We start from the raw sequence: 118,428 nt of genomic DNA on the forward strand, positions 1-118,428 counted from the left end.
AGATTCTCAGTTGAAAACTTACCCTTTACTGACTTGTACCTTGAAGCTCAAACATGTAAAATATGTAATGTTGTGCCTTTATAAGCTTGAATTTCATGTGTTCTGCAGCTGAGGAACATTTTGCACAAAGACAGGCAGTGACTAAACCCCACCAAGACAAGAAATGCAAGTCAATAAAAAATTACCAAACTCCCCACAAGTTACAGGGAAAAAAATTACAAAGAAGAGAATATAAGAAGCTGAAGACATTTCTTTATGTCATCTCAATTATGAATCTTTACTGTGTCTTTAATCATCAGCTTACCTCATTACCACACACAGAATTGGGCACAAACTGAATGGCAAAGAACAACCTTCTTAATTCTTTTATTTTCAGCCAAAAAAACTCCCAAGCAACCAAAGAAAATCAAAAATTCAGTAGTTCTTCCTTTATTGCACTCTATAAAACTTCTTGTGAGAATCAAGAAGCCAATATACAGTAATATCTTGATATTCCTTTGAAATTTATAGTTTGACTCTTAAAATAAAATTTGTATAGAAAAGATATCATTTACAACCCATTCAGTAGTAACCAATCATTATGTACTCACAAACAATATTAAATAACTTGTATGCAGCAGTTTCTTTAGAGGGCAGAGGGGAATATTTTCTCCTTAGCAAATATTCCACTGTGAAAGAGCCATTCAAGTCAACTTTGGAGCAAAGTGTGATAAAGACAAATTTCATTGGAGAAGCTCAAGATTCATGTAGTGTCACAGGAATATTTACAACTGTGTCCAGTGCATAGTGTAACAGCAGCATGTGAGGAGTCTACTATCCTAAATTGGCACACCAAAATAATCCACCCAGGAAATGCAGTATTCAGAGGACACCAGTGAGGCACAGGAAAACAACAAGGTGGAGAGTGACCAGGTAAGCGAGGAATAAATAGCGGGATTTTGCTCGGGAAGTCAGCAGCTTGGAACAGTAAAGGCTTCGCCCTCGGAGCCACCTCCGGAGGGAAAGGGCTCCTCCTTTCATCTGGGTAGGAAACAAAAAATTCCATATCAATAATCATGAATATGAATAAGAAGCTCCACTGCAGCTTGGATTTCTGAGGCACCGTAAACCTCTGACATAGCAATTGATGCCACACCACAGGCTATAAAAACATAAATCATTTAAAGTTCAAAAAACCAGCATTATTAAAAGGGGAGAGGAATGAATATCAGGTATTTGTGTATTATGCAGTTACACAGACACACTAGAGATGCATATTGCATTTTGCGTATGCACATAATTAAATGCAATGCACATTTTATTTAATGGATGTGTGTAGTACAAATATGATTGCTACCATTTTAATTTTGACACAGGTAATATGTCTTATGATGCAGTTTACACAGCTGCTTGTATTTGGCTCACAGCCCAAGAGAAAGAAATTAAAGATGTTTTTTCAGTGAAATGGAGTTTCAGAAGTAGTTTGCTGCTTTGAATGATGGTCTGCCCATTCTCTTGATACCAAACACACAGAGTACTTCCGTCAGCTTTTCAGAGCCAAGGCACATCAGACAAGTGGCTGCCTTGTGCCACTGCTTACACATAAAGAGGACAACCAAAAATCAGTGATTTCCAGTCACTCAGGTGGGAAATCTGCACTCCAAGAATGAATGACAGTTGAAAATAAGGTATAGAAATTTGGCAAGACAGAAAAAAGAAAGCAGTAGCATGAAGGGGACCATGAGCTGTGCCGTTTCAATCCAGTATGCAACCAGTAGGATACAACATGCATACCCTTTTTAAGTAGCTGGTAATTCAGGGCTTTTGAAAGCTTTCATCTCCTTACCTTTCTCACAACAACATGTTCACTGGGATTGATGATTAAGGCTTCCCTCTCCTCCTCAGTTTCCATCTGGACAGTGTATTCAGTGGGTACAGATCTGTAACTGCTCACTTCAAACCTAGAGAAAAATTACAGGGAGACATGGAGTACTGAATTATCTTCTCTTAAGTACTGAATTCGCACAAAAACATTATTTTGCATTCTTACATTACTAAGGGAAGGTCTCCACACAGAGCAGTCAGACTCACTTTATATTGCCAGGTCTTTTTTAGTTTTTATTTACAATCTACGCTTAAGATGTTTCATTTATTCAGAATAAACACCAAAATTACTACCTGACTGAATAGTGATTTTCAGATGATGGTTGTGAGGGATACTTTATGTAGGCAGATGGATAATGATATTTTAAATCTAACCAGTGGCTCTGCTAAAGCTGTATATGTGATTTTTTTTTCTAACTTGGAAAAAAAGAAATACCACTGAGCCCAACAGATGAAATTAAATAAAGAAAAAAAATCCAAAGCTTGTAACACTTTCTTCATCCAGAGTTAAACTTAGCTTTTTTTACACAGTTATACATAGATTTCCATTGCTTCAGGCATTGTGGACTCAAAAGCAGGTTCTATTATCTGTTTGTTCTATTATTTGCTCACAAATCTAACACCCACAGGAAAACCTATCACTAACCTCTCACTAAAAATAAAAGGCAAACAAATAATCTGACACGGTATTTTACCTGTTACTTGTCTCTTCAGAGAGCCCAAGAGCCTCTTCTGCAGCTTCTCTCCTGCTCTTCTCCTCTGCCAGTGTTTCTGTCAGCTGGGAGAGAGCCTGCTGCACGGACTCATACTGTTGCTCAGTCTCTGCAAGCCTAGGACAAAATGTAACCTGAAATCAGTATTTTATGTACTTAAAGAATTACTTTTTTGCTGGTTTTTTTATTAAGAAATCTTCCTTTATCTGACAGACTTAATTATAATAAGATGTTTTAGCTTTAAATTGAAATGAAGTAAGGTACAAAAGAAACCACAGATGGTAACAATTCAAGGATATGACTTATGCTTTATTTAATCCACTGTAAATCCACTTCTTTCCCTTCTCCACACAAATGCCTTAGAGGGATACAAAAGCATTACTTTCACACTCACAACACAGCTGTCAGGAAAACAATATTGCTAATACATGCTCTGAGTCCTGACCTTTTCCTGAGCTCATTTAGCTCCATATTGTCTATCTCAACAATAATCCCAGATCTTTCCCGTGGTGCTCCAGGGGGAACTTCTGCTCTAGTTTCGTCCTAGGAAATATTAAGAGAGGGGAAAAAAAAAGCCAGTCACCATTTTTCTACTTGCTAAAAGTCTTTATTTCAATTAAAGAAGCCATAAGCAGCACAAAACAGTGGAACAAATAATTCTTTGTACCATTTAATTTTTTGATTTCCAGAGCTGAAATTTTCCAGGCCTGTTTTCTAACAGAAGGTTGAGGAATGCTGTGGGACCTGAAGGATACAGGTACACCTGTTACCGCAGCAATCTCTGAATAATTCTGAGGGGAAAGAAATGCATCTATATCCACATAATAATGCAGCACTGAGTACAGTTTCAAAATATTGCAGCTATTCATTTATTTTTAATTTATAGTTCTCCTTGTTTGGGTTTATTCCCATTTATGGAAGAGTGAGGGTTGTTTACTATAATTATCCATATATGTTATTTTAGGGTATTATATTAACTGATTGTTAATGAATAGCCAAGGCAGTACAGGAAAGCTTTTTAAAAATTAAAATCTCACAAAGGAATAATGATAGAATCATAAAGCATGGGCTTGGAGGGGACCTTAAATCATCTAGTTCCAGCCCTCAAATAATAACCTTATGTTATATTGTTATTATTAACCTATGTGTATGAGGGGTTGGGAAACAGTACCAAAATGCTGAAGTGGTGATATAAATCTCACTTCTGAAAATATTACTCAAACACCTTGCAAAACTATTCATGAATGATGTGAAATTACCACTAAATTTCCTGATCCATTGATAATTGATCATTCAATTACCTCTGCCAGTTGTGGATCAACTGAAAAAATGCTCCAAAACAAAAGAAAAATCATGTATAAACAGCTTCTTTAAATGAAAAGTCAAATTACACCAGCTTTACAACAATAAAGACAGCTATGTTCAGCACACACAAAGGGCTAGCAAAAGGACTGAATCAGTACAACAAAAAGTGAATTTTTGGCATGAAATATGTAAGCACAGAAGAAAAAACCCTAAAAGTATTGTTTACCTGAACAGAGCCTTGGAAAGGTGCCACTTGCATTGACTGATATTCCCTCTCCAGTCTTAAATACCGATTTTGCAGGTCAGTGTAATGAAGCTGGTTATCCCTCAGAGTCTGAGACAGAGTCTTCAGCTGGGCAGACAAGACAGCATTCTCCTCTGCTGACTGCACAACCTGCAAGGAATTCACATTTAAAGAACTAAAAATTAGGAATTAGCTCCTCCAGGAAATTCCTACAGATTTGAGACCCGCTGTTTCAAAATTCCACAAACTTTTTGGCAAGGTCACAGTTTCGCTGAGGTTTAAACTAGTTGTTTTATGAGAGCAAATAAAGAAACGTGAGCATTGATTTCCCCTGTCATCAAAATACCCAAACCAGAAGGTAAAATCTTGTTCCAGCCTGTTTCTGTCTATAATGAAAAATATTTTGAGTAGAAGTTTAACAGTGCCCCATCAACAGCTTTAGAATGCAGAGTCAAATAAACCTCTCAGTCAAATAAGTCAGAAGAGCCTGACAGAAGACAATACTGACATTTAATCTGCAATTTCTAGTCTGAGCCAACTGGGTTGTTTTCAAGAATCTGAGTTTTAAAGGAAAATTAACTGTCAGTCATGCAAGACACCACCAATTTATCAATATTTCTGTGTGATCCCAGCCCAGACTGGCATGAGCTATTGAGGATCAGAGCTGTTGTTCTAAATTACCTTGGAATTAATCTGTTGGAAATGCAGGTCCTTCTGGTGGATCTCCTGGAGGCAGCGCTGCAGCTCATTCTGCAGCTGATTCTTCTCAGCCAAGACACGTTTGATTTCCTCTGGTGCATCTCCACTTCCAGCAAGGGAGGCAGTTTCTAAAGCCTTAAAAAGTATTAGGATATTCAGGGTAAACAGTACAAGAGTTCTCTAAATAATACACAACTCCAACACTAAATATGCAGGATTTCCTTTGCACAATATAATACCCTTCTCACAATGTAATACCACATTTGCAAGACACTTTAAGTAGAAGACAAGGTCTTTTTAATATATAGTGTTTTCAACCTAAATATTTGCATTAAGAAAAAATAGAAAACTACCATGAAAAAGCAACCCAACTTAATTTTTAATTTGCAAATAGTGCGAGGCACAAAGAAAGGTGGTAAAATAGAAACATATTAATATAAAACACCTTTCAAAAATTATTATTATTCGAAAATTATTTTCAAGCTAAGAATGTCTTGTATTCATGACCTGCAGAACAGCTATTTGGAAATATGGATTTTAAGCTGAAAGAGTCCATTTTGAAAAGAAAAACACACCTGATCTTATCATCAGTTTACAGCTCTTGCCTTCTTTAACTCTAATGCTTTATGGAATCTTTTTACCCACATAATCCTGAAATAAAGATTTTTATCACATACTCCATAACCCACAGATATTACTGTTCAATAGCTCTTATTTGTGATTTTAATCACAGAAAATGAACAGCATATGAAACTCAAACCTGACCAACTAAAATGTTGGTTTTAATGAAATTAAAAATTCCTTCCTTTGGCACACAAAAGGGAAATAAGAATAGTACTCAAAAAAACACTTTCCTTGAAGCTTTAATGACAGTTTACAAAAGCAGACAGCAATTGCCAGACTGGGTGTCAGCTGCTGCCTTTCTAAATCCAGGATTTTGTTCCTGGCAGAAGCCAATTCCAGCTGCTTCAGGGGAAAGGCAAGAGCACTTCCATTAGGACATCTCCCCTTTCCCCCCCAGTTACATCCTGCTCTAATCTGCAGGAATTAGACACTGATTTAGGCTCTGAAGAATGAATTTTATTAGATCTTTAAAATTTATTTGCACCAACTACACAAATTGTGAAATTTGTTGTCAGCGTGAACTACCAACCTCTTGATCCTCTTAAAAAGCATGTCCCTAAACACAGGTTGCAGCCATAATAAATCTGAAAAAAAATCCATTTAATTTTTTTTTAACTTCTTCCTGTTATATTCTGGATTTAACTAACCTAAGATAACACTTGCCAGATTGCTATCACGTGCTGCATAGTTCTCTTCTAAGGTTGCAAATTCAACACAATAAACTGCTAAATTCCATTCTACATTCCTGCTGCATTCCATTTCTTTACCTTGACTGGATAATTGCTGCCAGCAGGGACTGATTTCATAACAATCATGTCTTGTTGCAGCTTCTGTAGCTCTGCAATCTGTCGGTCTTTCTCAGCAATTGTGATCTGACATTGATTTCTCAGTGCCTGGGACTCAGAGAGGAGGAGGTTTTTTTCCATTCTGAACATAAAATATTGTATGTTAAAGAATTATACACTACATACAAATCAATGAAAAGGATAAAGCTGTACTTACTGTTATTTCTGTAACAAATAATGGTAATTTTGGAAGAGTAATATGCATATATATATATTTATGCTGTTCACTGGTTAAGTCTACAAGTTAAAATGAGGTTTGAGTATTTCATAATTTGCTCACGTTTACAGAGAAATGTGGGGCTGGCCTTTTGATCTACATCCTCTCCCCAAAAAACTTGTAGTGTAAGATAAATAATACCCTACAAAGACTTTATAATTAGAGATCTAGAAATTGCACTATGGACCATAAAATGCAGTGAGGTACCAGGATACTGCCTATGGCCTCAAATTCAAACAGAATTATTGTTATTCCACACCAAGCATACTCTTTTACTGTAGTTCCAAATACCCAAGTCACCAACAGAACAGAAATCATTCAAGTAAGACTTTGAAACTTCACATAAACCAAGAGACATAAAAACACAAGGAAAACTGTGCACAAAGACAACCCTGTGGAAGTTGATGTCACACATTACAAACATTCTTATCCTGCCTCCTGCTAGTTCTGGGTGTCAGTTTTATGTTGGGTTGTGAAGTCGGTAATGAATTCTAAACAAGAACCACATGCACTATTTAAATTTAAAATTCATACCTTAATCCAGCCAGCTCATTCTGGTATGATGTGATCTCTCTCTCAGTTTCTGCCTGGAAGGCTTTTGTCTGATGCAGTGCCTTCTCCAAATCATCAACCTTGGTCTTTAGTTTTGATATTTCCACAGCTGCAAGGCTGGCTCCTTCCTTAGCCTACGTTTAATAAACATCAGTAGTGAACTGCAGTGAAAACTCTATGGTTGAAGTTTGATTACAGAATATTGGTTTTCCCCATTTGCTCCATTTAACAGGATAACTAACCCCCAAAATTGTAAACACACCTTCTTTAGTCACGCAGTGCTATCATAGCACTTACACAACCTACAAAGTTAAACTTCAGAATCCACAATGTCTCAAAGCATTCCCTGCACAAAGAATAAAACTACAAAGTGATGTGGCTATTTAAAACTTACCAAAGCGTTACCCTATTGCTCTGAGGCACATCCAAATTACTTTCACAGTAATTTCTCTCATTGATGCTGTTGCAATCAATGGGATATCGGGTTTCAGAAGTTACCTTCTGATTGCTGAGCTCCTGCAGCAATTTGTCTCGGTCATTCTGGAGACTGGCCATAGCCTTGGAAAATGCTTCAATCTGCTGGACATAATTCCCACATTCAGATGAGAGCCTGCTCACTTCCATGTCCCGACTGACTAAAGTCCTACAGAGACTTCCAACTTCATCAGCAATCTGAGCAAGTGTAACTTTATCTGCAGCATCAAAGACACCCCGATGCAGAAGAGGATTTTCTTTGAGGATACTGATGAGATGTAATTTAAACCCCTCCAACTCAGCTTCAAGTTCATCTCCTCTCCTTTTTTCAGTCTTGAGCTCAGCTGTGTATTTGCTCTGAAGTGCCTTCAAGTCCTCTAGGACTCGATCTCTGTCATTCTGCAGAGCAGTCATTGCCTTCCCAAAGGCCTCATTATGGGACCTCAGCTCATTGTTTTGAGACTGAACTTCCAGCAGCACCTTCTCTGCAAAAGCACCAGGTTTATCTCCATACTGAGGTGTCAAAAGACTCCTGCTGGATTCCTCACCTACATTTCTGCCTCTGCATTTCTGGAGTTCTTGAACCTTTTTCTGAATGTTTTCTCCATGCTGTCCACTTGACTCTTTTTTCTGAACACTATCACTACTTAGCAGTTTCTCTCCAGATTCAGAAACAAGTTTCTCTTTGTTTAAGGAGGCAACTAGAGATTCTAAATCACTTACTTTAGATGCCAACTTTTTATTTTCCTGTTCCAAAGACACAGCAGTCCCCTTCTGCAGCTCACTGGAAAGCTGCATTTCTTTTATTTGCTTTTGAAGATCGTATTTTTCACGCTCAAGGCTTTTGATACAATCCAATTTCTGCTTCAGTAAGTCTTTCAGCTGATGGTCTTTCAGAGACAAAACCTGGTTAAGATCTTCCCTGTACTTGATGAGCTGTGCACTCAGCATTGCATTTTCAGAATGCAGATCATCTATTCGATTGAGGAGTATCCTTAATTCCTGCTTCAGAGCATTATTCTCACTTGCATTGCCAACTATAAGCCTGTCCCTCTGATTTAAGACATCCTGGTGAAGATGCTCCAGCTCTCTGTATTTGGTAGAAAGCTCATCCCGATCATTCTGAAGAGATGACACTGATTTTTTAAAGGCATCTATTTCACTGGCAATGGCAGCCTTCTCCTGCTCTGCTTTTTCTGCTTTCACCTGGAGATTTCTCAGCTCATTTTCCATCCTCTGACAGGATTCCTCAGCTTGTTGTCTGTCCATCTGCAAAGACCTTAACTGAAGTTCATATTCTTTGATTTGATTTCTGTGTTGAGTCTGTACCTGAACCAGATAGTCTGAAATCTCATCACCTTTTGAGGAAATAAGTATGGAAATTTCTTTGTCTTTATTATTTAGCATGACCTTCATTTGCTCAGAAATGGTAATCTGCTTTTGCAACTCAGCATTCACCTTTTCCTTCTCTGCTAGAAGCTCTTGCAATTCCTGCTCCTGTCTAGTAAAATTACTTTCCAGAGCTTTTATTTCTCTTCCTGTACTTTTACTATTCTCTATGAGATGATTAAGAGAATTATTTTCTTTAAGGAGTGCTTGCAAAGCTTCTTCTTTGGACTGAAGAACACTCTCCAACTCTTGCTGTCTGTTAAAAAAAAAGGTGTTTTCTTCCTTTATCCTGCAGAGCTCTTCATAGCGCTGCATATCAACAGATTTCTGCCTCAAGTACAGTTCATCCTTTGTTTCCTCTACTACAGAATATTTGATATTCAGTTCTTGAATTTGAGTCATTTTATCTTTCAATTCATCCTGTAAGGCCACTATTCTTTTATTACTGTCTTCTATCTGTCTCTCCTTATTCTGGATGGCCTCTTTGAACTGCAGTTCCCAGGTTTTCATCTCAGTGATGACCCTGTCCCTGTCATCCTGAAGAGAGGACATACACTTTGTAAAAGCAGCTAATCGTGCCAAGGCTGCGTTCAAATCCACCTGGAGTTGCTTGTTTTGAGAGTCCTTAGTGCTGATTTCCTCTTGCAAACCCTGGATCTCACTAACTGCCCGATCCTTTTCTCTCTCGAGGGCTCTGTGCCGTTCCTCTAGGTTTGAAAACTCCCTTTTGTGAAGCAATTTTAGTTGCTGGAGATGAAATTCCAATTCTCTCTCATATTCTCTCTTTTGGAGTTGCAGTTCTTCTTCCTTCTTCTTAAGTTCTTTTCTCCAGTTTAGATTCTCATCTTTAAGCCTGTCCACCTCATTCTTTGACTGATTAAACAAGTCCATCTGTGCTGAAAGCTTCCCCTTGAGATGATGGATTTCTTCATATGATTTCACCAGCTTTTCTGATGCATTATTTAAGTCCTTTTCCAATGTTTCACTTTTCGACTGTGACACTTTCACAGATCTTTCCAAGTCCAGGATCAGCTCCTGGAACTTTATGGAATCCTTTTGCAAATGGTTGATCTCCTGTTGTTTCTCTTTTAAGAGTTCTTGCAATTCTTTTGTTTTGCTTTTAGTTCCACTGTTATCCCTCTGAGCACTTTTCACCTTTTCCTCAAACATCTTTACAAGATGGAGCTGCTGTTCTTCCTTTTCTTTAACCACATGACATTTTTCTGCCTTTAATTCTTCCAGCTGCTGTAACAGCAAGTTATTCTGCACCTGTGCCGATTTCATTCTATCAGTAAGATGGTCAACTTTTTTAACATGATTAAGCAACTCTGTCTCGAGAAATTCTCTCTCATTCTTTACTTTGTAAGAACTTTCCTGTACATTTTCTAATTCTTCCTGTAACAGACATTTATCATCCTCTAAAATCTTGACTTTTTCATTTAGACTAACAATTTCTTGTGTAAGGCTTTTACACTCCATATCCAGCTTTGTTAGACAATGATTTTTATGGGCCAAAGATTTTTCAGTTTCTTGTGCTTTTTCTGAAATTAATTTTCTTTCCTGTTCTAGGACAAGCACATCTTGCTCTTTTTCAGAGAGTTTATCCTTTAACACATTAATGTCCTTTAACAGTGATTCATTCTCACACAATGCATCACTGATTTTAGATTGTGTATCATTTTGGTACACTTCCATTTGAACCTGGAGCTCTCCCAGGGCTGCTTTAGTTACAGTGATGTTATTATGAAGGACATCATTTTCATTCTGGATTTTCTCTAAGGCCTGCTTTAAGTTTTCAGAAGTTTGTTTCAGCTGCTCATTCTCCTCCATCAGCTGATGGTTCTGCTCAGTGAGCTCATGAAGGCGATCCTGGTGTTCTTGCATCCTTGCCTCCTGCTCACGGATCTGCCTTTCTGCTTTGCTTTGCAATTCATCGACTTCCATTTTCTTGGATTCACTGAGTTGTTTCAGTTGACTCTTAATAACCTCATTTTCATCCATGAGATTTTGTAAATGCTTCTCCAGAGCCTCCTTCTCAGATTCTCCTTCCCTGAGTCTTTGAACAGCCTCCTGCTTCTCTTTCCTACTGAGATCAATAACTTGCCTCATCTCTGCCACTTTACTACTGATATTCTCATAGGCCTGAAGAAGTGATTCATACTCCTGCTTTAATTCGCTATGTTTAGCCTTCCAGCCTGTCAATTCAACTGTCTGAGAATCTTTTAAGGTATTTAGCTGGAAAGAAAAGGCCTCTTTTTCCTGAACTATAGACTCCATGGTGGATTTCAGACTTTCACATGCTGCGCTGAGGTTCTCGTTTTCCGTCAGCAGCCTCGCATTTTCAGAGACAAGGCTCTCCTCTCCAGCCAAGGGAGCAACAGCACTTGAACTTTGCTTGTCTCTGCCAAGCTCTAACAAGTGCTCCAGCATCCCTGCCTTGTTCATCAGCTCTTCTTTTTCCAACATCAGCTGATCAAGCCGTTCTTTTAGACATTTATTTTCTCTCAGGGCTTCTTTCCGCGATATTAAAGCTGCCTGTAGTTTCCTCTGAAGGCGCTCTTTGGATTTATCTTCTGTTACAGTTCTTTGCTCCTGGGGTTTAGAATCACTTATATTTGCAGGTTTTCCCAGTGGCTCTTCCATCATTTGCATTTGTTTATGCATTTCACATTCCGTTGCTTCTCTCAGTTTAGTTTTCCCAGAGTAATCAGCCTCTGATAGTTGAAAAACTGTGTCTTTACCTTCTAACTTTCCTTCAAGGAAATTCCTTTCTGAACCAACCTCTCCCAGCTCCTTTTCAGTATAATTTTCTTCCTTAAGCTCTTTGCCAGACACCACAGGTCTACTCATCTCAGCCTTCTCACGCAGCAGACACAGCTCTTGCACGAGACTTTTGTTTTCTTCACTGAAACGTCCTACCTCCTTTTTCATATTCATTAGTTCTGAACTGGACTTTTCTAAGCAGCTGAGAAGTTCCTCTTTCTCACTCTTCATTTCTTCCAGTGCTGTTTTGTAACTGTGGGCTTCATCTTGGCCCTCCTTAACAGCTTTGCTTAATAACTCCTTTTCCAAATCAAGTTTACCTTTGAAATCCGCAAGTGAACACCTCAATGCTTCTATTTCCTCATTCTTTTCTGCAACCTCCTTCTCAGCTTCAATTCTTGACCTCTGCAGTTCCTCCTGGCTCAGCTTGTAGTCCTCACCTTTTTTAATAAGTGTTTCCTTCTCATTATTCACATGTTCAAGCACTGTCTTAAGAGCTACAATTTCAGCCTCATACACTTTCAGCTTTCTCTGTAGCTGCTTTATGTCCTCCAACAAGCTGCCCTGACATTGCTCCTGCTGACTCAAAGACATTAAGTTGACTTTTTCTTCTCTTTCATCACCAAATTCCAGCAATATTTTTCTCAGTTCTTTCCTTAACATTGCTGTTTCCTCCTCAAGCTTTGCATAATCACTTCTTAGCTCTTTTATCTCAGTGTCTTCACTTGCCACTGAATGTTCTTGTTTGAGCTGCTCAAGGTGGGCTTTTTGTTCCTCAAAATCTCTTGCAAGTTTCCTGTGCTCTTCCCTTTCTTGCTGAAATTTTTTCATATCTTCTTTCATGACCAAAAGCTCCCTCTGTAAAGCTTCTTTTTCTTTTTTTAATTGACTCATGACATCAATGTCATTGTTGGGGTCCAGACACTCCTTCCTGTCCCCAGCACTTAAACCAGGTTCTTCTAAACTGGAACTCTTTGATGATTCTTCCTTCTTCTTCAGTTCAGACTTCACCTGTTCAAGAGCTAAGAGCAGCTGAGAACGTTCCTCTTCATATGCACTTGCTTTTTCATCAAGCATAGACTGCATGTGAGCAAGCCTGCAGTCCTTTTCCTCTAAAGATTTTAGGTTCTGCTCACAAACATTTTGTTTTTCAGCAATGATATCATTTAGCTCTGTGATATTATGCTGAAGTTCCTCTAAATAAGAAGCTTTTGAAGATAAACTTTCAGTTAAATCACTTATTTTGGCATCTTTTTCTAGAAGTTGTTGCTTCAAAGTGCCAAGATGAGACTTAAAATCATTATTTTGTCCTTCAATTAGTTTTAATTTGTCTGTTAACTCATTAACTTTCTTCGACAGCTCCTCTCCTTTTTTTTGCTCTTTTTCTAGTTCTTCCTGTCCACTCTTTTCTAGTTTTCCAACTTTTTGCATTAGATCTCTTCTTACTATCAACGCTGCTTGAAGTTTCTTTTTCAAGTTCTCTTTTTCCTTGCCCATTTTCTCGAGATTAAACTGCATCTCCTCTTTTTCACTCATTAAATCCTTAAACTCAGCTTCTCTACTGTTTAACAGAACCTGATTATGGTCCAGTTCTTTCTTGCAAACCTCAAGTTCCTGCAGCACTTGGTTTAGCTCTGCCACAGAACTCTTATGAACAGCTTCAAGGTCTTGCAGTTTGGCATTTAATGCATTTTTCTCCTCAGAGAAATTCAGCATTTCATTAGACAATGATTCCATGACCTGAGTAACAGAACTGTCTTTTTCCTTCAGTTGCTGGCTCAGACTAGAAATTAAATCCTTCTGCTGATTTACCTGGGAAGTTAAGTTTTTGATGAGTTGATCTTTTTCCCCCACTTCTTCAAGGAGACTTGCTACTTTTTTACCTTCAATCTGCAGCTTTTCTTGACTGGCTCTTATTATTTCTTCTGATTTATTTATCTTGTCTTGCAGAAATTCAACCTGCTTATTTATTTCTGCAAAGGACTCTTCCCTTTCTTGCAAGAGAGATTGTTGTTCATATAATGTTTCCTTGAGTGTGAGCATTTCTTTGGACAGACATTCCATCTCAGATGTGTATTCCCCCTTCGTCTTTTCCATGTCGTTCTGCAGCGCCTCCTTCTGCTTCCGAAGCGACTCCAAACTTTTTAATTCCTCTTTCATGGTGTCTATTTCTTTCTGTTTTTCTAAAAGCAGGAGTTGCAGTTGCTCTCCTTCTGTTTCTTTGCTCAGAATAGAATTTATCAGAGCAGAGAATTTTTCCAGCTGAGTTTTACTATCAGTTGGCTTCAGTTCAGAATCTGAACTCTGTGCCTTTTGTTCCGTACATAAAAGCCTACTACTAAGTAATGGAGACAAGCTTTGAGTTAATTTCTCTTTTATAAGATCCAGCTCTTGCTGCAAAGACTGGATTTTCCTATCCTTTGATTTCATTTCACTCTCTAAACTGCTCACTTGCTCAGTAAGATTATTATTCTGCAAATTTGCCCTATCAAGTTCTGTCACCCATTTGTTTTCTGACTCAAGCAGACTTTGTTCTAGAGTTTCACACATAAGTTCTAATTTAGAAAGTTCTTCACCCTTCACACTAACCTGCATCTGTAACTTCTCTTTTTCAGTCTTCATCTGCAGTTTGACAGCATCAATCTGCATTCTTGAGTAATTCTCACTGGTTTCTAGTTTTTCCTGGATTTCCCGGAGCTCTTCCAATTTCTTTTGCAGATCACTCTGAGATGCCCCAAGCTGCGTGTTTTCAGCCATCAGTTTACCAACATCTTCTTGTAACAGATTTTTTTCTTTCTCTAAAGACTCCACCTGGCACTGGAGACTGTTTATTAAAAGCACATTGTCATGGCACTCTTGAGATGATTTGGAATTCAGGTTGTCCAACTCTAACCTCAGACTTTCCAAGTTCTCTGCCTGCTCAGTGCACTTCACACGCAGAGACTCCACAGCCAATTCTTTCTGCTGCAGTTCTTGTTCCCGTGCGTTTACTCGGTCTAGTGCTTTTTGGTGCTCATTTTTGAGAAAGTCAAGTTCAACAGTCAATAAATCAATTTTTTTCTGATTAATATCAAGCTTCTCATTCTTTTCCTGAAATTCCTCAGTGAAGTTTTTCATGGCTGTTGCACTTTTCTCTAATTTTTCTCTGAGAACCTCAATCTCACTGGAAAGAGCATTAACGTTGCTCTCTGCCAACTGTACCCTGGCATCTTTCTCCTTTAAGGAATTAAGGAGTCCAGCAATAACTTCTTCTTTTTTCTCAAGAGCCACGTTCAACTCAGTTCTCAGTTCATTCTGTCCTTCAATGTTCTCCTGAAGAGATAAAACGGCATTTTCTTTCTCGTGGAGTAGTTCTTTAGATTTTTGTAGTTCCTGTGTTAGTTCATGTACCTGATTTTGGAGCTGAGAAATTAAATTTGTTTTCTCTTCATCTTTCTTTGCTTTTACCTCCAGAATTTTGAGGAGACTTTCATTTTCCATAAGAGAGGATTCCTTTTCTGATAAGGACTGGTCCATCTCAATTATTACATTCTTCTGCTGCTGTATTTCTTTTTGGAAATTCACTCTCACTTCCTCCAGCTCCACCACCTGTTTCTTTAAGACATCACATTCAGCCTCTTTCTCTTGAAGTTGCACCTTTAAATTCTCACTGAATATTGAAATATTGTTGATGGTTGATTCTTTTTCTGAAACAAGTACTTTTAACTGTTCTGTTTCAGAGGCTAAAAGCTGTAACTGTTTCTCCTGCAAAACAGAAGATTCCTGTACCTCAGAAAACTGTGTTTTTAAACTGATGTATTCATCTACTTTTTGCTTTAAAGATGCATCTTTCTGTACAATTGAATCATTCAACTGGGATGACTGTTCTGTCAAGTTTTTAAGTTGACTCTGAAGGTCAGAAATAACCTCCATATTCTCAGACAGTTGAATCCTAAGTACATCAGACTCTTCAGATTTATCTTTTAATAACTTTAATTCTTGGGCTTGCCTCTTAAATTCATTTTCCTTTTCCTGCACTGTGTTTCTGAGCTGGCTAGTTTCAAAACCCAGGGTTTGTATTTGGTTTTGCAGATCTGAAATGATTTGCATGTATTGCCCTTCTCCTGCCACTTTACTGTCTTTCATTTGCTTAATCAAAGCCTCCTTTTCAGAAAGGAGAGTTTCTTTTTCTTCAAAGGCCATTTTTAAGTTTTCTTTCTCAATCAACAGGCCATCAATTTGGTCCTTGAGAGCTAAGATATTATGACTCTGTTGGGATAAGTGTGAAGTTAAAGCAGCTACTTCCTCTGACTTTTTCATTGCTGTAACATTAACTGTTTCAATGTCTGCTTTCAATTTTTCATTTTCTAGAGCTGCTGTTTGTGCTTGGTGCTTTGCTGAAGTAATTTCAGACTGAAGGAATTCACATTCACGCGATTTCTCATTTAATATGATTGAAAAGTTCTCTTTTTCATGCCTAAGCACCTCCACTTCTTTGCTTAATAGCTGGAGCTGATTATTTAACACTCTATTTTCCTCCATTTTTTCAGAAACTTGCGTCTGAAATTTCTCAAGTTCAGAACCCTGATTTTTGACAGCCAGGTCTCTTTCCTCTACCAACTGAGACAGATTTGTCCTTTCATCTTTAAGATTTTTAATTTCACCCTGCAACTCTACAACACAAAGCTTAGTCTCTTCTATTTCCTTACACAACAAATCATTTTGAAGGTTTTTCTCTTCTAGAGACCTGTTTGCAGTTTCAAAATCCAAACTTATGCTTTGAATTTGTTCCTGCAGGAGTAAATTCTGCTCCTTACTTTGGCTGAGCTCTTGGATTAGGCCACTGCATTCAGATAATTTATTATTTAACATTTCTCCTTTCTTTATTTCTTCACCTCTAATATCCTGCAGCTGAATGAGCAGTGATTGCACTTGCTCACGCAACTGTTGGGTCTGGTCCTTGCTTTCAGACAAGTGCTCAGCCAGCACATCACATTCCTTTGTTTTCTCCCGCAGCTGTTCCACAACTGAACTTTCCTTTTGCTCAGCAGCTGCTGAAAATTGTTCAATCTCTTTTGCCAGAGTGTTTTTATCACAATTTAGTGCTGAGAGTGTTTTCTCGTACTCAGCAGTGCGAACAGACAACTTGTTCTCTATTTCTGCCACAGCCTGGGTTTTCTTTAATAATTCACACTCTTTTACATCCAGGAGTTTGGATAAATTCTCATTTTCTCTGATGAGCTGCTCCTTCTCTTTTTCCATGGTATTTATACTTTTTTTCAGGTGTTCATTTGCTTTCATTTGCTCTGCCAATTTTCCTTGTTTCCCTTCAAGATCTGCCTGTAATTGGTTATTAGCTGAAGTTTTCTCCTGTGTCTCTATTTCCAGTTTGTTAATTTGTTTATGTATTTCATTTAATTGATTATTAAGTTCTTTGCAACACATCTCTTTGGCTTTCAGATCTCCAGTTAATTTAAGTTTAGTCTCTTCATTTTGCTGCTCCAAAACCCCAAGTTTCTGCTCTAAGGAAATAACAAGCTCTTGTTTCTCTTGCAATTCTTTTTTTACTGTTTCCTGATGTTCAGTATGTTCTACAAGTTTCCTGGATAACTCAGACAACGCTTCATCTTTTTTAGCATTTTCCAAAACCAGTTTGTTGTATGAATCTTTAAGTGATTTTAACTCATTTTCAAGTGTCTCTGCTTTACTCTCTTTCTCTTTAAGCAAATTATTCCATTTTTCCTTCAGAGCATCATTTTCCTCAAGCTGAGATTTCAAATACTCAGTTTCTTTTCTTTGTTTATCCTCAGTTTCTTGTAGTTTTTCAGATGACTTACTAATCTGTTCTTTCAGCAAAGTAATTTGTGACTCACATTCTGCAAGTTTGTTATTGTAAGCAACACTGTTGGCCTTGATTTCCGCTCGGAGATCCTTAATTGTCATGCTGTTCTCAGTGCTTTGTCTTATTAATTCCTCATTCTCTTTGGTTTTAGCCTCATTCTCAGCTCTAACTCTCTCCAGCTCTTGTCTCATTGTGTTACTCTGCTCAGAAAGGACAGAGATCTTCACACTTGCATCTCTCACATCAGCTGTTTGTACTTCCTTCAGTAAATGAGTTTCCCTCTCAGCCTTTGACAAAGTCGCTTCCATCCCTCGCATTTCCTCCTCTTTGCATTGCACTTGGTGCTTCAGGATCATAACCTGCTCAGAATATTCTGCCATGTTCACAGACAGGACAGACATCTCCCTGTCCTTTTCTGCCAGTGCCTCTTTAAGATTATCAATTTCTCTTTCACGTTTCTGGAGATCCTGAATGAGCTGAGATCTTTCCTCTAAATGGCTTGAATTCAGTTTGTCAAGCTCTTCATTGGTCTGGTCCAGATCCAGCTGCATTGACTCCACCACACTGTCTTGCTTCAAGGTCTAAACATCAAGAAAATAATGTTACAAGAATATTTCAAACATGTTAGAGGGACAACAGAAGTTACATTCTGCGTGTAGATCAATACTTAAAGTAACAACCTGTACCAAACTGTAACATCACAAGGTAACCATGTTATTCTTTAGATTGTTTTTGCATACAGAAGGTTCAGTGTATAAAATTTTAAGCAGCTAATGCTGTTACTTTTGCTGACATTTAAGTAGGCCATGACAAAAGAATGTAACATTTCTTCTCTTACTTTATTTTTAGGAGTTACCTTTTCTTTCAGTGTAGCAACTTTTTCTGTGAGATCACTGATGACTGCTTTCTGCTCAGTGTTCTCCACTTCATACACACTGCATTTCTTTAAGGCTTCAGTCAGCTTAGCATCAAAAAGAAAAATTCATGCGATAGAAATAAACAGAATTTTATTAAAATTCTGATGCCACCAGTTATAATACTGAGTTTACACAACAGAGAAGTTTTTACTTTTAAGTTAATAAACCATGATAACTTATCACCCCAATAAAATGTAAATACTTTCATGCAAAGCTGTGCCTGGTCTAAGAAATCCTTACACCAAACTTTAAGCAAATATTTAAATGAACAGAACTGCAAAAACACAGCAGAACCTTCAGATTGGGAAAATAAAGTTATGGCTAAAGCTCATTAGTTCTAATAAATGAAATGCTAATAAATTTAACTTACTTTTTGCTCAGTATGTACAAACTTTTCACCAAGCTCTTTGTTGAGAAGATCCTTTTCTTGAAGCAGTTTCCTCAAAGCTTCAATTTGCTCCAGTTTTTCTGTTGTGCTCAACAGTTTTTGTTCTTTTTCTCCAAGTGAATTCTCAAGGAAACTATTTCTGTCACTTAATCTAAGAAGAAAATATTTAGGCATTTTGAAAACAAAGCTTAAGTTTTTTTAGACTTACCAGCCCCAAACTGTTTTTCTAAGAGAGTAATTATTTTTATACTTTCCATTTAAACTTTCAAGTACAAAAATATTAGGACTGAAACCAACTTGCAAGTACAAAAGTAACATCACTGCAAACAGAAACATGAATCAAGGAACTCTTTTTCAAGTGTTTTAAGAGATTATACTCCTCATTAGAAGTTTAAAAGCAAGCTAATCATACTTGGAGTTGTAAAGAACCTTCATTTTACCCTTTAAGCTGCTCATTCAAGCCAGAGATGAGAATTTGATGCTTCTCCACATCTCGCATTTGTTGGTTGCGTAATTGGGTGAGTTGAGTTTGCAAACGTTCATTTTCATTCTGCAACAAAACAATAACGAAGATTATTCATAATGAAGAGAAAATTAATATCCACACAGCTCTTCTGGCTTTTTAAACACAGTACAAATCTCCTACTCTAGTCAGATCCACTGCACCAATTCAAAGATAAAACCACAAAAAAAAAATAAATTAAAGGAATTGTTCAACAGCAACCAAAAAACCAAAAGCAAAACACATCCAGAACCAACAGCAAATAGGACAAACATGGCACACTTGTCACCAGTCATGAAAATAAGGCGGCATTTTGGAGGAGGCAGAACACACCTGTACAGCCCTCAATGGCTGCCCTTCTTCCTCTACACCAAACGTTACCTGTATTGAAAGGCTTGGTTACAAGATTCTCAAGTAATAATTAATATAAGCTTGTCTTTCACTTGAAAATTATATTTTTTTTATATATGTACTCATAAAGAACTATGAGTAATGCACCAAGTGGTTGAGCCAGAGATCAGATGTGTCATTTAGTGAAAAAAGTTCACAAATTATCATTGTAATTTGTCAGTCAGGCAATATTAAGTCTTACTTTGAAAAGAACTTTACTCTGTGGGGTCTTCACTGAATAATTTTATAATATAAATATATGTCTAATATTGGAAATTTAGATTTTATATATATATAAATATTCAATTATTATTTTTCTATACAGTTTCTTTTCTATAAATGTCCATATATATATAAATACGGCATACACATTCACAGAAAAGAAACTTGAGGGATGTAAAGAAGAGGGAGTAACAAAATCTAATTCTGGACCTTCTGACAAAGGCCTCCACAAAGAATAATGAAAATTATGTTGTCTTTTCCTATGTTTCTACAACAAATAAAAAAGCTTAATCCTAAATATGTTTCTCCATGAGCTGAACAGAAGCAACAGGCTTCAACTTCAGAGCATAATGTAGTAAGGGGACACTCTCTTCCAACGTAATTATAAGTATAAATTAGGCTTTAGCCATTTTTGTTAGCTGCAAATTGATGTTTGTTATACTGTAGGCTATGATTGTAAGAACATAAACTGAGAGTAAAATAATTCTCTTGAATCATCAGGTTTACACAACTCAAAAGCTCACCTGAAGAGCCTCCATTCTACCTTGAAGCTGAAATCTGTCTTCCAAATCCTGACAACGCTCTTCCAGAAAGAGAATTTGTTCCTGCAGTTGATTCCTTTCTAATTCCAACTCTTCCACCACACTCCGTAAACCTACTTAAGACAAAGGAGAAAAGTTATTTCAGGAGAAGTCAACTAAAATCCCTGAAGTCTAGAAATGGTTTCAGCTTTTTGTTCATGATTCTCACCAGTGCTGGGCACACTCAGACCTCACCCACTTCTCGTGGAAATGCCTGAGGCCCTGCGTTCCCAAAATTTAGATGGCAAAAGTACCCTCAACTGTTGAAAAACCAAAATAGAGTTGCAGAGCTCAAGAACTCAGAGAAGGAATATTCTTGTTATATTGAGACACAACTATTGTGGTTCAATCAATAGTGTGGCCCATGTTACTTAAACCACAAGTTGATCAGGTACTTGCAGGATCAGATCTTAAGTAATCATTAATAAACTGGTGTGTATCAAAATTTGTTAATGAACCTATTCCATCTTAACAACGAGATGTATTTGCAATCTTTACCACTGATATAAAAACATCAGCATTAAAAATCAAGAATTGTGGTTTTGGATGAAAAGCAAACAGCAATGGGATGCAATTCTAGTTTGCGACATTAACTGTGAAATAAACTGGGAACACATTCACAGGTACAAGACTCATAACTTAAAAAAACCCATGATCTTGCCACAGAGGATATTTGATGGGCACCAAGGCTCATCCAATCCCAGTGTCCAGCCAGATCCATACACTACTACTGAAGCAGAACTAGGCAGTTCATCCAGCACGCACATGCTTTGAAATGAAATGGGAGAAAACACAAGCCAAAAAAATTCAACAAAGATTAGAATACACCACAAATGGGCTGTTAGTTGAATTTGAAAACAAAAGTGGACACAAAATACAGATGCTGTGTGCATGCTTTAATAAACTGTCTAGTTGCTGTCACACCTGCATTAGGTGAAGGGTACTCTGGCCACCAACCTCCCATGTTCTCTCCTTCAGCCGAGTCAGTGCTGTCCAAGGTGACATTCAGCTCCTGAAAGCATTGTTTGCCATCGAAGTTGTATTCCTCCTACACATAAAACATGAGAATGAAGTTGAATTTAAAGGAGAAATGCAGCAAGGGTAAAACAGTTCTGTTACTAAAAGCATAGTTTCAATTAAAAGGCCTAAAACTCAGCAAGCAATTCAGGTGCCTAAATGCAAATATAGGGGATTACTGTGGACATTGGAGCTATTATTTCCAGAAAAGCCAAGTCTCCCACAGGTTTTTTAAGGTATCTGCCAGCTTTTAAAAATACCCTCAGGCATCTGAGAGAGCAATGGATAACTATGTTTGGATACCTTAATTGGTCCCCTGAGTTCTAAAGATATTATAGTTAACTAATCATAAAATTATTCTTCCAATATGTTGATGTGACAATGACATCCTAATTCTTACAAAAGTTATCATTTTTTGTGCAAGTTACCGCACCAACTGCCTAGAAATCCACCTAAATGGACAGGTACTAATCATTCAATCGAGCTCCACCAAGAGATTTGTATAGATTGTATCTAAACCAAAAAAGCCTTTGATGTTTTGAAGTCTAAAGCACCACATAAATAACATCACTCCCCATATTTTTATGAACGTACAAGTAAAAATAAACTTAATTCTTTTCACCCACCTGAAGCTTCCTGCTGGTCTGGTTGCCTTTCCTCCTGGGTTGCTGCAGCCTGCCCATTCCTTGAGCTGTGGCCAGTTCCTCCTCCAGCTCCTGCTGCCCTGAGACTATGGCTGGATTGGAGCAGCCAGGAAAGAACCAGTCATCCTCAATCAGTTTTGTGCCACAGGAAAGCATTTACATTTATATCAGACACTACTACATGAAGAGAGACCAGGGACAGGGTGAAGACCCTACAAATCACTGACAGGAACAAGATTAAAGATTAAAATCCACTGCATTCACCTCGTGATTTCCCTCCAACATTGCTGTATAGAACATAAAGTATCTCACTAAGGAGAAGTAAACTGAAGTCTAACTTCACTTCTTCACCAGCTCTAAATGAAGACTTTACACAGGAGAGTGGAGAGGGTGAGGTTATACCAATACACAAAAAAAAATTAAAATGCCAAATTCCACCTCAATTCAATTTACCAGGTTAAAATATATTTGTGTGATAAAAACCACAGTTTTTTCAGCTGGTGACTGCATAATCTGAACAATCACATTAATTTTTACAGAAATGACGTGTCCCTTCCAACTTTGATTTTAGTATGAGCTATAAAGCCAGATAATTTGAGGGAGTCACAAGCACGTGTTACACTGCGAACTGGTATCAAACCACCTAATCACAAATTAGTTACATCACTCTTTTTAAGACAAATACAGAATCACTAGTAAATAAACACACTGAATAAACTGAGAATATGAAAGCTTAGGTATGCATCCTGTTCATTGTTAGAAATGATTTGTCATTTAAAGGACATTCCCATCTGTTTTGTGACACAACAAAACATATTTGGGGGAATAGATTAGGAAATGGACATTTCATGCGAAGCAGACAAAACACAACAGCCAGGGAAAAGAAGGGAAAGTAAAGGTGGCTCCATACTTCAAGAAAAATTAATTAGATAATTACAAATTTGGCTTTGATTTTAAGCACATCAATCCACAGTTGTGCTCACAGCATGCAAAATTCATGGAACTTATGTGGATGCATCTGTGAAACTATTTGGAGATTCGTGCCTATCGGGAATACTCTTCTCTGAATTGAGTTGTCCAAGGATTACTTATCCCACGAATTTCATTACCACACAATTCTCTAACACCTGATAGATTTAAATTCTTCCTGTAATATTTCAAAACGACACACCTAATGTGTTGTCAGAAAAGATTAGTGGAAAAAAGTTAAAGAAAAAAATTAATGATTCTTTTAAAGTGGGGTTGATAAACTGGATTACACTTCTGATTTCAATTACACTTTGGCTTCTTGCACTGTCAATTTATCAGCATTTGTTTTACACACCTTTGTTTATTTTTCAGATTCTACACTTTTTTTTAATCATTATACATACTTTTTCAAAGCTGTAAAAAAAATGCCAAATGTTGATCACAGGTCTTAAACCTCTGCTTACAAGAGTTCTCAGTGAAAGGGTTCAAGGAATAAACATTATTCCAGATAAGAATTTAACCCCCTTCTTTGACACGGTCATTTAGGAATCCAAAATATTTAGGTTCCTAAGTATCTGATAATGAAAAAAACAAAATTACCATTGTTACATGAAAATGAAAGGCTAGAAATTGGAGCTTTAGAATGACTTAGAGCACTCAGACAACTGTTAAAAAATTTCCAGTTAAATTGAGCATTGCTTTAGCAACAATTAGTAATTAAATATATTTTCTAATGTTTTGCAGATGCTTAGGGGGGAGCTTTTCATTTGCAATTACATTAAAAAGACTGAAAAACTTCTAGAATAACTTTTTTCAGATACACAGTGCATTTAAACTAACTAATGATGTGTTTGTATTTCCTTGTGTCACTATTCATGTTAAGCAGCACCATCTTTGGTGATCTGCAGAGGAAACAAGCCCCAGATTTATAAATGTAACTAATATTGTCATCCTTTAAGCTTTTGCAGCTCCCCACATATTCAGTCCAAAAGAGATAACTGTCATATATGGCAAATTGTCACAGACCATGATGGCATGAGTAGTGGGGTTATATATTGCTTAAATTATTGGTAACTAATATTAATGCAGCCAAGTTCTGCTATTTATGGAAGGGAATATAATTGTGTGAGGGTTTTTTTAAAATATTACTGGATTTCAAGTACTACCAAAAATATTGAAGTGATTTTCATTCTTAGTCACCACCACTCGTGACCAAGAAATACAACATGGATAATATATAAATATGGAGTCAGCTGTTCCCACAAAGAAATATAGAGATGATTTGGTTAATGCAAAAGAAGAAACAGGTATTGCAAGGCAGGAGAAACTGAAGTGAAAACCCAGCACTTGTTACAACGTGTTGCTAAGAACCACATACCATCAATGGCAAATTTTATAAGGTACTGCTGGCGATTTTCTCCCAAAAAAAAAGCCAAAAAAGAAGAAATCAGCAGCAGAACATTACAATTGCCATTGCTGCAGGAACCTGCATGCACAAAACTGATGGGAAACTGTTGTCCCTGGCTGCCCAAATCACAGCAGAGGGAGGAGTGGAGGGGGAAGGGACGCTGAGGGCTCACCAGGAACGGCAGGAAAAAAAGAAACAGAAAGGTCATGCTCATCCCAAGGGGAAAAAAAAATGCAAAATTAAACCTGGACTGAGGCAGAGGAAATTTTACAACTGTTATTAATGTTGCATGTGGCTCTGTAGGCACCACAAGTAGATTTAATGGAGGGATATTACTCTCTTTCAATCCCAAAGCATCACATGACAAAATCCCTCAAAAGAAGAGTCATGATCCTGAAAACATTTCTGTGCTTACACACTGAACTTCAGTTATTTTCCATTTCCATGATCAATTTGCAATTAAAAAGAGAAGGTTCAAATTAACTAACTGCAGTAATTACGATGGTAGGCCCTGTGTATTAAAATTTGTCATTAATCCCCATACAAGTTAACTCAGAGGACAAAAATTACAATATAGTACCCAGCTGGCATGGAAAAAACAGTAAAAACTACCTGAAATTTAACCAGACTTTCATAAGTTTTAATAGAAACTGCTTCAGTTTCTCATCACCTGATTAATTCATAATTTAACAAACTATAAAACCTGACATTACTTGAAATGTTATTTTTGTAAGTAATTTAATATTTTTAACTAGCTCCAAGCCACAGTCAGTTAACATTATTCAGATGGTCTATACAAGTGACACTTATTAACAGATTACACAATATTCTAAATGTAATTAGTAAGGAATTTCTTAAAGAGAAACTCCATATCAAGCACATTTTGCTAAAGCAACACTTTCATTCATCAAATTCGAACCAACACTACAGTCCCCCACACCTTCATCAGCTGCTCTAGGCAGGCAGCTTTAATATTTCAATGGGGAACTCTTTATTAAAGTTTTTTTTACCACTATTATTATTTTTCATATGCTGACTGTAAGCTTTTGAGGTCAGTTCAAGGAGTCTTACAGAGCTCAGATGGCAAACAGAACAAGCACAATTACTCATAAAAATTATTCAAAAAAAGACGAATGTATGAAAAACAAACTCAAAGAAACAAGAAAAAGTAGAAATTGCGAATTTAAGCAATTTCATATACAAATTATATGACTACAGAAATGAGTCATGGTGGTGTGTTATCAATTCAGCCTGAAGCTCAGCAGACACACACATACATATAGATAAAAATATGATTATTGTACTGCAAATAAAGCAATTCACCTTCTCTCTCCTCCTCAATCTGAGCCATCCTCAAGGCCATGGCAGATTTCTCTTCTCTGACTTGATCCCGGGACTCCTCTGACTCTGGGACACTTTCCTGCCATTCCAAGAGCTGACTCTGCAATTCATCCACACTACCTGATTCACTGGCCTAACGAGAGAAATCGTGCATTAGAATATATTTACCAAACCCCACTGCAAATGTGAATAATACTTTAAGCTGATAAGCCATTATAATTCATCACTTTGCATAAAAGAAATCTATGAAAGTGATAATTGCTATCATTGATTATGTGAAAAACAAGCCCCACCACTTCATATAGTATCAAAAATATTTTGCCTACAAAAATAACAGCCACACTTTGATGACTCATGTTAAACATAACTAAATAAATAGCAAACTGCTTGGAAAAATGTAATTTAAGGTACATGGCAAAGGAGGTAGAAATTAATTTTTAAGTAATTCAAAAGCTGTCATCTTGTTATCCAACTGAAGTTACTGACACTGACAATTCCATCTATCATGAAATTAATTCTCAGCTCCAAAATCCAGCTGACACTTTTCAAAGTCCAATTAGCACCATTAATCAGTAACTCATACAAATCAATTTGCAAGTTAACCTGGGAAGCTGCTCTCTTTGTAACTTGATCGAGATCAGCCTGCAGCTTCCTTTGCTGCTCTTCATAGACCTCCAGCTTTTTCAGCAGTTCTTCTACAAAAACATAATAAATTTGGTTCATTAGGACACATAATTAAATGGAAGATGAATAAAAATTTAAAAGAAATATTCAAAATGAAAGTTCAGAGCAAATGCAATATTAATAACAGAGCTCTACTTTAAACTACCTGGGGTTTTAAGCAAAAATTCCCTCTCAAATCCTTACAAAAGGAAAGATAATTCTTAATTTACTTGCAACTCACTGCTCTCAAAAGTTTATTGTATACATGCTGATAAATATTCCAGGTATATTTGGTCTCATTTTTCCTCCTAAGATGCCTCTCCCTGAAAAGTTTACACCTATTCTACCTAAGCCTGAATGCAACAAGAATTATGCACAGGTAGATTTAGGGAAGGCAAAGCTGAGCTGAAACTCTGACTTAAAACACGGTCTGCTATTGTTAAAAACTGCATGAAGTTACTTCAGAATCTGTTTTTGAAAAAAAAATACACTTGGAAACTAAAAATTCATTTGTCTCTTTACTTTGAATCAACTGAAAAAAAGAACAAGAAGATTTTCTTTTACCATTGTGAGTTCTGATTTCATACAACGATTGCAGTTTTGACTGCAGTTCTTTATTTTCGACTTCTAATTCTGAGACACGATTGTTTAAGGCAGATACATCACTATTCTTTGAGGAAAACTAAAAGAAAAAATAGTCACAGGTTTTCAAATGCAGCAAAAGCACAGAGAAGTCAATGCAACCTTTTTTTTATTTTTTAGGAATATTTAAAGTGCAATAAAGTAGCTCATCTCTAACAAACTTACTCTTGAATGCTGGTAATATCAGTTTGTACTATTTTTGTTTAAACTTCATCTTGTATCGACATTTTTTGTAATTCCATTTTTATACATTTATTCATATATTCTTCAAGTAAATTATTTTAATATTCTATTTATCCCATATTTTACTTTTCTTCACTCAAATCTCTAAGCACAGTAGTTTAAGACAGACATGGAGTATTAAAGAAAGTTACACATACATTTTTTAGTTCATCCTCCAGCTGTTTGATTCTTGATTTAGACCAGGCCTTCATCTTCAGAAACTTTGCTTCAGATTTGCTGGCCTCTTCTGTTTTTAATTTCACTTGTACTAAAAAACAAGAAGTAAAAATTATTTAAAATTATTTAAAACTATTTAAAACAGCAGAAAGATTAACTATGTTAATTCCTTTAGCAATTGGAAGTTATACACTTAGAGAAGAAAAAGGCATTTACAGAAAAATATAACAATTAGAAACACAGTGAGAAATTTATAGCTCATGTGATTGTCTTGGTGATCCTCTAATCCTCATTATTACAGCACTTGATCATAGATACTTTAACTGGTGTGGCAATAATATTCCACTAAATTTAATGTAGTTCTGCTTGCAACAGGTACAAAATTGGCCTAAAATACACAATAGTCTGAGGCAAAGAAACCCTTTCCATTCGACAACTGTTTAAAAAGGATACCTTCCAAATCTTCCATCTTCTCTTTGGTTATAGATTCCAGATCTTTAGCTTCTTTGGAGTTACTCTGTCCACTCCCACTCAATTCTGCCACTTGTTTCTGAAGCTGAAACAGGGCCCGATCCTTCTCTTGCAGCTCAGTTTCATGTTTCTCTTGAATTTCATGCAGTTCAGCATTATATTTCTCCTTAACTTTTGTCATTTCAAGCTCATGTTTCTCCATCATGTCTTTTAATTGGGCTCTCATTACATGTTTCTCAGCATCCAGTTTAGACTGGAGGTTTTCTTTTTCAGACAGGAGACGTTTCAGGTTTTCATTAATCTCCTGTTAAAAAATAAACACAACACACAAAAACATTTATATTTAAATGCAAAGTATTTTTGCTACCACTGTCAAATATTATACTGGTATTCCTACATACATTACAATCAAAAACTAGGGCTACTGTTGGTAACTTGGCTCTACTACAAAAGCTTCTCAGCTCTAACTTTCAAAAAACTTCATCTAAATGGCATCACTATTTAAGTGCACCACATGCAACCTCTCCCATAGGTGAAAATGAAATAAAAAAGAATGTTTGGTTCTATGAAATACTGAAGAAAAAGGAAAAAGGCTGAAATGCTGGACCTGGCACTCCAGACAGGCCATAATGTGCCTGTTTTAGCTGAGAGACCACAACATCCTCTTTCTACACTGCTGAACTGAAGCAGCATCACTCAGAGGTTAACACGAGAGATCATGGCAGGTGCTTAAACACAAAGAACCTTGATTAGGTATTGCTTTTGCAACACAGCAAAAGGAAAGGCACAAAACTAGCAAAACACCCTCTTTGGCAGGAACAAAAAGCCTCAGTTTTGGGGCTCACTGCAGCCGCTAACTAGAGAAACTGAAAACTTTTGACAGCAAAGTCTTCCCTACGGCAGGTTCCCAAAATTATCAAGACAAAGTAAGAGTGAGAGCTGACAGTCTTATACTTTATGGACTTTAACTCTCCTTTAAGGTAATTTCCCAACTGGAATTAATATTTGTCTCAATAACTACAGTTGCATTACTAGCAAATAGTCAAAGCCTCCCAGAGAACTGCCTAAACTAATCTTCATGTAAAACCAGACAGCTTTTTGAGGTTGTAAATGACCTGATGAATTTAGTTGTGCATTTATGCCATTTCTTACTTTCAATTGCTGGTCTTTGTCATCCAGTTCCTTTTGCAAGACATCTATCACCTGTGTCCTTCCAAGCATGACCTCCTCCTTTTCATGGAGCTTCTGTTTCAAGGCCTTTAGGAGCTAGGAAAAAAAATTAAATTAAATAATCAAGTAATCTATAAAGCAGTTAAAACTTTCAGAAGAGAATGAATAAGACTGATTTTTATTTTCCCAGCCAGACATCTGAACTGTGTCACAGTTCAGTAATTCCATGATTCCAAATTCAAGCTACTGAGTTTCCAAAGCAACAAACCTGTTCTAGGTCAGCACTTGCATCAGATTTAGCAGCTAATCTAAAGAGCTCCTGCTCATGCTTTTCTCTTTGTGCTTCCAGCTCCTTTTGTTTCTCCTGGATGATTTTTTGAAGCACACGTACCTAAAACCACAAAGAAAGTAAATATGAAACCAGACCACAAAGGTGTAAGCAAACTTTTAAAAGTAAATGTTTATAAGTCCTTTTTGTAAGTAAAAGTACACTGCATTGTCTAACTGAAGGCACTGCAAGATAATGGATTCCATTTAAGCCTAAATATTACTTCCAGTTAACAGTAAATACGCTAAATAGTCAAATATCACCTTCATTTCTAGCAACTTCCTATCAGTTAAGCCCAAATGGCAACTTTGAAACTCAGCCGTGTGCTGCTCAAAAATCTGTTTTCTACTTCCAAGGTGTTTTTCAGTCCTCTTATCATTTTTATAAGAACTGGATCTAACTTTTGGCATCTTGCTAATGACATTTTGAATAAATTCACCCATGTCCTACCCAAATTTGTATCTGAGTGACATCTGCTCCCCAAAATGGCTTTTACAGCCTCAGCTGTCTGTCTTCTCCTCTCTCTCCTGGATCCAAACTAATTCCCTGCCTGCTGCTGAACAGGTGTGGTCTGCTCAGGATCAAAGGTAACATTTTTGTTACAGATAAAATAAACTCAGACATCCAGTAATGTGGGAAACTCTGAGATGAGTAATTTCATATGTGGTAGAACTCAAATGCTGAGAAAACACACACATCACATTAAAATCTGAGTTTTAACTTCCAAAGGAGGTAAAAGAGCCTGGTAACATCAAGGAGTGGGTAACATGCTCCCTAGCTCCACTTTTCTTTTTTTTTAATTTTAAGTATTATTTAACAATTTCATCTGAACACTATATAGATCATTAATCAAAAATTATCTAGAATGAAAAATATCATTTCCTAAACACTGCAGCCAAGACACAACTTCTCTCACAAAAAATGATCAATATTTTTACAATATGTTTACTTACATTTTTCATATGTGAGGCTTCTTTTCCTTGGAAAAACTCTCTCTCTGTGCTTTGAATATTTTTAAGGCTCTCAATCTGTTCCTGGAACAAGCTACATTTTTCTTCACTGTCTACAACCTTCTTGGTAAGGTTCTGAACTAGAATCTCCATGCTTTGCAGTGATGACTCTTTAGCTGCTAGCTGATTCTTTAAATTGCAAACCAGAAGACAATTAGCAGAATAGACACCAAAAAAAAAAAAAAAAAAAAGATACAGCACTCATGAAGCCCTTCTCTCAGTTAGAGCAACATTAAACTCAAAACTGAGGTTGGGTTTTAATTGGAATTAAATTTCTCAGCATATTCTGAAGTTGCTACTAATTGGTGTAGGCGGTAATGACAACAGAATAAAGATAAATGAAACTATAAGTAAATAGAAATGAAAATAATCAGTGAAGAATTTTTATTCTCACGAATTAATTGCAGAGGATTTGTGCTTCAGAGAGGCATCAGAATTCACTGATTCCTTGAAACCTCTACGGAGAGTTTATATCTGAGGTGCTGATATACCTTCAATTCTTCACTGGGCAGGGGTATTTCATTGGCAGCCCCACTGGAGCCACAGGCCATCTGTAAATCCATGATATAAGCATCCCTTTCAGCCAATCTCTTCTCCTTCTCTGCCAGCATGGAATCCATCTCAGCCCCACGGCAGCGCTGGGCCTCCAGCTCAACACTCTGCAAGTGAAAACAGCACTGCTTGAGATCTCTGCCTCCATCCACAGCACAGGTGATTGCTTTGCATTTATTTCCTTACTGCCTCTATTAGGGTACTCAAAAAATTACAGTCAGATGTATAACTGGTTCAATTTTAAGTATAATCTTTACTTACTGAACCTTTTTCTCTGTGACGCTCACATTCCTGCCACCTTCCCGAGAGAACAGTCATGTCCACAGAACACATGCAATCAGCCCTTGCCTACATTTCTTTCTGCTGTGACTCAAGAAAAACTGAAGCAAGCCAGCATTTTTGTTCAAAATACATGATTTAAATACCCACAAAGTTCATCTTTCTGTATCCTATTCCATTCATTCAGGATTCACTGCTCACTGAAGGCAAAATGACAGAATTCCACTGCATTTGTTCAGGGAAGTTGTAGCATATAAACTCCTCTACTCAACAGAAAACTCTAAGAATATGTGTTTAGCAGCATAGAATTAACTACATATTTAAATAAATATATTTAAACATAATCCTACACACAAATGTGGAAAGTCACACCCTTGGGATCATGCAAAATGCTACCTTTTTTTGTAACTCCTCATTTTTCTGGGTGATCTGGGATTCCAGTTCTTCAATTCTCCTTCTCAGCACTAATATTTTCCCACGATTTGCTGCAGCATTTTCCTGGTCACCATCTTTTGATGCCTGAAAAAAAACCAGGGAGGTTTGCATTCCATTAACAGGGAAAACATGGCTGCTTTCCATTAACAGGTAACACCTGGCTTCTTTACCTCTACCTACTCAAATCATATTAGTGAGAAAAAGTGGGCTTTACTCATGGTTTGTGTTTCAGTTCTCTTATATATTCCATATTCCATGTAGAAGCTGGACAAACCAGGCATAGAATTTGTATTAAGCTCATAAAAGTCTCTGTATTTAAATTATTAATGATAATTATTGATAAGTAATTTCCATAGGTGTAACTGCTGGGTTATAAACACTATTATTATGTTATCGAGAGCAATTGCTAAGCATGTTTTATTAGCAAAATAGATCAGAATCATAAATAATGGCACTGCACATTTCTGAGGACAATTAGGGACTGCTACAAGCTGTTGTTGTTCCCTTTCAGCACTGCTTTAAAAAACAAATGCCCTAAAAATACCAAAGCCTCACTAAAGTTATTTTAGAAGCTGTATGAAGTCCAAATATGCTATTTTGAAGAAGTAAAAGCCTACTTGCACAACTGTGTTACTACAAACAGATCTCTGTTAACAGTAAAACACCTGTCACTTAAATGAAACATTCCAACACTTAATTTAAATTTTGCTACCAAGGACAGTTTTCCATTTCCTAAGGAATAAGTTAGGTTTTCATTTCTTCTCAAAATGTTTCCTTCCTGATTCACATGTGTTAAAACTTTGAGCTGATAATAAGATGAAGATCAGTAAGAATTTTTTTTTTACTAAAACAATTTGAAAGGAATGTACCATTTTCTAAATGTCTGTAGAAAAATAAAACTATTAAATAGCAACATAGATGAATTGACAGCACCCTGATCCTAATGTGAACTTTGGCTCCACATGGAGTCCAGCATGGCAAACTGCCCACAGGAATTATACATGGTTTAAAATGTGAGGACACTCACCTTTTTTGGTTCTGCTTTTGCCTCTAAGCCTCCTGCTCCTGGTAACTGCTTCTTAAGCTCTTCCAACTGGGAGGTTAATGATGCAACCTTGGCTTTGTTCTGCAGCTTCAGCTTGGAAAGTTTGGCATCAGCAGATTCCTTCTCCTCCTACAAACATCAAAGTCATGAAGGACTAAATTAGCTCCATGGACAACTGCTTCCTTCAGTGCTTCCATTAAAAAAAAAAAAAAAAAAAGAGAGGGAGAAATCTGAAGCGATAAAGAAAAAAAAAATCTCTCCCCTGATGAGACATTGCAATGTCTCATTTTCATTATTTAAGTTTTCTTTCTATTATTTAAACTTTCAGCACATGGTTTATTATTAGTGTACAGAATCCAGAGCATTATGATACAAATTTTCATGTTTTTTTCATCGCTGTACAGGTTCTGGACTTGATTTTTTAAAAAGAAGAATTATTTTTTTATGCAAAAAGGAAGACAAAATACTATACTTTCTATAATAATATTGATTAATAATATTTTATAATACTATACAAGTTCATTTTGTTTTGTTTAAAGAGATTACTTAATTCACAGTGGAATTTTAAAAAATTCAATATTTTAACACTTGGCTGTTCACAACCACAGAAGGTATTTTATAAAAAGTGGAAAAATAAGTCTTGCAGGAACAGTCCAACCTTACGAGTGTTTAAAAAAACAGAGAAAAGAATAACAACCCCCCAAAAAATCTTTAGGATATTAGATATAAATTCTTCCTAGTTACACATGCTGGGAAAAAGCAGCAATGTCCAGAAACCATAACAGCTCCGTGTGACCATGTTCCTTGAGCTACTGTAACAGATTTGTATCTATAAAAACATTATAAACAGGACTGAAGGGGTCTTTTAAATATTCTTTTTGACAGAACACACACTCAGTACCTTTAACTGAAGGTCTTTATTCTGCAGCTCAGCATCCTTCTCCCTGACAAGCTCCTTTAGCTGTGCCACCAGCTGCTCAGTGCTTGTCAGCTGTTCAGTCAAATCCATCACAGACATGTTTCCTGCATCCTGGGAGCCTGCAGCCTGCAGGGATTAATTGTGCTTGGATCAAACAAAATTCTGCAGACAACCTCAAAAAGCCTGCAGCTGGTGTGTTGAGTTTTGGGGTTTTTTTAAATTCAGCAAATCTTATTAAATTAAATATTAAAACTTACATTTACTATACATCCCTACAACAGGCCATTTTTAGCAAGTTTGATCCTCACATAGAACTGTAAATCTTGAAAACTGCTTTAAGAATATTACTTTGAATTACAGCAAAACCATCAAAGCATTCCAGGTATCTAAAACTGAATTTCCTCATTCATTGTATTTGTGTTGTGACAACCAACAGTGTTGGGAGATAAAATAAATATCAATAAAATACTGATACTGAACATACTCTACACAGAAATACACTTGGGCTAAAGCTTATATAATTCCTACAGATGTTTCCTCAAGGCAAGATAAGCAGAGGGAAGAGGAATACAGCAGCTGGGTTATGCATGAGAGATTAAACACCAAGTAGATAAGAAACAAGAACACAACCTGACTTTTAGAGTCCTAGAACTGTCATGGCAAAGCTAGTCAAACAACTCTTTTATAACAGAGCAAATACATATGATTAGTATAAGAAAAGTTAAATTAAATTCTTAAGATATTAACAGTAATTCAGCACTTACTACTGTTTTGGATGGAGAATCATCTCCACTACCCCATTTCCACATAGCTCCACGATGGCTTTGAAAACAGAAATTAAATAAGAACACAGTAAGTAACAGAGACTCTCAGAGAGCTGTAATTAATTCAGACTTCTCCCTATGTACTTCATTGTGAAATGCTTGAAACTCATTGGTTCACTCTGACAGCACCTCTGATCTCCACCATATTACCAGTTGTTGAGAAATAATGACATCATGTATGAAATATGTGTAATATGCCTTTTCTAAAAACTGCTGGGCAGTAGAACGTCACTACTACCAAAAATAATCCATAAAAAGTCTTTATCATTCAGCACAGCTGCTTCTCCAACACATAAATAGAAGATACAAACCACATATAGTCTGTTAATATTTAACCTGACCTTAAACACTGCCTGTCACTGCAGGAAAACAGTGTGGATTTCTAACAAATCATACAGAAAGTTACAAACCACTAAAGAACCAACTGCTTTAATTGTTGTGACTGCTGCACATCTGAAAAACACAACTAGCACTGCACCTGCTCAGTAATTCTCCCTCTCACATAGTAACACCCAGAGGAAAATCATGTGTCCTTTGTAATCTGTACTGGAGACTTTTGAAATAGGCATTCCCAGGCCAACCCTGAATTTGGAAAGCAATTTATAATCAACATTAGCACATGTCTTATCTTTAAAAGAATGCAGACTGATAGCAGAGGCTGCTTTTAAAGCTGTTTAGCACTTCCAAGCTAAACTCAGGAATCACAGGTTGCAATCTATGGCCCACATCACCTCAAAGGCCAAACTGGATTCTCCAGGGATCTTTCCTAACATTAAAACCATGGGCTTGGGGATGGGAATTACAGAACCTGTAAGTAAAAAACTCCTCTCACAACTACTCCAGAGCTGTAACATCAAACCTGTTCTCAGTGAAAAGCTCATTTCCACACACATAAAAGGGTTACAAAGAGGACACAATGACTCACTAGATGTAACATGGTGGTGCATTTGTATTTCATTTATGAATTTTTTAGCTCATTTCCAGCCCTGACTGATGCAATCATTTTGTTTGCTTCACCTGCCAGCATTCCTACCCGAACACCTTAAAAACGCAGCAGAAAGGAGCAGTTATTTACACCAATGACACTGAATATTGACAAGTTTTCCAGATCATGCTGGGAAATAAAATCGACCAAGCTTTCCTTACCCAACAACAATGTATTTTTCCTATTTTTCTGGGGTACACACAAGAAGTTAAAGCTTCTGGACCACTCAACTTGATCCCTTCTCCTTGAAGGACATCTAAACTCAATTCAGGTAAATTTTTGATCCCCATTTCCCTTCCTCTGGTAGACTGGGCCTAGGACACTCTCAGGCACCAGGCATAAGAGAAACAGGGAGTCCAAATTTTCTGTGGCTCTCCTCTCTGAAGGTTTCAATGACAGATATTTGCTTTTCTTCAAGTTCAAGCTGCTCACTCTCACTGTCAAGGTTTCATATTACTGCCAGCCCTTCATCCTGCTCATCTTACATGCCCTGCTGCATTGAGAACCATTCCCTGCATCCACCACACACTCCAGGCCATTGATCTCCTCACTGAAGAACAGCAGGATAGTCTTATCTTCCACAAATTCCATGAGATACAACAGATGCCACTTAATTTTACGAAACAAGTTTCTCCTGATGCTGAAAGTACAAGTGAGTTTTCAGCTCTTATCACAACGGGGCGTTAGCAAAAAAGAAAAGTCCCAGTGGCAGCTTTGCCTTCATATTCATTCATTACCAGCTGCAGCCAAATCCGACTAAAGAAAACCTAACAAGGTATTATGCACCTGGGCACTTTCCAGCCACCTTCCTCCCCTCAGTCAGACACCACAGGGCCCAGTACAAGGGGCACATACAGATTTTGGCAGCAGCTCATTGTGCAGCACTCACACAAGTCCCACAGCTCAGGGTGACCAACTACATGGCAAAACACTGAACTATAATCTTACAAATCCCTCTCCAGGTGACTACCCGGGCAGAGGAACAGTCTTCTGACTCTCACAGAACTCCTGGTGTTTGTCTAGCTTTTCACACATCTATTCCAAAATCATATTGATAAAAAAATGCCTTCGAAGAGCACTTATTTGAGTTCTCACCATCAAGCTGTTAAGGAAGGACCTTTCCCCCTTCTCTTGCAGAAATAGACTGTGGAAGAAAATACTGAGGGAGAGCTCTGCCCCTCTCAGTACAAAGGAATATAAGGGCAGTTCCCTTCCTCCTTCTCTTCTACAAGCAGAAAAACAGAGAGTGTAAAATCCCAGCTAAGTCTTTTATTATTTTAAATCCATTTCCTGGAAAAACTCTCTGCTGTGAACACGCCCACTGAAAGCAAACCATTTTAATAGAATTATTTTCTCCTCATATCTGCACACTTTTGGTTTAACCCTTGTCTGGATGTTGGTTCTTCTGCTGAACAAGACAAATTTGTTTTCAAAAGATCTGTGTCATGTATGAACTAAGAGCTCCTGGCCAAAACCCGGGCAAAATCTTGAGCAAAATCTACATGAACATATGACATACAGGCAAGAAGTACAAACTGGAGCTGTGTTAACCAAAGCACACACACTCTGTAAAAATATACTAATATATTTATGTAGCTGTTACAAGCACTATATCCTGATCACACTGACCACATTTAAAGAATAATAGTATATAACAGTATAAATATATATATAAAATATATACTATTTAGCATATATAATATATACTATATAGTATATATAAAATATATACTATTTTATAATAGTATAAATTATTATTCATAATAATTTAATAATAATATGCATTAGTATTTATATTAATTCAATAATATATACATTTCTATTTATAGATTAAATATTTTATATAGATAAAATTAAATAAAAATAAATAATAAAACCGATAAATAAAAAAAACAATTTTAAGAGTAGTTTGGTGATACGTTTTATTTATATTAATTTCTATAATAAATACGTATTATTTCATATAGACATATAATAAAAGCAACATACAATCGAAGCACTATTTTCTAAGGGCAGACCACAGCAGCGCAGGTGCATGGGAGGCAGACAGAAACAGAACGAGCTATTTCCATCACTCCCATCATTCCCATCCCGGCTCCAGCAGCACATGGGATTGGGGGTCCATGACCCCCGAGCACTTCACCACCCCCCCCCCCCGCGCCTTTCTCCGAGGGATTCCACCCGCACCGGCCGAGGCTCAGCCGGGCAGGGGTTTATCCCACCCCCGGACTCACCTGCGGGGCGGCGGAGGGGCGGCCGAGCCCCCCGAGCGCCCCGAGCCCGCCCAGCCCCCGGTGCGGCCCCGCCGCCGCCTCTGCGGCCCCGCAGCCTCCGCCGCGCCCCGCCGGGAGCGGCACCGCCACCGCCCGCGCCGCCGCGCCCCCTGGCGGCCCGGAGGACTGCCCGCCTTCCACACGGCTTTGGGGGATTTTTACCCTATTTATGTCGCGTTAGTCCTAAACTTCCTTCTCGTGAAAAAAACAGGGACCCTCCGTACGAGTTACACACGTCTCCTACACCTTGCTGTGCATTAGATGTTGTGTCGCACCTCCACTCACCGGGCCTGTGCTGCCCTCAGGTGGTCACGCGTCGCTTCGTGAAAAACGCGATGAGATTTAACAGCTGTCACCGAACAAATTGTATCCCTTTAAAAAGGAGCCTGTGCAGCAGCAGGGGGATATTCTTGTTTTAATGCAAGATGACGAGATCTGGGGGGCGTCCGTGTGTTAGAAAAACAAATTTAAAGTTTAAGGCCTGATGTGCTTCATTTCTTTTAGACCTGGGAGAGGAATTTATTTATTTATTGTTGAGACCTGGACACCAAGAATGCAGTTACCACGAAGACACACGTTACGTGAACCAGAGATGCCCTATCCGGGAAAAAGATAATAAAAAGATAACAGGAAGACTTGTAATAAAAAGACTGAAAATGTGGACTAATTAGCATGAGAAGCGAGAAACCAATAACTGATAGAAGATAGAATACTAATTAACAAAGAGAACTATGTGACTTGTAAGCCATTGAACTAATTCCTGTGTTTGCTGAAATGTGTAAATAATTAAAAGGCTTGATAAGTGATGTACATGTTTTGTGGAGTGATCCCCGTGTACCTCAATGCTGAATAAAGTAATGTCAACTTTCTATATTCCATCTAAATGTGTCTTTTATACCAAGCAGTAAGTATTCCTTTGTGAAGTGAGCTAACACTACATGATTTGTAACAGAGAAGTTAATTGGAATCTGACTGTAATAAGGGTTAGGAACCTGAAACTTCCCCATTTTCTAAGTGCCTCTGTCTCAAGCAGGTTCAGCTGTAATTATTTTAGCAAGGTAGAGAAATCAGCTCCATCAGAAGCAAAACATTACAAGTTATGAAGAACAAAAATGTAACCCAAGGAAAAATAAAAAATGACCCTCCAAGACAATTAAAAAATGAGATCAAGGTAATTCAGGGCAACAACATTGATTAAGGGACTGAAGCATCTCTTATGAGGAAAGGCTGAGGGAGTTGGGGCTGTCCAGCTTCAAGAGATGACTGAGAGGGGACCTCATCAATGTGTATAAACATCATTAGGGAAAAGTGAATGACTCTGAAAAAATTCCTGAAGAGACACCCAGTTTCATTCAGTTGTGGTCTCAAAGTACCTCTTAGTAAAGGTATAGGTGCACAGCATCCCAAAAATTCACAACTGACCTGTGCTGAACAATGCCAAAGTCTCCAGTAAAATTCCACCACCTCATTACATTGCAGTGTATAATGTGAATTTTATATATATATACATATATATAAAAAAATAAAGTTAAAACACTTTCATACTAGAAAAACTGGTTGCTATATAGTTAGGAGAGCAATTTTCATAACAATAGTTTTATTGATCTAGCTTTCAGGGAGAGGAATGGATTGAAAATCCTTTTTCTAAGCAGAAAAAGAGAAAATCACCTCCATCTTTCTATGGTGTAGAACATACAAGTACAAAAGCTGTACATCATATCTGACAGCAGCAGCTTTTGTATTTTGTCTTCTGTAATCTTTTAGATAGTCATTTTAGCTGTGTGCAAACTGCAGCTTTCCAGCAGTATCTGGCACTGGATTATGGGCTACAGCCCTAGCATTTCCCAGACAAGCATCACTTCATCCTATAGACCACAGACAGAGAATAAACCTTAATTTACAGGAGCCTACAACATTAACATGACTGGGAGCAGGAAGGAAGAAACCCAACAGACTTGACAAGAAATTAGATTTCAAGATGTGTTTGTCATTTTAATAATTTTAATCTTTCCTAGTGCAACGCTGCAGACTCTTATCTTCATTTTTTTGGGATGCAACCTAAATGATTATACTGAGCTGTGCATGTTCTCACCAAGCCTGGACCACTTAGTGACATGTCAACTGATGATGGATGTGTGAAATTCTCTGGAAGACATTAGCATCTCTGGAAATAGGAGTCTGAGCATGGAATGAACTCCAGCACTGCAGGCTTGGACACAGAGCCCTTCTTGGAGAATCACCTGGAGAATAAGGATTGTGTGGGATATAAATGGGGGAATAAACACCTTGTTGCACTGCTGGGCTAGTGAGTGATTCAAAAATATTGTGCATTTTAATGAAACCCAGAGGAAACTTGGATCCTTAAAACAATGGAAAGTTTTAAGCCAATGTTCTCATTATTGCACTGTGCTCCTCACGCACCTAGCAGAGTGCAAGGCAGACAGTCATGTTTGCACTATTTCCTGCTCCAATTAATTTCATTCACAGTAGCCTCCCAGACAAATTCCAAAGTGAATCTGACCACAACATCCATCTATTCAACCTGTAACCTTTGTAATTTTATCCCCATCCTGCAGTACCTCCATAGCACCATCTTTTTCCAAAGTTGCCCCAAAGCAGCATCTCCGAATAGCTGAAACAGGAGAAAATGGGAGTGCACGTGCTTCACTCTCATCTTTAGCCATCAAAATGGTGTAAGTGGCTGGTTTCAATTGTATTAAGCATCAAGCCAACCCTGTGCAGTGAGGAATTAAATTGTTATTCCTGAACAACAGTAGTGTGCCATGAATAACTCAGACTCAGAACAGGGCTGGGATCTGGATTTGGGAGCATCTAAATCAATGCAAGACTCCTAAACACTTAAATAGAACCAACATTGCATAACATGCAGAAATTTTGTTAATCAGGAGGGAAACTTTGCTCCAAATACTTTTTTTTTTTTTATTCATTCCATTTACAAGAAAAAAACCAAAAGCATTTTTAAGGCAGGCCCTTTTCTGGGCTCCAGGACAGTTTTTCCTATGCAGTAAGTTGTCATACTGTAATGATCCACACAGAATATAAACCCATAAAGATAATATCATCTGCGGGTCTTGATTTTATCCCAGTATATAAATTATTCTTGGGAAGATGGGAGTAGAAATTACAAGGTCCTTCTTTCAGGGATCCCACAGACAAATGCAGAATGGTGTTAGCAGTGCCCTAATTAGTGCAGTATTAACATTGTGTCAAGTCAAAAAGTGCTTGTTTCTGCCTGAACAGAACATGGGGATCTTGCAGACAATGCTCTCTTGGATGTTTAGGCACAGCCAAAAACTCCCTTGCTCTACTGCCAACCCTGGAACTGACTGTATTTAGCAGAGAGATCCAAGCCCCTCAGAGACATGTTAAACTCTCTTCCAGCTGGAAGAACACCATTGTTATTAAATGCATTTAATATTTATATAACGGCAGTATCCAGATGCCTCAGTTAGTGCAACAGTGAGTTACTTAATGTGCAGTTCTCTACTGGAACTATTTTATTATCTTACCAGTTCCTTTCCCTTTTTACAAAATAAAGCTGCTCACTGGTCAGCCTCCTCTTTCCTCTTATTCCAAATAGCAGTGGGAGGAAATTGCCTGCTCTGCCTGTCTGCTCTCTCCCATGCATCTGCTCCTTTCCACAGTATCCTGCATCCTGAAATAACATGGAGACATCCCACCTCATATTTGATGAGGGCTGGTAAAACCAGAGTAGGCCTTCACACAGGATGAAGCCAAATTCCTATCAACCAAGTATATCAGCCCCACATTCCTACCAGTACCATGAAAATTCCAAGCTCTCCATGCCCAAGTCCAAGTCAAAGACAGCTGGTTACCACTATGCAGAAGGCAGAAAGCAGGATGAAGGCTTGAGAGAGGAATTAATGGTAAAGACAGGTCACAAGAGTGAATTTCTGCTGCTGCTACCCCTTCCATTTGTTACCTCCTTCTTCTTATTCCTGTGTAACCTGTGATCCAAAAAAAACAGGGACTACTGGTTATGACAGCAATGAATATTGAGAAGTAGATGCAGGGATCATCTAATCATCTTCTGATTATTAGATTTGATGATTAGAGGGCCATTAGTATATAAATGATGTGTATTGGCATAAAAAGCACACTCAGAGGTAAATGGCTAAGGCTGAGGTTTGAATTATGCCTCTAATTCAGAGCAGAGCAAACCATTTAGATAATTACAAAATGAAACCAAAACAACCCAGACAATAGTGGCAAGTTACCCAGCACTCACTGCAGAGGGCAAGAGACACCTTTGCACAGTGATACAGAAGGTCACCCTGAACTTCTCTTGCATTATCCTGTGTCTTAAATACCTGGCAGCTGCACTTCCCACTGAGGGTGGCCTAAAGTTAGGAGTCCCTGGGGTTCAAGTTCCATTTTGTGAGACCCACCCCAAAGACTGGGAATAACTCCAGGCACCAGCAGGTGCTGGGAGCTAACCAGTTGGCAGAAGAGGACTTGGGGGTCCTGCTGCTCTTCCACTAGACTGTCTTAGCATAACTAAATGGAATTTTAGATCAAATTCCAGTATTTCATCTAAGATTTTAATGGCTCTGGTCACCCGTCTTTGAGGATTGGCCATGAGATCTGGACGTGACACAGCAGCAGTGGCGGAAGAGCCAAAATTCAAGGAGCAGTCACTGTTCCACAGTCTGCAGGAGAGCTCATCAGGCAGCCCATTGCAAGCTCAGAAAATGCAAACCTAACAGGAATTAAACAATGTTGCTGTTCATCTTAACAAAAAAAGTGGCCTTCTACTGCTCAAAACTGCTTCTAGAAGAGGAAGGAAGGAGAAATATGATCAATTAGACACAAAAAGTGTTCAAGGCTATAAACAAAATATTAAAAATGATTGTTTGAACTCAGACAAAATACAGAGCTACTGTTTGCACTTATTAAAAAAGCAGAATATTTTATATATGCAGACCATACAGCAATAAAACAAGTTAAAAAGTGCCACCACCAAGAGGTGTTGACTATACAGCAGAGAAAAAATGCTGCAACCAAGATGATTTAAGCATAAGGAACTATCAGCTTGTCCAACAAAAGACACCAATCTGCTACAAACCTTCCCCCCTTTACACTGAGTCAGTGCTTTAATACTTTTTCACCTAAAACGAGCCTGAGTTTGGTCACTGTGCAGAAATTACTATCTTCTAGTGTCTGTTTTTGTTAATCATGTGGGAAATAAGAAGAAGGAAGGAGAGAAGTCTACCTGCAACTTGCTGAGAGTCTCTGGATGGGAAGTCTGGATGCACCTCTCGTGGAAATGACTGGAGTTGTATCTAACTGTAAATACCATGCTGATAAATCACCACACGCTCACTCCACATATTCTTTTCTGACATTTTTATTAATCAAAGACAGGATGACTTCCATATTTGGAGTGATAGGACAGATCCCAGGATACTCTCACAGCTATGATAAGCTTAACCAAAAGACACGTCGCAGAGCCCACTATGGATATGGAGCAACGCCCTCGTCCTGCCTGGGTGAACTGGCATCACTGGCACCCTGCAGAGGGTCCTCAAGAAGAGGATATTCCATTGGCAGTGGACCACAACTCTGGGAGGGACATATCAACAGCTCCAGAAGAGAAAAAGGAGAACTTGGCATCATACCTGACCAAGAGGGTCCCCAGGTACCAGAGATGTATCAAAGGCCACCATGGACTATTCCAGCTCCAGACCTCTTACACATCCAAACTGAGCAGCTTCTATTCATGCTATATAAACACACTTATACTGTGCATTGGCATTTATAGAGTTGCATAAAAGTCAAAAAAATAAAGTTCTGCAAGATTTTAATACTCTTAGGTGGAAGCTTGAAAGGTTAAGTTTACATGTCACTGTTTTCACCAAAACCCAACTAGGTGGGAAAGTAAACTAGATGTGCCATTTCAATTCTTTAGCATTTTATAATCAATTTTCAGTATACCAATAAATACTCAGTGCAAAGCACATGCTCAGTTAAAATCCTAGGCATGGATATCACATGAGGAAAATAAAAAAAGAAGCCAGCACATGTTGTCTACATGCTCACAGAAATATATATAAGAAAAAAAAAAGGGAAAAGTGTTCTTCACTTACAGCATTATTTTGGTTTTGGCTTAAGAAATGTAGATGCTTTCTCTCAAAATAACAGTACTTGACAAGGTTATATCATTGGCTTGTTTAAAAAAAAAAGTTACAGTGATGGAAACAAAGTGTCTACATTACTTTAAACTGAATATTTCCATCCTCAGAAGCCTGCAGCAAGGTCATACTTATGAGCCAACACTTCTTGTGGTGAGCGCAAATCCAAAGAAAACCAAACCAAACCCCACAGAAATGCCACCCAATAATTACAGTTTATGGGATAGTAAAAATATGATGGTTTCCAGCAGAAAAACTGTAGTGTTTCTTCTCTTTCACACCACCCACTGGAGTTTGCCCCAATTCTCCACATAACACTACTTCCTAATAAGTTCTCTTCCTTATGAATATGGGGATAGATCAAAACACCTCAGTAACTGGTAACAGCACACATCTCCTTCCCGTGAGTGGAGACAGTGATTTAACAGATAAAACCTCAGGAAACAGAATTTAGAATGGAAAGGTAATGTTTCTGCCCACAGATAGGAACTGAAAATGTGAGAAGTACAATATAGAAAAGAGTTTATGGTTTTGTGTAATTTCAGCTTGGAAGTACAGCATAGGAATCAGGATTATTACAGGAGCATCCATAACATAGCCATTACAGAGGCAACACTGAAGGCTGCTTTGTTAACCCCAGTAATGGCCCCCTCATTGCACAGGTCATGTTGGCAGCAGAAGAATTCAAAATTATCCAGCTGGAAGAATTCGGCAATTTCATTCATGTGGCACTGGGAAAACTTCCAGCAGGAGAAAGTTCTCAATTTACCTATGAAAAAAAATAAATTAAACAGATTAAGAGCATATTGACAGTAATATCATTGTTGGTACAAAGAGAAAAGCACTGCCTGGTGTTGGAAGCACAAAACACTGGAGAAAATGCAAAGCTCAATATGTGACATGGTGTAAACACAGCAACTGGATGGAGGTCTGGTGGTCTGTGTTGCCATGGCACTGGGGATGAATGTGGACTGAGGTGGAAGCTCTGCAGCCTCACTTACACCTGATACCCACAAATGTTTTGTTCACCTCCTACCAAGAAATAACTCTTACCACGTGCCCACAAAGGCAGGGAAGGTTTGACCACACTCCCACCCACAGCACTTTGCACAACAGTGGTTAATAAGGTGTAAAATGCACAGAAAATAACTGGGGGATGAGACATGAAATTGCAGGGACTGGTAGGTGGGTTTGTCCCCCTCACCCTCCACAGAAGGGACACCTTTTGCTAAGTCTTGCACCCTCAGCTATTCTGAGTGGTGATCTGGGATATTAAGCTTGTGATTGCAATGGTGTTGTTAGCGCTCCATGGAGCTATCCACAGTTCCTGTATTTATCATCAGTTCCTGCATTTATCACCAGCAATCCAAGAGAAATGCAGATGTTGGATTCAATAAATTGTGCTTTTAAATCCCCCCAGGGATGGTGACTCCACCACTGCCCTGGGTAGCCTGTGGCAGGGCTCGACAGCCCTTTCAGGGAAGAATATGCAGGAGATAGAGCTTGAAGAGCACATAAGGGTGGTGAAACATTGGCAGAGGTTGTCCAGAGGGGTGGTGGATGCTCCTTCCCTGGAAACATTGAAGGCCAGCTTGGACAGAGCTTTGAGCAACCTGCTCTAGTTGAGAATGTCCCTGCTCAGTGCAGGGGGGTGGGACTAGATGATCTTTAAATGTCCCTTCCAACCCAAACCATTCTGCGATTCTGTGAGGATTCCTTCACCCTCACGAAAAGTGAATTTATTTTAGTAGTGACAATTCATAAACAACAGAGTCTTCATCTCAGGTGTATTCTGTGGGCTGCACATTCTTTATCTGTTCTTAAAGCACAACAAATTCAGGGCAAAGAGTTTGTATTTTAAAGTCAGCGCCGTCTCCTATTTTTTTCCAGCTCCTTTGGATGGGTTTTTGTTTGTTTCTTTGTTTGTTTGTTTCTTAAATCCATATATACAGACATCTGTATATATGCTTGTACAACTATAAATCAACTGCCTAAACTGTCATTACATTATCAGTTGCTTGGATATAAGCATGACCTTCAAAAGGATTTGCAACCTTCTTTTGAGTGAGGCTTAGAAATGCATACTAAGGCCAGATTAGAGATGCACAGGTGATGAAAACTGATACAAGTTGTGTTTATTTTAGGTCTGTGGGACACCATACATACCAAATTTCATCTGCAAGCAACTATCTTCATTCGTTAAGCAAGTGCTGTTGGACCTGCACAAGGAAGGGCTGTTCTCGCAGTGGTAACATCTTAGGGTAGAACCTAAGAAAACAAGGGTTTATCTTTACTGAATAATCAAGCACTGAGACAGCAGCAGCATTAAAAATGAAAAAAAAAAATAATAATCACTGTCTGCATCTAACTGTCACAAAACAAATGCCTGGTTATTAAACTCAAGCCAAAATTATTAAACTCAAGACTTCAGCTAAAATCGAGCTTATGTCAGTTGTACAAATCAAAACTGGCAATTCTGAAAGGCAGATTTTGAAGCATGTACTCATGTCATTTTTAAAAGCACCATTATATGTCTGCAGAACAAGGTATTAAATTTTTGCTTCTTTTATCTGCTCTTAAAAGACTGCCTTTTCCAGGCAGGAAAGGACAGGCAATGACACTTTCAGCACAATTTTATTCTATCCCTATTTTATTTCATATATCTCTCTCATAAACAAACTGGTTTCCAAATCACCCAGTCTTCCAGCAGCAAGCCACCACAGTCTGTTGCTGCTTTAAGCAGCATCACATCCTGATTCTCTCTTCTGACCCAAGACAATCAGAAACTAAGAGAGAAACTAAGCCCTGCTTCAAAGGTCACTGTCATTCCCCAAAGTTGTATGAAATAATCCAGGCTATTTTTCCTTCTCTGGCATTTTTGCCATGACTTTCTCAGCCCCTGTCACAACATTACATAGGAAGGTCCCTCCCTTCTACTCACCAAAACTACAAAAAGCAACCAGAACAATGAAGGCGGTTAACAGGATGAAGTTCATCTTGGTCATGCTTCCTCCCTAGTTTGAAGGCATAAAGAGATGTTACATGTTAATTATATTTAAAAGCCACATGGAACTAGCAAAATCCCCAGTGAGGAATCCAGACTTCGAGACTTCAGTATGGAACTGGAAGCATTGGCCAGGAGAAACAGGAAGAGACAAGAGAGAAAAATAACTTCACTTTCCAAGAGAGGATTTTTATTCTGAGAATGGGATTTTTATTCTGAGAATTGATATTTGAGCCCTGACAGGCTCAGATGGGTCTCATTTCTCCTTTCTGATTACACCATTCAACAGGTCTCCCTATTCCTCACAACTACAAATGCACCTAACAACAACAAAAAAAAGGCCATTTATGTCTCAAATGCTTTTTCTTTCACAGCAATTCCCCAATAACCCTGGAGGCAGACTGTGCTCCTTTCTTCTCTGTCATGGTGTTGCAAGAGGTTTGGCTGTTCTAAAGGAGCTTTTGCCTGTCCTTTCCCAAAATTTCTCCCTCTCCCTGAGGGACTGACATATTCAATAACCCACCGAGTGCCTGCAGCGATGGCTCAGGTCTCCATGACTGCTGCAATCCATGAGCAGCAGGGAGATGGGAAGGGCAGGATTTCGTTTGAACACAGGCAGCTCCAAAGCAGGAGTTATTAGACAGATTTCTGCACAGAGTCTGAACTGCAATCAGAGCTCCCACTAAAAAATCTCTGCTATTGCAGAGTAGGATATTCAGAGAAGGCATCAAGCAGGCACAGAAGGGAGAGGGGGGACCATACTTGTGCTAGGAGGGCATGATTTTATGTTTGTTTTCAAAGCCCAAGAGGGACTGAAAGTCCCAGAATATTAAAGGTATTCAGAAAACAAGTTTTACACATGATAAAATCATCACATCACTGCTCTTGACCCTGTTAATTCTGCTTGAAGCTATTTCTATATGCAGCTATAACCATGCTAGGTTGGAGTTTTTTTCTCCCAGAAGACTGAAAAGATGGTTTCATAGCAAAACAATATTTAAATGCTTCTCAACCCTTTTTTAATTTTCCTACTGACAAAAAAAAATCCCATCCAACAACAACAACAAAAAACCTGTGTCTAACAAAATAAAAAATGCAACAAAAAAAAAAGGGCTACTACCTTTTTTTTTCCTGTCTGTATGACCCGCTGCAGAGCAGGAAAACTAAGAAAAACATAACCATAATGTGCAAGATGAGTTGATTTTTCTGGGGTAAACAACTTCGCAAAAGAAGCCCTTCAAGGCCACAGGCTCATCCCACAGTGACGTAAATCTCCAGAAGGGCTGTTGGTCTGGTGGTTACAGCAAGAGCCATTCTGGACAGCAAACAGAACCTCCCTGGGAATCTCTCCATCTTCCAGGAGTCCTCAGTCACCCAATGTGTCAGCACGGGAAAACAGTCTCGCCTTTTAGCAAAACCAAGTCATGACCAGAATAAATATAAGGCAAATGAATAAAAATCATCAGGGCCAGTAGTAATTCAACCAGTCTGTTTTTGTGAAATGAGTAATTGTTTCTGTACTCCAGAATGACAGGGAGGAAAACTTTAGCTTAAAAACAGGAAAACTTTAGCTTAAAAAAAAAAAATAATACATAGAGACAGCAATTCACATCATGGTTTAAAAGAAATAAAGCCAAAAACATTTCCTAGACTGAATTTTCTAAATTGCTTTTTTAACCCAAGCATCCAACCCATCTCAATGACAAGAAACAACAACTGCAATGAAAGGCTCAGTGCGTCGTTGTGAAACAGAATTTCTCTGCAGTCCCACCTGGGAGAGGGCAGGCGGACAAACCTGCTGTTGCTGCCACCATAAATCACAATTTACGACAGAAAGGGGCAAGAAAAAGGGAACAGCACCACGAGCCCCAATCCCTGCAGGGACCAGGGATCAGGACCACAAACCCCATTTCTGCAGGATGTCCAGGGGACAAGGACCAGAAGCCCCATCCTTGCGGGGATCAGAGAAGGGGAACGGGGCCACGAGTCTCATCCCTGCAAGGGACCAGGGAAAAGAGGAACAGTACCAGGAGCCCCATCCCCATCCTGGTGGGGACCAGAGAATGGGGTAAATAGCAACACAAGCCCCATTCCTGCAGGGACCAGAGAACAGGACCATGAACCCTATCCCCGTGGGGACCAGAGAATGGGAGGACCACAAATCCCATCCCTACGGTGACCAGAAAATAGGACCACAAATCCCATCCCTGCGGGGACCAGGGAACAGGACCAACAAGCCTCATCCCTGTGGAGACCAGGGAGCAGAACCAAAAACCCCATCCCTGTGGAGACCAGGGAGCAGGACCAAAAACCGCATCCCTGGGGCGACCAAGGAACAGGATCATCAACTCCATCTCTGCGGGAACCAGGAAAACAGCACCATGAGCCCCGTCCCTGCGGGAACCAGGAAACATCACCACAAAGCCCCATTCCTGCGGGGACCAGGGAACAGCACCACGAGCCCCACGCCTGCGGGGAGCAGCGGGCTGCGCAGTTGCCCAGGTCACTCGTTCCCGTGCCCAGACCCCCCGCAGGTGCCCCCGGCTCCCCTCCTCGGCTCTCCGGGGCCGCTCGAGGGGTGCCCGCAGCGCCCCGGCCCCGCGTTAGCGCAGTGCGGTGCGGCCGCTCCGCCGCCGTGACTCAGGACAGCCCCGGGCACGGGCAAAACACCACCGCCTTAGAAACGGCGTAAACACACATTGCCAAGCCAAACCTCCGCAGTGCCCGGCAGAAGCCTTCCCTCCCCCGCACACTCTTCTCCCCACACCGCCGCTGCCGCTCACCTTCCCCGGCACTGCTGCCGCTCGGTGTGAGCGGAGCGGGGGCTGCGGCGCTGCCCGGCCCGCCTGTGCCGCCCCCGGGGCGGGGCGGAGCGCCGGCTTCCCGGCGACGGGGCGCCGAGGGCGGGAGAAGCGATCCCAAGGGAGCGGGAACGGGCGGTAGCTGCGCAGTCGCTGCTTCCACAGGCCGAGAAGGGTTTTTGGGAACTCGGCTACCGCCCTCACGCGCGTTCTTCCCGAAGCCTGTCGTGCGTTGCCACTCGCGGTCAAGCCCTAGAATGGTTTGGATTGGAAGGGACCTTAAGGGTCATCTCTTTCCAACTCCGACACCTTCCACTAGTCCAGGTTGCTCCAAGACTTGTCCAACCTGTCCTGGAATATTTCCAAGGAATGGGGCAGCCACAGCTTCTCTGGGCAACCTGTGCCAGGGCCTCACCCCCCTCTCAGCCAAGAATTTCTCCCCAATATTCAGTCCCTCTGGCAATGGGAACCCATTCCTCGTTGTCCTATCACTCAAAGCCTTTGCCCAAAGTCCCTCTCCAGCTCCCTGGGAGCCCCTTTAGGCACTGGAAGGTGCTCTAAGGTCTCCCCAGGGCCTTATGGTGGGAATTAATAGATTAGGGAAAACAAGACTTTTAGAACACACAAAGGAACAAACCAGGAATGGAAAGTGGCAGTTTCCTCCAGAGGCAGCTGAATATAGAGCTAAACATTCACAACCTAGAAAAACACTGAAGAAGAGCAACAGAAATGTAGTTGAGGACACCAAAAGGGGGTTTTTGTTACATTGACTTATATCAGTGCTATTTAGAAAAAAAAAAAGTTGAGTGCTGACTTGAGTACAGTATTAAACACATGTGACTACCAGTTGTATTTCAAAAGGAATCTTGGATTTATTTTTGTTACCACACCAAAACTGCCAATTTATTTGCTAAACCTAAAGCAAACCCCAAATAACCCAAAAGTTATGTTAGATTCTGTTGATGTGGTAAAATGATTATCCGTCACCTGAGATTACAATCTTATAAATGTCTAAAAGATTCTACCTCTGTTTAAACCATAAATAAAAGCAAAATTATATAAGGGTAAAATACTTGTGGGTTATTGGGTGCAATTTATTAAGTGAGAATCCACCCAATTAATACTTGATAGGAAAAAATCCCTTATAAATTCAGTTAAATGAGGAACTGGGAACAAGGAACTTCAGCCAAAGCTGAACATTTACCTGTTTTTCCTTCCCAAAATCTGTCACCAGTCCCTCCAATAGAGCATACATTTATCTGGATCATCACAGATAAATGGTATTTCCAACTCCAGCTGAATTTTTCATCTTACATTCTTTGCATAAACTCTGAGGGATTAAACAATGTCAGGAAAAACTAAAACTAGCCCTGGAATAACCTGCATAGCAACTTTTGGTTGATTTTTTTTTTCCAACTGTCCAGCACAGCACTTGTTTTTCTCTCATGTGATGGAGTCATAGGAAGGAAATCATGGCCAAAGGTCCTCTCCATTAAATCATTCAACCAGCAAAATCCCACAAAAATGCTGAAGGAATCTTACAGTTATAAAGAGACTGTCAGTGTAGGGCTCTTCCATGGACAGAAAAAGGATGAGATTAGTTTCATATTTGTGTTGGATGTGCCAGGGTTAACAGGGCTGGTTTTACCTTGCCAGGTGAAGTCCTAACCGAGCACCAGTATCAGAGTCAGATCTGAACCAGGTGGCAGAACTTCAGGCTGCACCTGCAGGATGGTGGCCGAAGGAAGTGAAAGACGTTCCTGTGTTGAGGATCTTGGATTCCTGATTACGGATCTTGGATTACAGTGACCACAGGAAGAATTTGGCAGCTGGATGCACTGTGTGGTGGGTGTTACACCTGCCCAAAACCTGCAGGATCTCACTCAATTCTCTCCTGCTGCTCCGTGAAGATTCTGACAGCCCAGCAGTGCTGAGGAAAATCACCAACTCCTTGTTTTCCTCAACGGTCTTGGCTGCTCTTTTTCACTTCACATCGATCCTGGGATTCTGTGATTCACTCCTCCCTGGCATTACCTTTTCAGTTTTGGGTGGGATGGGGAGAGGCACTGCCTTCAGCCCCACCTCAAATGCACATCCTAAAGAGCTACAACGCTTTTGGCAGCTCCGGGCGAATACGCCCTGTGCTAAAATAGCTGCCTGGAGCAAAGAAATAACCTCCCTGTCACAAACACAAACTGTTTGGAGCAGTTACAGCAACCTGCCACTTCCCTGCTTCCCTCTTCACTCCACTGACACCCCTGGCCACCAGCAGAGGCCTCACACCCCCCCACTGCAGCTGAGAGAACAGCACTGTCCTGTATCATGACTTCTCCCATAGACAGCAATTATTACAGCTCATCTTTAACAACCCAAGGAGAACCACTCCCTAAAAAAAAAAAAAAACAAAACAAAAAACCAAGAGTGAAATTGCCAAGGGTTGTGCAGAGTCTCATGCTGATTCCACTGAACTAGAACATACAGATCCTGGTAGGAATCCTCCCAGGAAAGGCCTCCAACCATGAAGGTTATCTTGTCCTTAAAAAGACACAACAGACTGACAGCCCTGGAGAAAGTTCTAGTCCCACTAAAACCTTTTTTCACTGATCCTTGATGAAATTTCTGTGAAAAGGCATTAGACCACATCTTCCCCTCCCAGCTAATACACAGCATACTCACAATGGCAATATTTTGGAACCACTCCAGCAATTCTCACTCCTGTGAGGGACAACAGAAGTTGGTTTTGCCTCTCTAGATGTTCCACCTGAATGCCTGCTGTAGGGATCATACTCAATATCTACCTTGTGGAAGTGCTGTGTGGCACTTCAGAAAGCTGAGCACATGGAGAGTCCAATACCTGGACTTGTTAAAAAAAAAGCTGCAATTAGTCAATAATGGAAACTTTGAGCTGGAACCACAATATTTTTTTCTCCCCTCATAGGAGCTACTAATTCTGCCTGTCAAAAAGAAATTACTCCAGCACTGCTGTCACATAATTATTGCCCAAGTTTTGGCAAGAACAGTCCCATGTAGACCTTGAGAGCGAAGGAGGCAGTTAAATTGTTTATTAATGACAACAGAAACAAAGTAAAACTGATAAACCAAACAGATACTTCTTTAAATATAAAGTTTCTAGTCATCTAGTGTTCTGTCAGGCTCCTCTCTTTTTTTCTTTTCTTTTTTTTTTTTTTATTTTTATTTTGTAGTTACAAAAATCCAGAGGATTTAGGGAAATATACTTAACATAAATCGGTCACCTATGACAACAGCAAACATCGTATAAAGAAAAAAAAACCTCAAAATATATTTACAAATCCATCCTTTGTAGTCATTGAGAAGTTTCTTGGTCAACAAGTGGCAGATTTATGCATGGACACTACATTCCCAGAGGCATTATCCAACCAGAGTCACTTAGCATAAAATTAAGCTGACAAACAGATTGTCTAAAAATAAGGCCAGTTTCACTCCTAATTTATGCATTTGATGACCAGAATTTTCTGCTATTCCTATGTTGATTTAAAAGAAAAAATAGCATAAGAGCACCTAAACTCACCCAAACAGGATATACAGACCAAACTGCAAATTTCATTCTTAGTTATTCAGAGCAGAAACTCATGAGCAAGGACAATAGGATATGCCTTTTTTGCCATCTTGTCTATTGCTGATTTTAAATGCTAATTTTAAATGCTTGTACAAAAACAAACCCCCCACACCTTATTTCCAGTATGATCATAAATAGGCAATAGTTTAAAAAATGTAAGATATGATTACCTTGGACTATCAAGCTGTTTCACACTTCAGAAAAAAGTGGACAAAGCCCAAACACCTTTCTCTTCCTTTCCCTCCCTCTGTCCCCTCCCTCCACTCCCGTTGCCAAACTAGGGAAAAAAAAAGTTATACTCTAATGGATCTTGGAACTGGCACCAACATTCATGCTAGTTGCCCTGATGTGCAACAGAGAGTTCATTTACAATTGTCAGAAATATTCTTATGCACTAGCCCCAAAGAGTTCAGCTCCAGAAGCTTTCCAGAAACAGTCTGGGAGAAATCCCATCAGGTACGATGTGGGCAGCACCCAGAGGGCTCAGGAATGTCCAACACCCTGGGTCGATCTTTAGTGTCATCTGTGGCTGTGGAATCTTCGTCTTCATCCACTGCAGGCTCATTAGGATTTGTTTCCTAATACAAAACACACCCATGGTTTAATTAAAACCTTCTCTTCAGTTATAAGAAAGCACCAACAACTGCCTAGAGAAATCTGATCTGCATTATCACGTCGATGAACTGAAGCAAACATTGAGATCCGTGTCCTGAAACCAGCTCCTTACAATTACTGAGTTTAATTTGCAAAAGAGATCATTTTACCAAGTTACTTGACCTTTAACTCAGTAAATCTCCATTAGGTTTCATCATTCCAAACCTACCACTATGTAAGCCCCAATTCAGTATCTCAGCTCTATTTATTTTCTTGGTGGCTTAGGTTGTCTTTTATTCATTTTAAAAACAAAAGGATCACTGCTACCTTTAAAACAGAGGTAAAGCAACAGAGAAAAGCAAATTATTTTTACAGTCAGCTGAAGGGAAGGAGGTTTCAGCTCCCAAAACTGTGAGCAAGAGTTAAGAGATGTCACTTTCTGTTAGAAGCACGACATCTGCTGGCACCTCCTGTTAGAGCCACAGGGAATGAGTGTCTCAAATCCTGGGATAAACGTGAGAAAGTGCACAATGCCTACCCCTGAGGAAAGACTCAGTGCTTGCACAAAAACTAGGAATAAAATACATCAAGGATTCTTCTCTAAATGTGCCAAAGAAAAGGGAGAAATGATACAATTAACTTGCAATCTCCAAACTAAAATTACATTATAATTAACAGCAAGTGAATCATCTTGGTGATTTGCAAAGTTACTTTATAAAATACACTTTCAGCAAGAACTAATGAACATCACACAGACTGTACAGCTTTTAAACTGCCATTAACTGGAACTTGTCTGAAAAAAGCAGACATGTTATTAAAGCTAAAACAGATGAGCGTGGTCATACAGACCACACTTCAAAAAGCCTTTCAAGAAAGAACCTCTTAAAGAACTCTGAAATCCAAACAGCTCCTGCAATATCATCTTTGTAGGCAAAATATCTGAAATATCATTCATGGTCTGTTTGGAGCTGTTTTGAAAACTGCATCTCCACTTACCATTCATGCTGTAGACACCTTGAATGTTGGACACACCATATGAAATCTGGGAATTGTGACATTAAAGAATCTGTCCTTGTAGTAGAGGCAATGGAAGGTGTAATAGCCCTCCATGTATCCAGATGTTGTGGAAAACGTAGTACAGCTGGTGTACTCATAGACTCTCCCTGGACTGATAATTGGAAACTCCCCTGTTGGTAAAATATTAAATCAAAATGGTAAGGACTGAAGTAGAACTACAATTTAGCAGTTTGCTAAAGCACTTGCACTCCACAACATAATCAGGCAGCTCATTTTATATTCCAGGGGATGCATAAATGACTTTCAGCAATTATTGATATTCAAAAAAAAAACAAACTGTCTGAAGAGCAGTTAAGTAGCAGGATGTTCAGATATCCCTTACAAACCAACTTTAAAGCCAAAACAGATGGAAGCATATCTTTTTCTCTCAAGCAACAAAATGATTTTGATACACACCATAAAACTACTACCCTGACCAACAGAATTTTCCTAATAAATACATTAAATATTCTCTCTATTAGGTTAGGAAAAGCAATCTTTCACTTACCAACTACTCCAGGACCTTGGACTTCGTCCACATCGCCTTTGGCATTTGTTATTCTCCAGTATCGACTGTCCAGCTGACACGTCTTCTCAGGAAGAGCATCTTTGGACATTTCAATTCTAGAAGCCAAAGGACACAATGGTTACAAAACTACTTTCCCACACTTCAGAAATTCTTTAAGTGCTCTTGGGATCTCAAAGTAAGCTGGGGAAAAAAAAACACATTAAGGTAAAGTAACCTGACTCAGTTGGCAGGATACATCTCCATGCCCCTGCTTCACTCTGTTATTTACCCCTTTCTAAATCACAAGAGCTGCTTGTAATTTCTTTCCCCCTACCCCACTGTGCTTTTCCAATTACCACCTGACCAGGTAATAATTTAGTGTGTTTTATATTAAAGTACAGCATGTTGGGCACATCCTATTAATTTTAGAACTGTTTTGAATGCTGGACATAAATTTGCAACAACTGATGCTTTGGAGATTCCATAGATCTATCCTGTGCTAAAAGAAATAATTCAATTTTATTCAATTTTTACCTGATTCTGTAAGTGAAGAAATAATGTGGTGGATGTACAGAACTGAGTTCAGGCAGAAAAGAGGTGGACACAGACACAGTAATATCTTCTGTGGTAGCAACACATTCTTTATCATGCACATACCTACAGAGAGGAAAACATTAACTCTGCAAACAGCTCTGCATATTCAATACAGAAAAACAGACATGGAAAGCAATTAGTTAATTACTAATAAGAACACTGTGATGCTAAGTTAAATGTAATTTTTAACTTTTCATTAAGCAGTAAAATAAAGGATGGGCGTGTGCAGTGTCTTCATGACGTGTAATTCCTCATCACCTAAGAAGCTGTGCCTCTCTTTGGAACTCCATTAACACTTGCACCAAGTTGGGTGCATTGTTTGATCTGAAGTCAATGAAAACACACTTGTTTAATAAGGTTGTGTCATTCTGGTATTCAAAGAATAAAACCTAGAAATTCTAACAGCAAATTAATTTACAGATCAAGAACTTGGTTCTACAGCATCCCAGTTAGATAGAATTAAGGTTCTTGATTGTATTTAGAAGAATTGCAAGTGCAAGAAGATTCAAACACCAGATCAAGTCCTGTTTATTGCATACTCAAGTGTCATTTTAAGACCAATTTGCTGACACAATTGGTTTTTTAATAACTCAGAACAGTCCTGTAACAGCAACACACTCATGGCACACAGAATAAATATCTTGCTGTTCACTAAACTTCAGATCACCTATAATGCAAAATTCTGGTCCCATTAATGCAAAGTTATAAGCTCTGAAACTTCTGGTTAAAAAAATGAGGTTGCTGTTTTACAGCTTTATTTTCAGGAAGTTTCATGTGCTTTTTCCTCTCTCCACCATCAGTTTTTGTCTCAGATACCAAAAACTACTCGGAAAGAGGTCAGAATTCTAGAAGTAGCATCAAAACCTTGCACTGAGGTTATAAATGCCAGTCAAGATACCTGAAAATCTGGTCTCTGATGATGGGATAACCTCCAGTTACAACTTTGTTTACATAGGATGTAAACCATTCCAAGTAGGATGTACCTACATACCAAAGAAAAAAAAGCATTCATAAGGACAGGCAAATGTACCACTGAGCACGTTACAGTAAATACCTCAAGGAAAAAGTTTAAAGCTTTGAATATTTTTATAACAAACTCTCACTTCCTTAGATGAGTCAGTCAATATTCCAGTTCATCCCACCAACAAGGAGAATTTGCAGGAACCAACGGAGAATTAGGAGTTAAGAGTGCACACTCCAGAAATCACACAGTCAACAAAGAATTCCTTAACTATAATACTTTCACATTATGATCATGGTCTCACTATTTGGTTTCCATATGAATAGTTTCTAAAAAACATGCCAGCAAGGTGCAGAATTTCCTCTCCTTAAAAAGAGTGATAAGTCCGACACCCTCCACATTCCTGCTACAATCCCAGAAGACTAAGGCTGTGTGTCATTCCAAAGAGCCTGGGATTTTCATACAGTTGGAGCCATTGTCTGAGAACACCTTCTCATACACCCACAGCCATTCTTTTGGAACAGCCTGATTGCTAAGCAGACACTCAAGATGTCACATTTAACTCTCAGAGTTTCATACACAGAATTTCTCAGCCATAAATCTTCCAAGCATTGCAATACAGAGCTCTATAGAAGAGTTCAACTGTTTGTCAATATTTGTGATTCAAAACTGGATTTAAGCTGAAATACTGAGAAATTATTATCCTCACCTTCACTGATGTGTTATTAAGTGCTCCCACTCCTATTAGATTAAGTGTACTTACCACTTCTTCCTTTGAGCACGAGCTCTGTGTGCTGTCCTTTGCCCTTTTGGAAGTCTAAGGGACTCCATGTCTATTATCCTCCTTTCTACCACTAACCTACAAAATGCAAACCTTGTGTAAAGTAACTCCAGGTGGAGAAATTGGATCAATTTACCTGCCACCTTCAAGAGAAATGCTGTGTGTGAAGCTTCTCCTCCACCCTGTGGTAAGCCAAGATTAACCCTTCCAGCCAAGTGGAATACTTTGAAATAAGTTGGACCATCCCACAAGCAGCAACACCTAAAAAGGTTTCCTCAAACTGACGTGGTTAAGAGTTTGACTACCTTCTACCCAAGGTATAGCATTGCCCAGTGTGGCTTCTCACAGTAATAAGAAATGTGAGAGGCTACATTTTAGTATTAATTTTGGTGACACTTGTTACATGTCTTCTTTGCCACTGAAAGGAATTAAATTTACATAACCACAAATACCAGATTTTTTCAACCTCTCACATGGTTGCAGAAACTACTGGGGAAAAATAAAAGAAAATAAAATCTTTCTGTCCACTTGGGTGTTGTATTTAATAAGCGCTGACATCACCCCATGACAGCTAACAGAGGTTTTGCTCACCTTGTTGGACAGGTTAGAAAGTGACTGATTCGTACCAAAGACACACAGAAGGGCAAGTTTTAATAGAAAGTATTTTATCTCAATTGTTACCTGTAATGAACATAACAATAGCAGATGGATTTCGAGCCATTTGGTCCTAAAAGGGAAAGTTTAAGGTGTATTAGAAAGAGAGCATTGGACTTACAAGGTTAAAATTCAACACTTAAAATATAACAATGGGAACACTTTCCCAATATTCACTAAACCTAAATCTGGCTGCTTAACACAGAAGGGCTGTCCACAGATGAACCAAAATAGAAGTGTTTGAGGAACCTTCCAAGTTCCCAAGCTGCACCAGAAGGTTTAAATACTTGGCATAATACAAAGGAGAATCTTAACATTCTTCAAGTGATCCATTATCAAACAATCCCTAGAAATGTCATTGCTACCTGCTTTGAAAACAAACTGCCACAAACTCGACAGCAGGATGAAGATCCCCATCTTTTTTACAAGAACCATCCTTTACACATCCACTGTTTTTTCAGGTGAATGGATGGTGGAAGGGAAGCCACCAGGTCTTTTCTTCCTTACAGAAACAGGGAGTGTGTACATATATATACACACACCTGCCATAAACTGAGCAAATTAAATTGATACCTTCCAATAAGAATGAATCTTGTCCACTGTCATGACCTATAGAAATTGCTATAGCCATTAACAACTTTATGTCAATGATAATCAGATGGTAACTCAGGGGCAAACTAATAATCATCTCTTAGTGTTCACTTTCTGCTACATAAAATATTTCAGACACCCAATAACACGCAAAGGGGCACCATCAATCATTAGCAAAGTAGATTGGCAAGTATAAACATATGTTCCTTACTGGACACTGGTAGAAGATCTCGTATTTATTCCGTCCCTCCACCTTCTCCAGGGCCATGTATTGGCTCAGGCCAGTGTGGATGCAGAAGGTGAGGGGCAGGCACTGCTTCAGCCCCAGCCTCTGCTGGAACCCTCCAGCTGCTGTGTCGATGTCCAGCAGATCCTCGGAGCGGTAGTGGTTGGACAGGGCCATGCTTCCCATCAGACTGGAAACAGCAAAAACAGGAAAGATAAATCCACAAGGCAAAGTTGTGATCTTCTGGGAAATGTAATAATAGCCAGCGATCTGTATCTCCAGTTTTGTACAAGTTCATTTCAATACTATCAAAGCATCCACGATGTTTCCATGGAATAAACAATACCAAGCTGCTACAGGGACAGTCAGTGATCAAAATTACACTGAGCAAGGTGGTCTGTGCTTCAGGGAAAAGGTTGAGAAGCAAAATAACCACTGAGTCAGAGAGATTATAATTTCAGTATAAAACTAAGGCATGCAGACACAAATAAACAGACATACGAGGCAGGAACGAGACAAGATTCATCAACATGATATAGTAAGGTCATCAACTGTCTAATTTTTAACTAGCTTTGTGTAAGCATCACAGCAAGGGATGGGATTTTTTATTTGGTTTTGACAGTAAGAAAGTGATGTTGAAGCAGTAAAAGCAGTCTCTCTTCTCATATATAAAAGAGGAAAATAAGCATTTGGAAAAAAGTAGTGCTAATCAGAAAGGTGTAGAGATTAGGAACGGAGGTGAGCATTGGAAGCTAAGGTTAATGTTGATAGGAGTGTTGGGCTAGATGAGAGCCAGGGTGAAAATAAAAAACCCAAGCAACATACACTCAATGTAAGAATGATCAAAAAAGGTAACATGATCAAACTGATAACTCCCAAGGGCAGTGCACTTGGCAAAGGAAGAGTACACAGGTCTGCAGTGTATAGATCCACACCCACACTCCCTGCTGAGAACACCAGGGAAAGGCAAATTAGATGCAAACTCCTGCAGATGCTGAGCTTTCAGTGGTGTTATGAAAGCAATGACTCAGGTGCAAGCTGCCACATGTCAGTGTGCCATAGGCTGATCCCATCTTGGGCAACAGGTTCCATTCCTCTTTCTCCTTACAAAGTCATGCCTGGAACTAGCACATTCTGCCAACATCCAAACACAGAAACCTGGAGTACCTGACAATGACAATTGCTTCCATTTCTGATTTATGCTGAAACTGCATAAAATTGTAAAATCTACTGAGAAAACTTAATTTGCAGAACTGACATTTTCATTCTACTTAATATGACTGATTTGAAAGTTATTCCCTAACCATTTTAAAGAAAAAGAAAGGTATTAAAGAATGAAGTCTGAGGAGTGCAAGAGGCTAATTTACTTCTGTAATACAAAGCAAAACTTCAGGAAAGCAACTTACAGTGGGATGATTAAAAGCGTAACAGCTGGAAGTTTGAGTTACTGCAAAAAATCAAAAAGGTTTTCACTAGGAAACAGGCAAGTTTAAGAGTAATTAGAGCAATTAGAAATATATCCTGTGTTTTCAATTACTTCCAAGATTAGAAGGCAGCCATTTCTAGAAGTGTCACTCAAGTGGTGACTCAGTGACAACCCATTTAAATGCTTCATTTATCCTGTTCAGGAGGCATTTTACATCATTAATAAATAAGGAGTCTAAGAAATACAACAGGAATTAATAACTTGGTGAGTAGTTTTCTCTCCTTACCCAGGCACAACCAACTTCTGCCCGTTGTGGATGCGGAATGAACATCGATAATCATCCGGGAGTTTGCAACGTATTTGCGCTTCCACAGCATCCAGGTCTTCCTCCCTCACACTCTCTGGGGACAAAAGAAATGCTATTTCAAGTATTTCCAACACAAAGCATGGAATTTGTAAATGCTTTGATCAAAAGAACACAGACTCAAGTCAGTATCTGGTGACTTTACTGTGTGCTGGGTGGCACAGAATGAATATGACATAAATCTGGAAGGGAGATGATGACATGAACTGATTATTTAAGACAGCACCAATCTCTAGCCAGTGAAACCTCACAGGCCTGACTTCAGCACAAAGTATTTATCAAGTGAAATCAACCTTTTCCCCAGAATTTGTCATGAGCTGAGTCTCAGTTACAACTTTCAGGCAATATTGATTTTACTCTTTTATCATTCTCTCTCAGTTTCCAGTCCAATCAGTAACACAGATATGTTGGCTGCAGCCACCATTCACCTGGAATTTGAAGCAATAAATGGGTTTTAACAAGGGGATTTTCATATCAACAACAGAAAGGGGCGGAGAGTAACTATTCTTACACCTCCACATGCAGGTTTCCACACCCTCACTTCTAGCAAAATTCAACTGGGTGGCCTGTATGGTCTGTTCCAATCAAGGTTTGTTTGGCAATCTTTTGAAACCCTTTTTGTGTTCATTATCTGTTTCATTTATAGGACATAATTTAAAAATTCATTGAAACAATATCCCTTACAAAAGGTATTAAAAAGGTTTGAAACAATATCACTTACAAAGGGTATTAAAAAGATTTTATCTAAAAGGTTTATTTACAAAGGTCTTATTTAAAACCTGCCACTGCTCTACAAGTGTGGAAATTGATAATTTTAATTTATTTTTGACTTTCTGTAGACAAAGAGAAGCTTCATTGCACAACTGCTTACGAGGGATTTTGGAAGTGAAACTGTGGTAAAATCTGTTCAACACCCCCAACTTTCTATTTTAGTAACCAAATATCTGACTGACAATTCAGAGGTTCTGAATACCTGAGTGAAGCCTCAAGCTACACCTCCACAAAAATGTAAAGAAAACATTAAGTTCTAACCATATTCTATTATCACAAATACTTAGCAAAACTTAGGAATCCAGCACTATCCAGCAAGGCAAGGAAATTCAAGATTTAAGTAGGAAAGAGATCATTTGTCTTTTAATTTCTCAGATCAGGTTATATCAAACATCTTGGGCTAAAAGTCAACTTCATACAGAAAACCGAGTAGTTGAAAATTTAAAAGTCTTTTATGTCCCTATACCAGAAAAGCTCAAACTCAACTGTAGCTGTGTAAGATTCATGAGCCAGAACACTGCATGTACTTCAAGTCTTAAAACACAAACTGAAATTGAAAATAAAATCTTAAGTGGGAAAAAAAAAAGGGAAAACCAATTGTTTGACCACAGGGAAAAAAAAAAACAACTTCCTTTTTGTTTGGCTTCAGATTAAAATGCCTGTTTTCGCGTGACTGTGTTTTAATTAGGTCTTAAGAAAACCTCATGCATAAAATCAGAATAATATTGGGAGTAATGGGATTACTACACTAAAAAATATTAACAAACAAACAAAAAAATCAGTCAACCAAAGACAAAGCTGGGTGAGCCAGGCAGGTGTGACAGTACCTTTCAAAGAGCCGATCATGCGGGGACACCACTGTCCCAGGTATTTCACCAGGTCATCCCAGGCCTTTTTCAGGGTGGCATAGTAGCGGATGTACCTCCCCAGGTCGGAGTAGGTGCTGATGAAGATGGATTTCCAGCTCTCATTCCGTCGGCTTTTCTCCTCTCTAAGTGGACACAAAGGAAATAAGTTCAATACCAGCCTGAAAAGCTCGTGTTCTAAACTCAAGGAGTTGGGATTTGTTATTTGGCAGGAATATTAACCCAGGAACACTTTGTGCTATGTGAAGCTACACAAACTCAATTAATTCCAGCATCTATTCAAACAGCAAGCTGGAACCAAATTAGGAAACATTTGGGGTACTTAGGGGAAAATTTGGAAACAATGCTCCTTTACACAGAGTGCCTTTTAAACAGATGCTGTATAATAGTGAATTCTGGAACTGGTGAATAGCTAATTCACAGCACATTTTACACACAGGCTTTTTATCTACTGCATTAGTCACAAACTCCTTTATTCACTCACTAAGAAGGATTAAGGAGCAAACCAGAGAGTTAAATGAGAACTCAGTGACTTTCAGATCAGTGCACATTCTTAAGGAATTCCTGCATATTCTGTTTTCCTCACAGGCTATGGGAAGACAGGCTGTCAAAAAGGTGCTGACTAACATCTGACAGAGGATGTTTGCCTCCAAATTGTTGCAGCCCTTGCATCTCTCTCATAGGATATATTTCAACTCCTCACTCCAATGCTGAAGCTACAAAATTTAGCACACCTTCTCAATTGTTACATTTTTATTTAGGTGTGTGAAGTCTCTACATCAACTCTTCTCTATCCACTCATAAAACTTTTTAACCCTCACATGTTCATGAAGCTTAGAAATTCATTTTTAGAGAAAAAAAGGCTTTAAACAACCCTACTTACTCTGAAATAAGCCAGTATTTCTTGCAGTGTCTTTTCCACAATGGATCATGGCTTGACAGCTGATTCAGTCTTCGATTTAAATAGCAGCAACTATAAATATAAAATCATTACATTTGATTGCAGAAGAGCAGCAAAACAAACAGGGATAACCACTGAGCAGTGAAATAAATGCAGAGTTTGAAAGTTAGCTAGCTGGCCTTTTAGAGTTGTGCTTACAATGATTAAAAGTCTTCAGTAGAGCTGTGTAAGTCATGAACTACTTTTCTACAAAGTGATTTTGTAAAGCAGGTCATCCTGTAGACCTACACCAGTACAAACACTGCTTGAAGGATTCCAGCATGACTCCACTCCTCCAGTGGCAAGCAATCCAGTAGCACTGGCTGGCTATGATTTAAATCTCTTTCTTACCTGGACTGTCAGGCTCTACCTAATCTTTTCCACAGTAAGCCACAGAAACTATACAGTTGGAATGTTACAAAGCTACTTTCCACTTAGAGTTGTTTAAACAACAAACTTCATGACCAGAAAAAAAAGACAGACACAGGATAAATACAAATGATGATAACATGGAAATAAATACTGCAAGGTCACCCTAATGTAAACCAGATATCAGCTATTGCCATTGCATTGCTGCTTCAGAAAGTTAAAAGAATCACATCCTGCACTACAAAGCACTACTGCAAATGAAATATTAAAAACCCTGTAGTATATAGGTCTAAAACAGCCCTCAGAAATCATTTAAGTTGATCCTGGTTTGATGAATTTGAGCTGAATTATCAGCTAAACTTTGAAGAACCTCCCCAAAAGATACCACCAGTTTAGATGCGGAAATATCACTTCCTCTGGTAGCTTGTTCTAACAGTTAATGTGTGTGAATGGCTGTGATTAACATCTAAAGACCCCAAATGAGGTTACCAAACTTAAGTTTTCAGTTACTACTTTTTGGGGGGTTGTCAGTGTAGAAGAGAAACTGGTAAATAAGAAAGACATAGTTAGATAATGAGATAAAGATGACCCTCAATCTTGTCTTTTATAAGTAAAATCAGCCAAAGTCCACAGCTGGTCAAAGCATCTTGCACTAAGAATACAGAATTATTCATACTAGCTGTTCAAGACATCTTTTTTCCTCCCTCATATCCACTGTAAGCTGTTTAAACTGGAATTGTAATTGAATTTCAAAATCAACCTCATCAAAGTGATTCTCCTGCATGTACTGAAATTACCCTTTGCATCCTCAACGACACAAACACATTCACTTCAACCCCTGACATCTGGATACGTAAGAACTTCATTCACGACACAGGGATTTTTTATATTTACATGTTTTATTATTATATTTATATTATATATGGGCTGTGGGGGACAGTCCATATATACCAAAGTCAAAGCCCTTGCAGAAATCTGTTGTGTTGGTGTTTTTCAATCAAGCCTGTAATTTCTGGAAGGAAAGAAGCTACTGAGGCATCACAGGATCACATGGCTTAAAATGTGATAAAAGTGCAATTAAAGCCATTCTCACTAATTACATAAACAATGCAAAAGCTGAGAAGTGACCAAATATTTAAGGGCCACCACCAGATTTACCAGCTGGTGGAATAGAGGGAAACTGTAGTGTTTGTAATGCTTACAGTATATATGTCACTTAAGTAAATATAAACAACCTAGAGATTTCCTCAATTAACACTTTGAGTGTTACAAACAGCCAGTTCTGCAAAACTGCCATTACTGACCTTATAAATAAGACATCTACACAGTATTTAGCTATCTTTGCACAGCAAAACCCATCTTATTTTCTTAAATAAGTTACAAAAATTGTAGTGCCTTTACGACACAATTAGCAACTACAACCAGACCATCTATAACAACTGTTAAGAGTGTTTGTTACACTTAATCTCTTTTTTTGTTTTCCCTGATGTCTTTATCATTCTTGACTAATATTTTTGAGGGGGAAAAAAACCCACACCAAACCCCCATATTTGGGCAATATTCTATTTTATTCATAATTATTCTTCCCTCCTTGACTGAACAGTGATTTCAATCACTGCCAGAGCCTGCAGTTCACTGGTGAGGTTTTACCTAAAACCACACTCATCTTTATTGAGTCACAACTCTTCCTAGAAGCATCTGCAACTTTCCTTCCCTGAAAAGTCACCGATTAATTTCATTTGGTCTTCCTTCAAACAGAAGCTCATTCGCATGATGGAATATATTTCCTGGCAGCAAGACCACCCTTTATCTGCCCATAGATACACAAGAGTTTTAGGGGAAAAAGTTACTGATTTCCCAAATTCAGTTATTGGTTCGCTTACGTACAAAAAAAGCCAACATATAATGGGGAAGATAAAAGCAGAATCGCAGAATGGCTTGGGTTGGAAGGGACTTTAAAGACTGTTGAATTCCAACCCTGCCATGGGCAGGGACGCCTTCCACTATCCCAGGTTGCTCTAAGCCCCGTCCAACCTGGCCTGGAACACTTCCACGGATGGGGTAGCCACAGCTTCTCTGGGCAACCTGTGCCAGCGTCTTACCACCCTCTCAGTAAAAGGGAACATCTCAATTTGTTAAAAAAAAAAAGGAAAAAAAAAGGGAAAAACGGGGGAAAGCCCGTAGCTGCTGGAAGGGAAGGGGTGCTCAGGCCGTGTCCGCCGCAGGAAGCCAAACCCTTTTCCCACCCAGCCCCGGGAGCGCTGTGCCCGTGCCAGCCCCGCGAGCCGCCCGTACCTCACCAGATCCCGGTAGTCGAGGAAGCTGAGGATGAGGAGCAGCGGGTCGGTCGGGAGCAGCTCCAGGCTCAGGGCTGCGGAGGGCTCCATGTCTGGGGGCGCCGCCATCTTGAGAGACGTCCCGGGGACGCACCGCCCCTCGCGGCGCTCGCGCGGCACGGCCCAGGCAGCGCCCCCTGGGCGCGGCGGGGCTTCACCCTCACCCGCAGCAGCCTCAGGGCTCAGCCCTCAGCCCCCAGAGCTCAGCCCCCAGAGCTCAGCCCCCAGCCCTCAGCCCCGGCGGGATTAAAGGCATCCGACCAGGCTGCGGGGCTTTGGGGCGGGCAGGGTCCCACACGTTGCCCCGGTGCAACCCCCGCCGAGCAGCGGAGGGCGGCCGCCTCCAGCCCCCGTGCCGCCTCAGTGGTTAAACGTGTCATAAAATCGTAGAGCGTTATAAGGGGTTGGAAAGGACTTTAAAGATCATCTTGTCCTCTGCTATGGGCAGGGGGCACCTTCCACGAGACCAGGTTGCTCCAAGCTCTGTCCAGCCTGGGTTTGAACACCGATAGGGTTGAGGTATCCACAGCTTCTCTGGGCAGCCTGTGCCAGTGTCTCACCACCCTCACAGGGAAGAATTTCATCTTAACATGTAACCTAAATTTTCACTCTTTCATTCTGTGCCCATTACTCCTTGTCCTGCCACTACAGTTCCTCACAAAGAGTCCGTTCCTGGCTTGTCTGTAGGTCCCGTTCAGATACTGAAAGGTTGCTCTGAGATCTCCACGCAAACTTCTCCAGGCTGAATATCCCAAACTTTCTCAGCCCGTCTCTGTAGGAAAAGTGCTCCAGCCCTCTTATCAACTCCATGGCCTCCCCTGAACTCACTCCAATAGTTCTATGTCCTTCTTATGTTGGGACACCAGAACTGGACAATATTCTCCAGGTCAGATCTCACGAGAGCAGAGTAAAGGGGGAAAATCCTCTTCTTTGGGTGCAGCCCAGGATGCCATTGGCATTCCAAGCTGTGAGCACACACTGCTAGCTCATGTTGAGTTTTTCATCAGCCATAACCCCCAAGTCCTTCTCCGCAGGGCTGCTCTCAATCCCTTCTCAGCCCAACCTGTGTGTCTGGGATTGCCACGACCCAGTGTAGGACCTTGCCTTTGTTGAACTTTGTCCTGTAGAGATGCTTGACTCAGGCAGAGCGCCAGCATTGTGGGGGGCTCAGACCACCAGGGTTTTGGTGGTCTCTGCCCTGGTGCTGCTCAGCCCTTGCTGACTGTGCCAATCTGTGAACCCTGGGCAGGTGTCTCCATATCCTCGAGCATCCCAGATGGTGTCTGGCTCTTGTGGTTTGGGTACTGGCAGGAGCCCAGCTTGCCAGTCTGGGGCTTAACAGATGCACACAAAGCTGTGCTTTCCTTCTAATGAATATTAAGAGATCAAGTGTCTTAATTTGCTTTCCTGAAACAGAAAAAATTACCTGTGTTCAGTGGAGTACTTGGACCACTGAATTTTCATGTGGATATATTGTTGTAGGATCAGACCATGGAGATCCCTGAAAGATGAGGGGGAACTTCCTGCTTCCAACAGCTGACTGTTTGCCATTGCTTTGAAGTTTTCTGTTTACCAAAGGGATGGGAATTAATAGGAAGTGTTGGGGTTGTGCATCCAGGAGAACTTAAGAACCCCTTCCAGTGCCTAAAGGGGCTCCAAGAAAGCTGGAGAGGGCCTGGAGTGACAGGACAAGGGGGAATGGCTTCAAATAAAAAAAAACTATGTTGCATCTTAAGGGTATATATGGATCACATTTTATATGAAACAAATCACATGATATGCAACAGCTGCAGCAAAAATAGAAGCTATTCTTTTTATGTCCCTCACTTTTAGTGAGCTTGTTCTGATTTGAGAGAAAGAATTGTTTCTAATGCATGATTAAAATGTTACTAAAATGCTTTTACTTGTGTTTGTCCTTGGGCTTGTGGTCCATGAAGATCTAACAATGCAGAGCCAAGAGAAGGTCTATAATTCTTTATCTCCATCAGGTTTTGCCAAAAGATTGATCCAAAGCCTGGAGAGTTTTGCTTCTAGTACTTGCATAGATCTGAGGTGTTAGTCAAGGGTTTAGCATTTTACTTTCCTAAAGGATCTCCTAACAAGTGTGAAAAACACATAGTAAAAGAGAAATACCCGTTCCTGAGGCAGAAGAAAAAATTCACAAAAAACAACCAACCAACCAAAACCCACAAAACCAAAAGCAAATATAAAACCACTTAAAATTGCCGTATTTTGATCTTGTACCCACATCAGCCTTTGCATTCTCCATTAAGTAACTGACAGCTGCACAAAGTGACACCAGTAAGTTATCATGGAATTTTTCCAGCTCACTCAAGACATAAAGGTTCTTTTCCACTTTAATAATTGGAGCCTAATTTTTCTTCCATTATCACCAGTCATAGAGCCCAAATGGCCAAATAGATCAGAGGTGCTCCTCAGGCTGAAAATTTCTCAGATTGCTTCGTGCATCCCATGTTTAATCTTTGAAGGATGATGAGGCTTTTAGCATCCTTCATTTATTTTTACTTATAGAAAATCTAGTGAAATTAAACACTAGGGATCTTCACCACCGGGTGCTGAGTGTCTCTTGAAATTCAACTAATGTGCTAAGGTTTTTGGGCAGGGAATGGTCTGCTTTTCACATCAGCTTCTTAGTGCTCTAAATGGACAATAAAAAGTGGGCAAAACTGAGACTTTGAGGGGAGTAGGCAGCTTAGGGAATTGGTAGTAAGAAAGAAGCTGAGGTCTAGAAAATTTGTATTGTTATTATACTGTTATTATTGGGTTTGTTCTTTACTGTGGCAAAGATGCAATAAGGTCAGGGCTTTATAGGAACAACGAGGCGGTGACCTTTCCTTGGAAATCAGATCATCTCAAATTACCCAGAACACAATGAGTGGCTGTAATAAAGAGCACGGAAGGAGTAGGGTAAGAAAATCAAAAATGGGAGCTCTACGGTCATCCAGTGACTCCAGTGAATCACTTATAGACATAAAGACAGTTCAGCAGTCCTTTGAAAAGTGGGGGATTTACAAATGAACTGATAACAAATTGCTTTTTGAGGCTTCACAGGAGTGAATCTCAGATGAGATGTGAAAGATGACAGGGAGGCAGAGAAAGGGATCAGAGCCAGAACTTCAGGGAAATGTGTACCTGAATAAATTAAATATTGCAGAGTAGCTTGTCGGACATTTTAGTAACAAATGGGATATCTGTCAGAGTACAGCTTTGAGCTGCTTTCTCACAGAATGAAACAACACATGAAAAAATCCTTTCCTCATTACTGCCATGTGGACCCAGGCAAAAACACCCTCCTCCTGAATCTCACAGGCTGGTAAATTAGCCTTGACAGCTCCACAGTTAAACAAAGTTAAAGGAATCACCAAGAATCAATCAATGGACTTCATCTAGTGGTTACAGTGAAAGACTCAGAGCAACTGGAATTGTCTGTCAGTTCTGTCTGGAATTGTCCAATGACCCTACATGGTTGCTCTTGCCTACATCAGTTGCCTGAGGTTGTCAGAAACCTCTTCTGGTCGTCCCAGCTCTGAGCCAAAGTGCTCTGTGACTTCAGGCTTGTTTTTGTTATTAGCAAATAATTTTGTCTCAGATTCTTAGCTCTGAAATGGGTCTAAAATATTTATGTATGTTTGGAGAGTTTGGAATCCCACTTAGAGAGGAATGTTGATAGACTGGGCTTTTTTCTTTGGATGAAAGATTCAATGTTGACACAAACCGGCAAAGCCAAGTTTTTTTCTTTCCCAGGGTTGCTTAGCTCAGAGTTGGTTTGCTTTTCATATCATCCTCTTTCACATAAACCAAATAGAAAATAATACTAAAAACGGAAACATTAACCTATGAAAGTATAAAAAACAAAGTTTATTTACTTTACAGAGCATGGATGGCATAGAAGGGCATGATTCTTGCCTCCAAGAGCTAACACATGCAATTAAGCAGATAATGTATAAGAGTAACTCAGTGGATAATCAACGGTACTTCATCAAAGGTCAGCAGCACTGCTACCTGTGTTCAGGTTTTGTGCATAGTTGTGTGTGCTTGATTAACACTGACAGAGACTAGCACTGACTACATCCACAGGAGACCAAGATTGCTAATTTCAATCTTATCTTGGTCCAAAAGGGCAGTAATAAAGCCTCAGGAATATTCCTAATTTCATGCACTTCCAGCATTTTCACTGTGTGTGATTCCTGATGTGTGAAAGACTCCAGCAAAAGCAAGGGTTGGAGGAATATTTCATGATCCTGTGGAAAGTGCTGAGACCTTGGTTGTTTTGTATGGGAGCTCAGGAGGCGTTTCTTTACCTGAGGAACATGGAGAATAATGAGGCATCCCCGGAGAAAACTGCTGCTATTCTTTCCTGAACTAAAAAACCCCCACATCTGTATGAAGCAGACAGCAGCTCACTCTTCACCTCCACACACTCTCTTTAGGTCATTAGCTGAGATTGTTAACGAGGAGGGCAGCTAGATGAGGCTGCAGTGGTGGGTTTTTTGGTTACGAACACCTGAACCCAGAGTGCACTCATTCATCAGAGGATGGCAACAACAAATGTCTGAAGTGCTGAGCTAGATTTGAAGAGGCAGCACACAGATAAAAGCCTCCAGAAGCCCTTTGCAATTCCCTTAGTCATCCATTCCCACCGAAAGCTTCTCTTTTGAAGCTTCCAGGAAGCCTGGTGCAACCTTTGGTTGTCCTTTTGGTCCGAGCTCTTATCTGTGTAGTGCAGACCCGGCCTCTCTCTGCTCGTCCTACTCAAAAACAGTTGTTATGGGATAAACAAACCATATTTGCTGATGCACGTTCTCAGTTCTCTTATCAGCTGAACAACACGCTTCTCGTGCATGGTGGGTCAAACAAGCTGCTGGTCCAACTCCAAGAATTCCAGGGCAACTGCATCACGGCTCATTTTGAGCTTACTCACAGCTCTGGACTGCAAGAAATCACAACCACGTGATGATAGAGCATTATCTTGGACTGACCAAGAGTTTCCCAGTGTTACAAAGCGTATTTAGGTTGATGATTGCAGGCCTTAGGTCTTTTTTATTGAGGTATTAACATGATAAGCTGCTTTGGGTAGCTGTTAAGATGCTTCAGGATATGGTCAGACTGAAGACTATGTGTCTTATCGGAGAAGAATTTCAGCTTTATTGTGATTGTCTCTTAAAATGTAAATAAATAAGTAAAGCATCTCTAGCTCAAAACTACTTCACAGCTGTCCTGAAATACATTGGTAAAGTTGTTTGAGATGAGACACACATCTGAGGAGAGGAGAAAACCAAACCCCTGTGAGCTTTTACCAACCAAGCCAAGAAGTTACAGCCCTGTGATGAGGAAACATCTCAGGAATCATATGAAAGGTAGCTGGCACACTGGACTAAAAAAAGGGGTTAGTTCTCTTGGTCATGGCTTTAAAAGGTTATTCCTCTCTCAACACCACAAAGAAACAGCTTTCCATTGCTCTAGTCACTCCTGTTGCAGCATTCCTTCTTGCTACCCCTCCAGTTCCAGCATCTCCACAGAAATCAGTGCAGTCCATTCACCTTTGGTTATAGCTTTGCTGTCTTACATCAGTGTATAAATATAACCAGAATATGCCAGACAGAGAGCAGAGGTGATCACAGAGCACCTAGCAAAAGGTGTATTCAATTTTTTCATTATAAAAAGAAATATCTCTACTCTGAAAATCTTTTCAAAAATATCATTTTTTCATGCATTATCTGCTTTTCGCCCTGCGAAAAATTAAATATTTGAAAATTTACTTTTTAATAGAGAAGCAGTTTAACAGGAGCTTTTTGATCATCCCTTTGCTGTGGGTGAAGAACACAGGGGCTTCAAGAGTTGCTTGAGTATTTCTACACAGAGTGAAATGGTGGGTCAAGCTCTGTGTTTGAAGAATACACCAGAGATGTCACCAAATGTGTTTATTTTAGCAGAAGTTCATGGCTTTTTACCACCCAAGTGCAAATGTCTGCAGAGGCTGTTGAGTAATTAATGCTTGCAAGGCACTTGAAAATGGAACATGGTGTATACTCCTGCAAACTATGTTTAATTAACCATCAGAGATCTGCTGATTTATGAGAGACCTTTCCAAGATGTGCCTTCTCATTAGCCTGGTACAAAGCGACCCACAGCAGGAGGGAACAACTTACTTCAAACACGGTTCAACTTTCAGCCAGTTTAATCTTCATCCCATTGATAGACTTCTGAATCCTAATTTAATTATAGTTCCTTAAATGTTTTGTGATATCATATCTCAATCTCTCTGTTCTGTGTCTTTTTATGTTTTTTTGTCAGTTGTTGTGGGACAGAGGAATAGATAATTTTTTTCAATATCCATTAAAATTCTCTTTGTCTGCAGTGCAGTATATGCTCTATAAAAGAGATGAACCTGCTGCAAGTGAAATAAGCTGATGCCGCACTGTCTTTTCAGAGCAACAAAAATCTTTATAGATTATTTTCCCAAGTGTCATGAATCTCCTTCAAAGCCTTAAGCCACTGATACCAATTAATAAACTTAACAGTCTAATTTTCAATTCACACCCAGGCCACACAAAGTGGATGCTCACCCTGGCAGATGCTTGAAAGCTTTGCCTTTCAGAGATAAAATGTTACCTTGTGTGTGATAGGGATGTTAAGGTGGGGGTGATTCAGGAGCAGAAAGACCTGTTAAAGTGCAGCACCTGAGGCCTTCTTGTTTTCTGAATTTACAGTCTGGGGCTGGCAGTCATATAAATGAGTGATGCTCTCTGATGTTCTCTTCCAAGGCAGCTACAAAATTGGCAGGGAGTCTTGGGTTTTGTGCTGATGTGTCCAGAATTCAAATAATTTGATTCTTGGGTATAATGACAATTGGAGGCAGAGTATTACCTTGAGAAAAGAGAGGGGAGAGACCGCTTCTGGATCCTGTATTGAATTAACAAGCGATTCCCATTTACTCTCTCCCCTGAAAACTCCATTATACAGGGCTCTTATTGCCCTTATTCAAGGGCAGGGAATTAAAAAAGTGATATGGATGGTAATGCTCCCATCTTCCTACCATGACATTGAATAATGGGGACAAAGAAGGGAAATCTTGACAGATGATACGCCTTTTAAAATACTGCTGATAGCGAAAACACAGGAAGGATGGTGCATTTGAATATCAGCGATGAAGTCATAGTCAGATTTTTGTGTTTTTTGCTCATGAGTTCAAGTCATCTTTGCTTTTATTTTTGCTGTGGTTTTTCGAATATTTTATCTTCTTGTTATTCCAGTTCCTTACTCTAAGGAGCATAACTGAGGTGAGGACAGAGGTGAAGCGTTGGTTACACTAATTCCAGGAGAAATCTGCTCTCTCTCTCTCCTCCTGGATGTGAAGAGCAAGAGTTGGGAACCCAGTAGGGAAAAGTCCACCAGCAGACTGATATAATTATACAGTTAGAGCAATGTTACTGCTCAAGAGGAGGCTCTTCTTTCCAGTTCAACCTAAGCTTTCTGAAGTTACATAGACTGCATCACACTGGTGGTCTTATAACAAAATAAGGATATGCACTGTGGACCCTTCAACATCCTTGCTTTACAAATACATTAATTTAGGTTTAAAAAAATGAATTTTTCTGTTTAAACTACACCTTACACAAAATGAGCATATTTGCATTAGGAAATCTTAAAAATTTTATGGAATAATTGACAATATCTACATTCTACAAGTGTGTAATTGAAAAATAGAATATTTAACTACTTTGACAAAAGTCACACAGGGAACACCTTCTGAGGTGAGAACAAAATACAGATCTTGGTCTAGTTCATGTAAATCACGAAGCCTCCCTGAACTATTGACACTCTTACCTGATCTCAGCCCAGATGTTAACGAGGCCTCTTAAACTAAATTTTTGGTCAAACCTCTTTGTGAGGAGGAATCATGAAAATCAGCTCTGCAGCATGACCTAGTAAGGTTAGAAATGACGCTGGGAAAGGTTTAGGGAAAAAGTGTCAAAACCCTTACCTGTACTGATACCTGTTGATTCTGACCATGTCAGTGCTGTTGTTATATTGGTGTAACTCTGATTTTAGAGTCAGTGGTACCATCTTGCTGCAGGAGAGCAGGATGTAGCTCAAAACCTCTTGAGAGCAACTCTGAGAAGCCAAATCATGGCTTGCTTTGTCGAAGGGAAGCTCATTTTATCTCCCACTGCCCCTCACCAGTCAGTACTATCAGCAGATGCCAACCTGTCATCTGGGTACATGCACCAAGCCATGTAAATTAATTAATTAATTAGTTTAGACTTTGTTTCCAGCTGGATCTAAGATTTGCAAGGAGCCATTGTGAATGAAGAGAGCTGATAGCTGAATTTTCCTCTTGCACATCTCTCTCTTTCCTCTAGTGGCAAGAATTTAGGCTGGTAATTATAATTCCAACCAGCTGCCTGTGGCCTCCAGAGGTCAGCATATCACCGGAGAAGAGCTCAGTCACAGCGCCCTCAAACTGTACTTTTCAATGATTTCATTATGTGTAGTTTCCACTTCCACTAGTAATAAGATTTAAGAGTTTTGTCCCCAACACTTGGTGTGGCAACAAAATCAAGAAAAGTCAAACGAGCTCTCAGAATATCCATTGTAAAATGCAAAGTGTTGTCATTGATCTGTGCTACCACTTGGATGGGAGATGCCTTAAGTGACAAATTTATTGAAAATAATGAAATTGATACCCATAGGTATGGGTGTTATTCCTGATGTGTTAGTCCTGATGGGGGGAATGGACATGCTAAGCATATTCTAAGTGGATAGGACTTGTTCAGTTCTGTCAAAAGGTCTAAATTTTAGTGTATTTGAGCACAACTTGCAGTTCTAGTGATACCTATCTCAAAAAGGGTAACATATAATCAGAAAAACAGAGACAGATGAGAAATAGAGATTGTCAGAGGTGTGAAACAGCTTTCATGCAAGAAGGAATTTAGACTATTTATCCTAGAGAAAACAAGTTGGAGGAAATATGATACCACAGAATCATAGAATGGTTTGGGTTGGAAGGGACCTCAAAGATCAGCCAGTTCCAACTCCCTGCCATGGGCAGGGACATCTTCCACTAGACCAGGTTGCTCTGAGCCCCAACAGGAAAATAAATAATACAACCAAAATCCAGCCCAACTCAAAAAAAAAAAAAAGAAAAGAAAAGAAAAGAAAAGAAAAGAAAAGAAAAGAAAAGAAAAGAAAAGAAAAGAAAAGAAAAGAAAAGAAAAGAAAAGAAAAGAAAAGAAAAGAAAAGAAAAGAAAAGAAAAGAAAAGAAAAGAAAAGAAAAGAAAAGAAAAGGAATAACAACACTTAATTCTTCCATTATTTTTATTAAAGCTGCAGAGTCTTACTACACACAACGAATATTTTATTGATATAATCTAAGTTAATAAAATAGTTGAACAACTCTTTAGATTTATATTTGTATAGAAATGATCTGGGGAACATCTCATCTCAAAACAGCAGTGCCCGAAAACAACTATTCAGCAGGATTTTTTAAAAGAAGAGTTTGGGACTAGAGGATGCACTGTTCATTCCCAAAGGAAAAACAAAAAATCCATGCAAAAATAACCCCCACCCTCTTCCTGCTTTCTTTCCCATCCAAAGTGGAAGGCCATGTGGAATGACCACGTCAGGGATGGTTCTTTCCTTCCAGTATTCCTCCTCACACCTAATTTGGGAGCTGTAGTCTAAACTTAATTCATTAAAACAAGACAAAAAGAAAATTTAATTGCACAATCCTAGTCTGCAGGTGATGACATCATAACATCTCTTTACAGAAGTCCCTACTCTTTCCCAGCTGGGAGAATTGGTTATGGAGTTGTGTTTGTCCCCATGGCTGATGTCATTTACTGTCCATGTGGTCACCACAAGTCAGTCTATCTACTATTGCTTTGCTCTCCCTCCTTCACCTATATGTAGTTTACATTCTATGTGGCACTGCCTGCAAAGGGCCGCCTCCGTGGTGTTTCCCCCCCTTTTAAATTCCACAGCTCCAGTGTCGATCTCCTCACTGCAGCCGGGCACCGGCATCGCCCGCGAGATGTCTGTGACAGACTCTGAGACACGTCCTTGCTAGATCATCCCATTGATCTTAGTCCACTCGTAGATGTCCTGTTCACACACTATGTCCGAGTTGATGAGGAGGTATCTGTCCCCAACACAGAAGTGTTTCTGGCAGGCAGCGCACTTGAAGCATTCCAGGTGATACACCTTGTCCTTCACCCTCATGGTCATCTCGTAGGCCCGGATTCGCTTGTCGCAGGAGGCGCAGAGCCCGTCCTGGCCGAAGAGCCTGGAACAACACGTCAGAGGAGTGAGCAGAGTTCCTTTGCTGGGAGGTGGGAAAAACCACATCAAAACAAGGACACAACCCCAGTGCCTCGAGCCATTAGTCATAGCAGTGTGGAGTCAGAAAGACTTGGAAAAGACGAGGAAAGCTGCCGAGCAGAGCTGGAAACTTTGCAACACCAAAAACTGAAGCAGAAAATCCAAGGTCCTCACCTGCTTTCAGTATCATGGAAGCAGAGTATGGTTTGGGTTGGAAGGAACTGTAAAGTCCATGCAGTTCCAACCCCTGCCATGGGCAGGGACACCTTCCACTAGCCCAGGTTGCTCCAACCCCTATCCAACTTGGCCTTGGACACTTCCAGTGATGGGGCAGCCACAGCTTCTCTGGGCAACCTGTGCCAGGGCCTCACCACCCTCACAGGGAAGGATTTCTTCTAATATCCAATCTAAATCTCCTCAAATCTATCAATATAATTTACTTCTCTGATCAATGACCTTATCTTGAATTTGCTGAGCACTTCAGGAAGAGGTTCCCCAGAATATTGCACAAAGTTGTGCCCTGCTAATACTTCCACTTCTGTAATTGACAAATTACCTTTCCATGGATAAATGTTGCTTGTCTTCAGCTGTGCTTCTTAGTTTAAGGAAAGGATTAAAGGGAAAGAACATAATTTCTTTCATCTACCAGGAGATGTCACTGTTCGCTTCTGCCCAACAAAAATAATGCTAAGGTTACACAAAGGTTGCCAAATTTTTCATTAACGGGGGAAGATATTATCTGTTGCATTATTAAATAAATAAAAGGATTGAATTTCACTGCAAGAAAATGCATTAATTGTATTGCCATACTTCCTGTTGCTTCCATTTTAAGATGAAAAGTATTTGGGGAGTCTAATTAACACTGGATCACTGCTGGATTTACAAGTGGTCCCATTAGCAGAACTTAGTCCTTACTTTCAGCTTAGCAAAATTCCCATCAGCAAAGCTCAGGAACAGCATAATTAGGGAGTCCACTGAGATTTTGGTATAGTTTTTATTGGCAGGTAAATCAGCCTTCAGTGAAATAGCTGGAAAAATACCATTAAATATCATTATTCTGTTCCCTGACACGTTAGGGATCCATTAGAAGAAATGGAACACAACCAGAAGAAATGGAACACATTTTAATTGTACTCAAGAATGTAAAGATCCTTTGTTACCAATTTTTATGAAATATATTAATCTCCAACTAATCCTTCTACTTACAAATTTTGGGAAAAACTGACAGGGAGAGGGTTATCAATGAAAATACCCATAAGAAGTAACAACACTGACCCTGTAGGGTTCACCTGGAGCTGTGGGGTTATGTCTGTGCAGACCAAAAGATGCCAACAACCCCAAGTCCTAGGAGCTCTTACTATGTTCTTCACATTATCAAATAATTCTGATTTATCCACCACATGTAGCAATGCTTTTGTTTCCATTAAAAAATGCCTTTTTTTAAACAAGATTTTAAAGACTTTACTGTAAACAACTCCAAGTTTTTTATCTAACCAACACAGATAATCTTTAGATTTATCTAGAAGTTACTGAAGAATCCCAGCAATACCATAAAGCATCTGGACATTAAACCCAAAATTATGAAGACAGGCTGAGAGAGCTGTGGGTTTCAGCCTGGAGAAGAGACGTCTCTGGGGAAACCTTATAACACCTACCAGTGCCTAAAGGGGCTCCAAGAGTGCTGGAGAGGGACTTTGGACAAGGGCTTGAAGTGCCAGGACAAGGGGGAATGGCTTCACACTGCAAGAGAGTGGGTTTAGATTAAATACTGGCAAGGAATTGTTCCCTGTGAGGGTGGGGAGACCCTGGCACAGGTTGCCCAGAGAAGCTGTGGCTGCCCCATCCCTGGAAGTGCTGGATGGGGCTTGGAGCAACCTGGTCTAGTGGAAGGTGTCCCTGCTCATGGCAGGGGGTTGGAACGAGATGATCTTTAAGACCCCTTCCAACCCCAACCATTCTGGGATTCTACAAGTATGATATGAGTCCACATCTCAAACGCGAGCTGCGTCACACTCCCGGCTGCTGTCAGGCCTTAAGAGCAATTAAAAATCAATTCCTTATTCCTCGCTGTACTCACTAAATTAACAAGCAAAGCTGAAATGTGAAGGAGAGGGCTGAAGGTGTGAGGAGTGGGTTGTGTACCTGAGATAGTCCCTCCTGCAGAGCTTTCTGCCCAGTTTGTAGTAGAGGCGTCTCCCCACCTCGCCGAGCCTGCAGCCACAGAGGTCGCAGCTCAGACAGTCCTCGTGCCAGTACTGGTCGATGGCCTTCAGGAAATACCGGTCCCCAATGTTCTGCTGGCACCCTCCACATGTCAGCAGAGAAGGGGGGATCTGGAGGACTTCATCCACTGGCTCCCTGAGGGAATGAGAGAATCATTGGAGTTGGAAAATCAACTCTGATCTGAAAGCATCTGTGTGAGGAGAAGGAAAAGCAAAATAAAACACGTTGGAATAGGGATTATATCCTTGTTTTTATTCCATCTCACCAAGGGCTAAAGGACTAAAAAAGGCACCTGAGGGATTTTACACTTTCCATTGGGAAATGTAAATTTGAAGACTGAGTCCGAGGATGTCATTTCCCTGAACAGCATGAAATGAATAAATGCAACAGATGAGACCAGTGCCCAACTGGTTTGAGATTCACTGCTGGTTTTAATAGAGCCAGAATTTTACCTCATATTAGTGCAGGACTTCTTTTTTGCCTTAGCCAAGGACATGAATCCACTGGGATGGGTCTCTATACTCAAGCAATTATTTGGGATTACACATTAGACACACAAATCTTTATTGTAATATTAGCGTTGCTTTTTAAAAAAGCTCTGAAATCTAAGATGGTTCTGGTAATACCTGAGGATAAAGCAAGAATTTTCTTCAAAACTATTTTCTTAAGGAATTCTCTTCTTTGTCTTTTGGGGTAATTTTCCAAGGTAAGAGAAGAAAAAAAAAAAGAACAGCAAAAAAATTCAAAGGAAGGTGCCTGAGCTCAGTTCTGTAAGGTTTTGGCTTCACTCAAACCCCATGGGAGTCACTAAAAAATCTATTGGATCCATCCTCTAAGCACTTGCTTAATTTCAAACCTGTGGGAACTAGAGTGGACCCCCAAATTTTTCCATGTTATTTGTTTCTTGCTCTAACACAGAGTCCCTCATTAATTTGTTTCTGCCACTGGTCTGTCCTCCCTTGGGCTGGTGGGGGTAGAGGAGACCTACATTGATGGAGAAGGAGCTGGCTGCTCACAGTTTCCAACAGGCAACAGGAAAAAATTATATTACTCCTGCTTATTTACTGGATCAGCAGTTTTCTGGGCAAAAATTACTTTCTTCAGCAGGGAGGAATGACCTCTGGTCAAGAACTTCTGGGCTGAGAAAGTGATCCTGCAGTTTTTATTTAGGCAAGCTGAGCCCTGAGATATTATCTGGTTATATTCTGCTCTGGTTTTCACTCTTCTAAGTTTAAACTGCTGTGCCCTGCAAGTTGTGTGGTAACATCCTTCTCCTGCCAGCTCTCCATCCTGTGAGTTTTCATTAAAAATCATGGGGAACTCATGATTAGGCCCTGGTTTTTCCAAATGTATCCTTTTGGGCTTCATTACTCCCTTTCCTAATGTGTGGGCTCCATTCTGGCAACTCCTGAAAGCCTTCCAATAGGAAACACACATCATTATCCTTTATTATCCTTTATTTGAAACTTCAGATGCATTCCAAAATATTCCATCTGAGGGGTGTTTGGGAATCCCAAGCCAGGTTTCTTGGACAGCCCTAAACTCCAGAACAGCCCAACGGATGTTTATGCAGAACAGCATTCCTGGTTTACACATTAAGCTTTTTGATGTCCATAGATTCCTAAGCCAGCACTTAAGTCACTAGAACACAAGGCAGGTAAATAAATAAAGATTAAAAAACTTTGTAGTTGAAAGCTGGACATCATTAGGAGCTTGGATTAGCATTTCTTAAAAAACAGCATAAAAGAAGAGAAAATGTAACATGTAAAACATCAGATGTGACATGGAATGAAGTGATTTAATCCCCAAAAGCAGCGGTTCCCATATGTTCACTCCGGGCTCCAAGTAATGGCATTTTTAGTATCTCACAGGAAACAAACCACGAATGACTCAATTTACTCTGAGTGATGTTTGAAGCGTTATCTAAAAATGAAGATTTTATAATTCTTTTTTTTTCTTCCCTCTTATCATGATTCCAAACAAGCCTAAGTGCAGTTATTAGCATGTGCAGGGCTGAAGTGACCCGGGGTCTGTGCTGAGCTCCCATCCCTGGGTGTGCAGGAGGGACGGGACAGCAGGAGCACAGCCCAAAAGCCTGGATCGGGGTACTGGAGCCAGTCCCTTCTCTGAGTGGAAAACCCAGCGAGGGAAATTCTCATCTCCTACATCCCGGCCATCAAGCCTTTCTCCATGCCCTTAGCAGAACACCCAGCCCCCACCAAAGCAGCTTCTATGAGCTCTTGAAAGTTGCATTATGAAAACGTGGAAGTTGGGCACCCGCAGATAAAACAGCCCCGACCTTCCACTGATGGGCTGCAGCGAGCTGGGCAGACCAGGGATGGGGCACAGGGGGTCCCTAGGGATGGGGCAGGGAGGTTTCCCTCCCTGAAAAACCTTCAGGCTTGGGAAGCGGGATGCTCTCCCTCTCTCCTAGCATCCCCAGCACCCCGGGGTGGGATGAGTGGTGCCTGCCGGGGTGTGTGTGTGTGCGCGTCCTGCGCCTCTCTGCTGTCGCTGCTGCTCTTTCCCACAACTCGGGGGGCTCTCCCCAACCTCCCCCACGCCGCCAGCCCCGCGGGTCGGGGCAGCCTGAGCGCAGTGCCCGGTGTCCCCGGTGCGGCTCCTCCGAGCATCTCCAGCACCGCGGGGTGGGATGAGCGGGTGGGAGATTCCCTGCCCGGCGCCGGGGGGGTGCGTTTGCCTGCTCCCGGCTGCTCTGTCCTGCAGCTCGGGGAGCTCTTCCCAACCTCCCCCAGATCGTGAGCCTCCCGGGTCGGGGCATCCCGGCCGCCGGTGCTCGGTGTCGCCGGCGCGGCATCTCCAGCACTCCGGGGTGGGATGAGCGGGTGGGACATTCCCTGCCCGAGGGTGGGGGTGCGTCTGGCTGCTCCTGGCTGCTCCTTCCCACAACTTGGGGGGCTTTCCCCACCGCCAGCCCCGCGGGCCGGGCATCCCGGTGCGGTTCCAGTGCGGGGGCAGCGAGGAGCGAGGGCTGGTGCCGAAGCTCTGCGGGGCTGCCGGGCACACAATGCCAGTGGCGGCTCCGTCGGGGAGGACGGGGTGGCACCGGGAGCCTCTTGGGGAAGGATGGACAGCGGAGATGGAGAATGGGGAGGACTGGTCAGAAAAAGCGGCCACTTACTCGGAAGGATCGAGGCTTTTCCTCTCGATGGCCGATGACATTGGCAGGGCCGGTTCCTTTGTGGCGTGCCGGTGGTGGGCTCTGCCCCCGCCGGTTGCGCACAGGGTGTCTGCCCGCGGAGCCTTGTCTCCAGCCGCGCTCCCTCGCCGGCCCGCGATGACATTCACAGGATTTCCTCCTGCAGCACCGACATACAGACACAAACAGGCGCTGGGGCTGCGCTCCAGCCCCGCACCTCCCTCCTCTCCCCCCTCCACCCCCATCCCCGCACTGCCCCCGCCCGCAGCTCTGACCTCCCATCCCCGCCGCGCTCCCCCCGCGCCCCGGCCGGCGGGGCCGATCCCGATCCCGATCCCGATCCCGCTCCCGCGGGCGGGGGGCGGCGGCCGCGGCCGCCACCGCGGCTACTCCGCGCCCGGCGCTCGCTGCGGGCGGCGGGACCCGCAGCCCCGCGGGGTTATTACTGCGCGGCTCGGCCCCCGGGGCTCTGCTTTCATTTCCTTTTTCCTGATCGCGGTTCAAATACAATGGGAGGAAATCACGCTTTAAAGAGACAGATGCCCGTTTTCTTTAACTGCACCCCTGGGGGCTCGGCGGGGCGAGCGGCAGCGTCGCGGCTCGATGGGGTGTTTAAAGGGGCAGAACGGGGCTCTCTGGAGCCGGGGCTGCGGGCTGCCAAGGCTTTCTCCTCCCTTATTATTTCTTTGCTAACGTTGGCTGGGTGGGCAACCTGAAAATCATCCCAAGGGCTGGGAAAAAATAAGCGCCTGGCTCTGTGCTCTGCCGCCTTCCCAGCCCCACACAGGACCAGAGCGACACTCACCATCCCTCTCCTTGCCCTCTCCTTCTCTTACATGTGTGTGCACATGCCTGCATGTGTTTGGACGGTGCTTTGAGATCCACAGGTAAAGATCCCCAAGCATTATTTTCCCACCCAGAATTCAAACTCCTCAGCTCAGTCGTGTTTCATTTATATCCCCCGAGTGAACGTTCGCGGGTGTTTGCTCCCCGCCATCCCCCAGTTCTTGTAACGTCCCCCAGTTCATTTGTTCATTTAACAAATTTATACCCTGACACCGTTTGATGTTAATGAGCGATAAAAGCCGGCGAGTACGAGGTATCGATCTGTAATTAATCACAGAGGAGCTAAAGATGGGAAAGTCTTGCCTGGATATCTCTGTTTTCCCTCCCACCCTTCCTCCTCTCCATCAGCACAGCACATCCCGGAAAGGACTGATTTGCAGCGTCGGAGTGAAAACTATTACAGCAAATCGAGCCTTTCCCAGTCTCTGTGGCATTAGATACTGGCCCTTGCTGGAGGCAGACTTCTGCATGAGATGAACTGCTTGCCCTGTTAATTCCTTTAAAAACAGTAAGAAAATATCTATAACAAAGCACTAGAGAGCAGTAGTAGAAACACTTTGCTTCTATTTTAATTCCCAGAAGAGAAATTCACTTGATGTCTATTTTTATGACTAGATTCTCGGTTTTTTTCAGCTTTTTGGCAGCTGGGGGTATAATATCTGCAATTTATTAATGAGCCAGATTCAAAGATTAGTAATGTCAGCAGAAGGACTGTTATTCCTTTCAAGGGTCTTTGAACCAAGCTCTTGCAATACTTTAGAGCCATCACTGGTCATTAGAACACATCTTTCTAATTCTTTAAACACATTATCTCCAATGTATTTTAAGCTATTACAGCATGACAGTCACTCTTATTTCTGTTAAAGGAAAAGGCTCTTTTGTGAGGTTTTCACAGACGGGATTGAATTATATGATGAATATTTAATTTCTGGTGTATTTACCCTGTGATCAGAAAAGTAAAATATAAATCTTTCCAGAAGACTGAATATTTAACTGCCAAAACAAAAATCTGCCAGGAACTTTACTTGGTTAAAAAAAATCAGAAATTAAATTTAAAGGTGGCTGAAAAACATCCATAAGGACATCAAATGTTAAAAAAAAATGAAGCCACTTCTATGAACTTGGTTTCTCACTTTGTGTCTCAAGGTTTAATACAGTATAAACTCTGAAACAAAATTTTCCTGATGATTGGGGTATTCACATTCTGAATAACTCCTGATGGAATAATGTGAACAATTCCGTGATGCTAGTAAATGTTCTGCTTTCATAAGTTGTGCACAGACTACAGACATACTGGCCTGCAGCCTCCCTTCTATTTATTTTTCCAAAATTCACAGGAAATTGTTATATTTAAGAACTCTGTCCCCTAATGTATCTGAAAGAGATCGGCTGCTTCAAAAGTTTTGATGAGGGATGAAAACACCTAAGGAATTACTTAATTCCTCAGAAAAATAACATAAAACCAAAAACTTATAATACACAGTGGCCAGCGATTATTGGAAAAAAAACAATTTTTAAGGATTTACAATTCCTTGCTTTGGACAGACCACCTCCGATCTAATGAGATATTTCTCATATTCCTAGTTGAGCACATGCATTGCTGGACAGACCAGGAACATTCTCTGCTTTGCCAGATTAATCCCTTGACTTGCAGAAAGTTTTTCTGTATAAAAAACAGTGGAGCAGCTTGAAATACAGCAGCTGAAGAGGACAATTTGTATGTGTTTTATTTTTTTTCAGTCAGGTCCAGAACAAACTTGACTAGAATAAGTCAGATCTTGAAGCACGGAACTTGTCATAGTGCTGGGATCATTCCATGGGCCTGAAAGCAGTGCCTGTTTGCTCATCTAAAATAATTGTAATTAAACTGTGAGATTATTTCTTATTTTCTATCAGTCCTATGAAGGGGAGATACCAGGCAAAGTCCTGAGCAAAGAAAAGTGAAAAAAAATCTGGATTTGCAGCAAAAAGCCTAGCAAGCAGGTCCTCAGAATGCTGACCAAGACCTGCATCTTCTAATAGTTCTGAGGAACAAAGACATATACCTTTTTGGGACAATTCCATTTTCATTTATTGGGTTTACATATACTAAACTCTTGCTCTGGACAGTGAAATTTGGCATTTCCAGATGAGGACTTTCTGTCCCACCAGAACAGATGACCAATAATCATGAGCAACTTCTTTTCTTCACCTTGAGCAAGTCCCCTAATACCTCTTTGCCTCGATTTTCCCATCTGCAAATGTTTACTTTCCTCAGCAGAATTGGCTGTTGATTTACTTTTGCATCCCGCTGAATAACAGCTCACAAAGACAAAGCGTTATTCAGCCCTGGAATTGGTGGTGCCGACATTTCCTGCCCAGGGACAAAAAGACTTGCACTATTTTTAGTCAGGGCTTTTCTTTCCATTGTCCCTTTCTCTGTGAAGCTGGATTTTCCAATGTTTTTTAGTGTGTCTTTGTGTGTGTGTGTGTGTGTGTGTTCATTGATTGAAAATCCTAAGGGATGAGTTTTGGTTTCAATTAACTTTTATTAACAAAGATCATGCTATAGGCTAATTATTGGAGCATGGCTGAGGTCAAATCTGCTGTTAGAAACTACATTTAGCATTCAGTGGAATAATGTGCCTCAAAGAAGTCAGCTGGACTTTTCTAGATGTTTCTCACTGAAGATGTTTCTCACAGTTTAATGTAAATGCAAATGTTTAATGTAAAACTGCATTATTTCTATGAGTGGTGTAATTTAAAGAAAGAGCCCAGTGTGCCTGTTTCATGACCCTCTCAGACTCTGAGTATTTTCAGCTTGGTTTTGGAAGGCCATAGTATCATCATCATCATCACACAGTCTCAGGTTGTTCCTACCTTTTTTCTTTAGCATATCCCAGCTTTATTCCCCCTATGGCTTATGGATATTACTGAGATATTTCAGGTCAGCCTCATTTAGAGAAGTCTGTGTTCAGTAAGATTAACTTTGCTGCCCTCAATAGCCAGTAATGCTGGTTGCCTAAAAATGCAGTTTATGAAGATTGAAGTCTCTGCATAGACAGAAGAATTAAATCTCAGTGATGGTGGCCTAGATTTTCTGGTAATGCTTTCTAGGGGAGAGAAAACTCAGGACCATGACTAAAGGGTGAACAATTAACATGAAAGGTGGCAGAAAGGAATAAGGATTTCTGTAATTTGGGCTGTGTTCTGCTGCTGAGCCACCATGTGGTGTTTGAATAATCGCTGCTCCACTCCAATCCTCAATTTACCTATTTGCAAAATCATCCTCTTTCCCACTACACACTGGACTGAAGCCTTGACATGTCTGCCTTTCAGATAAGACTCTGGAGAAATGGAAATTTTGGGTTGGTTTGGGTGTTTTGAGCACAACTTTGACCTTGCAGAACAAGTTGGGACCTTGGTCTCTGCTAAAGAATACAGAATATTTGAGGAGAAATTTGGGGGTTGGGTCTAGATGTTCTTCAAATTCCCTTCCAACCCAAACCACTCTGCAATTCCACAATTCCATGAATATAAACCAGGACATTTGAATGTGCCACTGGAGAATCAAACCTGTATCAATAGTTACTCATATCACCACCGTGGCATATTAATGGCATGAAAAGCACTACATAATTCAAAGGCAAAAAAATATGTATTTATTCCCTTTTCACGTATCTTTTTCTTTCTCAATTTCTTTTTCAGCCAGTGAGTTCTGGTCTGGTCTGTGTGCTCTCCACAAGTGCTGTTTCGATGTTGTTGTTTTTTTCATATCAAGAACTCCTCACCATTATCCTAATAATTAGTACATTTTCTAACCTCCCTAGGGACAGAAGAGCAAGGATAAGGAGCTGTCCTTGAGCGATGACCACATGCACTGACTTGAATGCACTTGGGAGGCTTTCGGTAAAGTGTGACTCAGAGAGCTTACAGACTCCTGACCAAGGACACACTTCTCTTTTTGGGGCTTAACCTTTTCTTTGAACTGGAAGAAAACAAACCAGAACAATAAAAACCACACTCAGGGTGAGGTTTGCCCTGGGACTCTGAGGTCCAGACGTTAGATAAGGATCCTGCTGCATAAAGAGGTTTGAGCAGTTACAAAGTTCTGTTTTGTTTTGCCTTATTTTCTTCCATGGGCAACAAAGATGAGAAAAAAACACCCAGCCCCTCACTGTGTTTATAGCTGAGAGAAATCTCCAACTGCAGATCACATCAGGGATGATGAAAAGTAAGTTATAGGCAGTCAGATGAAGGGATATTTCACTGCAAAAATGTGAAAGGTTCCCCCTCCCCATTTCCTCTCTCTTCTTTTATTGATTTCTCTTGCTGCCATCGAGCCCTTGCTGCCTTGCACACAAGCCATATCCAATTAGCCTGTCATGGTTTTCATAAGGCTCCTGTTCTACAGCACAGTCCTTTCAAGTAATTTCCCCTTTTTCCATGGTAAATACTCTCTGCTATGCTGGTGCATGGGAATGACCCCGGTAGGGCACTGAGGATAGTTTGGACTTTGGTATTAAACATCTCACCCCAAGCCATTCATGTCAGAGGAGAGACATATCTGAACTGAAATGGGCTTTGAGTTGGACCCACAAATACTTTCAGTTTAGAAAAATAAATGGTGACTGGGAAAGCAATTCCCTCAGGGAACATTTCACAGGGAGACAGAGACAACCAGAAACTGTAGCTCAGGCTGTCCTGTTTATACATACAGACACACATATGTGTATATATAATTATATGTTTATGTAATTATACATATGGATGCATTTTTACATGTTTTTCTATGTTATATGTATATAATAGAAATATAATGTTATATGTATATAATTATGCATTTGTGTCTGTTGTCTGTTAGTAAACACACAGAGGCACATACAGACTTGCAGGTCATCTAGTTTAATCTTTTGCTGCTTTCCAAGCTGTTTCCCAAACAAAAGTAGCTTTTCCAGATTCCCACTGGCTCCAGCCACCACACTCCTTTGTGTTATCTCCTGAGAGAGTCACCAGGTAGATGCAGAAACCTTGGCACTAATCAGCAAGATTACTAGGAAGTCTGACATCGTTCCAGGAACCTAGCAGTCCTCCTGTTCCCCTTTGTAATGTTGTTATTTCTGCTTTTAATTTCTTTCGGGGCTTCAACAAGAAATAAAGCAATCTTCCCTAATTAAGCACATTAGGAGCTAACGAGAAAGTCTGGTGTCACCTAGTTCACACCAACTGCTGAATCAGTGAGACTGAGTGGCTGTGCCATTCCATTGCACAGGCAGACTCCCAAAAACACATGGCCTGGGGACTGGATAACAAGGGGAATGGTTTGGGTTGGAAGGGGCCTTAAAGTCCGTCTCATTCCAATCCCTTGCCATGCACAATAACATGACACAAGTAATGGCCAAGCATTATTGGACTAGATGGTGGACCTTCAGAAAAAAACAGCCAGAAATAAACCAAACAGTCAGAAATAAAACAAACAGCTCAATTCACTGTTGTCACACCAGCTCAAATTAAAAGTGCAGTGTAGAGGAGCCACATTCACCTCTGTTTCAGAAGCTTGAGCTCAGCTTCAAACCTTATCACCCATTTTCCCACATTCCCTTTAGAAATTCATCTGACACGCTTCATGCTGGAGTCTGTCCAAGCTTCATCCGTAGACCTGTGTGCTGGACCACTTCATATTCCCTAATCCACTCCCTTCACCGGCCTACCTTCAGCAGATCTGCTGATGCTCCAATGAAATTTCATCACATGGGAGTGTCTGATGCATCCCTTAAATTGCTTCTTATTTTTTTCCTACCTAACAAGGGTCTGTCCCAGGCATAGCAGCCACCTAATTACTAACCTTGACCTTGGGAAAAAAAAACCCAGCAGAGTGTGTTTAATAACAGCTCCAGTGAGCTGAGGCAGCTTTACAATTATGTTGCATAATGTAGTCATGAGGAGAGGGTTACCAGGGAGATAATGGTAAACATCAGCCTTAATTCTGTCTGAAAAGTAATTGGAGTTGTCTCCCTTTGTGGCTGGGGTAGAGGAGAAAATTGGATGGGTACATTTCCCGTTCCTGCAGATGTTAGTAGAACATGCTGCACTCCATCACTGACCAAATTATTAGCTGGCTCTGAATGCCATGGGTATGAGTTGTCTGGCTTTCTCCCCATGCATGCAAATCTGTGGATAAGTATCATTTCCAGGAAGAAAACAGCATTGGTTGCAGCAAAATTGGTGTCTTTCCATGCTGTTACTACATCTCCTCTTCACAGTGGCCCTATCAAGCTGTTTACTGTAGTATTCATCAATGCTGACACATTTTTAAAATATAGAGCCTTTGTGACCTTGTCCATGAGAGTTGAAGTTATCCTGGTGCAATCCTTATGCCTTCAGTGGGCTGCAGAGTGTGATCCAGGAGGGAATCTGCTGTGCCTTGTCCCGCCTCCTCGCTCTCTGCACCAGCCATGGCTCTGGAGTACCTGGCTCACCTCTGGAGCACCTGCACAGCTGTTGGCAGAGCCATCTCCTTGCTCTGGTGGGACATGGAGGAGTCAGGTGTGAGCCCAAGGAGGAGTGATGGGATGCTGAGAGGTTTGCTGGCAGAGAATTTCACACTGTCCCACTGCTGAAGCTCTGTTTGGACCTGGTACCACAGGAAACATGATTGGGGCCATTCTCAGGTAGAAATACACCCAGAAGAAGAACAGACACTGTGCTCTGGAGTGCACCATTTGCTGGAGCTCTCCCTTCTAGTTTCTTAGCCCCTTTAGGGACCTTTCCACTGATGCCACAACCCAGATTATCACTGGAAAGCTGCAGCTTCTCTTCCTGGTCATCAAGAACAACAGCAAAGCCTGGACATGCTTTCCTGCATTTTCTGCCTGCACCTCAGGCCAGATGCCTCTCAACCTGCCTGTACTACAGCTCTCTCCCAGACATTTTAGGCAGCGAGCTCTTCAGCCTTTATTTATATTTAGAGCAGACATTTAATTCCACAACCACAGGGTCTGAGCGTGCTCAAATCAATTTGTGGTTTCAATTCCCCTTTGACTCAGTTGTGGAGTTACCTGAGCACAGTGACAGACAGGTGTAATAACTCTTATCACAGAGGTATCAGGCAGCCTTCCATGGAGGTCCAAGGGTGGAATTATTCAGCATCTCCTATTAATATTAAAGTGAAGGCAGTATTAGACAGCTGTCTGTGTTTTTCGGTGTGAAGTTTCTGTCATCTCTCCTGCTGCTTTGCAGTGCCTTTGGAGAAGCAGGGGCTAGTCCTGGTGGATTCTTGCTGAATCCCAGAGGATCTAGGCTGATGGATCCCAGCAGGTAGAACTGGGAGCGCTGGTGCCTACCTCGTACAAAGCAAAAGAACTGGAGGAGCAGCAGGAAAACTTATGGTAAAATCTAATGGTTTCCAGTGCTTGTGGCTTTTGCACCTCCCATCTTCTATGGCTTGTGTGGGGATGAAATTAGATGATTTTGAATGTCCCTTCCAACCCAAAACATTCCATGATTCTATGATTCCAGGCAATTTGGGAGCTCAAGGACACAGGCACCTTGTTTTGGCAGAGCAGCCAGGCCAACCACTTCTGATTGCTTCTGATTCCACTCAAACAGTGTCTTCTCTGCTTTCCACACCACAGCCAAGCTCAGCACCACCAAGCTCTGCTGGTTGTGAGACCCCAGCCCTGCTGGGCTGGGCCCACATCCAGCACTGCCACACTCCCCCTCTCCACTGCTCAGCAGAGCCCTCTTCATGTCAAGCCACACTTGTTGGCACAAACACATCCTTTCGAGCTGCTTTCTTCTACCCAATTAGAAGGCTGTCAGCAGCACGGCCATCACTCCTCCTGCAGCTTTTGACAAGCCTGGACACTGCTATGCTGCTGCTGAAGATGAAAGAAGTCTCTCCTTTGTGTTACCCAGCAGCTGTGTGCCCGCCAGAAACTAATTCCCCTTCCCAATGGATGTGAGTGTGGAACAGCTAATAGGCTCTGCAAGCCTGTCTCCTTGTGAAAAGAAACACACACACTAAAGAACTGAGTTTTCTAATATACATTTCTCCCCCATTTTCCTTTTCACCAAATTGCATTTCCTGAAAACTGGAGATTTGGGAGGGGTGGAGGTGCTTTCTAGTAGTTACAGCAGGAATTCTCAATTTTTAATGAATCATTTAGCAGTGATAGGGATGGTGTCCACTCTCTGCTCCCCACATCCTCTGAAACCAAGGAATGGGTGGGTGTGTGATGCTTTCACTTCCATTTTGCTGTTTCAGAGCTGCTCTGGGCTGGTAACAACAGCCCCTCGTTATGTTCCAAGGGCTCTTTGGTGTGAAATGGCTTGAATGACAGTGCTGTACACTAACTTTACCACCAAACATAAAGATTACTGGGCAGTACAAAAGAAATGTTGCTTTAATCTCCTGTAGCAGAACAGAGGAGCTCAGATTTGGCAGAAGGACTGATGGTCTGGGGGGGGACTCGATCTCAACAGCATTCCAGGCTGCTCCTGAGGCTGCACTTGGCCCATTAACTTCCAAATTCTGACTGCATTACATGGTAAACCTGACTGATGGAATATGGAAATCTAAAACACAACTAAAATAATTGATCACGCTTAAATTCCATCAAACTCCCCAAGAATTGGAACAAGTATGCACAGAGTACTCAAAACTCATAAATTCATTTAGCATCAGATAAAGTCCACCTATTTCCACTGGTGTAAATATGGAGTAATTCCACTGAAGCACAGAATATGTGAGGTCAGTGGAGTTGACTAGCATTAAACTGGCATCGTTGAGAATCATTTTTTAGCTATAAAGAATGAAAGATAAATGCTCTTTGAATTCATGACCCTGCTGTGAAAATGAAATACAAGATGTGGCAACTCTTTGAAACTGATAGAAATGTCTCCGTCTCAGATCTCCCTCTGTTAATCAAAACAAGGCACTGTAATCAGCCCCAGTTCTGGGTCTATCTCTGAGGAACAAAGAGAACTCAGAGAATTAAATCATTTAACACATTATTTCCTTCCTCATTTTGGTGCTGATTGAGCTTATTGCACAATTTCTGCCCCCCCCCCCCCCTCCCTGCCCTGCAGCCGGGTTACTCTGCATTTGCAGGGCAGGACAATCCCCAACTTTCCAGTTTACTGCAGGGACTTCTGCTTTGGGAAATTCTCCTCCAGACTCAGAGGTTTCTTCTCTGCCTTCCTAAGGTCTGGTTTCCTATTTCCTTTACTACCTGCTGAGTAGGAAACTCTGGAGAGACCTTAATAGGGAATATTTGCCAGTGCTGTTAAACCATCCCAGCAAAATACTGGTTATGTAGCCATAGCTAGAAGCTTCAGCACAGAATCATGGAATTGTTTAGGCTGGAAAAACCCCCTAAGACTGTTCTCCCAGCACTACCCAGGCCACCACTAAACCATGTCCCCACATTTACCTGGCTTTTACATCCCCCAGGGATGGGGAATCCATCACTGCCCTGGGCAGCCTGTTCTGGAGCATCTTCTGGAAGAATTTCTTGCTGCCTTCCTGGAATGAAACAAAATCCAGTGGTCTTTTCCACAGCAGAATTGACAGAAATTACATACTTAATGCTTATTCTAAGTTTATATTTGGGAAAAGGCTGAAATATGGTCTTTTTTTAGAGATAGCACCAGACTCTTAAAATAACATTGTCTTCATTGAATCAATAAACCTTATTTACGTTTTTTTAGATTTTAGATTTGTTTTATAGATTTACAGTTTCAATCTAGGAAGATTTTTATCAATATCAATTGTTCAGGGACTATTCTAAATATACTTTGGTTATTTCACATAATAGGAAATGTAATAATTATATAGCCAGTGGCCTGGGCAGAGGAAAAACCTTTTCCAGGTGGGATAACTGCCCTAATATTGCATTGACAATATGAACAATCAGATATTTTGCAATCTCAGAAATATTTTCTGTATTTTCTGTGGCTTTTCTAGAATTAATGGCCATTCTTTTAAAATTAATGACCATTCTTTTAGGATTAATGGTTATTTCAGTCACTATTTACCCATGGGAAAAACTTAACTTTAATTTGGAAGGTGGGATTAGTTTTGCCTTGTTAGAGAAGTATCCACTGAGATCCTACCGGTACATTGTACACTGTTCCTTTTCTGTGACTCATTTAAAGTTTTATGAGGGTTTGGCCACTAAATAATTTTTTTCCCCTATTTCAAACCCTTGTGTGTTTTTGAGAATTCACCAAAATGCTGAGCGTGAATTTCTGGCCAGACAAAAATTACCCCTCTCAAGAAAACTTGGAGGGTTGGACTTGATGATCTTAAAGGTCTTTTCCAATCTAAATGATTTTAAAAGCACCCACTGTACTCTTATAATTATTCATATTTCAAATAGATTTCCTGCTAACTGTGCCTACAGGAAATAAATGCCCACTAAATACACATCGGCTCTTAACTAAGGCACTTTGCATTCCAGGGCTAATAACGAGTGATGATTTTCAATTGACAACTTGCTTCCTCCCCGGTGCTGTTTCGGGAAAGTGTCAAGGAGAAAACTGTCAGGGGAGGGAAATAATAATAAAAAATGGGTGCTGGGCCGGCTGGGTTTCCTGCAGAGCTGCCTGTGCACAGATGGTTCCTGCGATAGCTCCTCCCGGGCACCACGGCCGGGTCCCGCCTCACACACAGCAGCTCTGAGGGTTTGGTGGCTGAGCCTGTGCTTGGGTTGTCTGGGCTCCTTGGACCTGGATCAGAAATTGGGTGAAATATTTGCCTTTGGGTTTGTCTGATTCTCACAGCAATTTAAACCTCACTGCTTTCTTTGTTTTCACAGAAGGGATACTGTGGGTGTGGAGCAAGTGAAGGCTTTGTTCCAGAGCTCTGTGAGCACAGGTGGGGTATGAACTGTGTGACTGTACAAGAGAGCTGCGGAGGGACTTTGGACAAGGGCCTGGAGTGACAGGACGAGGGGGAATGGCTTCACACTGACAGAGAGCAAGGTTAGATGGGATATTGAGGAGAAATTCTTCCCTGTGAGGGTGGTGAGGCCCTGGCACAGGTTGCCCAGAGAAGCTGTGGATGCCCCATCCCTGAAAGTGTTCAAGGACAGCCTGGATAGAGCTCTGAGCAACCTGATCTAGCGGAAGGTGTCCCTGCTCATGGCAGGGAGTGGGACTAGGTGACCTCTAAAGGTCCCTTCCAACCTAAACCATTCTATGAATGTACGTCCCAGGAGAATGTCATCCCAGGCAGAACAGGAGGATATAGAGAATTTAACCCACAGTGCAAATCACAAAGGAATTGTTTCAGCTGGGATGACCACGCCAGACAGCAGAAACAGATAAGAACTGAATGTAAAGAGGCAGCTTGAGAGCATCTTCATTTATGGTGCATAGGTGAGGCAAGACCAAGTCTAGAGGTCCCTTCAGTGACTTTTTAGCACAGAGGAACAAGATTCCCACCCATCCAGCAAGTTAAAGCTGTTCTTGTGTCCTGCAATTGATGCCAAGTGCACGGGCTCAGTCAGAAACAAAAATTCTGGATTCTTAGATTGCTCATAAGTAAGCCCATATCTTGAAGCCTTTCTTTTTTAATGGATCCATTGGCTTAACTATTCAGAACAATACTGGAGATATAGGGGAGTTCTGACACCTTCCTACCAAAACCAACAGCAGCAGTCAGCTTATCTTGAGGGGATGTTCATTGAATTATGGAATGGGTTGGGTTGGAAAGGACCTCAAAGCTCGTCTCAACCCCATGCCATGGGCAGGAATACCTTGTACTAGACCAGGTTGCTCAGGTTGCTTGTGAACATATGACAGGACCATTATTTACCAACACTATTTCATCCTTAATAAGCTTTGGAGGTTATCAAATTACTTTCTAGCACAGTGTGGGCAAAATTCAGTGTCTGGGTTGGAAAAGCTTAGTGGTGCTCTCAGTTACACCTTTGGGAATAGAATAGAATAGAATAAATCTTGATATCCCTCCTGCAAGTGCATATGTTTCATTAACATTATGACAAATGTAGTGTTGTGTAACGAAAATATTTAAAACTTTGAAAATTAGTCCAAACCCCATTAAATCAAGCTTGATTTTCATGGGTAAAAAAAGCCTCAGTCCTGCTGGGTACAGCTCCAGCAAGGAAGATTTCATTCTTTATGACAGTCTGATTTGTCTTCATTCCAAAGCTTTATTTTGTTTGAGCAGGAATGATTGTATGAGTGATTGACAGATGGAGAGACAGACACACATCTATCAGGGACAACCTCTCCCAATTTGCCTTGGCCAATATATGCCTGAAGCCTGTCACCTCTTGCCTGTACTGACTCACATCTCACCCAACTTACCATAAACCTGGGGGAGCCTGAATTTTTAGCAGAAATCACTAAGCTTATAATAAATCTTAACAATCAGTTTTTCACCTCCTTTCCCTGAAACTTTAGTTTTCTAACAACCTGCCCATTTCCCTTGAATTACGCAGCAAAACCCATCACCTTCAATATCCACACTGGACTATTTTATCACCACAATATTTATTGCTAACTGACCCATGGAACCTATTCAGCATATAACCCTCTTTCTTTTTCTTTTTGACCACAATCCATTTCCCCTGTGTGCATGTCTCCCTGTATCTCATCCCATCCCATTAGCTCTCTGTGCTGAATAGCCTGTTCCAGGACATCAAACTTTAATTTAAACAGAAGATGATCAATAAGCTTAGCAAATTGCCTATGGCAACATCAGCAGTTTGAGTCAAAGGGGTTTATAGGTAATTTAAAGGGCATCCTCATTCATCCCCACAACGTGGGATGTACCTATTGCTTGCTTTGCCAAGTGCAGCCCAGTTGGCTGAACACGAGGAAGAAGAGCTTTCCCTCCACAGATGAGCTGGGAAAAGGTACCCAAAGCATTCATCCTGGGGGGTTTTGAAAGTGTGTTTTCAAACCACAAAAGATAGGGAGGGAAAAACCAGCCTAACTCACAAGACTTGTTAAAAAGTCTCCAACAACAAATCAGAGCTTAGAATCAACATCAGCACTAAAGCAATAGAGATGTAAAAGGAAAAAACACACACCCCTCAGTCCAACCCTATTCTGGCTTAAGACCACCATATTTTCATGTAAGGGAGAAAAGACCATACTTTAATCTGTTTCTAAAATCTCACCAATTTGATTTTCAAACATCCCAGGTAAATCCTCAATGTTTATGTTGAAGAGTTTGGGTAAGAAAAACTACATCTGTAGCCACAGTTTTGGGGGTGCTTTGTTTGTACCAAGTTCCATGGCCACTGACTTGGATGATGGTACTTTGAAGCTGCAAATACATTTATTTTGAACTTTTCTTGAGGACATGAATGGTTGGAATGAAAAGGAAAAGAAGATGAACTGGTGAGTTGGACTGGTGGCTCAGTAAAGCCAACAGCTGCCCAGCACATGGAATCACAGGGTAACAGACTGGTTTGGGTTGGAAAGGACCTTAAAGACCATCTTGTTCCATCCCCTGCCATAAGCAGGGACACCTTCCACTAGACCAGGATGGTCAGAACTCCATCCAGGCTGGCCTTGAACACTTCCAGGGATGGAGCAGCCACAGCTTCTCTGGGCAACCTGTGCCAGGGCTTCATGCCCTTCACAGGGAAGAATTTCTCCCCAGTATCCAGTCTAAACCCACCCTCTGTCAGTTTAAAACCATTCCTATGCCTCCATGACCTTATAAAAAGACATGATCTTCAGGATTCATGAAATGAATACGAGGGGAATTCTTTGGGCAGTCAGAAATCTCTCTGGCCTGTTTCAGCCACACACAAACATTGTGCCCTGTTATTTTGGAGCTGAGGGGCCGACAAGGCCCTTTCAAGAGGGGACATGTGGCTCTGGAGGCACTTAGCTCCTCTCTGGCTCGGAAGTTACACAATGGATGTTGAAATGCTGGCTTGTTGAAAAGTTGTCATTCGAGTAATGGATGCTTTATTTCCTGTTTTTGCTGAAAGCTAAAGAGAAACATAATTAGCAAGCGAGAAAGCAACCTTGGCAGCCAAACAAAAAAAGCACATTTTGGGCACCCGAGCCAATTAAAATTGTTTATGTAGCTCATGAACAATATTTTTCTCAAAATCATTATAACTGAGGGAATTCAGCATAACACAGCCAGGCTTAGTTCTCCCAGAGCTGCTCCTGTGCCAAGCTGTGACAGCTTCCTGGGATGGACTGAGGGCATGATGTGATGCCCAGAATACTTGCAGGGCTGAAAAAGAAAAGGCTTGTGACTGGCAGGGGAAGGCTCAGCTCCCATTTGTTTTAGTTTTGGGTTAATCCTGAGCACAGGAGAACTTTAATGTGCCTTTGTGATTGGAATATCTATTAATTATAAATTAAAAATCTGTTTTTTCAGCCTGTTTTATGGCACAGAAGTTCAGATCCTCTGCCTTTTGCTCTCTAAAATGAGAGTTTAAGAAGCCCCCATTATTCTTTTCAGTACTTGAATCCATACCCTGAGAGATTGTTTCACAGTTGATGATATAAGGTCTGCCTTCTCTTCTTTTTATATGAGAAAATAATTCTTTAGGAAAACAAAAACAATAGTGGACAAATATTCCTGCTTCTTAGGATGATACTCACTTGCTCCAATTGTAACAAATGATTGAATTCTCAGCTTTCATTCCTGTATGTGGAGTCATTTTATGCCAAATATTTCAGTATATTTTTATGAATTGGCCTGTTTAAATGTTTTGCTTGTTTCTGAAGCAAAATTAAATGTGATCGTGAAAATTATCACCACCCTTTGGTAAAAATTAGACATGTCCTGAAATAAAGAGAAGTGAGTGGATCAACACAGGCAAAAATCAATTTCTCTAGCATGTAGCCCATTGCCAAGCAATACCAATTAAGTGCTTACACACACCAAACAAATGTTTGTGTCTAGACATGCCCAAACTTGTATTTTTCTGTAAATTTGTTTTTCTTTCTGCCTATTTCAGGCCGTGTTTGGGGGGTGTGTTTATGCTATTGAGCATCACCTGTTTTGTTTCGAGACCTTCAGAAAGAAAAATGAATTGGGTGTGACACGTCCTGGGAATGTTCTCTAAACAAAGCACTGGGTGGGTGTTCAGGCTCTTCTACCTTGCCCTTGGTACAAAGTCGAGGGCACGAATGGGGTGAGTGGACTCATGGATCGAAGCTGCTGGAAGCAGAAATCCTGGGTTCAGGCTCTGATCCTGATGGACCAAGATGATAAAAAAGCACCTTGTTATTTACAGTGAAATAGTGGCAGAGGGTTGTGTAGGAGCAGTTCTTGTGCTTAAATACAGAGGTCTTGGCATTTACTGAGCACTCACAGCTTATTGCTCATAGATCTGGCTGGAAGGCACCTTAAAGCTCATCTTTAGTCAAACTCTCCTGCAAGAAGCAGGAACATCTTCAACCAGACCAGGTTGCTCAGAGCCCAGTCCAACCTGGCCATGGACACTTCCAGGGATGGGGCAGCCACAGCTTCTCTGGGCAACCTGTGCCAGGGCCTCACCACCCTCAGGGAAAAATACATAAATACACAAACCTGGGTGAAGGGAGGGATTAACCACAGTCTTCCAGGATGGACCAGTGGGCACTGAATGACCAAAAACAACAAAGGCAAAGTGGTCATGGTGGGAATCACTGACAGGCACAACTGTACTTTTACAGACACACCAGCAGGGGATGGCGAGGGTGAAAATAAGCACTGTTGGTTAGTAAGAGTGATGAGTATAAAATCAGTAACAAAACATGATGTGCACTGTCTTACCTGACCAAACAAGATTTTTTTTTCTCTGAAATGTGTTAGCCTGGAGTGGACTTATCCAATTAGCCATTTTCCTTGATAAATGCCTCCCACTCAAATAGTCTGTGATAGAGTAGAGAAAGGAGCCTGGTGAGACCACGATAGCCTACAAACCACTTTGAATGAAACAATTGCTTGTCTAAAAGGTAACAATTTGGTCAAATCGTTGCTATTGTGAGGTTGTGGGTTTCGTGTTGCTGTCATTGTGGCATTAATACACTGAGAAATTCAGATAGTTTATCAGCATCCATTAAGGAATGGCAGGAAATTAGGACAAAAGCCTGTTGTTTATTCAAGGTTGTGTTTTATTTATCCTCTGGCTTTTAAAAGCCTCTTATTTTATGTGCCTTCTGGGCACAGAGGCTTTAGTTTAAAAACATCACCGCTAAAACAAACAACCAAACTGACAAAAGTCATTTTGGGGAGAGCAGCTGAGGTGTAAAAGCAGCTCAGTAGTCTCAGCACCCCTTGAGGTAAAAACCTTCTGCTAAGGTCTGCAGGACCACGACCCCTGGATCAGACCAAATGGGGGAATCGTGACTCCTGGCAAAGCAGATGTTCCTACTTTGGCTCTTTAGACTTTGTATCTGTGAACTCTGGGCAGCCGGGGGAGGTTGTGGGGGGGATGTGATCACATCCCTTTGTGTACAGACACCAAGCTCATCCGGGGCTCAATTAACCAACGAGCACTTCCATGTAGAGTAGAGGGGGGAAAACAGACAGGAAAAGCAGAGATCGAAGGACAAACATTTGTATTTCTGTGGACACATGATAAGCATAAAACGTTGGGAGCTTTCTCCCTGACGTTATCTGATTTTCCAGCCTCTTCTCTGACAGCTCAAAGCTCATGTACTTTCCTTTTTGTTATCCATGGTTAAACTCACCAAACAGCAAAACATTGGAATGTTCTGAAGTGGTCTATTGACAGAACTGTTTGTTTTCTGTTTTATTCCTTTCTTTCCAGATCCATCAGGGACTGTCAGAAGGCCTGGGCTGAGGGCAGACTCAGTTGAGTAGAAAGAGCTGTTAAAATTCTCCTTCAAGAGAATTTGTTTTCACAAATTTTACAGATTTCACAGCTCCTCCTTCACCATCACCTGACATCCCCAAACCCACCTGACTTGGGTGGGACATAGAAGTCCCCATCTGTGTTCCAGAAATATGGGAAACCCTTTCTGACCAGCCTTCCTTTGACTCCATTCCCTGCTCCCTGGCCATCTCTTCCAGTTAGATTCTGTGTATTAACCAAATTCAGTGTTTCTGTTTCCTTTTGTAGAATATGCTGAGCTCAGGCTGGGTCTTGCTACATAATGCAGATGCAAGTACTCTGCTTGTAGTGTGGGTGAGTCTGTTTGTGGATGGATGGATGGAGGTCAATCTAACAGTCAAATGATATTGATGAACCTCCTGATGGATGAAATTAAGTTTTCTTACCACTTGGACAGGGTTAAGAGGCCATTATGTCAACTAGTTGTGTAAGAGAACCAACTTCACACCCGTCACTGCTCCTGGGATTATTCACACACACTGGGACACACTTTAGGAAGAACTCTCAGGGGAGGTAACCTGAAAGGGAATAAAACAGACAGAGTTCAAGGAGCATTTGGACAATGCCCTCAGGCACATGGTGTGACTCTTGGGGATAGTCCTGTGCAGGGCCAGGAGTTGGACTCAATGATCCTTGTGGGTCCCTTCCAACTCAGCATCTTCTGTGATTTGGAAATTAGTCACCCAAGGATCTTCATTATTCTTCTACACTAAGGCAGTTCTTCGCCTTGAGAAAGTCACCCAATGAGGGCAGTTTTCCCAGTGCAAACTGGTGGAGCCCTCAGGGAAGGAATGGCACCAGTTTCCCAAACTGGTGGAAGGACCCCTGCATTGTATCCTTGAGGACTTTTTACGTTCTGTTGAGGAAACACAGCAATGTTTGGAGAAGCCAGACAGGGAGTCAAAGAGGAACCAGGGTTCTTTTAAAACGCTTTGGCTACAAAAAAGTGCCCTAAAATGTTTTTTTCTGCACTCAGCATGGAGGGAGCAGCAGCCAATTGTGTTATAGCTCTGCTGATTACTTATGATTCCCTTCCTGTGAGGACAGGCCCTGATGTGTTGTTTTTTGATAACACTGACTCCTTTAGAGCAATAATGCTGGTACAGTTTCCTTCCTAATCGGAGAGCAATTACTGTACCTCAAAAGGGAAAACGTGGAGAGGAACCCAGTTTTAGCTCCAAAGTGATAACAGGGACATTTTCCTGCTAAGCTTGAGTTCATTCAAGCATCTCCCATGGCAATATATGAAAAAATCAAAGAGAAAGGAGTGGCTGGGTGTTGTTCTTGTCTGCCAAGTTCCTGTATGGTCAGAACCCTGGTGCTTGTGTGGTTTGGAAGCTGGGACCGCGTTGGTGCACATCAGTTGTGAGAGAACATGGAGTCTTTCCCCTCTAGGTCCTTAATTTGAATTTGCTCTAGTTTAGGAGTGAACATTTTTACTGTTACTGATGTCTGACCTGTGTTGATTGACCTGGTGGCCTTGACCAGCTCATGGTGGCAGGTGACTACATCCAGAAGCAGAAGGCTGCACTTCAGTGGTTTGCAGAAGTGCCGTTGCCTTTTATTTTGACAAACCCATCACTATTTTCAAATTAACTTGCCAAACGTCCATGGGAACAAAAATCAAAGATTAAAGGGCTGACAGGTTATTCTAGCAGAATGGTGTAGCCAAAGGCAGCGTTACCCTGGAGTTTTGAAAAGGGGCTGGCAAGCAAAATATTTTTTTGGGAAAAAAAAGTAGTTTCTGCTTGGGCTGCTGGACTATTTCTGGTGATACAGGGCTGTCTTTAGGACTCATGCACTCAGGCATTTCCACCTAAGGCTGAGGCGTGTGCTTTGGACCCCCTTGCTGGAGAAGTCCCTGGCTACAAAGGGTGTGTGTCTGTGGTGAGAGAAACACTATCTCACTGAAGTCAAGCAGGGAGAGGAAATGACTCAGTCATCAAAAGGCCCTCCTTCCTCAGGGAACTGTCCTTAATCAGTGTTATCCCGTTACAATAATACCATTTCAGAAGGACTGGGAACCAGAGCACTTGCGTAGCCATGTAAATGCTTCCTGTATTTGCCAAACAAAACAGCCTTCAGCAATTAATAGAATTTAGCTATTAGTCCTGCTATGATAAAACAACAACCGTGGCTCTTCATCCTGCAAAACCCTTGGTGCCATCCTTCTCCCAGGAAAAGTCCTTTTCTTTTGGATCTGCATTACCTGCTGCTCCAGGAGAGAATAAATAAGAATGATGTTGCCTTTTGCTTGGCTGAAAGTGTCATAGCTACGAAGATTGTCCTCATTATCCTTGCAAGAGCTGCTGCAAAGCTTCCTCCTGGGATGCCCTGATTAGTCATTGCTTTAGTATTAAGCTGGGATACTTTGTGCAGCTTGCCAGGGATCCTGGACAATCTTTACCTTTTGGTTCTTGATAATAGGCAGCTCCCAAAATTGGCAGTGGGAGCGATGGGATAAAGCAGTGGGTCCTTTGGAGCCTGGGGACCAGGAGCATTGCAGAGACTCAGCTCTCCCTAATTAACTCTGATTAGACACAGCCACAGATGGGCAGCAGCTCAGCAACAACTGGATCATTTGTTCTCCTTTGATTTGACAGGAGAGCAGCTCATTGCGTGACAAGAAAAGGCCACTTGTAACCTGCTCTGCCCTCACCACTTCCCTTCAGCACCAGCCTTCAGTCACTGCAGGTCAACTTCCACAGAATCCCGGAATGGTTTGGGTTGGAAGGGACCTTAAAGATCATCCAGTTTCACCCCCCTGCCATGGGCCAGGACACCTTCCACTAGCCCAGGTTGCTCCAAGCCCTGTCCGACCTGGCCTTGAACACTTCCAGGGATGGGGCAGCCACAGCTTCTCCGGGCAGCCTGTGCCAGGGCCTCACCACCCTCACAGGGAAGAATTTCTTCCCAATATCTAATCTGAGCCCATCCTCTGTCAGTGTGAAGCCATTCCTCCTCGTCCTGGCACTCCATGCCCTTGTCCAAAGTCCCTCTGCAGCTCTGAAACACACACTGAACAGAAAACATTCTTGCATAAGTTAATTTTGACATAAATTTATCAGTCAGCAAGTTATTTGAAAAAAAAAAAATCATTCTGGATGCAGTGTTACCCAGGATGACTTCACCAGTGTGGGTTTTCCTCCTGGGAATAAATTGGCTGATAGCCAAAAAGACTCAATATGGGCATTTCAATGTGCTTTGGGAACATTTGCTTTGAAGCCTTTGCAGATGAACAAGGATTAGAATAGGGATAGAACAGAGGAAGGGAACACTTTGTTTTTCTTGGAAAGAGGGGCTACAAATTTTAACATCTTCCTCTGCTGGTTTCTGGTTACTGGGAATGATAAAAATGCAAAATTATACACTGAGTCCTCTCATTGCAAGAGGTGAAACTAAAGGCCAAAATTTATGGCTGATGCAATTTCACTGGAGGCAGTGGCTTTACACTACAGAGTCTGACCATGTGGTTGGGTGTTTTTATACACCATAAATCTGAATGATGTTGATGATACTGTGACAGCTCTGCTGTTGTGTTTCAACCCCAAAATTCCCCAAAACTTTCTGCTGTATAATACTCCAGAGGGTACAAGTGTGATAACAGTAAGCTGCAGTCTGGATATTGGATTTGGAAGAATAGCATCACAGAGTTTATCAGAAAAAGGTTTTCCTTTAAGTATTTTAAATACAAGATGTGAGCTGAGCAAAAAAAAACACCCCATGTCTGTATTCAGACTGCAAAATTAAAAAGGAGAGAGCGATGGTACCAACTTAATGGTTAATTAAAAGAAGTGACAAAAATAAACCATTTTCTTAAAGCACTGTCTGCCAGTGAGGGTGCAGAGCTCCTGTTGAGCCACCACCCTTTACCTGAACTTCTGGGCATAACTTGGCAGAAGTAGAGGTTGAAATTCTCCTCTGGCTTGGAAAAACAGCAATGAATTTTTGGGAGCATTTGGGACTCTGCTCAAATCACTGAAATCAAAGGGTTCTTTTCATTTGCTTTGGATGGAAAAATAAACTGCTGGGTGGGGGAAGGATCATCTTTGAAGGACTCAGGAGATGTTAATTCAGCTCTTGGCTGTGCCAGAGGTTCCCAGGGTGTTCTTGGGAAGACTGCTCCATCTGCCTCTGGAAGTTTTCCATTTGCATAGTCAAATGATACTGCTTCCTTCCTACCACATTCTACCTGCCTTGCCCTTGGAAACTGTTTGTGTAGGATCCATCCCAGACTTGTGTTTGTGCAGCATCTATTGCACTGCGGGCCCAGCTGAGGTGGAATCACAAAGAGGGACACAGGAGTGAATAAGTGATTTGGTAGGAAAAACATTAATCATGAAATATTATTTATGAAATGAGTAGTGTGACTAGAAAAACATGAGAATATTTTGTACTGCACTAATACTCTTAACTTCAAATCCTTAAATCATTTTGGGCTAACTTTCTGTGCTGGAGTTAAAAAATAACAGACAAATTGAGCTAAAAAATTTGGTTAAAAGTTAGGAAGAAATTCTTCCCTGTGAGAGTGGTGAGGCCCTGGCACAGGTTGCCCAGAGAAGCTGTGGCTGCCCCATCCCTGAAGTGTCCAAGGAGAGGCTGGATAGAGCCCCTACCATCCTGGTCTAGTGGAAGGTGTCCCTGCCCATGGCAAGGACATGGAACTGGATGATCTTTAAGGTCCCTTCCAACCCAAGCCAGTCTATGAATCTGTTCAGCCAGAAAGCTTTGTGACACATCACTCATTTCTAGCCTGGATTTCTATATTATCCAAAGAATCTAAATCCTTCAAAGACCTTTCTTAGAGATGACTCAGTGATTACCAACAGCAGTACCAGCAAGCCTGGGAGGCTGATCCTAAAAGCAGGCACATTTTAGGTGAACAGTGAATTTTTGGGAGAGCTGTTTGAACAGATTCTCCTTCTTCATTAGAGTATCAGAAATAACATCCTTATTTCTGCATTTCTCACCATTCCCCTCTATGCAGTTTCACCAGCTTAATTGGGGTAGAAGCCCTTTTTCTGTTTCTGAATTTGCTACCCATGCATCCCATAGATACACTGTGGTCCATAATAAATCATGAGCAACAGGGATCCAAAAGTGTGCTCAATGCCTAGAGTTGCCCAAGGCAGGTTTGCAAATTAAACCTTTGTTTATCATGGCAACTGCTCAGGAAAATCTTCTTTCAAGATAATAGTGTTAACTCAGAAAGAGCAGGGCCACAATAAATCAAAAATCTTTGGCAATAAAAAGGAGAAAAAAATGGTTGGATAAAAGATACAAGCCCAGATGGGTAACCATTGCACCTAGAATGATACAAAGCCAGTCTTTCCTGGGAGCAAAAATGATACTTGGCAAGACAGCAACAGAGGAAAAATATAACGTTTTTCTAGCTTTATTGGCAAAGATTGCACAGGGTCAGATCCATCATGCCTTTGTTAGATCAAGTCCATGGAGACTTTCCTTGACACAACTAGATCTATCAAAAGAGGAAGAAAACCCAGTTAGCAGTCAGCAGTAAGGGATTCTCGTCAGGCTCCCCCAAATTACTCGGAAAATATCTTTTCTTCAATCCTAGGCTTGTCCCTGGCTATTAAATATCTGGTCAGTTGTGGAAATACTCGGAAGATTACTGAGAGGTAAAACTGAGAAGAAAATAAAAGGTTTTCTAGTGCAGGGTGATTATGTGTAAACATACCTAGTAAAACAGATCCCCTTCTCATGGTCTGTGAGACAGCAGGGAAGAGTCTTGGGTGAAATTTGTCACCTGGATCATGTTTCAACTCCTCTCTTGTTCCCTGAGTTTCTTCATATCTATAATTATCTATGATTCTATGACAAATCATCACAGCAGAGGCTTCAGCTCTCAGGTGTACAACTATTATACCAATCTGCCATAAAAACCAGTTGCTGGTCTAAAATGGCTGCAGACAAAAGCTTAGTCCTACAAAATTCTCTTAATGTGCAAAAATTTGGGCAGAACTCAATAGGGCTGCATAAAATCTCTTGGATAATTATGTGCCTTAATGGTTGCAATCGGGAGCACACGTGGTATTGATACCAATAAGCAGAGCATCAGTTTCTCTAATCAAAACTGGCATTTAAGAGAATTTCCATGGCAGAATATTTAAGAAAGGTAAAATACATGCAATTGAAATAAAATCGGCGACCCAGTAGAAGGGAAGTGACCACCACACAGAGTAAGAAATATTCAGACAGAAGGGGAAAACCTGTGACCCACCTGTGAGTGGGAGTAGAAGGTTATGGGAAGAGAAGGGGCTTATGGGGATGGATTAGCACATTAGAGGGGCTGAACCATGTCACTGGGAATATGGGATGGCTGCTTGCCCATCCAAACTGGCTCCTCTGGAAGGCTCAGGGTACCTGGGAGGGTGGGAGCTGGTTGTTCTTCCCACTGGATCCCAGCTGTGGGAAGCTGAGCTTTGTGTATGGTATTCTTTGGAGGGTAAATCTTTTGAAGATGGATGGTGGGAGGATTAAAAGGTATTTGTGGCACATCCCTGACTGATGAAGGAAAGTGCTGGAAGGAAACCTGCTCTCCTGAAAATGTACTGATAGAAATCCCTAAAAATATGCAATTCTGCTGGCCCCAATCCACCACCCCCACCCCAGGCCATCCCTTTCTGCCTGCACAGGGCAGGAGGTTCCCACAAATGCTGCAGAATTGTCCCCTGGGTGGACACTCCCTGTGTCCCTGAAGGAGCTGATAAAGTCACTTAACAACAGAGCTGGAAACACAAGGTACAAACAGAGGCAGTGAAGCCCAGGCAGATGTTGCTGAGAGCTTCTCTGCAGCCTAGTGATAATGGGGAGAGGGCTATCCCTCCTCCCAGATGTCCCCTCCAAAGAGCAGGAGGAAAGGGAAAGGCTGTGTGGTCAGGGGTGAGACCACCACCTCTCACCCACCCTTATCTGCCTCCCCAGAGACACAAACACTCCTCTCACAAGGGTGTGTAAAACACTCTTCAAAGTGATAGCAACGGAACCAACCGAGAAATGGCCCCTAAAAAGAATCAAAACAAAAACTTCAGCCGTGGGGGTTTATTTCCTGCTTTCTTTTTTTTCCCTCTAAACCCATTTGTGGGTTAGCACCCCCCTGTACACCCTTCCTTTAAATATCATAGTATGTGTCACATATATACTTCACATTGACAGTGGAAAAAGGAAGTGTACAAAATGTACTGAGCTCTGGGAAACCCAAATCCTTGCTCAGCAAGTGCTGACCATGTTCCCTTCCATGCAAGGGGAGCTGCAGGGACTCAGAGGTTCACTGAAGGCACACAGGGATACAACCATTTAGGGGTTCACAGGGAAATTATAAATTAGGGGTTCACAGGAGGGAAGGGGTTCTTGGAGCTCTGGAAAGGAAAATATGGACAGGGCAAAAGGGGAGAGAGGGAGGGAGAATAAAAATGAAAGGAGGTGAAGGGAGTGGACAGAATGGAGACAAAAGTTAAGGAATGAGATGCTATATCTAATTTAAGTACAAAATGTAGCTGGAACACGATGAAGCCACATGGTTTACTGTCACTGGAGTAATTGAATGAATCTGCTTTTGTAATCAACCCTGTTTACAGGAATAATACACATAAGGACTCTAAAACTCAAGTTTTAAATATCTAATAAATATAAATAAATATAATAAATATCTAATAAAAAATTAGTGCTCATTTTTTTGCCGGTAACAGGGATATGAATAATAATGAACAAGAGGACAAGTCCCAGTAGGTCCAATCTGCCCTCTCCAGAGTACAAAAGTAAAGAAACACTTCATGATAATGAAATAAAATACATTTTTTTTAAGGCCAAAGCTTTGATTTTTTTACCCAAAGAACAGTTCACCTATGAACTTGTTTTTGTGATGTTTAAAACCTGGTATCTGCAAAGCTTGCAAGCTGGAGCTGACTTGTACAAATGATGAATGCAGGCATAAAAAAGGCCTATTTTTTAACTATTTGACTGTTAACAGACAGACCTGAAAGGAAAGTATCCTGCTGCTGGGATTTTGATTCCACAGTTGCCCCCTAAATTGTTAAGCACTGTTTCCACATAGAATGGACTTCAGGGAACGGGGCCACAGGGATGAAATCTGAAATGCTGGCACAGCAGGATTTAAAAGGGAATGGGGCAACAGGAGAAGGGGGAATGGCTTCCCACTGCCAGAGGGAGGGTTAGATGGGATGTTGGGAAGAAATTCTTCCCTGTGGGGATGGTGAGGCCCTGGCACAGGTTGCCCAGAGAAGTTGTGGCTGCCCCATCCCTGGAAGTGTCCAAGGCCAGGTTGGAGCAACCTGGTCTGGTGGAAGGTGTCCCTGCTCATGGTAGGGGGTTGGAACTGGATGAACTTTTAGATCCCTTCTAACCCAAACCATCCTATGATTCCATGATCCTGCAGGCTGTATATTAAACATGAAGGATCAAACCCATGGTTTGAACATCTTGGTGTGTGAAAGATTCCACATTACTTTGCAAGAACAGACTTGTCAGGTTGGAAGGCAGTGCCAGATCGGTGTTTAATTGAGATCATAAGAACGGTGAATCAGTTAAAAACGGGAAAGGTTGCAGAACATGTACCAAAATAACAGCAGTTGTAGGAGGGAGAGAGTACCAGGTGACTTGCTGAAGGCAATCCTTGTTTCCATCCCGGCAAAAGGTGATAAAAATAATTATGGAGGTGAAAGTTTATTGTCAGTACAAAGCAAAACTCTGCAAAAGTAGGAGCCAACAGATCAAAGCTGGGTTTAGAGGGAGCAGTGAGAGAAAAGCTGTGTGACTTCAGATCAGGGTGAAGTTGCATCGATCAGATATGCAGATTTTTACAGTTGATGGGGAGAAAAAAATAAGGAAGAATGGGGTTTAAAAGTGCTTCTTATTTTCCTTAGTACTATAAAGGCATTTTATTTGGAAGGAGCCATTAAAGAATGCAGCAAAAATGATATAACACCCAGATAAGCACATTGGTAGGACAAATTTTGGGAACTCCTGCAGTGCTGTAGGAATTGTGGAAAATTAAGCAACTGGTTCAAACCAAGGCTGGTATGAAACAAAGGACTAGGAATGTGCCAGAGGTTTCATTGTGCACTTCCAATGGACATTAGAGTAGTAAATGGGTGGAAACACGTGTCAATGGAAGATCTAAATTTCACATTATGCAAATGACATTGCATAATTGTCAGATAAATGAGGTAAAGTTGATTCTCTTTGCTAATTGACAAAATTGCTGCAGTCATCTTGCAGTTTGAAATCTGTGGGGGAAAAAAGTGTTTCTGCCTTGGAAAGAACAGGGATTTTTGTATAAATATGTCTAGGGAGTTTAATCGGTGCTAAGGAAAAGGAGGAAAAAGTAAAAAGATGTGCTTAGCCAAAAGCTTAAAACATGATATGTGTTGAAAAATAGCACTAACACTCTATAGGTTGCTATTAATTATATCTTACATACATAAATATTTTGAATTAAATAATAGTGACTGTATTAAATAAGTGTCATCTGGCCACTGCTAATGTAGGAATTCCTCCAAAGGCAGCAGGAATCAGGCAGCATAGGGATGGCAGAGAAATTAGGAGTAGGAAAAGATGCCAAATCAAGATTTGGTGGAATTAAGGCTGTGGTGGAAAAACATGACAATGAGGAGGGACGAGGATGAGAGAATACCAAAGACATTCCCACACTCACAGGGCTCAGGGCTGAACTGCCCCCCAGCCCCATGGATGGACCTTCCTGATGGGAATGGGTCTGAAATAGATTTGCCAAGGGCATAAGCTCTAGAAAAGGGTGTTACACAACTCCTGAGTCTGCAAAAAACTCCCCCCCAAAAAAAAGAGCCAGGAAAGAAGACGTATTAAAGTCTCTGCCTTGGCCAAACTCCAACTCAATTAATTACAATCCGCCTTTTAAAATTCCCCCTGAAGTTTCAGCTGGATAATAAATTCTTCCATGCGTGTCCTGCAAGGCTGGAAGAGGCACAGCCCACCACTGAGCCACCAGAGAGGATGTCACGGGTTCTGCACGGAATGCTGGTGTCAGCTCCAGTTTGGGAAGGCCCTGGGACCCTTGGAAATGAGAAGCACTTGGCAGAGCAAGGATGATGAAACCATAAAGAAACAGCAGAAGTCAGTTTGCTATAAATCTTCCTGCTGTGCAGGGTTGGGGTTTTTTTGAGATAAATGTGCTCAAAAAACCTCACTTCTGCCTTCTAGTGGGGAAAAGATTGGAGAGCATTGCAGGAGAGAGAACTGCTGAAAGGAAAATTAGCTTTGGATTCCTCAACAGCATTATTAGCAAGCCCTGAAGATCAGACACAAGCAGAAATCTTGTCATTTTTACTCATAACAGTGACTGTTGCCTGATTCTATTGATTGCAAGGGTACAAACCTCAACTGCTCTCCTTTGGTATGGATCCAACCCCGCAGGGAACACCAAGGATATTGAAATGTTCTATACTGGGCTGATTTTGATTAGAACAGCTCCTGCTGCACCCACTTCTGATACTGCAAAAAAAGGTGAGGACAAGAAAGGTTTTTTTCTTGAGAGCAAAAAACACCTGGAGACCTCCTACAAGGAGGGATAAATCCCAAGGGAATGTGCAGGCTGAGGTTTAGAGTTCTCCACTGCCTTTGCTAATGAGGCATATTTGGTTTCTTTAATAAAATTGGCTTTGGAAACTGCACTGAAGGACAAAGTGCAGCACCTGGCAGCACAAGGGCTCCACGGTTTTTTTGTTCTCTGTAGAGGTCTCAGTCTGTGCTCTTAGAATCATGGAATCCTGAAATAGTTTGGCTTGGAAAGCCCATCCAGTCCCACCCCCTGCCATGGGCAGGGACACCTTCCACTAGACCAGGTTGCTCCAAGCCCCGTCTAACCTGGCCTTGACACTTCCAGAGATGGAGAATCCACAACTTCTCTGGGCAACCTGCTCCAGTTTCAGCCAAAACTCTGAATATGATGAGAAATTTTACAAATTAAAAACAAGTTTTACCAGCACTTAATAAAATGGCATTGCTTACTCATTCTTGGAATATGCAATCCATACCTTTTCCTAATAAAACTAGAACTAAGGGTCTTTTCTAAATCTCTCAGGGCGAACACATCCAAGATATTTTTTCCTCTGATGTGCTGTTTCCCACCAGGGGAGGATACACCTGATGGCACATCATCTGCTGAGAATAATTGTGGCAGAACATCCAGAAGTCTAGGATTGCCTCCATTCCTTCATCGTACTCTTCCTCACCGTAAGGAAGAATGGAACCAGCAGAATTGTCTCCCTATTCCTCTTTCAAAATGCAGTGACTTATGCCATGCATCTCAGTTAAATCCTGGAGTCCAAGGGATGAGTTAAAACTGGAGTTTTAAAGCAATTCTCGAACGCTCTCTAGTGGTTAAATAGCAAATACTGTCAACGGCACCTTCCCTCACCTTTTCAATTTTAATTTAATAAATCATTAACAATGACTCATGCATCTCGGAGATTAAAAGATTTTTTTAATTACTGTTATAATTGATGTTGTAATTAGCATAATATTGTATTACAATTTATTCTTTAGGCACTACAGTTGTGTTTTTCACTATACAAAGTCATTCCTCTGCATCAAGTAATGTTTATCTTTTTGACCAACTGACAATTGTCATCCAAACTGTTTGCAAAGCTTACTGAAAAATCCATGTTGTCCATAAATATGAATACTTTATTTCCCCACCAATTTCAGGATTCCCAATTTCTAGAATAGCAGAAGCCCTGAATGTCTGTCACAGAAAATGCTCATTTTTCATTTCACAGCAGAAAACAAAAGTTGAGAAAGAACTAGGTGACCCAGTTATGGAAATCTGGCAGCTCCAAGACCAAAGGACAAGGAACATGTCACAGACAGTGATGGCAAAATCCTTGTGTTGGCTTTGAATAATTAATAGCTCACAAGCCTGTGTCCATGGGAATATTTGCATGAAGCATTATTTACATACTTTTTCAATGTTTAATTGCAACCTGTCTTGCAAAAACAAACACTGGCTCACAGACACTCATTATTTAAATGTTTTCTTTTATTTTTGTCTACTCTCTGTTTATTTACAGGCTGTTACTACCTTCAGCATCATCAGTTTAAACACCAGCCTGATTTTTCAAGTAGACTGAAAGAACTTGGTTAGTTGCTCCAGTAACAATCCTACACAAAATCCTGGATCATATAAGACCATTTGTAAGTATTGTATCACCTATATTTATTTCAAATGACAAATATTCCAGATATCCCCAATATTTATTCCAAATATCCCAAATATTTATTCCAAATCCCACATTTTTCAGCTGTTCAGGTCTCCCAAATAGAGTTTTAAGGATGTGAAGACACAAAACAAAGCTCAGTGGTGGGTCTGTGAGGAGCTGATGGAAACCTGCTTCCAAACTTCATGTTTGGTATGGAAACTTTCTGTTAACCAGCAAATGGCACTCCCTGCTAATTTTTCATGACATTTCCCAACCTGATGACAATTTCTCAGTTATTAAGTCATTAAAACACGTTGTAATTAATCTGACTTTCTAATTAGATAATTATTCTGTCATTGCAATTCTCAGAGTATAACATATTATTGCAATATGTTAGTTATTAATGTCAGTGAACCAAAATTATGTGTTGTTTTTTTTTTTAAACCTTAAATTTTGTGTTGCTCCTCAGATGAACTAAGTGTGCTACAGCCTCCTCAGGGAAAGCTGCTCCCAAATTTTTGATTTCCTCAGCTGCAGTAGGGTCTTACCCTGTATGTTTGTAGCTGCCTGGGAATAGTTCTGTTGCTCCTGAAATACATTTATAATCCCTTCATCACTAAGGAAAAGCATCGCCTGGTGGACTTGAAGAGTTTGGATTTGAAGTAAGAAATTATTAAAGCACAGACAAAAATTAGAACTGAATCTGAATTTACATGGGTGATCTCTTCCCCTGTTTTTAGGTTATTTTTATGGCTTGGGGGATTTTTTCTTTGTTTGGGGTTTTCTGTTTGTTTGGGGCTTTTTTAAGCAGAAGCGCTTGCAATTCTCGAGTGGAAGTTTTAGTTGAAGAATTCTTTAGTTCAGCTTCCCTTGAGGAACATATTTATGTTTTCTTTGGGAGTGCTGAGCAGACAGGAAGAAAAAGGACTGCAGTGCCAGTGGGCACTCCTGGAGTCAGAATGGCTTGGCTTGGAAAGGCAGCCGTAACACCAACATGTTTGGAAATACCTGTTTCACACAACCAGTAATTTTTCTTTAGCATAAGGTCTGTGATTAGTCTTCCTAAAAATAGCCCAGCTGAGCCTAAAATACTGACTGGAGTGTGAGAATTGTGACAGACGTTCAGGGCTTCTGCTATTCTAGAAATCAGCAACGCTGAAATAGGTGGGGAACTAAAGTATTCATATTTATGGACAACGTGGATTTTCTCCATCCTTGTTCTCCTCTGGGCTGGGGGCATTTTATCCCTTTATCCCAGGCTTTCTGCATTCCTTATGCCCATATTTATTGTGAGATGTAATTCTATTCTCTATAAAGAAGTATCATCCATATTATTACTTTATCTTCTGAACAGACAAGTAGACACAAGATGGACAGACAAAAAAGCCAAAACATAGCCAATATATTGTGAACTTTAAAATATTCATGACTTATATGAGAAATTCTCAGAATCTCTGAAAGACAGGACAGATGTGCTAAAATATGATATAAATAAAATTACAAAACATTCTGTAATTTTATTTTCTTTTACTTTTTGGTTACATTAATAGGTTTTAAAGATTTTTAGAGTGGAATTGTAAGGAACAACCTGTACCTGCCCTTTGTTAAGTGCAGAGGTTTCATTGTTGTTCACTTCCAGTTCTTTTAGCCATGCTCTCTAAGCACACTTTTGTTCTCTCTCTTCTTATCTCTTATAGATAAGAATATTATCTATAAGAGTTCTTAAGTATTTCCAGTCCCTTTCTGACCATGCAAAGCGACATCAGGTTAAGAAATGTGAATTATATAATAGAACCTAAGTTAAGCAGGTCAGTATAACTGAACACAAGAGGAGGCATCTCCTCATGTCAGTGCACAGGGCTTTCACATCAGCACTAATTTCTTTTTCTGGGAGAAACTTTGCCATTTGAAAGCTCTTAAAAAGAGGTTTTCAGCTGGGAAACAAAGCAGCAAGCTGATGTGGCCACTTGCAAATTAAGCTGTGTACTAGGTGTTCCTAAATTAAGTTAGAGATGCTCTACTGCTATTTGTGAAACATCCCAAGTGGGAAATAAAAGAGGTAACAGGCAATGTAAAACTGTCACAACCAAACTGTGAGAAACTACTTAATTTCTTTCCACAAAGAGATGGACAAAGGAGAAGCAAATGACATCTCCTGACTTTAATAATGTTTTTAATACTCTCTCACATGACTCAGAAGCAACCTGAGAAATCACGACCCAAATGAAACTACTGTAAAGCCAGTTTATGTAAAGAATAATTACCAGTGATTCCCTGTCAAAAGGAAAGGAAGTGTAAAGCAAGGAATTTGTCCTATATCAGCATTATGGATTCCCTAAAATAGTCAGTAATCCTTCACCTTCAAGTTACTTTCAATTTTACTCCTCCTTTACCTTTCTTATGTATGTGATGGGCAGGAAGATTTTGATGTGCCAGTTGGAGAAAATGAGGTTTGATTGCAATTTTCAGGTTTGCTTGGAAGCTTTGCATCATGACTATAAATAAATCATGAATATAATTAGAAAACAACGTTGTTTGTCTAATGATTATGCCTGATCAAATCAGCTGAAGAGATGAAGAGCTTCAGCACAAATTTATTGGGGTGTAGGAGGGTAGCAAGTACCTGGATCTGCCCATTTGACTGTGAAGAACAATTTGGACTCCTCTATTCACAGAAATATTCATAGAAATAAAGATAAAATTACTCTATCCATAGAAATAAAGGTAAAAAGTTGGTATTAGACACATCATGAGCCCCATGTTACTACAGTAAATTTTGGCCTCCCACCAGGAGCAGCAGGCCCTGGCTGCTCCCTAACAGTATCTTTGCCCTCCAACTATTGATTTTTATGATACTTTTCAGCACTGGGTTGAATATCCTTTCAGTGAGAGCCCTTTTTTCTCCACAGTTATACAGCACATCTCTTTGAAACAAAAAAGAACATTTTTTTGAGATGATTACAAGTTTTGGCTGACAACCTCTCTAGATGTGAAGCAGAGATCTAAGATACTCATACTGTGATAAGCCTAAATTTGATTTACAGCCTTGTGATTTAAACTGGTGTGATACAGTAAAGTGGCTGACAAGTGAAAAAAACTCCCCACAATTGAACAGAATGTTGTTGTTTAGGAAGATGCTTTAGTTGGAGCATTTGTTGTAACACTTAACAATAAAGAAATAAAGACAGAATTACTTGACATAATTTTGATATGATTACCTGATATAATTTACAAATGCAAAAAGATGAGTGAAAAAGTAAATTAGAGGGAGGACAGGTATACTGGATACTGTGGTAAGCTGGGCTCATCCAATTGAGCTAATTCAGGTAAATATAAAGCCCTGGGCACTTTTGAACTACTTTTCAGTATTGAGATTTCTTTGGTATGTGGGACCAACCTACTCCTTGTCCATAAATGGAGGTTTAATCTGCTTTTTGTGTACAGTTTGTGTAGCGAAGGAGTGTCCCAGCCTGGTTCTGCAGCTGAAGGCTTCTGTAAACAAATGTTCCCTGAAATGGTTGAAGAACATCAATAGAAACAGAAATACATTTTATAATGATTTATGATGATCAATGGTTGTGTAGGGAGATCTATCATTTAGTAGCATTTAATCAATTTTTTGCTGTATTGGATTGGAATTATGCTAGTTTTGACTGAGCATACCATTAGACATCATTTAATCTCCTCTGAACTCAAATACCTCCTGAATTTTTAATTGATTTTTCTCCTAAGACATCAGTGTTTAACATTTGTGATAAAAAACTTGTATTTTAATTTTATTCAGATGAAAAACATACACTGAGCTTTCAATCCTTATTCAGGGAAGTTTATTTTGTCTGGGTTTGATTTTGTTATGAAAGTTAGGCAGCCTGTGGCCTCCGATAGAATGGCAATTTCTCTCCTTTGAGTAAATTCCTGTGGGAAAAGGAAACCCAAATACAAAACAAAGTGATAACTTTCTAAAACTGCCTGACAAGCAGGAGGAACTCCAGCTTTTGAAATTTGCAGACTTGGCCCCTCTCAAAACCTAATAACCATAATCCTTGTGTATTAAATCTGGGAACTGGAAATAGAAGTTGGTGTTTCCTATTTTCTGTGCATCAGCAGTGGAATGGGATCTGCTTTTCAACTTTAACAACCTCAAGAACATGACAGAGTACTGGTAATACTGAAATCCCATAAGATTCCATGAGATCAGTCAGGGAACTGCTGGATGAATAGATCTGTGTAAAGTGCAAGAAGGAAATTTCATTTCAGTCTTGTGGATCCTATTTAAAAAAATAAAATCCAACCCAACATAGAAAAATTTATATGAATTTCAGAATAATTCTGAGTATACAGAGGGAGTAGATGTGACAATTAAGGAAAGAACGCTGCATACATGGGTCAGAGTTCCTGATTTGGGCAAGTAGGGAACATATCAACAGGGTGGGAAAGCTGGTGAGCTGTAGAACCAGTTGGATAAGTTCAATGAGCTGTTTTGGATAAGTGGGGAACAGGAAGATGGAAGGACACAGGCATGGGATAGCAGGTTTGGGGAGGGAGAACATCTCTATCTGTGTGCTTGGGTTTTCTGTACAGGAACAACCAGAACAAGGTCGTCCGCTGCAGGAAAACACAGCTTGGAGCTCCCAAGGAACTAACGTGAGAACTCACTCTCGCTTGGAAGTAGCTTTTAGAACACTGGGAAAAAGCCATCATTTTTCCTTTTTTTCCTTGGAGAAAGAACAAGGGGGCAGAGAACTAGCAGTACTTCCCTGCAGGGAGTGGCAAGGTTTGGCTTGGTTGAAAGTCCCCGAGCAAGTGGGCAAAGGGAGGATATCTGGAGTGGGAAGGGCTGGGAATGTGTGCCAGGGGTAACAAAAGTGATGTAAAGGAAGATCAGGGAACCCTGCCTGAGACAGTATTTCACTGGGGATGTTCTGTGTTCCCACCATGTATTTATACAACAGTTGAGCCCTGATTACACCAAACAGATGAAGACTTTCCCTCTGTTGTTTTTTTTCCCTGTAACTGGCTGGTTATATGTGTTTTAAACACACCTGCCTCTGGCCTTGCCCTTCTGAAGGCTGGAAAGTGAGACACAGAAACAGTGTAATTCAGATTTCCAATTCCAGGTGATGTAAATTGATGATGAATAAAAACCCAGAGAGATCTGGCATGGAAGATGCTCCCTAGAACATGAAGAGCAAAGCCAAGTGTCTCCTAAACTGGATCGCCACACTCTCTGCAGGGAGGGGGAGATCTCCCTCATCTTGAGCAATTCTGTTCACGTTTGTGGGGGGCTTTCTCTCCTCTCTTGCCTTTCTATGGTGACCATATATGACTCCAAAATCAACAGCTCGGGAGCTGACGTTCATTGACACAGCTCAGATGTGAAATACAAGGCCAGTTCCTTACAAATAAGATTTGATCTGCGCCATAATTATGCTGAAGTGTGATTTCAGCTGGGTACTGACATCAAAGAGTCAAGAGCAGAGAGACCTAAATCCAGATTTACCCCACGTGGTGAGGGGGATACTCATCTCTCAGAAATGTAAATGTTGAGACCCACATGCTAATTCCAAGTTTGCCACGCTGGAAGTTGCCAGCACAGAGTTTACACCCAGATCAGAAGTGGTTTCAACACTTCCTTAAAGCAAAGAGGTTGAGGTCTCAGTTCCTATTTGATGGTCGGGAATTCTTCTGTGGGGTTTTCTCTGTCAGACATCGATGATCAATATTGTTGGCACAAGATGATGAATTTGTGGTCACTGTTTCTAGAGGAATGGTATGAAAGAGGTAGATTAATAATTCACAGCATGATCTGCCTAAAATTATGAGCACATTAAGTATTCAGAGATATTTTAGGAGCTGAGATCAACTGTGTACTCTCCTGCAATAACTGCTCTCAGGAGCAGCATTTTAACTTCTTTTATTTTTGAGACCATAAACATTTGCTACTTTGCATTTCACTTTCCTGTGAAGGATAAACATTTTACATTGTTGGACAAGATCAGGGTTTTATTGATCCATCACATAGTCTTAATTTATTGTCCCCACTTCTCCCATCAGCGCTGACTTTTCTTTTATTGCAAGACAAGTTTTGAGTACAAACTCTATTAGGGCTTGGCTGAAAAATTTGCCCGAGTCCAGAGCTTATGGAGAATTGCAATGGCAACATGAGAAAAAGGAGAAATGAATAGGAATGGATGAAACAAATCCATATGATTTTAAAGTTTCACATTTTGTGGTCAAAAAACCTCAAGTGCTTCACATGTTCATGAAAAAACTGCATTTGACTTGGGGACAAAGGTCATTCCAAATCCTGTGTATGG

The 118,428-nt window shown here is 40.7% G+C and overlaps 4 protein-coding genes across 8 annotated transcripts; all 4 read right to left on the reverse strand.

The window, feature by feature from the left end:
• Positions 1–350: 350 nt before the first annotated feature.
• LOC127466263 (golgin subfamily B member 1-like) lies at positions 351–37,939 on the reverse strand. 5 transcript variants are annotated; one of them, XM_051776889.1, is made up of 29 exons: positions 37,845–37,939; positions 34,566–34,623; positions 33,784–33,927; positions 32,865–33,011; positions 31,799–31,921; positions 31,063–31,230; positions 30,515–30,700; positions 29,502–29,624; positions 29,216–29,329; positions 28,046–28,367; positions 27,574–27,683; positions 27,116–27,233; positions 26,492–26,583; positions 25,871–26,021; positions 22,153–22,262; positions 21,434–21,557; positions 20,453–20,583; positions 19,255–19,364; positions 18,797–18,965; positions 18,366–18,470; positions 8,260–18,090; positions 7,045–7,196; positions 6,216–6,375; positions 4,807–4,959; positions 4,108–4,275; positions 3,022–3,119; positions 2,559–2,693; positions 1,826–1,940; positions 351–1,020 (listed from the first exon to the last, which is right to left on the reverse strand). In XM_051776889.1, exons 2-29 carry the CDS (start codon positions 34,608–34,610, stop codon positions 862–864), a joined length of 13,563 nt encoding a protein of 4,520 aa, XP_051632849.1. In that variant the 5' UTR covers positions 34,611–34,623; positions 37,845–37,939; the 3' UTR covers positions 351–861. The 5 variants fall into 5 exon arrangements, with proteins under 5 accessions (XP_051632849.1, XP_051632847.1, XP_051632845.1 ...); XM_051776887.1 differs by having other exon boundaries at positions 7,561–18,090; positions 21,467–21,557; positions 37,845–37,938; XM_051776885.1 differs by having other exon boundaries at positions 7,561–18,090; positions 37,845–37,938.
• A 5,317-nt stretch (positions 37,940–43,256) lies between these two features.
• Positions 43,257–49,965, reverse strand: CD59 (CD59 molecule (CD59 blood group)). Its single transcript, XM_051777193.1, has 4 exons — positions 49,844–49,965; positions 46,998–47,070; positions 46,223–46,324; positions 43,257–44,825 (listed from the first exon to the last, which is right to left on the reverse strand). The coding sequence occupies exons 2-4, from the start codon at positions 47,059–47,061 to the stop codon at positions 44,632–44,634; spliced, it is 360 nt and encodes a 119-aa protein (XP_051633153.1). The 5' UTR covers positions 47,062–47,070; positions 49,844–49,965; the 3' UTR covers positions 43,257–44,631.
• Positions 49,966–52,888: 2,923 nt separating this feature from the next.
• Positions 52,889–66,619, reverse strand: FBXO3 (F-box protein 3). The gene is made up of 11 exons (XM_051777072.1): positions 66,456–66,619; positions 63,735–63,824; positions 62,813–62,976; positions 61,137–61,251; positions 59,410–59,614; positions 58,635–58,680; positions 57,110–57,194; positions 56,152–56,274; positions 55,618–55,733; positions 55,050–55,240; positions 52,889–54,037 (listed from the first exon to the last, which is right to left on the reverse strand). Exons 1-10 carry the CDS (start codon positions 66,563–66,565, stop codon positions 55,053–55,055), a joined length of 1,242 nt encoding a protein of 413 aa, XP_051633032.1. The 5' UTR covers positions 66,566–66,619; the 3' UTR covers positions 52,889–54,037; positions 55,050–55,052.
• A 9,199-nt stretch (positions 66,620–75,818) lies between these two features.
• LMO2 (LIM domain only 2) lies at positions 75,819–82,651 on the reverse strand. The gene is made up of 4 exons (XM_051777161.1): positions 82,497–82,651; positions 82,204–82,381; positions 78,981–79,196; positions 75,819–76,803 (listed from the first exon to the last, which is right to left on the reverse strand). The coding sequence occupies exons 1-4, from the start codon at positions 82,501–82,503 to the stop codon at positions 76,584–76,586; spliced, it is 621 nt and encodes a 206-aa protein (XP_051633121.1). The 5' UTR covers positions 82,504–82,651; the 3' UTR covers positions 75,819–76,583.
• Between the last annotated feature and the right edge of the window lie 35,777 nt (positions 82,652–118,428).

Source organism: Manacus candei, unplaced genomic scaffold, assembly GCF_025592945.1.
Source record: "Manacus candei isolate 608988 ecotype Guabito, Panama unplaced genomic scaffold, ASM2559294v1 h1tg000009l, whole genome shotgun sequence".
NCBI classification, from domain to species: Eukaryota; Metazoa; Chordata; class Aves; order Passeriformes; family Pipridae; genus Manacus; species Manacus candei.

What these genes read in the sequence shown, in the direction of transcription:
- CD59 (XM_051777193.1), bottom strand. Translation starts at nt 47,061, where the DNA reads ATGACCAAGATGAACTTCATCCTGTTAACCGCCTTCATTGTTCTGGTT. An exon ending in GGTTGCTTTTTGTAGTTTTG is followed by an intron (nt 46,325 to 46,997) that starts GTGAGTAGAAGG and finishes TTGTTTTCTTAG; the next exon opens with GTTCTACCCTAAGATGTTAC. An exon ending in TTGCTTGCAGATGAAATTTG is followed by an intron (nt 44,826 to 46,222) that starts GTATGTATGGTG and finishes TTTTTTTCATAG; the next exon opens with GTAAATTGAGAACTTTCTCC.
- FBXO3 (XM_051777072.1), bottom strand. Translation starts at nt 66,565, where the DNA reads ATGGCGGCGCCCCCAGACATGGAGCCCTCCGCAGCCCTGAGCCTGGAG. An exon ending in AAATACTGGCTTATTTCAGA is followed by an intron (nt 62,977 to 63,734) that starts GTAAGTAGGGTT and finishes GTGTCCACTTAG; the next exon opens with AGAGGAGAAAAGCCGACGGA. An exon ending in TATTGTTATGTTCATTACAG is followed by an intron (nt 57,195 to 58,634) that starts GTAACAATTGAG and finishes TTTGGTATGTAG; the next exon opens with GTACATCCTACTTGGAATGG.
- LMO2 (XM_051777161.1), bottom strand. An exon ending in AAAAGCCTCGATCCTTCCGA is followed by an intron (nt 79,197 to 82,203) that starts GTAAGTGGCCGC and finishes TCATTCCCTCAG; the next exon opens with GGAGCCAGTGGATGAAGTCC. An exon ending in TGCAGGAGGGACTATCTCAG is followed by an intron (nt 76,804 to 78,980) that starts GTACACAACCCA and finishes GTGTTGTTCCAG; the next exon opens with GCTCTTCGGCCAGGACGGGC.
- LOC127466263 (XM_051776885.1), bottom strand. Translation starts at nt 34,610, where the DNA reads ATGTGGAAATGGGGTAGTGGAGATGATTCTCCATCCAAAACAGTA. An exon ending in TGCCCAGTGAAGAATTGAAG is followed by an intron (nt 30,701 to 31,062) that starts GTATATCAGCAC and finishes TGCAATTTAAAG; the next exon opens with AATCAGCTAGCAGCTAAAGA. An exon ending in AGACCAGCAGGAAGCTTCAG is followed by an intron (nt 21,558 to 22,152) that starts GTGGGTGAAAAG and finishes TTTTATGTGTAG; the next exon opens with GAGGAATACAACTTCGATGG.